Source organism: Bufo bufo, chromosome 10 (genome assembly GCF_905171765.1).
Source record: "Bufo bufo chromosome 10, aBufBuf1.1, whole genome shotgun sequence".
NCBI classification, from domain to species: domain Eukaryota; kingdom Metazoa; phylum Chordata; class Amphibia; order Anura; family Bufonidae; genus Bufo; species Bufo bufo.
The window spans coordinates 104729200-104864597 of record NC_053398.1 but is presented as its reverse complement, the minus strand read 5'-3'; the positions used below and the strand labels follow the sequence as shown (position 1 = coordinate 104864597).

Below are 135398 nucleotides of genomic sequence, written 5' to 3'. Positions count from 1 at the left end.
TGCACAAACTGTTTATATATGCTTTTTCTTACCCTATAATTTGTTATATAGTGTAGCCACTTTATCAGGATTATTCCTTGTTGGGACACATTGTGAAGCATTATTGCAGTTATTGGCGTGGTTATTTAGGGGATCTGTGCAATATTGTTTGTAGCTATATGGGTATATATATATGCGCACTTTATAAGATATTAGTGACATGATGGTCCAATATTCATTGAAACCATATACCCCTTGCAGAATTGACTATGCGGTCCTGAATGGCCGGGGGGGAACTCATACTGTCATAGTACCATTATGCATTGCTGCTATTTAATTATTATCTGATATGTTGTATGATTTGTCTTACTAATAAACTATGGTGTTATATTATATGTGTGTGTTTCTAATTTGGTGATTTGTTGTGTATTTTCACACATATTACAGTTCTTATGGATTGTTATATTTGGTGGTTCTAATGGGTTTTATACTAATTTATACTAAGTCTTTTAAAATGTTCTCATGCAGAAAGAGGGGCCTGGAGATGCGGTGTACAGTACAGCAGATCATCTTCTTCTAACCACGCCTGAGGTGTCTATACGTGTGGTTACCCACTAAGGAGCTTCTATGTATAAAAGAGTGTATCTGGGCCTATATGTGTAAAAGAAAAATGTTTTTCCCTGGTCTGTGTCGTAGATTTCAAGTATTTCTATTAGGTCCTATTTTTATATTATTATTATTATTAATCAAACCGTGACTTGATGTGTTGGGTCCTGGTATCAGAACACGCCTTTATGTCATGGTCTGGCTACTAATAAATGGGGTCTATAGATCAAGCGAATATTAAAATAGTTTTGTTATTAATTTACAATGAGAAACTACAATAGTTGCCACCTGTCAGGGAAGACAAGGTGGAGCATTGATCACATGGAGCCTCACTTCCTATGGATATACTGTATGAGTAGATCAAACTCCTGACCATAGAATGGAAGAGCAGGGGTACGATCAGAGCAACTGCCACATCTGAAAGCTTAAAGGGGTTGTCTACTTATCTTAAATTGATGACCTATCCTCAGTATAGGTCATCAATTTCAGATCAGCAGGGACCCAACTGCTCCTCTTATTTATTTAGGACAGAGACTTCCCATTGAAGTGAATAGGGAAGGCGGATGTGCAATTACACTGCTCGCTGCTGCAGGTAACCAGTGAGGAGAACACAGCTCTCACACGAGCACTGCGTTCTCCTCATACAGCTGATCGGCCGATCTGATATTGATGACCTATCCTGAGGGTAGGCCATCAATATAGGTTAGGCAGACAACCCCTTTAAACAGAGGTAGAAGGCTTTCTCTGTCCCCTGATAGGTCCTGCAGGGGTGCTGAGAGTTTGTCAGGGCAGCTGGGCCTTGGTGAATGCCCGCGCTCCTGCCATCTTACTGCTAGGATTCACTAAAATCACAGAAGTATTCCAGCGTATTGCACAAGCAGTCAAACACGAGTCTGTAAGGGGACAAAAAACTGTAAAAATGAATGAAAGTTTTACATTTTAATTGGTATTGCTATATTGAAAAATGCATGAAATATAAAACCATCAAGTAGATACTCAGTGTAAATGCGGTAAAAAAAGAAATTCCAATGCCAGAGTTGCTGTTTTTCTGTTGTCATCTTGCTGTCCCCAAAAATTTGAATTGAAAAATATGTACACCCAAATGATGCCAATAAAATCTGCAGCCCAACAAAAAAGGCCTCACACAACTAGCACTGCGGCCCTCCAGCTGTTGTAAAACTACAACTCCCACAATGCCCTGCTGTAGGCTGTTTGGGCATGCTGGGAGTTGTAGTTTTGCAACAGCTGGAGGGCCGCAGTTTGAGGATGCCTGAGCTAAGGCCTCATGCACACGATCATTGTGTGTTTTGCAGTCCGCAAACCGCGGATCCGCAAAACACTGATGGCGTCCATGTGCGTTCTGCAATTTGCGGAATGGCATGGACAGCCTTTAATATAACTGCCTATTCTTGCCCGCAAAGCGCAGACAAGAATAGGACATGTTATATATTTTTTGCGGACCATGGAACGGAGCAGCGGATGCGGACAGCACACTGAGTGCTGTCCGCATCTTTTGCTGCCCCATTGAAGTGAATGGGCCCACTCCCGAGCAGCCAAAACTGCGGCTCGGATGCGGACCAAAACAGCGGCCGTGTGCATGAGGCCTAAGCATGTTATGGCGACACAGAGCAATTTTTTTAAGTTTAGAATTTTTTTTAAAGTAGTAAAACATAAGTAAAACTAAACTTTCACCCACTTAATAAAGTTAACATCATTTTTTACCACACAGCGATCATCATAAAAACTAATCCCAAAAAAAGGTGTTTTTTTTTTCCTCATACCCCACAATTAAATTTTTTTAATACATCGTATGGAACATTAAATAACTGCCATTAAAAAGTTTCAACTCGTCCTGCAAAAAAAACAACACACAGACTGAAAAATGAAAAAAAGAGCGCTCCTAAAAGGCGGAGATAAAAAAAAAAACTAAAATGTCTCGACCTAAACAGGCTCAGGGGGCCTCCAGTAAGAGCAGGTTCAAACAATGCATTATTATACTGTCGAACCAGACTGCAGATCTGTACGTGGTACATGTGGATTTAGCCACAGACAAACCGCGGATCTGCAAAAGGCGGACACCGTCCATGTGCATGCCACAATTTAGGTATGGAAATGCAAAATGGATAAGAATATAATCTATCATTTGCTGAAAGGCCACACAGATGCGGACTGCACACGGGTAACATGCATGTGCTGTCCGTATTTTTTAGCGGACCGATGAAAATTAATGGGTCTGTGTGCGATTCGCAAAAAAATCATTTACATTGTACCATCTTGTTGCAGAATTCAGGTGTGAATTCTGTCTTGTGCGTCTAGCCAAGTCGCAATGCCCCCCTGACATTTAAAAGGTAGATGGTCCAGTTGTGTAGGCAACCATATGATGCTGAATGGATGTCTGTAGCATTTTGAGGGCCTTGTCACACAGAGAATCCACGTTGTAGATAGATCTGTATTCAATGCTGATTGACCTTCATTTAGTGTTAACCGGTATAGTATACAGCTCCCCATTCACTGGTTTGCGGCTAAATAGTCAGCACTCCTGGCATCCACCATCTTGTACATACCCTAGGTTTACATTAGGATATCTTGTATACTTTGTGTCCTGTTCTTCTTCTTCTCTTTTTTTTTTTTTTTTTTATTGCATTGAATGTTCATCGTACTTGTAGATCATAGATGTTGCCTCTGTTTTCATTATCATGGAATCTTCTTTACAGTTAAAGGGGTTGTCCATCTGTTTACATTCTTTTTTTTTTTTTTTTCTCTAATAAAAGCTCCGTATGGTGTAAAATAATTAGTCAGTGCTCATCTTGGCGATCCTTGCTGCTTCTATTCTGCCCCCTGCTCAGCCAATCATTGGTCAGATCAAAAAAGGCATTGGCAAATCCTGCAGCAAAATCCTTGACAGATCAAAATGTAACTAACGTAGGCAGATTTGCCGCTGAATTGCCACAAAATCTGTGACAAATACTGCTGCAGAAAATCCTCCACTTATGTCCATTCCATAAGGTAACACAGAATTCTGGACCTTAAAGGGGTTCTCCGGGAATAATTACTAGGGATCGACCGATATTGATTTTTTTAGGGCCGATACCGATAATTTGTGATCTTTCAGGCCGATAGCCGATAATTTATACCGATATTCTGGGAATTTTCATTTTTGAGAAAAAAAAAAATTCCTACACAAATCTGCTGAAAATTAATATGTTTATTGTTAATGTGTATCTTTTTGTTTATTGTTAATGTGTATTTTTTTTTTTATAAGTCTTTTTCATTTATACTTAATATTTTTTTTTTTTTTTTTTTACTAACTTTTAGCCCCCTTAGGGACTAGAACCCTTGTCCTATTCCCCCTGATAGATCTCTATCAGGGTGAATAGGATCTCACACTGTCCCTGCTGCTCTGTGCATAGTGCACACAGCAGCATGGAGCTTATCATGGCAGCTGGGGCTCCGATCGGAGGAGCAGGGGAGAGGGGACCCTGTGGCCACTGCCACCAATGAGTAATACTGGGTGGGGGGGGGGGGGCGCACTGCGCCACTAATGTTTTTACTATTGGCCGGGATTGGGGTGGGGGCGCACTGCGCCACCAATGATTAATACTGGGGGGCTTGGGGGGAGGGGCGCACTGCGCCACCAATGAAGATAAGTCTCTCATTCATATACAGGAGGAGGGAGCTGGCTGCAGAATCCCATAGCCGGCTCCCGACCTCTATGAGCGGTAGCTGCGATCCTCGGCACCTGAGGAGTTAACTACTATCGCTCATAGAGGTCGGGAGCCGGCTATGTGATTCTGCAGCCAGCTCCCGCCTCCTGTATATGAATGAATGAATGAAAGGCTTATCTTCATTGGTGGCGCAGCGGCCACAGCCCCTCCCCTCCTCTTGTCTTCCGTCCTGTCATTGGCGGCAGCAGCAGCATCACAGGGGGAGGAGACACTGCTTCCTTCTCCCCTGTGCTGCGGAGGGAACACAGAACGCGCTGAGAGCAGCGCGTTCTGTGTTCCCAATACGTTATCGGTATATCGGCAAAATAGATGCCGATACCGATAACGTTCAAAATCCTCAATATTGGCCGATAATATCGGCCAAACCGATAATCGGTCGATCCCTAATAATTACATTTTATTTATTAATCGCAGCCTGCCTCCTAAAACAGACTATTCATACTTAGGGTACTTTCACACTAGCGGCAGGATGGATCCGACAGGCTGTTCACCCTGTCGGATCCGTCCTGCCGCTATTTCGCCGTGCCACCGCTCTGTCCCCATTGACTATAATGGGGAAGGGGGCGGAGCTCCGGCGCAGCACGGCGGTGAGAGGCCGCCGGACTAAAAAGTCGGACATGCAGTACTTTTAGTCTGGCAGCCTTTCGCCGTGCTGCGCCGGAGCTCCGCCCCCGTCCCCATTATAGTCAATGGGGACGGTCCGGCGAATTGGCGGCAGGACGGATCCGACAGGGTGAACAGCCGGTCGGATCCGTCCTGCCGCTAGTGTGAAAGTAGCCTTACCTGCTCCATGTCGTTTCAGTCCTCCAGGATACCTTCACTGTGTCCCAGCAGTGTTTACATCAGGCGGTGCATGGTCAAATGCTCCTCTGCAGCCAATACCTGGCTTCAGTGGTGATGTGGCCACAAGTGGCATGTCACCGCTGAAGTCAGTTGTTGGCTGCAGCAAAGCATGTGACCATGCACCGCCAGACGTAAACACTGCAGGGACTGGAAGGTGGATGGCATGGATGACTAGAGCGGCATGGAGCGGGTAATATTCTGTTTTAGGAGGCGGGGTGTGGGCATTAGAGAAAATGTCCTAATAGAGAACTGTGTAAAAGGCTGACTACAGAATCGGTGTTAGTTCTCATGCACAGGATTATTTTTTTAATACAGTAGCTCCTGAAAAAATTGCACACTGACCATATCCGTTTTATGTAGATCTGCGATTTGCGGACCGCATAATGGATACCGTCATGCGCAGGAGGCCTAAGGGCTTTATGGAGTATATGGAGGTGACGTTTCAAAGTCTATGCTGAAATAGAAGACGTACTACATATAATGTGTTTTGGTTTGTGGAGTTTTGTTAAAAATGCACTCTGCTCTTGGTATGAGTTGAGAAAACACCTTAAAGGGGTTGTCCAGCCTTGGAGCTGGGGTCCTTCCCTGTCACCCTGAACATGAAAAAAAAACCACACACCTGTCCAGGGTCCTGCTGCTCCTCCATTCCTGCCCCCACAGTACCAGGAAGCAACTTGGTCCCGTGACGGCTGTGGCCAATCACAGGCCTCAGCGGTCCCACTGTCTAGAATGCAAATTCACAGCAGTGATGTTCTGTTAAAGCCGCTGAGACCTGCGATTGGCCACAGCGGTCATGGGATTAAGCCATTTCCTGCTACCACGGCAGCCAGGAACAGAGTAGCGGTGGGACCAGAGACAGCTGAGTGGGGTTTTTCTATCTACAGGGGAGGACCCCAGGGGTTGTTGGCTCAAAGGCCAGACAACCCCTTTAAAAAATGTCTTTTGTAATCTGACGAAGGGGCATCTATTGCCCTGAAACGCATTGTTTTTAAGACATGGATAAATTATTAGGATCTTTCCAACCATTCTTCAGGTCTGCTTACTTGCCCCTAAGAATTGTCCATAAGTGGGTGTCTGTATAGTGCCGATCGCCATGCTTTTGGTGTTCTAATAATTTGACCCTGTCCGCGTAGACTGTGCAAAAATATCTACTGTGTTAAAACATCCCTAGCACTAACCACAGACGGCTTCAAACTGTCGACCACTACTGCTTCCCACATGAAAGGGGGAGTAATCTCAATTTAAAGGGCTCCTCACTACATTTAATTTTAAACACCGCCCTGTCTCGTCTTCCAGGGCGGTGTGGCTTAAGATGCACCAATTTGTGCTAAAATATTGGGGGGAAAAATGCTGTCGCCAAGTAAGCCAACCAATAGTTGGAACAGAGTTAGGCCCCCCCCCCCTGTACACAAACGTGTGCACCCCGTGGTAGTGCTGCGGGCCGCAAAGCACAAACACAGTCCGTGGGGCAGCCGCAGCGGATCGCGGACCCATTCGCTTGAATGGGTCTGCGATCCGGCCGTTCCGCAAAAAGATAGGACATGTTCTATCTTTTTGCGGAACGGAAGTACGGGACGAAACCGCACGGAAGCACCCCGTAGGGTTCCGTTCCGTGCTTCCATGACGCATCTCCGGATTTGCAGACCCATTCAAGTGAATAGGTCCGCATCCGTGATGCGGAATGTCCACGGAACGGCACCTGTGTATTGCGGATCCGCAAATGCAGTCTGCAATACGGCAACGGGAAGCACACGTTCGTGTGCAGGGGGCCTTAGACAAAACTGTCTAGCTATGCATCCGATGTTAAAGGGGCTGTTTCCAGCATTAGTGCCGGGATTCAGCCGGACAAAAAAAATGCTGCTTACCCGAAGAATTTACCATTACTGTGAAATTAGCCTAACTATGGTGCATATTTGGCCTTCCTGGTCTAAAGATGGATTTAGATGGGCTGACTGAGCGGCCGATTGTCAGGAAGGAAGCGTTCCTTCCTGACAGTTGGCTGCTCGTTCAGTGAAGGAGACCCCACCATTTACATGCAGCGATCTCCTTCACTGTATGAGGATGGGATATCGCTATAGCCATCACTCGTCCTCATGCAGAATCATGGTTTCTCAACAGCAAATCGCTGCTCAGGCGTTTCGCTCGTTCATCAGGTGATCGTCAGCACATTTACCTGCCTAGATTTGTCGGGCCGTGTAAATGTACCTTAAGTTTATACTGTCTATATTTTGGACAGGATTAGTAAATGTGCCCCATAGAGCGAAGTAGCCCTAAGGGCGTGTAAATATGTTCTTTGCTGCTAACTGCATGTGTTTTTTTTTTTTTTCTTTCTACAGTATGTGTTTTTATGGCATTTTTTTCTGTAGCATGTGTGAAATTAGTGTTTTTGTTCCCCTATAAAGAAAGATATGGAAAAAGTATAAAAAAAAAACACCAATTCTACAACATAATGCAATTAAAAATATGCCATAGACACAAAAATTGCAAAAAAATAAATAAATAAATACACAATTGGGAAAAAAAAAAACCACTATGAAAAAAAGACATTCGTGCGTCCTGTGTTTCCCATGACTACTGGAGTTAGAGAGAAAAAATACAAAATTCAGCAAGAACCACAAAAGTTGGCAAAAGTGCCATAAACTATGTCTGAACTCAGCCTACGGGCTCATGCACACAACCGTTGATTGTTTGGCGGTCTGCAAATTGAGGATCCACAAAACACGGATGCCGGATCAGCCAGCCCCTAATAGAACAATCCTATCCTATGAGTCATTTCTGTATTTTTGTGGACCCATTGAAGTGAATGGTTCTGCATACAGGCCTCAAATAAAACGGAAAGGACACAGTAAAAAAGTACATTTGTGTGCATGAGTCCTAAATGTGAGGTCTCACCTTTTTTTTCTTTTGCAGAGATGCTGGGTTTTTCAGCTGCTTTTTTCATTGTGGTTTTTATTTGCAGTGAAAAACACTGTCCAGATGCTACATTTTGTGATAGTCTCCCGGAGTTTTTAAAAAAAAAAATTGGGCGTGATCTGGCTGTGGCGTTTTTCAGGTGTTTTCCTGTGGATTTCTCTATAGGAAAAATACAGGTAAAAAAAAAAAAAAAACCACAAAAACATCTAAAACGACGAATACATAAATTTTTTGGCACTTTTTACAATCTAAAAAAGTTCACACATGGAGAATACGGTAATTAAGACTGGCAATTTATACGCACATCGTAAGGCCTTTTTCACACAAGCAAGTTTTCCATCCAGATGCGATGCGTGTTGTGTTTCATTGATGGTCGCTAGGAGATGTACAGTAGTTTGGGATTTTAAATTTTTTTTCTCACGAGCATGAAAATCTCCAGATATAATACGGAAGGAAAAAACGCGAACTTTGAACGCAATTGCAGGTAAAACTGATTGAACTGTTTTTCCCTGAACAGATCCTGACGCAATCTGTACTGCTCATGTGAATATATGAATGGATCTGGTGTAAGTCCAGATGCTATGCATTCATCACACGCTTTGCATCCGGACGGAAAACCAGCTCGTGTGAAAGAGCCCTTAGGGTCCCTACACGTGTAAAATTTTTGGCATTTTTTTAATACTAATAAAAGCCAGTTATTTTTTTAATGTCATTTTTTTCCCCCTATAGAGAAGATGTCAAAACGCTGTGGACCCAAAAAACTTCACCTAATTAACAAAAATGCCAGTATCAAAAAGTGCTTCCATATCCTGCGTTTCATATTTCCCATAGGCTTTCAGCTAACATATCTAGCTGGCGTTTTCACCTTGAAAAAATATTCACCTAAAAAAAAAATGCCACTAAAAAGCAAATGTACACAAAAACGCTGTTAAAAACTGATGTGTGAACCCACCTTTAAAGATAGTTTTCTAAATTTTTGACATATTTAGGACAGGTCATCAATATCAGATAGTTTGGGTCCTGACTCCCATTACCCCCATGATCAGCTGTGGTGTGCCAAAACTAACGCAGCTCCATACACATTAATGGGCTTGCAATACACTTCCCGGCCACAATGCAGTGTAAGGAGCTGTTCTAGTTCTGGTGCGCCATAGCTACTTCTGATCATGGTGGTGAGGGGAGTTGGAATCACACTAATATCACATTGATCACCAATCCTGGGAATAGATCATTAAAAGGGTTTTGGGGGTGTTTAATACTGATCAACTATCCTAAGGATAAGTCATGAAAGCCTGATCAGTGGGGGTCCGACACCCGGCAACCCCACCTATCAGCTGTTTAAAAAGGGCCTCGGTGCTCACCAGCCTCCTCACAGCTTACCACGCATATCGCTCTCCATTGGATAGTGGCTGTGCTTGGTATTGCAGCTCAGACCCTTTCTCTTGAGTGGGACAACAGGCAGACATTGGAGAAGACATTCATAGACTGTTCAGGATCACAAGGTTGTGCATGCTAGCAAGCTATTCGCTGTTTATGGCTATAGACTTTGCTGATTGTGGAAGCATTAACAGTTAACGGCACCCTTCACATTTATATATCAATTTGGCCGACCATTTGATCTGCATCCATCGGTATGGAAATTGCAGAGCTGATTGTGAGACTTTTTGAGTGTGTATGGTTAGTTGTTTCTGGCGCCTACCACACTTTCCTGCTGTGTGTGTGGATGGTTTGTAGTCTAGGATGCCTACCATATTTTTGAGAGTTTTGCACGCCTGTGATCATCTTGGAAAGGTTGCAAAGTGTTTAGAAGGACCTCAGGGACTACTACTCCTATTATCATTGTTGCTGTTTGCCTCTATACAGCTATTAGAAAGAGACTGCACTGTGACTTGCCTTGGAACTATGTCTTGATAATGTTGGATGTACTACACCTCCCATTCTGCCTTTTAGTCAAGAGAGACTTGTTTATCTTCTACATCTGGCCTGGTTACTGACTACAGCACCTACACCTCCTGCTTTGGACTTGTACAAAACATTAACACCAACGGAACCCCAAATACTATCAGGCAGGAGCCCCTACATCAGGGTGTGTCCCGAGGGAAGAAAGGGTTCACCCTCCTATCACTGCCCTGGCCCTTGGGAGCATAGTGTCGGGCGGTAATAATTCAATCAAGAATGATTAATTATAGTCATAAAAATAATTAACCATAAAAAAAATTATATGATCCTTCAGGTGGACATAAACGCCTCTAAGTTCTTTTATCGAGTATCTTAATTTGATTTGTGCAAGCAGTGAAACAAAGGGACAATTGTATATGCAAAATATATATGTTGTTTATTATAAAACAAAGTATAAAATCAATACAATTGCAAAAAACTATGAAGTTACAAAATAATACCCAAAATATGCCACACGGTGGTGCTAACACACCCCTATCTCACCACCAGTGTCATACCTTTAACAAACAGACTAATAATTTAAATACCAAGAGAAACTTAGGATCTTCTGTTTATCAAACAGGCGATAACAATAAAACACGAATTTTACAGGAAAATAAATGTTATTGCTTGACTATTTTCCTATGACCAATCAAAAATATATGATATTAATATGATAAAATATTCAGCTCGGCAATCAGACTATGGAACTTTCCAAGGATTTAGTTTTCTAATAATGTCAGATCTTCCATTAACAATATGCATCTTTGCTAAGAGAATAATCAGCATTATGGAGGCGCCTAACACTATATATTCCCACAGTATGGGTACTAGGGCTGCACGATATGGGAATTTTGTGCGATTGCGATTAGGGCCCTAAAAATTGCGATAACGATGTGCGATGCGATATTTTAAGGGAATTGTGCTAGAGGTCTATTTGCTTGGATTTTCCCATATGAGCCGCTGACGCGGCTGGGTATGACATAGTTATGGGGGATCTGTGGATGGCGCTGTTATGTGGGGGATCTGTGGATGACGCTGTTATGCGGGAGATCTGTGGGAGATCTGTGGATGACGCTGTTATGTGGGAGATCTGTGGATGACGCTGTTATGTGGGGGATCTGTGGATGACGCTGTTATGTGGGGGATCTGTGGAGGACGCTGTTATGTGGGGGATCTGTGGAGGACGCTGTTATGTGGGGGATCTGTGGATGACGCTGTTATGTGGGGGATCTGTGGAGGACGCTGTTATGTGGGGGATCTGTGGAGGACGCTGTTATGTGGGGGATCTGTGGAGGACGCTGTTATGTGGGAGATCTGTGGAGGACGCTGTTATGTGGGAGATCTGTGGAGGACGCTGTTATGTGGGAGATCTGTGGATGACGCTGTTATGTGGGGGATCTGTGGAGGTGTAGATCTGTGGATGACGCTGTTATCGGGGATCTGTGGAGGATGCTGTTATGCGGGAGATCTGTGGAGGACGCTGTTATGTGGGGGATCTGTGGAGGTGTAGATCTGTGGATGACGCTGTTATGGGGGATCTGTGGAGGACGCTGTTATGCGGGAGATCTGTGGAGGACGCTGTTATGCGGGGGATCTGTGGATGACGCTGTTATGTGGGGGATCTGTGGATGGCGCTGTTATGTGGGAGATCTGTGGATGACGCTGTTATGTGGGGGATCTGTGGAGGTGTAGATCTGTGGATGACGCTGTTATGGGGGATCTGTGGAGGACGCTGTTATGTGGGGGATCTGTGGATGACGCTGTTATGTGGGGGATCTGTGGATGGCGCTGTTATGTGGGGGATCTGTGGATGGCGCTGTTATGTGGGGGATCTGCGGAGGACACTGTTATGGGGGATCTGCGGAGGACACTGTTATGGGGGACCTGCGGAGGACACTGTTATGGGGGACCTGCGGAGGACACTGTTATAAGGGACCTGCGGAGGACACTGTTATGGGGGACCTGCGGAGGACACTGTTATGGGGGACCTGCGGAGGACACTGTTATGGGGGACCTGCGGAAGACACTGTTATGGGGGACCTGCGGAGGACACTGTTATGGGGGACCTGTGGAGGACACTGTTATAGGGGATGTGTGCTATGACACATGGGGCCACGAGGGGGGCCAGCATAAGACACACATATAGCATCTTATGCTGGTCCCCCTCATGGCCCTATGTGTCCTAAACGCACATAACTCTCCTATTCATAAAATGGCCAGCCTCTGTACTTTCACTATGAATGCACTGCAGTGCAGAGAGCGGCAGCGAGCGAGCCGGCCGGCGTGTGACTGACGTCACTGTCATGCTCCTCCCACTTAATTTAGGAAGCAGGAGCGTGACTAAGTGACGTCAGTCACGCGCCGGCCGGCTGCCTCGCTCGCTCCCGCTCGTCGCTGCAGTGCATTCATCGTTAAAGTAAGTACAGAGTCTGGACCTGTTATCAATAGGACAGAGGACTTTTTACCAATAGGGGCCCCTTCATATATAATCGCGGCCTTTTTTGGGTCGGCCGAATCGCCAAATCGCATTTGCCGATTATCGCGATTCGATTACTTTTGCGATATATCGTGCAGCCCTAATGGGTACTCTTGGCTATATGCCGAGAGAAATATCTTATTAATATCACGAGCAGTAAACACAATATACCTTACCGGGTCAGAGGTAGACAGAGTTCAGATGGGACCAGTTCTCAAGGACTTTCCTAGTAGTCCAAAAAATTCATCCAAGTTTCTTCTGGTATAGTTTTCTTTTTGAGTTTTTCTTTTGGTCTTGATTGAATGGATCCCCTGATGCTCTGCACACGAGTAATTATTCCCCACCTTATCTAAAAATCATCCCCTTCTAGATTAGGGATTTCCAATCACGTAAGGTGGGTGTATTTGCATGTTAATAACACAATGATGTCATATTAACCCTTGACATGGTATAAAACAAATGATAAAATAATATAATATTGTCCATCTGCCTCCAGATGGCACTGTGGTACTGCAGATGAATATCACAACCTTAAAAATGAATTCTAAATACATAATACGTTCACATGACCTTCTTAACCTTTTTAATATACATCATTGAGGAAGGTCTTTCCCTGACACTTTTAATTACCTATAACCTAGACTTATTGGAGTCACTGTCTTCTCCTATCTTTTTGAATATATGTTAATTGATAACGATTTAGAACAGCCTTGATAGTCGGCATCGGGACTTGTATACTTTACTTATCTGCATGAATGAATAACTACCGTTTGAAATAACATTTAATTTTTCTCAGAATTCCAATTACTAGAAACTTATTTCAGTGTTTCTGTATCTTCTATAGGATACATTCTAAATGACACATACATGGTATAATATATATATAAATCGATACATTGTTAAACATAAATGACACATTATATGAATTATTGGTTAAAATATGTTGTAAAACTAAGTATACCATACAGAAATATATATAATATAATTATGAATATATGAATTGGACCTCACACAGCAGGTGTGCCTTAAGGATATAAATTCTTATCTTGTCATGGCTTATCTATGAAACAACATTGTTCCTTTCAGACAAACGTGTCTGAGGAAGCCAGTATACTCCTCATAGATAAACCCATATCTTTAGCAATAATTTTTAAAATACAATGTCCGTTCATATTCACAATTGATCTTATATAAACTGAACTTGCCATGAACTCATCTTACCTTATTCAGCCATATAACAGAACTTTGGTTCAGGCTGATTTCCTCTTAAAGGCAATGAGCATTCATTTTGGCTATAATATCATTAGATAATATTGTATACTTATGAAAATGCACAACAAATCCCCCTTCATTCCAAAAATGTTCCATAAAGTGTGAATGTATTTGGAATGTTCAAAAGGGCTTTTCATATGTCTTCTTCAATGCGTAGACTTGGTTTATAGTGTTATAACCAGAGCTTGGCTAAAGTCCTTCTGGAGAACCTTATCCAACGCATGACTTGGATGGTCAACAAACTCAACCATCCCATAGATCCTGCAAAACCGTTTATAAGTTCGATAAATGTTTGTTTTGATTCTCCATCTCCGCATGAATGTTTATTAGGTTCCTTTTCAATGAACCAATTTCGAGTTCCAATGTCTTGATAGAGATGGATTTGGCAACTGTCACACCGGTAGCAATAACAGTGCCCACTACGCCAAAGATTATGGTGGCTATGATTGCAGAAATAAATCGCTTTGGTCTTTGGTTTGGAGAAAACTGCTCTCTGGTCAAGGTCTTTCTCGCTTGTTCCAGGATTTGCGTAATCCGTTCTTGGGAATATCCGATGTGCATCTGGTACCAGGCTTGGATCTCCGGCGACAGGATCTTGGACACGTTGAATTGTCTTTCTACGAAGACGCGTGGATCCAGGCTGATGTAGATCTTCTGGGATAGAATCCTCTTGTTCGTCAGTATGAATCCCGCGGTGTCCTGCAGCATGATTCCGGATGAAGGACCTGGCACAGCAATCGGCTCGGCGTGGAACTCCTTCTCCAAGATTAGGATGACATAAACAATGGCAATCATCTTAGTCAGCATCTTGCACCTATAAAATTGTATGACACATATGAGTACATACATCTTTCACTTTTTATCCTGCAAGAAAAGAGTTAATGCTATCATATACCTTCGATTGGCATAGGTTCTTTTCTTGAACAGAGCAAGTTCTCCGTTTTAGAGGTAAGTTAAGAGATGTTTAGTTACGGAGGAAACACATGAGGATGGTTAGTACACATGTTTGTTCATACGATACCAATCCTGGTTTCCGTCTTTAGCTTGAACCGTAAAATCTCTTCACCTCTCTTCATCCAACTCCTTCTATCTCGCGAAGTCGTGAGCTGGGATGACACACGTAATTGGTTAATGTGCACCCATTTTTCTACAAACTCATCCCCTTTGGGATTTTTATCTTGTAGACCACAGGTGACAACTTGTCAGTGATGACATAAGGTCCTTTCCAGGAAGGTAAGAACTTTCTTTCCTTCACTTGATCCCGAGCGAAATTATAGAGATAAACCTGATCTGAAATTTGATACTCCTTCTGTGTAGTCTTCATATCGTAGTATGTCTTAGCACTTATTGCGACTTTCTCTATATTCTTCTGGGCAAACGCAAAAGCATGCTGAAGGTGCTTGCTTAGATTTTCCACATATTGATATGATGTTGTAGCATTTATTAAATTGTGGTCTGTCGTCCGGTAGAGCAAATGTTGGGGTAACACCATCTTCCTGCCTGTGATCATTTCGAAGGGAGAAAGTTTGGTTGCTGCGCTTGGGGTGGCTCTGATGGCCATAAGAACCAAAGGCAATTTGACATCCCAGTCCTTACCGGATTCATTGACAAACTTTTTTTAAATGTTCACAATGGATTGGTTGTAGCGTTCCACTCCACCACTAGAGGCACATACGCTTGAACTGCATGTTTTACAAGGCAAACATTCCACCAATTTTGTGAACAAGCAAGTCACGGTTAACATGTATCTGTTGCCTTTTGATGAGGTTGTTACTGGTCCAATGAAGTCAATTTGGATGTCTGACCATGGCATGGACATCCCCCTTTTCATCAGTGTTCGCTCGATGAGTGGGTGCCTGTGGCTGGAATTGAGGGCAGATTAGACATCATTGACAATAGGTGCGAACATCTTGCAACATATGTGGCCAATAAGCGTAGTCCCGTAACAATTCGTACGTCAACTTTTCATCTCGATGACCAGCTGTTGGTAGCATCAAACCTCGGTATGTTGCGGGTACTATCCATTGTGTGATACCATTCTTCGAGGTCCTAATTAACAACCCATCCTGTAACGAGAATTGGGACTTACCCTTCATCAAAATCCGTAGCTCCTCTTTGCCATCACAGTCTTCCGTATTTATGGGACAATTCTGTGGATCTTCAATGTGTTTATAAAAAGTACCAATAACTGGATCCCCTTTTGGCTCGCGATGAGATCCTCATTAGGGAAATCTTGGCTCCATTGCAACACATTGGCTTCAGTTCCCTTTTGGGCCCGACTTCTTGTTGTTGCATCCACTTGGACAGTTTCCATGAGGTCATCCACGTCCAAGACTTCTCCATTGATGGCTGCTTGTTTAGTGAGGGTGTCTGCTAGATCATTTCCTTCTTTATCCATACTTGGGTATTTTGAATGACCCCTTACCTTTTTCCAGTAAATGGTAAGACTGTGGGTAATAACCATCTAATCGATTTTACAAAACATCTTACCATGCTTGACTGGCTTGTTATTGCTTCTCATCATGTTGGATCTTTTCCATCCGGGGAAATATTCCACAAAGCTATTACGAATATAAACAGAATCTGTGATTATGGAAAACTCTTTAATATCATATTCGATAGCCATTTGTACGGCTTTGTACACAGCGGTGAATTGTGCGGCTTGGCTACTTTTGGGACCGATTTTGTATCCGACGGACATATCCGGGAATATATTATTCCATACAATTCCGACACCTGCAACCAGTGTACGCTCATTTCCTACATCCGTATGGAAAGAACAGCCGTCTACATATACATATGGTAATGATTTGCAGTACTCCTCTTCATAAGATTTATATGGAGAGGAAAATTGCTCCTCCAGGAAATCATTTTCTGGTGACTTACCTTTATGTTTCCGCATTGGAACAATCATGAAGTTCAGCTAATCCTTGAGCAACTGGGTTCTTATTATTTTGTTTATACCTGATCTCCAATGGCCATCCCATTAAGGACATCGTCCAGGCGGTTATCCTGCTGTTTGACAGATTTCCATCCTTGATCCTGTCACTTTGCAAATATTGTAGTGGTTGGTGTGCAGTTTCCACAAAGATCTTTTCGCCTTGAATAAAGCTCCTGAAATATTGCAAAGCCCACACTGTTGACAGTAATGCTTTCTCACAATTGTTGAATTTTACCTCAATCGGTGATAAGGATTTGCTGGCATAGGCGATGATCTTGTTCAGGTTTTCCTTTTTCTGGAAAAGGACTGCACTCACGCTTTTGTCGGTGAAACCTGTTTCCACGAAGAAAGGTTTTCCACCTTCTGGATAGGCAAGGCATGGGGCTTGGACAAGCTTGGCCTTGAGTTCATTCACAGCTTGCTCATGACACTCCATTCCCATTTTACTCCTTTCTTCAGCAACTGCAAAAGAGGTTTTGTAATTTTGGCATAATTATCTATGAACTTACGGGAATAGTTCATCATGCCCAAGAAAGATCTTAACTCCTTGAGATTTGTAGGTGACTTGGTGTTGATCACTGCATCCACCTTCTTCTTCTGTGGGTTGATTCCATCAGCAGTGATTTTGTGACCTAGGAAATTAACCTTGGCACAACACCATTGAGCCTTCTGCAAAGAAAGTTTCACACCAGCTTTTCTCAATTGGGTTAGTACATGCCTCAGTTCTACAATGTGTTCCTCAAAAGTTGTGCTTTTAATTAGAATGTCATCCACATAGGATAAGGTACCTTGTTCAGTGGTATCAGGCATTGCCTTATGCATGAACACAGCAAATTCATGGCCCGCATTTATGTACCCGAAGGGTAGTCGGGTCCATGCATATTGTTGCTTTCGAAATGTGAAGGCCAGTTTGTACTTATCCCTTTCGTCCACTTTAATCGTCCAATATCCTTGTGCACAGTCAAGGGCAGTGAAAATTTTGGATCCTTGAATTTGTGCCAAACACTGGTCAATATGTGGCATGGGCCATCCGGACATGTAAACACGTTTGTTTAATTGTCTTAGGTCTGAGCAGAGACAAAGTTAACGGTTTGGTTTAAGGACTCTAGGTATAGGATGGTTGAACGAGCTGTGTATCGGACGGATGATGCCCCTCCTCTCCAGGTTTTTGACGATTTCCGATAGGGACTCGTAAGCCGCCAGCGGAAGTCAGTATTGTTTGACAAAGACAGGGGGTGCATCAGGATCTGTCTGGAATCTTGCAACATGTAGGTCTGTTTCCCCACAATCATAAGAATCCTTGGCGAACATGTCCTGAAATTCTGTGAAGAGCTCCTTTAGCTGTTGACGCTCTGACTCATTGGAGCATGCGTCAGCTATAGGTATTTGCTCTTCCACCTGTTCCTGAAATTCTGGAAAGATTTCAGGCTGACTTAACTCGTAAGTTGCTTCAAGCTCACTAGTTAAATCATTTTGGGTGTAGCGTACCTTATCCTTTCCTTGAAAGACGAAAACATCCAATGCGACAATTCACTGGAATATAGAGTACAAAATTGCATAATAATAACAAGAGCTACACTATAAGTGCGAGATACTTGGCAAATCGTTTTGTACAAAATTATTTGAGCCCGTCTGCCGAGCGTCAAGGCGATCTCTGTTAGACGGGTTCCTACGCTAAATTCTACCTGTTAGGCGCCATGACGGCTACCATACACTTCAGGGAGTGTAGGATCCAAAGCAGGCCCACTCCACAACACCACCGACGCCAAATGGCTACCAAGGACTGCAGTGAGAGTCCACAAACTATCTCACTCCTGGTGCCATGGCTTCAGTGAGTGAAGTGGAGCAGGCCTGACTATGTACTAACACTAATTAAAATCAGCCTATGGGGCAGACAGGGTTATTATTATGCAATTTTGTACTCTATATTCCAGTGAATTGTCGCATTGCATGTTTTCGTCTTTCAATGTTGTTCCCTGCCTTAGCAATGTGCTCCTGCGGTTTTGGTATGTGCTGACTGACCCCCTTTTTTGTCTTTCTTTGCAGTTTGTACTGGAGGTGTGGCTGCCTCCTCAGTCATGCACTCCTGACCACCCTGTCTGCCCCATAGGCTGATTTTAATTAGTGTCAGTACATAGTCAGGCCTGCTCCACTTCACTCACTGAAGCCATGGCACCAGGAGTGAGATAGTTTGTGGACTCTCACTGCAGTCCTTGGTAGCCATTTGGCGGCGGTGGTGTCGTGGAGTGGGCCTGCTGTGGATCCTACACTCCCTGAAGTGTATGGTAGCCGTCATGGCGCCTAACAGGTAGAATTTAGCGTAGGAACCCGTCTAACAGAAATCGTCTTGACGCTCGGCAGACGGGCTCAAATAATTTTGTACAAAACGATTTGCCAAGTATCTCGCACTTATAGTGTAGCTCTTCTTATTATTATGCAATTTTGTACTCTATATTCCAGTGAATTGTCGCATTGCATGTTTTCGTCTTTCAATGTTGTTCCCTGCCTTAGCAATGTGCTCCTGCGGTTTTGGTATGTGCTGACTGACCCCCTTTTTTGTCTTTCTTATCCTTTCCTTGTTGGCATGACTCGTACTCCTTTTCATCGATCTCCTGGTTAAAAACCAATGATGACTCTTCGATATGGCATGATGACTCTTCGATATGGCATGTACTGAAAGGATAAACAGAGTGGATATTAAATAACCCCTCAGGTGTTGAGGAAAAACGTTGTTCCACTACCTGTTCTTCTGTTAGGTATTCATCAGGAATAAGTCCAATGACATCATTCTGGAATCCAAAAGTATAGTATTCCGAATCCATAGCTAGACAAATTACGGTGTTCTTCTGCAGGGATATGCTATGGGGAGCCATGTTATGGATTATCATGTACAATGGATCCTGATGGATGTTAATTATAGGAGTGGGTTTTACCTTTAGGCCGAGTTGCTGCATCCGGTTGGACACACAGATCCAAGCATCTGCGTTTTTCAAAGTTTGTCCCTTCTTCACTTGAACGGGAAGAAGAAATGGTTTACATCCTTCAGGGATTTTAACCTCCTCGGCAACCATGATACTCACGGCATAGGGCATCTGTTGTCCCCATCTCAAGGCTTGCTTCACATCCTGGAATCCATCTGGGTCTCCCGGTAATCTGGACCAGAGGGTATTATTGACCAGATCAATCTGCACGGCAAATCGGTGCAGAAGGTCATTACCCATATACATCTGATGCCGTGGTTCATTCAACATGATGAAAACGTGTTCTGTAGTCTTACTTCCTATGGAGATAGACAAAAGACATCTTGCAACCACATTATGACTCTGGGAATCTCCATCCAGATCATGAACCCATTGGTCCTGTGGAGAGGAACTTTTAATTTTAGGATTGGTGACCTGTTTTAATAGTCCTAGGCTTATGTAGCTGGCTTCGGATTGCAGATCCAACTTGGCATATTTCACCCGGGCTATATTGTTCACCTGTATAGGAATCAATAAATGGTCATTGACCTTTTCAATCCGTACCATGGATTGAGTATACTTGGCTAGGTCCACGACTTCGTGACTTCCCCCTTCAAGGGAGATAGTCAATACATCCTCATCCAAGGTTACCTTCTCGATTCTGTCCTTCTGGATGGTAATGATATGAGCGGCACCGTTGACAGCTTCCTCGGGCTTACCATTTTTCAGGATCGTGACATCCGGCGTTTGACTGTTCCTAAAATGAACTTCAACAGAGTTAGGCCTCTCTTCAATCACATGGCAACCACGTTGGGTTTGTGCATTGCAAGAATAATCATAGGCAATGGGTGCCTTTACCTGAGTCCAAACTGCTTTATTAATGAAGTCTATTATGGAACTCAACATTTTCAGAAGATCAATTCCTATGATCAGCCGATCCACAAGGTCCACAATCATCGAACGATTTTAATCTCGGTCTCTTTGTTGTTAAATCCAGAACTTGTTGGAAATAACTATGTGATAAGATAGTGGCCTGTGATCCTGTATCAATTAAACCCCTGATCGGCCCGATATGCTCATCTTGAAGATAAGAATCCACAAAATATCGGCCTTCAACCTGAAATAAATCACATAGGAAGTTAGGGTGGTTATTCTTTTCATGCTTTCCGAGAGCATGTCCTCTCTGCAGCGTCACGACCTCTGGAGAATCCTTGACATTCCTGCTGCAGGGAACAGGAGTAATAGCCCCCACCTTTGGGGAAAACTGGACTATGTCACAGTTTACAGACGGTTCACAGCCTGACGCTGATACAATAGGATCACTTGTTGGAGAAGACACAGGATTGTAGGGATCGACAAGATTAGTCTTCAAAATAGATAACATATTAGACACCTCCTTCCTGGCCACAATTTTAGGGTCAGGAACTCTGCAAGGCAAAATATGATTAGAAATCAATTTAGATTCTTCCTCAACCACCTTGATAACCTTGTGTTGGCCTGGGCTATGACCCTGCCCTATTTGCTTTATGGGGCTAAGCTGGGACCTGGAGTTGCCCCTAAAAAAGGTTCAGGCTATTTTCCTTGGCCCCCTGGGACAACTTACTTACAATGTCATACAGCTGGGCCATTTGTTCAGCCAGTTGATCAAACCTGTTTGGTTTGTGCACATTTTGATTTTACGGGGCAGCCTGGTTATTGGTGGGTGACCCACTCCTAGGTGAATTTTAGCGTTCTTGCCTGTCTTCCCTTTGTTGTCTGGTCATGTTATTCCAGCTCCTGTATCCCTATGAACCCCTATTGTTAAAGGGCCTATATCCCTGGGGACCCCTATTGTAATAAGGACAGTAGTTAGACCTCCCAGCACCAGAATTATCCCCCTCTGACCCATTGAAGTTTTGGGGTTTTATCTGTTTGGGTCCTACTTGTTGGACAGGTCCTGTAGATTAAGGGTATTTATGTGGCTGCGTTTCAAATCCCAAGCTAGGGTTTACCTTAGCTTCAGCTACATTTTGCTCTGGGGACTTTTTGAACCTCCTCTCACCTGTAGCATGGCACTCACTGATATTATACAGTGTGGTGACAGCCGTCACCAACCTATCCAAGGGAGCTTCAATATCAAGATCTCTAGCTAGGCTAAGTTTGATTTGGGTTGGCATTGCAGCATAGAACAGCTGCTTTAACTCTTCAGATTCCCAATTTGGAGATTTATATGCTCACCCATAGGCATTTTTAAGGACAGAGAGGAATTCACAGGGGCTTTGATTGGGCCTACATGTAAGCTTATATATCTCACGTTTTGTGGCAGTAATGGTTCGGTATGGTCCGAATTCCAGTTTAATTTCATGCAAAACATCTTGCCAATCTTGAATTCCTCTATCCCTAAAGGAAATAAAATAGTGACGGTACCTATCATCAAATGCCCATGGTAGGAATCTGATCTTATCAACATCAGTACAACTTTAAAGGGTTTCTATCACTTTGTTTCACCTATTTAGCTTTCAGACACTAGCGATCCGCTAGTGTCTGCTTTATCTAACCACCCTAATATAAGAGCTTATTGTCCTGCCGTTTAGCTAAAAAAATAACTTATATAGATATGCAAATGAGCCTCTAGGTGCTATGGGGGCGTCATTAGCACCTAGAGGCTCCGTCTACCTTCACAAACTGCCGCCGCCCAGCGCGTCCCTCCAGCCCGCCCATCTCCAGCTGAAGCGATCCTCTCCGTGCGCGTCTCTGTTCTGCGCATGCGCAGTGAATGTCTGATCGCTTCCCTGCTCAGACATCTCCACTGCGCCTGCGCCGATGACGTCATAGTGCTCCGAGGAACAGGCGCAGTGGAGATGTCTGAGCAGGGAAGCGATCAGACATTCACTGCGCATGCGCAGAACAGAGACGCGCACGGAGAGGATCGCTTCAGCTGGAGATGGGCGGGCTGGAGGGACGCGCTGGGCGGCGGCAGTTTGTGAAGGTAGACGGAGCCTCTAGGTGCTAATGACGCCCCCATAGCACCTAGAGGCTCATTTGCATATCTATATAAGTTATTTTTTTAGCTAAACGGCAGGACAATAAGCTCTTATATTAGGATGGTTAGATAAAGCAGACACTAGCGGATCGCTAGTGTCTGAAAGCTAAATAGGTGAAACAAAGTGATAGAAACCCTTTAAAGAATCCATAGTGGACTCATACAGTACTAAGTGGTTTGCTATTTGAGAAGAACCTTTCTTAGAGAACTTGGGCAAAGTGGCATTCAGAAACTTAATGATGCTTGAGGACCTCTGATCCTTTTCTGAATATTGAGGATTTTTCCTCCTAGAGACCACTTCAGCATATGTTGGTCGCCTGGGACCCTGATCTTTCTTATGGGCAAACTCATGCCTGCAGGATAGGGAATAAGACACACATTTTCCCGTATCACTGTCAGAATCACATGCACTTTGATCACTTCCATAAGACACATATGGCGCAGGGGCTTTAACCCTTACATCTCTCTCCAGGGGAATATGTGGAGAGACACTTCTAGGGGCTTCTGTGTTGCTGGCACCTAGTAAGGTGGTTACAGTTTGGAATTCCCGACTTAATTGGGTCAATGCCTCCTGTGTAATCATGCCATCACTTCTGGGTGGCTTATGGTCTGGGATGGAGTCTGCTTTAAGAGCATGTGATGACATGTCTAGATGTTGGGGCGTAAGATTTGGGGGTCTGGAAATCCTGCAGTATTAGACAGATCTTGGTCAATATCAATTATAGTATGGCTTGATTTGCCTGTCTGCTGAATTTTTGGACTATCGGAGATGTAACTCCTCTAAGTCACTTTTTGCCCTTTGGTATGCATCATGGCTGTGATCAAGATTGTATTTTAAGTCCTTAATCTTGGCCTCTGTGACTCTGAGATCTGCTTCATAGATCTCTATTCCCTGCACAGACTCACGTCTCTTTTGTGAAAGAGTATTGACCGCCAATAATGCATACAAAACAGGTGGCAATGTGTATAAAAGGTGTTGGCCCTTTTTGTTTTTATCTTGTAACACATCAGTATATGTCAGGTATCTTTCAACCATGCCACCTAACTGCCATATATCCCCACGTTCTTCCTTGGCTTTTTCCTGCAGCTCATTAATCCATTAATTTATCTTTATCAATTTTAATCCGTGAGTGTATATATTCAACAACGTTATGGATCAGCTGCATCGGGCTAGATGGAATACCTGCTGTAGCATGGCCACTACCCGGTTCACTGCCTGTTGCACTCATCTTTCTGATCAATAATCAATACGCAGATGTAACACCACAATGGCTAGCCAAGAAGAAATATGGAACCTTTCACTATTTGCACACTTAATTAAAGAATTAACTCGATCTCGGCAGTGCCTCCACTTAGAGGCGTTTATGTCCGCCTGAAGGATCATACAATGGATTGCCACTGTGAATACTGTATTTTAGTTTATAAAAAGTGGGGGAAAGTGGCAGTACGTCTTATCTTATAATCCATATGGTAATGACCGCTTCCATTGAGGAAGCGGTCATCAGCATGCATGAGGCACGGGGATGTGAGGGCAGCACTGCGTTGGCTGTACTCATCCTCCCTGGTCTTCTTCTGGGTCCGGCTGTGAACTGTGTCCTGACCGCGTACAACCTCAGGACATAGTGCACGTAGGCGCACACTATGATCTGACGCTGTGCAATGTCAGGTCACAGTGCACAGGAGGTCCTCGGAGAAGTGGTGCGGCGAGCTGTGAGTCCTGGATTTGCAGCGCAGTCTGTATCAAGCGAAGTAAATTTTATTTTTTTAGCGTCTGATCTGAGGTCTGATGGAGGTCCAATCTGAGGCTGATGGGGGCTGGGGTGTCCGATCTGAGGCTGATGAAGGCTGGGGGGTCTGATCTGAGGCTGAGGGGTCTGATGGGAGGCTGATGGAGGTTGGGGGGGGGTCTGATCTGAGAACTGATGAAGAATGGGGGTCTGATGAGGGTCTGATCTGAGGTCTGATGAAGAACAGGGGTCTAATTTGGGGGTCTGCTCTGAGGTCTGATGGAAAATATCATTTTTTCTTATTATCCTCCTCCAAATCCTAGGTGCATCTTATAGTCCGGTGCGTCTTATTGTCCGAAAAATGTGGTAAGTATTGCAGCCAAAGCCACTACCACTCCCTTCCTCCGCTCTGCTCCTACTGGGCTTGCGGCACATAGAAGTCAGAGCATTTTGCTGTATTACTAAGTGTACGTGTGGCATCATATTTTTTTTAAAAGCATTGCATTATTGTCTTTTTTTTTAAGAAAACAACACCACGGCCAGATGTTGGCTGATAGCCTATTATAAAATGCCCTATAAACACTGCCTTTTTGCATTTTTGGACATTTTATGTCCCTTGGCCTGTTTTCATATCGGAATTTGCTGAAGTATGGAGATCTTTACATTCAGACAGCCTCTACGCACATGTCATAATGCAGTTCCCTACTATGAGGATGTGACTATGTGTAATTAACATGAGGCATAGGGTTTCACTGTTGGAGAAAAAAGGTTAATAGGTTTCATTCTAGAATCTTGTGTAACAGGTAATCTTATCTGCCGCAGGCCTCATCATTAACATTTCCTATGACCTACACCCAGACACTGCCTCCTTTTATAAGTGTAATCATTTCATTACTTAAATATAGCCAGAGACACTTTCGGACTACGACTGACACAATGCTCTTTCAGTAGTGCAGAAGTAGTTGGCGCACTCAACAATAGAAAATGTGTTTAAGGTGAAGCTTCTCCTTTTATTGCCATGGGCTACACAGTCAGCATTTGTAAAATTTAGCAGTGTAGGAAAAAACTGTTCGTGCAGGAAATCATCAGCAAGAAGGTCATCTTGATGATGGATATCACTGTTAATTATCCCTGTACTGTGACACCACTGTATTTATTATCTCTGTACTGTGACATCACTGTGTTTATTATACCTGTACTGTGACATCACTGTGTTTATTATCCCTGTACTGTGACATCACTGTGTTTATTATCCTGTACTGTGACATCACTGTGTTTATTATCCCTGTACTGTGACATCACTGTGTTTATTATCCCTGTACTGTGACATCACTGTGTTTATTATCCCTGTACTGTGACATCACTGTGTTTATTATCCCTGTACTGTGACATCACTGTGTTTATTATCCATGTACTGTGACATCACTGTGTTTATTATCCCTGTACTGTGACATCACTGTGTTTATTATCCCTGTACTGTGACATCACTGTGTTTATTATCCCTGTACTGTGACATCACTGTGTTTATTATCCCTGTACTGTGACATCACTGTGTTTATTATCACTGTACTGTGACATCACTGTGTTTATTATCACTGTACTGTGACATCACTGTGTTTATTATCACTGTTCTGTGACATCACGATGTTTATTATCTCTGTACTGTGACATCACTCTGTTTATTATCCCTTCTACAGTGACATCCCTGTGTTTATTATCTCTGTACTGTGACATCAGTGTTCATTATCCCTGTACTGTGACATCACTGTGTTTATTATCTCTGTAATGTGACATCTCTGTGTTTTTTATCTCTGTACTGTGACATCACTGTGTTTATTATCCTTGTACTGTGACATCACTGTGTTTACTATCTCTGTACTGTGACATCACAGTATTTATTATCCCTGCACTGTAACAACAGTGTGTTTATTATCTCTGTACTGTGACATCACTGTGTTTATTATCCTGTACTGTGACATCACTGTGTTTATTATCCCTGTACTGTGACATCACTGTGTTTATTATCCCTGTACTGTGACATCGCTGTGTTTATTATCTCTGTACTGTGACATCACTGTGTTTATTATCCCTGTACTGTGACATCACTGTGTTTATTATCCCTGTACTGTGACATCACTGTGTTTATTATCCCTGTACTGTGACATCACTGTGTTTATTATCTCTGTACTATGACATCAGTGTGTTTATTATCCCTATACTGTGACATCACTGTGTTTATTATCTCTGTAATGTGACATCACTGTGTTTATTATCTCTGTAATGTGACATCACTGTGTTTATTATGTCTGTACTGTGACATCACTGTGTTTATTATGTCTGTACTGTGACATCACTGTGTTTATTATCCCTGTACTGTGACATCAGTGTGTTTATTATCTCTGTACTGTGACATCACTGTGTTTATTATCCCTGTACTGTGACATCACTGTGTTTATTATCTCTGTAATGTGACATCACTGTGTTTATTATCCCTAAACTGTGACATCACTGTGTTTATTATCCCTGTACTGTGACATCACTGTGTTTATTATCCCTGTACTGTGACATCACTGTGTTTATTATCCCTGTACTGTGACATCACTGTGTTTATTATCCCTGTACTGTGACATCACTGTGTTTATTATCCCTGTACTGTGACATCACTGTGTTTATTATCCCTATACTGTGACATCACTGTGTTTATTATCCTGCACTGTGACATCACTGTGTTTATTATCCCTGTACTGTGACATCAGTGTGTTTATTATCTCTGTACTATGACATCAGTGTGTTTATTATCTCTGTAATGTGACATCACTGTGTTTATTATCCCTGTACTGTGACATCACTGTGTTTATTATCCCTAAACTGTGACATCACTGTGTTTATTATCCCTGTACTGTGACATCACTATGTTTATTATCCCTGTACTGTGACATCCCTGTGTTTATTATCTCTGTACTGTGACATCACTGTGTTTATTATCCCTGTACTGTGACATCACTGTGTTTATTATCCCTGTACTGTGACATCGCTGTGTTTATTATCTCTGTACTGTGACATCACTGTGTTTATTATCCCTGTACTGTGACATCACTGTGTTTATTATCCTGTACTGTGACATCACTGTGTTTATTATCCCTGTACTGTGACATCACTGTGTTTATTATCCCTGTAATGTGACATCTCTGTGTTTATTATCCCTGTACTGTGACATCACTGTATTTATTATCCCTGCACTGTAACAACAGTGTGTTTATTATCTCTGTACTGTGACATCACTGTGTTTATTATCCTGTACTGTGACATCACTGTGTTTATTATCCCTGTACTGTGACATCACTGTGTTTATTATCCCTAAACTGTGAAATCACTGTGTTTATTATCTCTGTACTGTGACATCCATGTGTTTATTATCTCTGTACTGTGACATCCCTGTGTTTATTATCTCTGTACTGTGACATCACTATGTTTATTATCCCTGTACTGTGACATCCCTGTGTTTATTATCTCTGTACTGTGACATCACTGTGTTTATTATCCCTGTACTGTGACATCACTGTGTTTATTATCCCTGTAATGTGACATCTCTGTGTTTACTATCTCTGTACTGTGACATCACTGTATTTATTATCCCTGCACTGTAACAACAGTGTGTTTATTATCTCTGTACTGTGACATCACTGTGTTTATTATCTCTGTGATGTGACATTGCTGTGTTTATTATCCCTGTACTGTGACATCACTGTGTTTATTATCCTGTACTGTGACATCACTGTGTTTATTATCCCTGTACTGTAACAACAGTGTGTTTATTATCTCTGTACTGTGACATCACTGTGTTTATTATCTCTGTGATGTGACATTGCTGTGTTTATTATCCCTGTACTGTGACATCACTGTGTTTATTATCCTGTACTGTGACATCACTGTGTTTATTATCCCTGTAATGTGACATCTCTGTGTTTACTATCTCTGTACTGTGACATCACTGTATTTATTATCCCTGCACTGTAACAACAGTGTGTTTATTATCTCTGTACTGTGACATCACTGTGTTTATTATCTCTGTACTGTGACATCACTGTTTTTATTATCCCTGTACTTTGACATCAGTGTGTTTATTATCCCTGTACTATGACATGTGTGTTTATTATCCCTGTACTGTGTTATCAGTGTGTTTATTATCCCTGTACTGTGACATCACTGTGTTTATTATCCCTGTAATGTGACATCTCTGTGTTTATTATCCCTGTTCTGTGACATCACTGTGTTTATTATCCCTGTACTGTGACATCGCTGTGTTTATTATCTCTGTACTGTGACATCACTATGTTTATTATCCCTGTAATGTGACATCTCTGTGTTTATTATCCCTGTACTGTGACATCACTGTGTTTATTATCCCTGTACTGTGACATCACTGTGTTTATTATCCCTGTACTGTAACATCACTGTGTTTATTATCCCTGTACTGTGACATCACTGTGTTTATTATCCCTGTACTGTGACATCGCTGTGTTTATTATCTCTGTACTGTGACATCAGTGTGTTTATTATCTCTGTACTGTGACATCACTGTGTTTATTATCCCTGTACTGTGACATCATTGTGTTTATTATCCCTGTACTGTGACATCACTGTGTTTAGTATCTCTGTACTGTGACATCACTGTGTTTATTATCACTGTACTGTGACATCACTGTGTTTATTATCCCTGTACTGTGACATGTGTTTATTATCCCTGTACTGTGACATGTGTTTATTATCCCTGTACTGTGACATCACTGTGTTTATTATCCCTGTACTGTGACATCAGTGTGTTTATTATCCCTGTACTGTGACATCACTGTGTTTATTATCCCTGTACTGTGACATCAGTGTGTTTATTATCCCTGTACTGTGACATCGCTGTGTTTATTACCCCTGTACTGTGACATCATTGTGTTTATTATCCCTGTACTGTGACATCACTGTGTTTATTATCCCTGTACTGTGACATCACTGTGTTTATTATCCCTGTACTGTGACATCACTGTGTTTATTATCCCTGTACTGGGACATCGCTGTGTTTATTATCCTGTACTGTGACATCACTGTGTGCATTATCCCTGTACTGTGACATCGCTGTGTTTATTATCCTGTACTGTGACATCACTATGTTTATTATCCTGTACTGTGACATCACTATGTTTATTATCCCTGCACTGTGACATCACTATGTTTATTATCCCTGTACTGTGACATCACTATGTTTATTATCCCTGTACTGTGACATCACTGTGTTTATTATCACTGTACTGTGACATCACTGTGTTTATTATCACTGTACTGTGACATCGCTGTGTTTATTATCCTGTACTGTGACATCACTGTGTTTATTATCCTGTGCTGTGACATCACTGTGTTTATTATCCCTGTACTGTGACATCACTGTGTTTATTATCTCTGTACTGTGACATCACTGTGTTTATTATCTCTGTACTGTGACATCGCTGTGTTTATTATCCCTGTACTGTGACATCACTGTGCTTATTATCTCTGTACTGTGACATCTCTGTGTTTATTATCCCTGTACTGTGACATCGCTGTGTTTATTATCCCTGTACTGTGACATCACTGTGTTTATTATCCCTGTACTGTGACATCGCTGTGTTTATTATCCCTGTACTGTGACATCACTGTGTTTATTATCCCTGTACTGTGACATCACTGTGTTTATTATCTCTGTACTGTGACATCACTGTGTTTATTATCCCTGTACTGTGACATCACTGTGTTTATTATCTCTGTACTGTGACATCACTGTGTTTATTATCCCTGTAATGTGACATCACTGTGTTTATTATCTCTGTACTGTGACATCACTGTGTTTATTATCCCTGTACTGTGACATCACTGTGTTTATTATCTCTGTACTGTGACATCACCGTGTTTATTATCTCTGTACTGTGACAACACTGTGTTTATGGCTTAACAGCCCACATATACAAAAAATAGACTGAACAACACTATGCGCATGATATCAGGGACTGTCAAATCAACCCCCACGTACTGGCTGCCAACATTAAGCCATATCCCTCCACCACACCTGCGGAGAAAAAATGCTCTAAAGAGAGAATATAAAAAGATAATGGACAACAGAAACCTGCCGATACACATGGACATAGAAGATGCCAATTGTGGCAGACTTCGATCCCGTAAACCACCTACCAAAACAGCAAAAATGATCATGGAGGAAGGGTACAACCTCACCAATGCACCAGTACATAACATGCATCACAACAACATGCCTATGCCATGTATTACCCAAACTCCACCGGGTTTTGACCTGCCACGCAAAACCTGGTCCACGCTAAACAGGATCAGAACCGAGCATGGGAGGTGCGCATACCTCCTACACAAAAAAGGCAAACAACCGTCGCCACTCTGTGATTGCGGAAATAACCAGACAATAAAACAGATCATAGAAGAATGTCTGACAAGGTCCTATGATGGCAGCCCAGAAGATTTCCTGATGGCAACCACTGAAGCGATTGAATATATAGACAAAAAGTGTTGTGTTTATGCATGTGTATATGCCTATGGATGCGCTTATGCATTTTAATGTGTTGCTATTTTAGTGTCTATGCCATACGATAAAATAACTGTGTTTATTATCCCTGCACTGTGACATCACTGTGTTTATTATCTCTGTACTGTGACATCACTGTGTTTATTATCCCTGTACTGTGACATCACTGTGTTTATTATGTCTGTACTGTGACATCACTGTGTTTATTATCCCTGCACTGTGACATCACTGTGTTTATTATCCCTGCACTGTGACATCACTGTGTTTATTATCTCTGTACTGTGACATCACTGTGTTTATTATCCCTGTACTGTGACATCACTGTGTTTATTATCCCTGCACTGTGACATCACTGTGTTTATTATCTCTGTACTGTGACATCACTGTGTTTATTATCCCTGTACTGTGACATCACTGTGTTTATTATCCCTGTACTGTGACATCACTGTGTTTATTATCCCTGTACTGTGACATCACTGTGTTTATTATCCCTGTACTGTGACATCACTGTGTTTATTATCCCTGTACTGTGACATCACTGTGTTTATTATCCCTGTACTGTGACATCACTGTGTTTATTATCCCTGTACTGTGACATCACTGTGTTTATTATCCCTGTACTGTGACATCACTGTGTTTATTATCCCTGTACTGTGACATCACTGTGTTTATTATCCCTGTACTGTGACATCACTGTGTTTATTATCCCTGTACTGTGACATCACTGTGTTTATTATCTCTGTACTGTGACATCACTGTGTTTATTATCCCTGTACTGTGACATCACTGTGTTTATTATCCTGTACTGTGACATCACTATGTTTATTATCCTGTGCTGTGACATCACTGTGTTTATTATCCCTGCACTGTGACATCACTATGTTTATTATCCCTGTACTGTGACATCACTATGTTTATTATCCCTGTACTGTGACATCACTGTGTTTATTATCACTGTACTGTGACATCGCTGTGTTTATTATCCTGTACTGTGACATCACTGTGTTTATTATCCTGTGCTGTGACATCACTGTGTTTATTATCCCTGTACTGTGACATCACTGTGTTTATTATCTCTGTACTGTGACATCACTGTGTTTATTATCTCTGTACTGTGACATCGCTGTGTTTATTATCCCTGTACTGTGACATCACTGTGCTTATTATCTCTGTACTGTGACATCTCTGTGTTTATTATCCCTGTACTGTGACATCGCTGTGTTTATTATCCCTGTACTGTGACATCACTGTGTTTATTATCCCTGTACTGTGACATCGCTGTGTTTATTATCCCTGTACTGTGACATCACTGTGTTTATTATCCCTGTACTGTGACATCACTGTGTTTATTATCTCTGTACTGTGACATCACTGTGTTTATTATCCCTGTAATGTGACATCACTGTGTTTATTATCTCTGTACTGTGACATCACTGTGTTTATTATCCCTGTACTGTGACATCACTGTGTTTATTATCTCTGTACTGTGACATCACCGTGTTTATTATCTCTGTACTGTGACATCATTGTTTTTATTATCTCTGTACTGTGACATCATTGTTTTTATTATCTCTGTACTGTGACATCACTGTGTTTATTATCTCTGTACTGTGACATCACTGTGTTTATTATCCCTGTACTGTGACATCACTGTGTTTATTATTCATGTACTGTGACATCACTGTGTTTATTATCCCTGTACTGTGACATCACTGTTTATTATCTCTGTACTATGACATCACTGTGTTTATTATCCCTGTACTGTGACATCACTGTGTTTATTATTCATGTACTGTGACATCACTATGTTTATTATCCCTGCACTGTGACATCACTGCTTTTATTATCCTGTACTGTGACATCACTGTGTTTATTATCCTGTACTGTGACATCACTGTGTTTATTATCCTGCACTGTGACATCACTGTGTTTATTATCCCTGTACTGTGACATCACTGTGTTTATTATCTCTGTACTGTGACATCACTGTGTTTATTATTCATGTACTGTGACATCACTGTGTTTATTATTCATGTACTGTGACATAACTGTACACGCACAAAGTCTGAGAGTTATTCCTCTACAGAAGTACACTCTAGGGCAGTGGTCCCCAACCGCCGGGCCGCGGCCCAGGATCGGGCCCTGGAAGATGGTTTGCCGGGCCGCGGCGATCAGGGCATCAGTGTGTTTATTATCTCTGTAATGTGACATCTCTGTGTTTATTATACCTGCACTGTGACATCACTGTGTTTATTATCCCTGCACTGTGACATCACTGTGTTTATTATCTCTGTACTGTGACATCACTGTGTATATTATCTCTGTACTGTGACATCATTGTGTTTATTATCCCTGCACTGTGACATCACTGTGTTTATTATCCCTGTACTATGACATCAGTGTGTTTATTATTCATGTACTGTGACATCACTATGTTTATTATCCCTGCACTGTGACATCACTGTGTTTATTATCCCTGTACTGTGACATCACTGTGTTTATTATTCATGTACTGTGACATAACTGTACACGCACAAAGTCTGAGAGTTATTCCTCTACAGAAGTACACTCTAGGGCAGTGGTCCCCAACTGCCGGGCCGCGGCCCAGGATCGGGCCCTGGAAGATGGTTTGCCGGGCCGCGGCGATCAGGGCAGTCTTTAACACGGTACTAATAAAGAGCTTCCATTATGGAAGCGCTTCATTAGTACAGAAGGACCAGGAATCTGTACTCACCGCTTCCTGGTCCTCAGTTCGGCTATCGGCTGTGCAGGGCTGCGCACAGTGTGAGGTCGCTCTGTGACCTCACACTGTGCGCCGCGATACACAGCCGACAGCAGAATGAAGAGGATCGCGATGGTGACCAGGAGCAGGAGAGGTGAGTGTTTTTTAAAATTTTATTTGCACTGGGGCTGATGGCTGACATGGGGGGCTTATGGCTGACATGGGGGGCTGATATAAGGGGCTGATGGCTGACATGGGGGGCTTATGGCTGACATGGGGGGCTTATGGCTGATATAAGGGCTGATGGCTGACATGGGGGCTTATGGCTGACATGGGGGCTTATGGCTGACATGGGGGGCTTATGGCTGACATAAGGGCTGAGATATGGCTGACATGAGGGGCTGATGGCTGACATGGGGGGCTGATCGATGGTAAAGGTTTGGGGGTTAAACTGAGCCATTGGGGGTCTGATCTGAAGTATGATTAACATTGGGGGTCTGATTGCTGGTCTGACCTGAGGTGTAATGAAATGGGCAATTTCCCCCAGGCCCCCGAGTTCTTAGGGGCCCCCAACCCCACCACCCGACACTGGCCGGTCCCGAACCTTTTTTTTTTTGTGAGGCCTCGCTCTGGCTCTGGTAAGGGGGCCTGCGGCGGCAGGTCACAGCAGGAGATGAACGCTTGCATTGTGGAAGTGTTCATCTCCATAGTCATCTGTATCGCCGTCTTCAGGACAGCGATACAGATGGCTGTGCTGTGGGGCAGGGGAGGGAGAGGAGTCTCCCTTCCCTGTTCCTCTGATAGGCTGCCGGCACAAGGCCCGCAGCCTATCACAGGCCGATGCAGGTAGCGCGATGACATCATCGCGCCGCCTGAGCAGTACAGCGCGGGACACAGGCCGGAAGAGGCCTGCGTTGCATCGTTGTGTGATGGAAGTAAGTATACGTGTTTTTTTTATTTTATTTATACCGGACTGTTACTGCCACATAGGGGGAGCAGGAGGAACTTGATACTGACACATGGGGGGGGGGGGGGGGGGGGTTTGGCACTTGATACTGGCACATAGGGGGGGTTGGAACTTGATACTGGAACATGGGGGGGGGGGTTGGCACTTGATACTGGCACATGGCAGGGTTTGGCACTTGATACTGGCACATGGCAGGGTTTGGAACTTGATACTGGCACATGGCAGGGTTTGGCACTTGATACTGGCACATGGCAGGGTTTGGCACTTGATACCGGCACATGGCAGGGTTTGGCACTTGATACCGGCACATGGCAGGGTTTGGCACTTGATACCGGCACATGGCAGGGTTTGGCACTTGATACCGGCACATGGCAGGGTTTGGCACTTGATACCGGCACATGGCAGGGTTTGGCACTTGATACCGGCACATGGCAGGGTTTGGCACTTGATACCGGCACATGGCAGGGTTTGGCACTTGATACCGGCACATGGCAGGGTTTGGCACTTGATACCGGCACATGGCAGGGTTTGGCACTTGATACCGGCACATGGCAGGGTTTGGCACTTGATACCGGCACATGGCAGGGTTTGGCACTTGATACCGGCACATGGCAGGGTTTGGCACTTGATACCGGCACATGGCAGGGTTTGGCACTTGATACCGGCACATGGCAGGGTTTGGCACTTGATACCGGCACATGGCAGGGTTTGGCACTTGATACCGGCACATGGCAGGGTTTGGCACTTGATACCGGCACATGGCAGGGTTTGGCACTTGATACCGGCACATGGCAGGGTTTGGCACTTGATACCGGCACATGGCAGGGTTTGGCACTTGATACCGGCACATGGCAGGGTTTGGCACTTGATACCGGCACATGGCAGGGTTTGGCACTTGATACCGGCACATGGCAGGGTTTGGCACTTGATACCGGCACATGGCAGGGTTTGGCACTTGATACCGGCACATGGCAGGGTTTGGCACTTGATACCGGCACATGGCAGGGTTTGGCACTTGATACCGGCACATGGCAGGGTTTGGCACTTGATACCGGCACATGGCAGGGTTTGGCACTTGATACCGGCACATGGCAGGGTTTGGCACTTGATACCGGCACATGGCAGGGTTTGGCACTTGATACCGGCACATGGCAGGGTTTGGCACTTGATACCGGCACATGGCAGGGTTTGGCACTTGATACCGGCACATGGCAGGGTTTGGCACTTGATACCGGCACATGGCAGGGTTTGGCACTTGATACCGGCACATGGCAGGGTTTGGCACTTGATACCGGCACATGGCAGGGTTTGGCACTTGATACCGGCACATGGCAGGGTTTGGCACTTGATACCGGCACATGGCAGGGTTTGGCACTTGATACCGGCACATGGCAGGGTTTGGCACTTGATACCGGCACATGGCAGGGTTTGGCACTTGATACCGGCACATGGCAGGGTTTGGCACTTGATACCGGCACATGGCAGGGTTTGGCACTTGATACCGGCACATGGCAGGGTTTGGCACTTGATACCGGCACATGGCAGGGTTTGGCACTTGATACCGGCACATGGCAGGGTTTGGCACTTGATACCGGCACATGGCAGGGTTTGGCACTTGATACCGGCACATGGCAGGGTTTGGCACTTGATACCGGCACATGGCAGGGTTTGGCACTTGATACCGGCACATGGCAGGGTTTGGCACTTGATACCGGCACATGGCAGGGTTTGGCACTTGATACCGGCACATGGCAGGGTTTGGCACTTGATACCGGCACATGGCAGGGTTTGGAACTTGATACCGGCACATGGCAGGGTTTGGAACTTGATACCGGCACATGGCAGGGTTTGGAACTTGATACCGGCACATGGCAGGGTTTGGAACTTGATACCGGCACATGGCAGGGTTTGGAACTTGATACCGGCACATGGCAGGGTTTGGAACTTGATACCGGCACATGGCAGGGTTTGGAACTTGATACCGGCACATGGCAGGGTTTGGAACTTGATACCGGCACATGGCAGGGTTTGGAACTTGATACCGGCACATGCAGGGCTGGGACAAGGCCATTTGGTGCCCAGGGCGAAGATGGCAAACTGCGCCCCCCCCCCCCGTTTTTAAGAAAGAATCAATGTTGTTTCAAAACAAGAATATACTTAAAGCAATAGAACAAAGGACTGTGGGACTATGAACTTTGCCCCACGATAGCTCTTTTGTAGAACCCCCATAAAAACTTACAGTTACTTGACTTGGCCCTTGGGGATCTCGGACGCCACTTCAACACTTGGCCGGGGGCTCGGCGGAGCTGATGTTGTGCTTTATCCTAATGAGAAAGATTTCATAATAAGGATTTGGAGAAGGGGCAGAGGAATAGCAGAGCAGGGAGAGGCTGGTGCTGCTACTAGGGGGTCATACCATGGGGGAGTAATAAAGCCCACCATAATGCCCCCCCCAGTAGTAATAATTCTCCTTATAATATGCAAAACATACCCCTTTGTAATGCCCCCAGTTGAGCTAATGTTCCCATAATGTGCCAACATAAAATACCCCTTCTCAGTGCCCCCGTAGATGACCCCCATAGTGCTCCCCCCTTCCCCATAGTACCCACCATAATGTGTCCCAGTATAAAATGCCCCTATACAGAGCCCCCCATATAAAATATCTTCTTTTTAGCCTCAGTAGATGCCCCTAAATAATCTGCAGTAAGATGTGCCCCCATAGATGCCCCCATATCATGTGCCAGTAGCCAGAGCCTCCCCCCATATCATGTGCCAGTAGCCAGAGTGCCCCCATATCATGTGCCAGTAGCCAGAGTGCCCCCATATCATGTGCCAGTAGCCAGAGTGCCCCCATATCATGTGCCAGTAGCCAGAGTGCCCCCATATCATGTGCCAGTAGCCAGAGTGCCCCCATATCATGTGCCAGTAGCCAGAGTGCCCCCATATCATGTGCCAGTAGCCAGAGTGCCCCCATATCATGTGCCAGTAGCCAGAGTGCCCCCATATCATGTGCCAGTAGCCAGAGTGCCCCCATATCATGTGCCAGTAGCCAGAGTGCCCCCATATCATGTGCCAGTAGCCAGAGTGCCCCCATATCATGTGCCAGTAGCCAGAGTGCCCCCATATCATGTGCCAGTAGCCAGAGTGCCCCCATATCATGTGCCAGTAGCCAGAGTGCCCCCATATCATGTGCCAGTAGCCAGAGTGCCCCCATATCATGTGCCAGTAGCCAGAGTGCCCCCATATCATGTGCCAGTAGCCAGAGTGCCCCCATATCATGTGCCAGTAGCCAGAGTGCCCCCATATCATGTGCCAGTAGCCAGAGTGCCCCCATATCATGTGCCAGTAGCCAGAGTGCCCCCATATCATGTGCCAGTAGCCAGAGTGCCCCCATATCATGTGCCAGTAGCCAGAGTGCCCCCATATCATGTGCCAGTAGCCAGAGTGCCCCCATATCATGTGCCAGTAGCCAGAGTGCCCCCATATCATGTGCCAGTAGCCAGAGTGCCCCCATATCATGTGCCAGTAGCCAGAGTGCCCCCATATCATGTGCCAGTAGCCAGAGTGCCCCCATATCATGTGCCAGTAGCCCCCCATATTGCCAGTAGCCCCCCTTATTGCCAGTAGCCCCCCTTATGTGCCAATAGCCCCCCTTATGTGCCAATAGCCCCCCTTATGTGCCAATAGCCCCCCTTATGTGCCAATAGCCCCCCTTATCATGTGCCAGTAGCCCCCCTTATGTGCCAGCCCAGTAGCCCCGTAGTCCCCCCTTATCATGTGCCAGCCCAGTAGCCCCCCCTTATGTGCCAGCCCAGCCCAGCCCAGTATTGTACCTATATAAATAAAAAAAATAATAAAAAAAACTTATACTTACCTCCAGCAATGTGATGCGATGCAGGCCGCCTCTTCCGTCTGTGTCCCTCGCTATACGGCAGTCAGGCGACGCGATGACGTCATCGCGCCGCCTGCACCGGCCTCTGATAGGCTGCCAGCACTAGGCCGGCAGCCTATCAGAGGAACAGGAGGGGACACACCTCTCCCTCCTCTGCCGCAGCGCAGGCATCTGTATTGCCGTCCTGAGGACGGCAATACAGATGACTATGGAGATGAGCGCTTCCGCAATGGAAGCGCTCATCTCCTGCTCTGCCCTGCCGCGGCCGCCCCCACTTGTCACCAGGGCCGCGGCCTTGCGGCACTCAGGCTTGCCGGCCCACCGGGAAATTTCCCGGTATCCCGGCAGGCCAGTCCGGCCCTGCTGCGCCCCCCTCCTTGTAGCGCCCAGGGCACCCGCTCCTTCGGCCCCTGCCTTGTACCGGCCCTGGGCACATGGCAGGGTTTGGAACTTGATACCGGCACATGGCAGGGTTTGGAACTTGATACCGGCACATGGCAGGGTTTGGAACTTGATACCGGCACATGGCAGGGTTTGGAACTTGATACCGGCACATGGCAGGGTTTGGAACTTGATACCGGCACATGGCAGGGTTTGGAACTTGATACCGGCACATGGCAGGGTTTGGAACTTGATACCGGCACATGGCAGGGTTTGGAACTTGATACTGGCACATGGGAAGGTTGGCACTTGATAAGGGCACATGGGGGGTTGGCACTTAATACTTGCACATGGGGGAAGAGAGCCACTTGTTACTGGCACATGGGGGGGTTGGCACTTGTTACTGGCACATGAGGGCATGGAGAGGCACTTGTTAACTGGCACATGGGGGGTGGAAGAGAGGCACTTGATACTGGCACATTATTATGGGGCACTATGGGGGCTTCTACTGAGGCCACAAAGAAGGGCTATTTTATATGGGGGGCTCTGTGTGGTACTAGTACTATCTGGGGTATTATCAGTTTCTGAAGTATAGTATTGGGTAGCACAGTGGCACAGTATTAGGGGTAGTAGGATGATTTGTCCAGAAGATGGGAGGATGATGGAAAAGTAGTAAACTAAGATTTTTTTTGTTGTCAAACTGCAGAGACGGAAAATTACGACAAAATGGTGGTCTGGTCTGAAGGTCTGAAAGGAGAAGACGAGGACAGAGAACATCTACATCAAAGGAGATGTCACTGGATGTAAGAGGTATGGGGCGCTGTATTTCTGTAATGATGGGGAGGGGGGGGGGGGGGGGGACGTTAAAGTCAGCCAGTGTCATGTGGGGGCGGCCCTTATTGTTTCTCGCCCCAGGGCCCCATTTCACCTAGAACCGGCCCTGATGAAAAATATTTTTTTCTTATTGTTCTCCTCTAAAACCTAGGTGCATCTTATAGGGCGAAAAATACGGTACAGTGCAGCAGAGACCAGTGCAGCAGAGACCCTAGTCAGTTTATATAGTCGTTATATATTTTAATATGCACCATGTGTTTTGTTATGCGCATGAATCAGTCAGCTAGGTTATAATGTGGTTGGACTGCTCCTAAGGGTACTTTTCCGGTATTGAGTTCAGACCTAAGGGCTCAATACCGGAAAAAAACTGATCAATTTGAACCCAATGCATTCTGAATGGAGAGCAATCCGTTCAGTTTGCATCAGGATGTTGAGTTCAGTCACTGTATGATTTTTTTTTTTACTTAAATGGGTACACAAATCCGGAGATGCGGTGCGGAAGCACGGATCGGAACCCCACGGAAGCACTACGGAGTGCATGAGCCCTTTAGGGGGTAATATGGTTGGATTGCACTGTTAGGCCTCTTTCACACGGGCGAGTTTTCCGCACGGGTGCAATGCGTGAGTTGAACGCATTGCACCCGCACTGAATCCGGACCCATTCATTTCTATGGGGCTGTGCACATGAGCGGTGATTTTCACGCATCACTTGTGCGTTGCGTGAAAATCGCAGCAAGCTCTATTTTGTGCGTTTTTCACGCAACGCAGGCCCCATAGAAGTGAATAGGGCTGCGTGAAAATCGCAAGCATCCGCTTGTAACATGGTTATAAGGGAAAATAATAGCATTCTGAATACAGAATGTATAGTACAATAGGGCTGGAGGGGTTAAAAAATTAATAAATAATTTAACTCACCTTAATCCACTTGTTCGCGCAGCCGGCATCTCTTCTGTCTTGTTCTGTGAGGAATAGGACCTTTGATGACGTCACTACGTTCATCACATGGTCCGTCACATGATCCATCACCATGGTGGTGGATCATGTGACGGACCATGTGATGAGCATAGTGACGTCATCAAAGGTCCTATTCCTCACAGATGAAGACAGAAGAGATGCCGGCTGCGCGAACAAGTGGATTAAGGTGAGTTTAATTATTATTATTATTTTTTTTAACCCCTCCAGCCCTGTTTTACTTTGCATTCTGTATTCAGAATGCTATTATTTTTCCTTATAACCATGTTATAAGGGGAAATAATACAATCTACACAACCTTGAACCCAAACCTGAACTTCTGTGAAGAAGTTCGGGTCTGGGTACCACATTCAGTTTTTTATCACGTGCGTGCAAAACGCATTGCACCCCCGCGATAAAAACCGTAACAACGGAACGCAATCGCAGTCAAAACTGACTGCAATTGCGTACCTACTCGCGCAGGTTTGCCGCAATGCACCGGGACGCATCGCCTGCAAGGGGCCTTATAGTGTAATGTGGCTGGACTGCACTGGTAGGGGGTAATAAAGTTTGCACTGGTAGGGGGTAATGTGGCTGTATTCCACTGTTAGGGGGTGATGTGGCTGGATTGCACTGGTAGGGGGTAATATGGTTTGCACTATTAGTGTGTGATGTGACTGGACTGCACTATTAGGGGGCAATGTGGATGGTTTGCACTATTAGGGGGTGATGTGGCTGGACTGCACTATTAGGGGGTAATGTGGATGGTTTGCACTATTAGGGGTGATGTGGATGGTTTGCACTATTAGGGGGTGATGTGGTTTGCACTATTAGGGGGTGATGTGGCTGGATTGTACTATTAGGGGGTAATGTGGATGGACTGCACTATTAGGGGGTGATGTGGCTGGTTTGCACTATTAGGGGGTGATGTGGTTTGCACTATTAGGGGGTGATACGGCTGGATTGTACTATTAGGGGGTAATGTGGCTGGTTTGCACTATTAGGGGGTGATGTGGATGGACTGCACTATTAGGGGGTGATGTGGCTGGATTGCACTATTAGGGGGGAATGTGGATGGTTTGCACTATTAGGGGGGAATGTGGATGGATTACACTATTAGGGGTGATGTGATTTGCACTATTAGCGGGTGATGTCGATGGAATGCACTATTAGGGGGTGATGTGGCAGGACTGCACTATTAGGGGGTGATGTGGCAGGACTGCACTATTAGGGGGTGATGTGGTTTGCACTATTAGGGGGTGATGTGGTTGGACTGCACTATTAGGGGGTGATGTGGATGGACTGCACTATTAGGGGGTGATGTGGCAGGACTGCACTATTAGGGGGTGATGTGGCAGGACTGCACTATTAGGGGGTGATGTGGCTGGTTTGCACTATTAGGGGGTGATGTGGCAGGACTGCACTATTAGGGGGTGATGTGGTTTGCACTATTAGGGGGTGATGTGGCAGGACTGCACTATTAGGGGGTGATGTGGATGGACTGCACTATTAGGGGGTGATGTGGCTGGGTCACACAGTTTGGCAGTAACTTCACGTGTCGGAGCATCCTGCCATTTGCGGATTATAGGACGTCAGTAGTGGGAGGCGGAGGGGATTCTGCATGATCTCTGCCCTGGAAGTTTCCGGGTAGAGCCCCGCCTCCAGCAGGGGGCGCTGTCACACCGAGGAACATAACGAAGACACGGCCGAGGAGAAGTCTGTGAGACCGGAGAACAGGCCGCCCAGGAGTCAGAGCGCCCCGGCTCACCGTGTCCCTTACCGAGCGTGATATACTGCGACCGAGCCGCTGCTCCCCGCTCCGTGCGCTGTAACAGGCCCGCGGGGGCCTCGGGCTCTCCTAAAATGCCTCTGCTCTTCCTGGAGCGCTTCCCGTGGCCCAGCCTGCGGACATACACCGGCCTGAGTGGCCTACTGCTGAGCCTCAGCCTGCTGAGCGCCTACCGGAGCCTGAGCCGGGAGCTGGACGAGGAGGAAGGCCGCGGGGAGGCGGAGGAGCGCGGCGGGCAGCTGTCAGGAGACGCGCGGGAGGTGGCGGTGGAGCTAGGCCGGTACCTGGTGTCAGACAGCCTGGGAGTGTGGGTGAGTGTGCCCCGGTGTGTGCGTCACACGTCTGCCTGTAACATGTATACGTATAACACTGCTGTATATACACGTGTGCCCTGCCTGTAACATGTATACGTATAACACTGCTGTATATACACGTCCGCCTGTAACATGTATACGTATAACACCGCTGTATATACACGTCTGCCTGTAACATGTATACGTATAACACTGCTGTATATACATGTGTGCCCTGCCTGTAACATGTATACGTATAACACCGCTGTATATACACGTCTGCCTGTAACATGTATACGTATAACACCGCTGTATATACATGTGTGCCCTGCCTGTAACATGTATACGTATAACACTGCTGTATATACATGTGTGCCCTGCCTGTAACATGTATACGTATAACACCGCTGTGTATACATGTGTCACCTGCCTGTAACATGTATACGTATAACACCGCTGTGTATACACGTGTGCCCTGCCTGTAACATGTATACGTATAACACCGCTGTGTATACACGTGTGCCCTGCCTGTAACATGTATACGTATAACACTGCTGTATATACATGTGTGCCCTGCCTGTAACATGTATACGTATAACACTGCTGTATATACATGTGTGCCCTGCCTGTAACATGTATACGTATAACACCGCTGTATATACACGTCTGCCTGTAACATGTATACGTATAACACCGCTGTATATACATGTGTGCCCTGCCTGTAACATGTATACGTATAACACTGCTGTATATACATGTGTGCCCTGCCTGTAACATGTATACGTATAACACCGCTGTGTATACATGTGTCACCTGCCTGTAACATGTATACGTATAACACCGATGTGTATACACGTGTGCCCTGCCTGTAACATGTATACGTATAACACCGCTGTATATACATGTGTGCCCTGCCTGTAACATGTATACGTATAACACTGCTGTATATACATGTCACCTGCCTGTAACATGTATACGTATAACACCGCTGTGTATACATGTGTGCCCTGCCTGTAACATGTATACGTATAACACCGCTGTATATACATGTGTGCCCTGCCTGTAACATGTATACGTATAACACCGCTGTGTATACATGTGTGCCCTGCCTGTAACATGTATACGTATAACACCGCTGTATATACATGTGTGCCCTGCCTGTAACATGTATACGTATAACACCGCTGTATATACATGTGTGCCCTGCCTGTAACATGTATACGTATAACACCGCTGTATATACATGTGTGCCCTGCCTGTAACATGTATACGTATAACACCGCTGTGTATACATGTGTGCCCTGCCTGTAACATGTATACGTATAACACCGCTGTATATACATGTGTGCCCTGCCTGTAACATGTATACGTATAACACCGCTGTATATACACGTGTGCCCTGCCTGTAACATGTATACGTATAACACCGCTGTATATACACGTGTGCCCTGCCTGTAACATGTATACGTATAACACCGCTGTATATACATGTGTCACCTGCCTGTAACGTGTATACGTATAACACCGCTGTATATACATGTCACCTGCCTGTAACATGTATACGTATAACACCGCTGTATATACATGTGTCACCTGCCTGTAACGTGTATACGTATAACACCGCTGTATATACATGTCACCTGCCTGTAACATGTATACGTATAACACCGCTGTATATACATGTGTCACCTGCCTGTAACATGTATACGTATATACAGCGGTGTATATACATGTCACCTGCCTGTAACATGTATACGTATAACACCGCTGTATATACATGTCACCTGCCTGTAACGTGTATACGTATAACACCGCTGTGTATACATGTCACCTGCCTGTAACGTGTATACGTATAACACCGCTGTATATACATGTGTCACCTGCCTGTAACATGTATACGTATATACAGCGGTGTATATACATGTCACCTGCCTGTAACGTGTATACGTATAACACCGCTGTATATACATGTGTCACCTGTCTGTAACATGTATACGTATAACACCGCTGTATATACATGTCACCTGCCTGTAACGTGTATACGTATAACACCGCTGTATATACATGTCACCTGCCTGTAACGTGTATACGTATAACACCGCTGTATATACATGTGTCACCTGCCTGTAACATGTATACGTATATACAGCGGTGTATATACATGTCACCTGCCTGTAACGTGTATACGTATAACACCGCTGTATATACATGTCACCTGCCTGTAACTTGTACACGTCATGGTATTTTCAGACTCAATGATACCTATTATGTTTGTTTTTTTATTGTTTATATATGTGAAATTGGTAAAGAGGGTGATGTGAATTTTAAATATTAGTTTTTTCTTTAACTTTTTTAAACTTTTATGTATGTCCCTTGTGGGACTTGTAACAATCTCCTCACCGCTTGTACCATAGACTGCATTAGTATACCATTGAAGTGTATGGGATTTTCATAGGCTTCCTGTCAGCTCACTGTGACAGCACTAGGAGACTTAAAGGGGTTGTCCTTTTTTTTTTTTATTGATGACCTATCCTCAGGATAGGACACAATTATCAGATTGGCGGGGGTCTGACACCCGGCACCCCCTGCCGATCAGCTGTTTGAAGAGACTGAGCTGGTGTAATTACAACTCCACCCTCCCATTTACCGTATTTTTCGCCCTGTAAGACGCACCTACGTTTTAGAGGAGGACAATAAACCAGACCAGCAATCAGACCCCAATATGACCTCAAATCGGATCTCAGCTCAGACCCCAAAGTGAATGACCCCCAATCAGACCTCAGATAAGAGCCCCAAAATAAATGAGACCCCCATGCCTCTTATCAGAACTCCAGCCTCTCATCGGCCCCCCAGCCTGGTAACACAGGAGCAGGCAGTGTGAAGACTTAGAGGCGGAGCAGGAAAGCTGGCCCCGCCCCTCATCTGCCTGCTCCCGCCCCTCATCTGCCTGCTCCCGCCGTTCTCACTGCAAATCTTTGCCCTGTATTCACCCCATAAGACGCACTAGCGTTTCCCCCCCCATTTTAGGGGGGGGGGGGGGGGAGTGCGTCTTATGGGGCGAAAAATACTTTACTGCTATGGGACGGCTCTGTAGTATTCACTTGAACAGGAAGGAGCTGGGACGGCTGAGATGTAATGACACCGCTGCGATGGTGAGCAAGTAAACAATGAAGAGAAGCGCTGTGGTCTCTTCAGACGGCTGATCAGTAGGGTGTGTCAGATCCCCGCTGATCAGTAGGGTGTGTCAGATCCCCGCTGATCAGTAGGGGCGTCCGATCCCCGCTGATCTGATATTGATGGCCTATCCTGCGCATAGGACATCAATATAAAAAAAAAGCGGACAAGCCCTTCAGCAAGACCCCAGGCTCTCATAGTATCTGATCGGAGCGACACAAGCGGGAGCCCCCTCCCTCTAACTGATCAGATGCCGTGGTCGCTATTGACAGCCGCATCTGAGGGGCTAAATGACTGGGATTATCTGGCACTCGCTGCATGTGGAGCAGGTGCAGCATGTATGCTCGCTCCATACACTTACACATACCGTTACGTCATGGTGCTAAGGTTTTTACTGCGGCTTTTGGAAGCATTTATGTGCTGCAGCAGTTTGTGCGGTTTTAGTGCTTTGTGCTGGATGTCGCAACTCCTGGGAAAAACGCATGAAATTGTGCAGTTGTCCTGAGGCCTCTTTCCCTTCTGTGTCTGCGCTGACTTCAGTGCAAAAACAAGAATGTGCGAAAACACGAATTCCAAGTCAGTGGATATGTGTGCCGCTGTCCGTGCAGACATTGTCTGACATGGGGAAATGATCGGGATCAAATGTTCCTAATAACCAGTCCTTGCCCAGTGTACACTGGAACGTGTGTGTATATAAAGGGGAGAGAGGAGAAAGCTACTGCTGGACGCCTTCCCGAGAGAATATAAAGATCAACCATTGAAACTCTGTAGTCGGGAGCCCCCCATACGCAATAGGTTGTTGGCCGGCCCAGCCAAAAATGGCAGGTTCCACCAACAATAGCCTAATGTGTGTGTGGAGGGCCTTAAAGGGAGTCTGTCACCACATTTGAGCCCATTAGACAGATCCAATAGCGTTATATGTGCCACCCAGAAGTTTAAAACGGTACCTTTGTTGCATATACCGGAGTCTTGTTTCAGCCAAAAATGAACTTTGTAGGTTCTGTAAATGCGCCCTCTCCAGTGCCCAGGGCGGCGTCTCAATCTTCCGAGCCCAAGACCGGACCTCCCCAACGGCTCATAACCCCGCCCTCCGTGTGCCTCTGCCCGCCCGTTTACGCTCCTCCTCTCTCCTTTTCCACTGCGCCGCAGGAGAGAGGAGGAGCGTAAACGGGCGGGCAGAGGCACACGGAGGGCGGGGTTATGAGCCGTTGGGGAGGTCCGGTCTTGGGCTCGGAAGATTGAGACGCCGCCCTGGGCACTTGAGAGGGCGCATTTACAGAACCTACAAAGTTCATTTTTGGCTGAAACAAGACTCCGGTATATGCAACAAAGGTACCGTTTTAAACTTCTGGGTGGCACATATAACGCTATTGGATCTGTCTAATGGGCTCAAATGTGGTGACAGACTCCCTTTTAAAGGGGTTTTCCAGGATTACTGCAGTTTTTCACACATCTGCTCATGTAGTTGTTCGTGTACATCTTTTTCACGCTTTTCTTTTTCAATTTGGACTCTCCTGACCCATTTTCTCTCTGGTTTCTCTCCATCATGTATGTAGCACGTCTTGTGCCCATGATGCACCATGATGCACTGCTGCTATCTGTGCCGCAGCTCCAGCGCTACATTATAGCTCCTCCCACTCACCTTGTTACATAGACACGCCCCTATCAATGGAAGTAAGAAAGAGCTGCATGGATGTGGTCATCTGACCACAGCCCAGAACGGGAGATGGGAGCAATAAAGGGAATGAAATACATTACAGAATTACAGCGACCTTCGTAACCCTTAGGCTACCGGAGGTTTTTTCATTTTTGGGTTTTTTTTTTTCTTCCCTATTTTCCTTGAGCCATAACTTTTTTTTATATTTCCGGTCACATAGCTGTATGAGGCTTATTTTTTGCGGGACAAGTTGTACTTTCTAATGCCACCATTAATTATGGCATAAAATGTAGTGGGAATTGGTAAAAAAAATTCCAAATGGGGTGGAATTGGGGGAAAAAAAAAAACGCAATTCCTCCACTGTTTTCCGGGTTTTGTTCTCACAGTGTTTCGTTTACGGCAAAACTTACCCATGCCCTTCATTCTCTGGGACAGTACGATTACAACGATAACCCATATGTGTAGTTTTTTTTTTAAATGTCTAAATAGTGTAAAAATAAATTTAAACTTTGATTAAAAAAAAAATCACCATATTCTGACTTCCATAACTTTTTTTTAAATTTTTTTTAGACTTATGTCTACTGACCTGTTTTAGGGGCTCATTTTTTGCAGAACAATCTGTAGTTTTTATTGATTCCATTTTGGAGTGTGCATGACTTTTTGATCAATTTTTATAAAAAAAATTTGGGTAAGAGAAGCAATGAAAAAATGGCAACTTGCCCATTTTGACCCTTTTTTTTTTTCCGTTACGCCATTTGCCATATTGGAATTTAAAAAATATATATTTTAATAGTATGGGCGTTTTCGGTCACGATGATACCCATGATGTTTATATTCGTTATTTAGGTATTTATTTTTTAATTTTATGGAAAGGGGGGAGATTTAAGGCTACTTTCACACTTGCAGCAGTGTGATCCGATCTGCCGCTGACTGAAAGCATTTGCAAATGCATTGCAAGGACTGATCCGTCTCTCCGCTTGTCATGCGGACAGACGAATCCGTCTTGTACATTTTTTCACATTTTTATCGGTCTGCGCATGCGCAGGCCGGATCCGGTATTCTGAATGCCGGATCCGGCGCTAATACATTCCTATGGGAAAAAATGCCGGATCCGGCATTCAGGCAAGTCTCCAATTTTTTTTCGCCGGAGAGAAAACCGTAGCATGCTGCGGTTTTCTGTTTTGCCTGATCAGTCAAAACGACTGAACTGAAGACATCCTGATGCAAACTGAACTGATTTCTCTCCATTCAGAATGCATGGGGATAAAACTGATCAGTTCTTTTCCGGTATAGAGCCCCTGTGACGGAACTCAATGCCGGAAAAGAAAAACGCAAGTGTGAAAGTAGCCTAAACTTTTATATTTTTTATCATTTTTATTTTTTGTGATGATTTTGAAGCTCATACATGAGCCTATAAATTTAATTTTTGATTTAGTTCTATCAGGGATTTTTGAAATGACATTTAAACTAGAAGTTGCTAATTTCCTATCCTGGCCTGCCATCTGGTGGCCAAAATAAAAATTGCAGCATGAATACTATTAGTGAGGCTTACAGTGTTCAGCGCAACTACCGATGCCCACATTGGCCGCATTTAGATGCTGTGATCTCACTTGATCACGGCATCTAAAGCCTTTAATTACCACGATAGGCATTATTGACGATAGGGGTAATTAGTCGCAGGTCTCTGCTATATGAAACAGCAGAGACCTGCTGGCCATGGAGCCCACTGCACGTGCGAGCGGGCGCCATGTTTACACATCGCTCCAGCGCCGTACATGTACGGCGCTGGTAGTGAACGGGTTAAAGGGTCATTTCAAAGGATGTTGATGCAAACACTGGAAAATCTGGAGTAAGTTAACCCTTAGCAGCCAGACTAGCTTCCACTCTTCTGGGAAGGCTTTCTACAAGATTTTTGAGGATGTCTGTGGATATTTTTGCCCATTCATTCAGAAGAGCACTTGTGAGGTCAGACACTGATGTTGGATGAGGCCTGGCTCGCAATCTCTGTTCTAGTTCATCCCACAAGTGTTGGATGGGGTTGAGGTCAAGGCTTTGTGCAACCAGTCAAGTTTTTCCACACCCAACCACGCCTTTATGGACCTCGCTTTGTGCACTGGTCACAGTCCTACTGAAACAGAAAAGGGCCTTCCCCCACCTGTTCCCACAAAGTTGGAAGCATACAATTGTCCAAAATGCCTTAGTATGCTGAAGAATTAAGATTTTCCTTCACTGGAACTAAGGGGCCCAGGCCAAACCCTGAAAAACACCCCCATAGTTTTATCCCTCATCCACCAAAACTACAGTCAGGCAGGTAACGTTCTACTGGCATTCACCAAACCCAGACTGGTCCATCAGATTGCCAGGTATAGAAGTGTGATTCACCTCTCCACAGAAAACGTTTCCTGTGGCGTCGTGCCTTACACCACTCCATGCGGACACTTGGCATGGTGCTTGATGATGTAAGGCTTGCATGCTGCTGCTCAGCCATGGAAACTCACGTCATGAAGCTCCCGGTGCTGATGTCAAGGACAGATGAGGTTTGGAGCTCTGCAGTGATGGAGTCAGCGGAGCGTTGACTTGTGGCAGGGGTGGAATCCTACTACAGGACCATGTCGGAATTCATTGAGCTCTGCAGAGCGAGCCATTCTTTCACAGATTTTGGTAAAGGCAGGAAGCATGGCTAGGGGCTGGATTTTATACACCTGCTGCAATGGGACTGAATGAGAAAAGCCTGAATTCATTATTAAGACGTGTCTCCCAACACATACACGGGGTCTTTTATCAAAGACCTGCTTTTTATTCTGGTCTTCGATAGACCATGCTCAGCCAGAGGAAGCGGCTAATTTATGACAAGTATTAAAAAGTCACAAATGGGAGTTGGGGACTTTTTTTTTACACCAAAGACAGACGTAGTGCTGTTAGTAAATGACCCGCATAGTGTGTATTGCTATCGAGTACCATATACTCCTCTTTTTGGAATTCTTTCAGTCTGTTACCCCACCATTTCTTAGTATGGCCGATCCAATGGTTAGGCTAATATCAGCATGTAGGGGCCCAGGAACAATGTCCTCTGATTTACAGGGGGCCTCGTCATCACTCACAAGATGTGTGATGGCTTATTGTTTCAGGGAAAGCTGGTTGGCCACCGCCATTAGGCCTCTTTCACACGGGCGTTGCGGGAACATGCACAATTTTTCCGCGCGAGTGCAAAACATTGTAATGCGTTTTGCACGCGCGTGAGAAAAATCTGCATGTTTGGTACCCAAACCCGAACTTCTTCACAGAAGTTCGGGCTTGGGATCGGTGTTCTGTAGAGTGCTATTATTTTCCCTTATAACATGGTTATAAGGGAAAATAATAGCATTCTGAATACAGAATGCATAGTACAATAGCGCTGGAGGGGTTAAAAATAAAATAAAAAATAATTTAACTCACCTTAATCCACTTGATCGCGCAGCCGGCATTTCTTCTGTCTTCTTCTTTGCTGTGTGCAGGAAAAGGACCTGTGGTGACGTCACTCCGGTCATCACATGGTCCGTCACATGATCTTTTACCATGGTGATGGATCATGTGATGACCGGAGTGACATCACCACAGGTCCTTTTCCTGCACACAGCAAAGAAGAAGACAGAAGAGAAGCCGGGCTGCGCGATCAAGTGGATTAAGGTGAGTTAAATTATTTTTTATTTTATTTTTAACCCCTCCAGCCCTATTGTACTATGCATTCTGTATTCCGAATGCTATTATTTTCCCTTATAACCATGTTAAAAGGGAAAATAATAATGATCGGGTCTGCACCCCGATCGTCTCCTAGCAACCGTGCGTGAAAATCGCATCGCATCCGCACTTGCTTGCGGATGCTTGTGATTTTCATGCAGCCCCTTTCACTTCTATGGGGCCTGCGTTGCGTGGAAAACGCACAATATAGAGCATGCTGCGATTTTCACGCAACGCACAAGTGATGCGTGGAAATCACCGCTCGTGTGCACAGCCCCATAGAAATGAATGGGTCCGGATTCAGTGCGGGTGCAATGCGTTCACATCACGCACTGCACCCGCGCGGAAAACTCGCCCGTGTGAAAGGGGCCTTAGTACCATTACACCTCTCACAGGTGCTCTAAGAAACTAAGGGTACGTTCCAGGGTGGATTTGATTTCAATCACTAGTCAGTAAGGCTTGATTTAAATCATAGTTTTCTACATAAAGACTAATTCTTGCTGGTATAACTTATAATATGCAAGTAGATGAAGATTTAAACAACTTTTCATATTAGTTTGATTAGGTTGATTCTGCATTCATAGGTTTGTAGAAGTTAGGATTAAGGTCTTTTTCTCAACTCTGTTCATGTTATAACATTTTTGCTGTGAAGAAGAGGCATGTGATCTCTGCTGAGTCAAATTCAGTTTTGAGAACTGCAAAAGTAAACCAAGCATCTGTGATAATATCCTGTAGGCAGAGAAACTGCCCAATAATCTTACAAAAACCTCCTGGAAGAGCATGACATTGTGAATGGATTAATGGAATTTATTTACCCAAAAAATTACACATATAGAAACATAGAATGGTTCTTATCTGCCGACACATTCAGCCCATCTAGTCTGCCCAATATACTGAATACTATGGCCCTATCTTATGGCCTTATGCCTATCCCATGCATGCTTAAACTCCTTCATAGGGTTGTTGCGGGTATCGAAATTTCGATACCCAATCGATACTTTTGTCCTGGTATCGATACGATACCGGGATTTCCGTTTTTTCGATACTGGGCTGCGCTTCTGCGCAGTCTAGTATCTCTGAACATGAGCGCGCTGCTATCGGCGCGCTCATGTTCTCTCTCAGCAGCACGGGGAGAAGGAAGCTGTCCTCCCTCCCCCTGTGCTGCTGCCGCTGCCACCAATGAGAAGAGAGGGGCGGAGGAGGGGCGGCAATGAGAAGAGAGGGGCGGAGGAGGGGCGGCAATGAGAAGAGAGGGGGTGGAGGAGGGGCGGCAATGAGAAGAGAGGGGCGGAGGAGGGGCGGGCGCACTGCGCCACCAATGATAGGATTACTATCGGAGCGATGGGAGGAGACATCAGCTTCACTAGTGGGCGTTCCTTTTCCCTGCGCTGCGATTGGACAGCGCTACAGCCAGGGAGAAGGAACGCCCACTAGTGAAGCTGATGTCTCCTCCCATCGCTCCGATAGTAATCAGCAGCATGTGGAGCAGGAGAGGAGACAGTAATGGGGCACTGCGGGCGAACGGAGCGGCGCCCAGGACTAATGGTGAGTGCTGAGACATCGCTGGGCGCCGCTCTGTGTGGCCTAATAGTGAAAGTCTGGACTCATATACAGTAGTCTTTAACACATACAGGAGGCGGGTGCCGGCAGCAGAATCGCATTGCCGGCACCCTGCCCCTGACAGGGAGCTGCGATCAGCGGCAGTTAACTGCCGCTGATCTGCTAGTACCCGCCTCCTGTATAAAGGGGTAAAATCATTGGTGGTGCAGTGTGCCCCCCCCCCCCCCCTCAATCCCCCCATCCCATTAAAATCATTGGTGGCACAGTGCGCCGGCCCCTCTCAACCCTCCAGTATTAAAATCATTGGTGGCAGTGGCCACAGGGACCTCTCCACTCCCCCTCATTGGTGGTGCAGTGGCAGCTTCTGATCGGAGCCCCAGCTGTGTAAGCCTGGGGCTCCGATCGGTTACCATGGCAGACAGGACGCTACAGAAGCCCTGGTTGCCATGGTAACATCCCTGATGTTGTGTGCACAAAGCACAGAGCAGCAGGGACAGTGTGGAGTCCTATTCACCTTGATAGAGATCTATCAGGGTGAATAGGAAAAGGGATGAAAGATCCCAGGTTCTAGCCCCTAAGGGGGGAAATAGTTATTAAATAAAAAGTGAGAAAAAAAAAACACTAAAATATGAAGTATAAATCACCCCCCTTTTCCCAATTTCACATATAAAATATATAAATAAACATATTACATCGCCACGTCAGAAAAGTCCAAACTATTAAAATATAAAAAAAAAATCTAGGTGGTGAATGCCGGAACAGAAAAAATAAAATAAAAACTGCGCGATTCGCCATTTTTAAAAATGAGGAATGCACGTGGCTTTTTTTGTTTATTTTTTTCGCGTGGTATCGAATGGTATCGAGTATCGCAATACTTTTTCATGGTATCGAAACCGAATCAAAAATTTGGTATCGCAACAACTCTACTCCTTCACTGTATTTGCAGCTACCACTTCTGCAGGAAGGCTATTCCATGCATCCACTACTCTCTCAGTAAAGTAATACTTCCTTATATTACTTTTAAACCTTTGCCCCTCTAATTTAAAACGATGTCCTCTTGTAGCAGTTTTTCTTCTTTTAAATATTCTCTCCTCTTTTACCTTGTTGATTTCCTTTATGTATTTAGCAGTTTCTATCATATCCCCTCTGTCTCGTCTTTCTTCCAAGCTATACATGTTAAGGCCTCATGCACACGACCGTATTTTTTTGCGGTCCGCAAAAACGGGTTCCGTTTTTCCGTGACCGTTTTTTTCGTCCGTGGGTCTTCCTTGATTTTTGGAGGATCCAAGGACATGAAAAAACAGTCGTTTTGGTGTCCGCCTGGCCGTGCGGAGCCAAACGGATCCGTCCTGAATTACAATGCAAGTCAATGGGGACGGATCCGTTTGACGTTGACACAATATGGTGCAATTTCAAACGGATCCGTCCCCCATTGACTTTCAATGTAAAGTCAGGAGTTAATATACCATAGGATCGGAGTTTTCTCCAATCCGATGGTATATTTTAACTTGAAGCGTTCCCATCACCATGGGAACGCCTCTATGTTAGAATATACCGTCGGATTTGAGTTACATCGTGAAACTCAAATCCGACAGTATATTCTAACACAGAGGCGTTCCCATGGTGATGGGGACGCTTCAGGTTAGAATATACTAAAAGAACTGTGTACATGACTGCCCCCTGCTGCCAGGCAGCAGGGGGCAGCCCCCCCCCCCCTGTAGGTAACACATTGGTGGCCAGTGCGCTCGCCCCCCCCCCTCCCCTGTAGTTAACTCGTTGGTGGCCAGTGGGCCCCCCCTCCCTCCCCTGTAGTTAACTCGTTGGTGGCCAGTGGGCCCTCTCCCCTCCCTCCCCCTCCTAATTAAAATCTCCCCCCCTATCATTGGTGGCAGCGGAGAGTACCGATCGGAGTCCCAGTTTAATCGCTGGGGCTCCGATCGGTAACCATGGCAACCAGGACGCTACTGCTGTCCCGGTTGCCATGGTTACTTAGCAATTTGTAGCAGCATTATACTGACCTGTGAGCTGCGATGTCTGCGTCCAGCCGGGAGCTCCTCCTACTGGTAAGTGACAGGTCATTAAGCAATGCGCCGCACAGACCTGTCACTTACCAGTAGGAGGGGGAGGGAGGGGAGAGGGCCCACTGGCCACCAATGAGTTAACTACAGGGGAGGGAGAGGGGGGGGGGGGCCGGCCGCACTGGCCACCAATGTGTTAACTACAGGGGGGGGGCTGCCCCCTGCTGCCTGGCAGCACCTGCCAGGCAGCAGGGGGCAGTCATGTACACAGTTCTTTTAGTGTATTCTAACCTGAATCTGTGTTAGAATATACTGTCGGTTCTGAGTTTTCACCAAGTGAAAACTCAGCTATAAAAAAGCTTTTATGCAGACGGATCTTCGGATCCGTCTGTATAAAAAGTAACCTACGGACACGGATGCCAATCTTGTGTGCATCCGTGTTCTTTCACGGACCCATTGACTTGAATGGGTCCGCGAACCGTTGTCCGTCAAAAAAATAGGACAGGTCATATTTTTTTGACGGACATGATACACAGATCATGGTCTCGGCTGCAAAACGGTGCATTTTCCGATTTTTCCACGGACCCATTGAAAGTCGTGTGCATGAGGCCTAAGGTCCTTTTAATCTTTCCTGGTAAGTTTTATCCTGCAATCCATGTACTAGTTTAGTAGCTCTTCTCTGAACTCTCTCCAAAGTATCAATATCCTTCTGGAGATATGGTCTCCAGTACTGAGCACAATACTCCACATGAGGTCTCACTAGTGCTCTGTAGAGCGGCATGAGCGCCTCCCTCTTTCTACTGGTAATGCCTCTCCCTATACACCCAAGCATTCTGCTAGCATTTCCTTCTGCTCTATGACATGGTCTGCCTACCTTTAAGTCTTCTGAAATAATGACCCCTAAATCCCTTTCCTCAGATACTGAGGTTAGGACTGTGTCACTGATTTTATATTCTGCTCTTGGGTTTTTACGTCCCAGGTGCATTATATTGCACTTATCAACATTAAATTTTAGTTGCCAGATTTTTGACCATTCCTCTAGTTTTCCTAAATCCTTTTCCATTTGGTGTATCCCTCCAGGAACATCAACCCTGTTACAAATCTTTGTGTCATCAGCAAAAAGACAAACCTTACCATCGAGGCCTTCTGCAAGTTCACTGATAAAGATATTAAACAATATGGGTCCCAGAACAGATCCCTGAGGTACCCCACTGGTAACAAGACCTTGGTCTGAATATACTCCATTGACTACAACCCTCTGTTGTCTGTCCCTCAGCCACTGCCTAATTCATTCAACAATATGGGAGTCCACGTACAGCCTTATTCTACATAATTAAAAAACAAATCTTTATTTCATGATGGAATAACCTTTGGATGGTAATATATTTTCCTCAAAAAGCATTTTATATAAAAAAAAAATCTGATTTAAATAAAAAAAAATCTTAAAAAAAAAAAAAAAAAAAAAATCATTGATTTTTATTCACTCTGGTACGTTCACATCTTCATTCGGAGATCCTGCACAAAGCCGCCTGCCGGATCTGACAGGATCCCCATTGACTGCAGTGAGGTCTACGATTTCCGTTATTAATGCTGGGTTTTGAATGGACAAAAAAACCTTTGCGTGCTACAATGTTTTTGTCCAGCCGATCGCCGGCATTTGAGCCTGATCTCCAAAACGGAGATGTGAACGCAGCCTAAATTTTTACATGAGCAACCAGTTGTGGGGTTCCCAGCGGCCAGGCCAATCACCGTCCCTGTGTCTGTGGAATCACCGAATACGAAGGAAAAGCTGGGTGTGGAACAGATCTGTAGTGCCACGCTCCTAATCTACATAGGTCACTCTGTACTGGAGATTCATGTCTTTCCGATTTTAAATGTAATCGATTTTAAGAGGTTTTATTTTTCACAGATTTAGGCCTCTTATCAGTGTTTTGCGTGCCGTTTTAACCGGATCTGTTTTGCCGTTTTGTTTTTCCGTATGGCATATACAGTAAATACATAGAAAAAATTGGACTGGGCATAACATTTTCAATAGGTGGTTCCGCAAAAAACGAAACGGATACGGAAGACATATGGATGCATTTCCGTATGTGTTCCGTTTTTTTTTTTTGCTGACCTATTGACTTGAATGGAGCCACGGAACGTGATTTGCGGGCAATAATAGGACATGTTCTATCTTTTAACGGAACTGCATACGGAGCACATTCAGTTTTTTTTTTTGCAGAACCATTGAAATGAATGGTTCCGTATACAGAACGCAAAAAACAGCCCGTATACGGAAAAAACAAAACGGTTGTGTGAAAGAGGCCTTATGTGGAATCTATAAAAAAAAATAAAAAATCGATATGTAGGAAGGAGCCGGGCGGCAGCTCGCTAGCATCCACCCTTAATTTATGTGATACTTGTCTTTTTTCATGGCTCCCGGGTACTGTGGTGGCACCAGGGCCAGGAGATGTGTCACTGTGCATGGACGTGCTGCTGCACCCTGAGCCCCAGGAGATTATCACCTCCCCTGTCCCGGGGGTTGGGTCACTCCAGGAGCTTTTTAGATTAGTCCTACACTGTGATTGGAGGCTCCGCGGTCTGTCTATAATGTCAGGCCACATGATATCTGGGGAACTGGAGCAAAGATCACACCAGTTTCCCTTATTCATTGCTCCTTTTATGCTCTTGCAGAGTAAAAATCTGAAACAGTTTCTAGACATAGAACTTCATGGAGAACCACTTTCAGGAGCTGTCACTCACCAGTGGAAGTACTTTCAGACTAGTTTCCCTGTGGTTGTCTATGGAGAAGAGGTATTCTGAAATTATGGAGACATTAGTTGCAGTAATAACGGCTGTAATCACACTGGTGAAAGTCAGGGCTGCGTGCAGGTATTTGGCCATTGACAGCTTCCGGATAGTGACCCCCTCACTGGAGAGCCAATTTAAAGGGGTAATCCCATCTCAGACTTTTATAGCAAGTTGGCATGATTTGCCATAAAGTCCTCCGGGACCAACATCTATCTATGCAGTGTATGGAGAGGTTGGCGCACATGCACAGCTCCCTCCATTCACCTCTGTGGTAGTCCAAGGGCAGAGAAGAAACTAGGAGCTGTATAGAGCCATCTCCCCCTAGTGGTGGCTGTCAAAACACCAAGCCAACTAACCTGAATTAAAGAGGACCTCTCACTGCTCCTTACATGCCTGTTTTAATAACTTCATGCATCCCCCGTGTAATCCCATTTCCAGATCATCTATTCTTATGACTGTATATTGTGCTGTTCCTTTATTATTTCTACCAGAAGTTATGAATGAATTTCTATTAGCCTTCAGTAAGGGTACAGAGGGGAGGTAACCAGTTGGGGGGGTGTACCTGCACAGTCTGACAATGGCAGCACTGATTGGATAGAGTCAGACTGTGCTGGTACACCCCCGAAACTGGTTACCTCCCTCTGTACCCTTACTGAAGGCTAATAGCAATTCATTCATAACTTCTAGTAGAAATAATACAGGAATGGCACAACATAGAGCCATAAGAATAGAGGCTCCAGAATTGTTATTACATGGGGAATGGATGACGCAATTAAAACGGGCATGTCAGGAGCGGTGACGGGCCATCTAAGACTCTCACCTATAGCTGCATCGGGGGTGATGTCACCACAGTGTTAAAGTTTTTTTTTAAAAAAAAATTCTGAAGCTGATCCCAAGGTATCGCACTGCTCGTTCCCCTCATTGCCTGTAATCTGTGGATGAAGTGCCCTGATTTTTATCTGGACCCTGAACAGCGCTGTACCTAAAATTAAAAAAGGCATTTGCCTCCCCCCACCGCTCTCTTCAAGCCCTGAGGGTCTGGTTTGGTTTCTCTTGGTTCCCTACATGTAAACCTCCAGATGGGTCACGTGCTGGTGCGGCCAATCATTGACCTTAGCAGTGACATATAACTTTCACACTTGCGGCAGAGGATTCCGGCAAGCAGTTCCGTTGCTGGAACTGCCTGCCGGATCCGTCCAAACGTATGCAAACTCATGGCATTTGTCAGACTGATCAGTTCCGTCTCTCCGGTGTCATCCGGAAAAACGGATCCGGCATTCATTTTAATATTTTTTAAAAAAAATTGCGGTCTGAGCATGCGCATGCAATGCCGGATCCGTTTGGCAGGAACACTGCATTAATGCATTTCAATGGGAAAAAATTACGGATCCGGCAAGTGTTCTGGAATTTTGGACGGAAATAAAACCACAGCATGCTGCATATCTCCGTCGTGAAAAGGCAAAAAGACTGAACTGAAGAGATCCTGATGCATCGTGAACGGATTGCTCTCCATTCAGAATGCATTAGGATATAACTGATCAGTTCTTTTCCGGTATTGAGCCCCTAGGACGTAAAAGAATAAAGCTAGTGTGAAAGTACCCTCACATGTCTATTGGAGATTTATCATTGCAGAGAGCAGTGATTTGCTGTAGCGGCACCAAATGAATCCGTCCAGATGTTTGCACGCCAGGGACTGGAAGGAGCTGGACTGGACCCTCGTCGGTACATCGCTGTCCAGGGCCTAGATAAAATTAGGGTTGAAGGTGGACAATCCCTTTAAAGGGAACCTGTCACCAGGATTTTGTGTATAGAGCTGAGGACATGAGTTGCTAGATGGCCGCTAGCACATCCGCAATACCCAGTCCCCATAGCTCTGTGTGCTTTTATTGTATAAAAAACCCGATTTGATACATATGCAAATTAACCTGAAATGAGTCCTGTCCCTGACTCATCTCACATACAGGACACATCTCAGGTTAATTTGCATATGTATCAAATCGGGTTTTTTACACAATAAAAGCACACAGAGCTATGGGGACTGGGTATTGCGGATGTGCTAGCGGCCATCTAGCAACCCATGTCCTCAGCTCTATACCCAAAATATCCCGGTGACAGGTTCCCTTTAAGCATTTCAGGGTGGATTTGATTTAAATCACTAGTCAGTAAGGCTTGATTTAAATCATAGTTTTCTACATAAAGACTAATTCTTGCTGGTATAACTTATAATATGCAAGTAGATGATTTTTAGAATAACAACTTTTCATATTAGTTTGATTAGGTTGATTCTGCATTCATAGGTTTGTAGAAGTTAGAATTGAGGTCTTTTTCTCAACTCTGTTCATGTTATAACATTTTTGCTGTGAAGAAGAGGCATGTGATCTCTGCTGAGTCAAATTCAGTTTTGAGAACTGCAAAAGTAAACCAAGCATCTGTGATAATATCTTGTAGGCAGAGAAACTGCCCAATAATCTAAGGCTACTTTCACACCTGTGTTTAGGTGCGGATCCGTCTGGTATCTGCACAGACGGATCTGCACCTATAATGCAAACGCTTGTATCCGTTCAAAACGGATCCGTTTGCATTATCATGAAAAAAAAAAAAAAAAAAAAATATATATATATATATATATATATATATTTTTTTTTTTTTTTTTTTTTTTCATGATAATGCAAACGGATCCGTTTTGACTTACATTGAAAGTCAATGGGAGGCGGATCCGTTTTCAATTGCACCATATTGTGTCAGTAAAAACGGATCCGTCCCCATTGACTTACATTGTAAGTCAGGACGGATCCGTTTGGCTCAGTTTCGTCAGACGGACATTAAAACGCTGCAAGCAGCCTCCAGAGCGGAACGGAGGCTGAACGGAGGCAAACTGATGCATTCTGAACGGATCCTTATCCATTCAGAATGCATTGGGGCTAAACTGATCCGTTTTGGGCCACTTGTGAGAGCCTTGAAACGGATCTCACAGGCGGACCCAGAAACGCCAGTGTGAAAGTAGCCTTACAAAAACCTCTGGAAGAGCATGACATTGTGAATGGATTAATGGAATTTATTTACCAAAAAAATTAAACATATATAGAAACATAGAATGTGTCGGCAGGTAAGAACCATTTGGCCCATCTAGTCTGCCCAATATACTGAATACTATGGATAGCCCCTGGCTTTATCTTATATGCCTATCCCATGCATGCTTAAACTCCTTCACTGTATTTGCAGCTACCACTTCTGCAGGAAGGCTATTCCATGCATCCACTACTCTCTCAGTAAAGTAATGCTTCCTGATATTACTTTTAAACCTTTGCCCCTCTAATTTAAAACTATGTCCTCTTGTAGCAGTTTTTCTTCTTTTAAATATTCTCTCCTCTTTTACCTTGTTGATTCCCTTTATGTATTTAGCAGTTTCTATCATATCCCCTCTGTCTCGTCTTTCTTCCAAGCTATACATGTTAAGGTCCTTTAATCTTTCCTGGTAAGTTTTATCCTGCAATCCATGTACCAGTTTAGTAGCTCTTCTCTGAACTCTCTCCAAAGTATTAATATCCTTCTGGAGATATGGCCTCCAGTACTGAGCACAATACTCCAAATGAGGTCTCACTAGTGCTCTGTAGAGCGGCATGAGCACCTCCCTCTTTCTACTGGTAATGCCTCTCCCTATACACCCAAGCATTCTGCTAGCATTTCCTGCTGCTCTATGACATGGTCTGCCTACCTTTAAGTCTTCTGAAATAATGACCCCTAAATCCCTTTCCTCAGATACTGAGGTTAGGACTGTATCACTGATTGTATATTCTGCTCTTGGGTTTTTACGCCCCAGGTGCATTATCTTGCACTTATCAACATTAAATTTTAGTTGCCAGATTTTTGACCATTCCTCTAGTTTTCCTAAATCCTTTTCCATTCGGTGTATCCCTCCAGGAACATCAACCCTGTTACAAATCTTTGTGTCATCAGCAAAAAGACACACCTTACCATCGAGGCCTTCTGCAATTTCGCTGATAAAGATATTAAACAATATGGGTCCCAGAAAAGATCCCTGAGGTACCCCACTGGTAACAAGACCTTGGTCTGAATATACTCCATTGACTACAACCCTCTGTCGTCTGTCCCTCAGTCAGTGCCTAATCCATTCAACAATATGGGAGTCCACGTACAGCCTTATTCTACATAATTAAAAAACATTTTTTTTTCATGATGTAATAACCTTTGGATGGTAATATATTTTCCTCAAAAAGCATTTTATATATAAAAAAAAATCCGATTTGAATAAAAAAAAAATCAGATTATTTTTTAAATCATTGATTTTTATCCACCCTGTCTGTTTCCCATAAAAATGAATGCCTGAGACTGGAATTACTGCATTGATGTCCTCTCTTGCCCCACAGACGAGCTGCTCTGCCTGTGTAAACAATGAAGGGGACACACTGCAGCCCCTTCATTGTGCTGATCAGCGGGGGTCCCACAGCTCAGGCGCTCACTGATTATTAGTAGCCTATCCAAAAGAGACGTTCTGGAGGACCCCTTTAAATTCAGAATTACCTGAGTGGGTATTCGAAAATGGTCTTTATAAATCAGACAACCCCTCTAATAAAGAAGCGGAGTTCCCCCATTCAACACCTTTTAGAGATTCTGGGTTTTAAGCAGGAATCCCAGTTGTGTCCTCATTCACTGACTGATTTCAGAAAGCAGAGATTTGATCATGTAACACAGCGGAGTAGCCATAGGAACTATTTTAAGATGCTGCCTTAAAAATAGCCCAAGAGCTTGTGTGCTGTGTGCAAGACATGACCCATACAGCACCCATACTGCTGGCCGTAGGCTTCATCAAGACATATGGGGGATGAAAATTGGGGTCAGGTAAAGAGGTGATTGATAAGGGAACCCCGTAGGTGATGGCTCAGTTACTGGTAATCTACTAGTATTTCCAAGAGTAACCGCTCACTACTTGATGATAGGACAGATATACGTAGTGGCGCCGTTTTACTACAGATCGTCACGGTTTTCAACTTGTTTTGTAGTGGTTTCAGTCTGCAGCCACATAATTGATTTTCATGTTCCTTTACAGGAAAAAAAAGTAGTTACTGCTCAGAAATCCCAGAGTGTAGTGATGAGAGAAGATTGCCTGTATTGTGCGATACATAGTCTGGGTGTAGCCCTAGGCTTTTTTTTATTTTTGCATTTTTTTAAATTGCACTTTGGCACAAAGCAGTTACCTATCCATCTGTCTGTACATGAATGGGGGGGCGTTCACACGCTGCAGATAGCTCCACCACTGTCCCATTTATCTGGGCTTGCAGAAGACCCCATGCTTGCTGCAGAAACAACCCTATTCGGTTGACTGGAACCAATTTTAATCACAGAGGTTTCTCCCAAAAATCAGCCATTTGTGAATTCACCCTCTGCAAAAGTTCACCCGTCTGTTGTAAAGTTGATGTTAGCGGTATTTCCCCTGGTCTGACGTCTCTTTTTCTCTCCCGTGTAGGTCCTGGTGAATACTGTGTGCTGCTTGCTGATGCTTGTGGCTAAATTGATTCAACATGTGGTGTTTGGGCCGCTGCGAGTCAGCGAGAGGCAGGTGAGTGTAAACCGCATATTGTCATTGGTGTGTCTGAGAATTAAAGGGGGTGAAGGTACCAATATTAGATCGGTTTTGGTCTATGGGCACCCCGCTGTTTTGAAGAAGCCCGTGCTGGGTATTGCATTGCTGTCCCACTCACTCAAACAGGAGAAGACTGCGATGTGTAGTGATATAATACATGCAGTACTACTACACTATAATACTCACTGCTCTATGTACTGAGAGTACCAAACACTATGTATAGTGAAGGGGCCACAGCACTCACCAGAACACTGACATTTAGAGTTGGATCTCCACTGATCTGATATATTAAGGATACCATAGGTCATCAATATTAACAACCCTTCCTCTACATCTTTAAAGGGCTTATCACGTGAACCCTCTTACACCACCATTCCCAGTCATTAACTGGGTACACCTATGTAATACTACACGTGTAGCACTGTGCCAGAGCAGGGAAGATAAAAACTATGCGTGTCCACCACTGCACGCTGTAGAAGGTGGACACCGCTATCGGAACCCAGCAGAAAATCTGGGGGCGCTGTCTGACACCAGTAAAAATAATAATTATTATTATTATTATTATTATTATTTTTATTTTTTTTGTGCAGTGATAATGTTATCTTATTTTTACATCTTCTTTTCAGTTATACATAATATTTTAGGAAATTTATCGCAATCTCCTAATATACTTGTATTAGCAAAAACAAAGGCTTAGTCTACAGGCTGTTAAAGTAAGATGCCCTAAATTTATTAAGAGGCACAGGCCAACTAATAAAATCTCAAGCATTTTCTGCTTGTCTGTGTGCAGGAAAATCAAATCTCTTCCAGTTATCAGCTTAGGTAGTCATAAGAGCAGGCAGCCATACACCCATCTGTGGCTCATACACATGACCATTGGATGTTTTGCAGTCCGCAAATTGCGGATCCGCAAAACACGTATAACGGCCATGTGCATTCTGTATTTTGTGGAACAGCCGGTTATGCGGACAATAATAGGACATGCTCTATTTTTTTGCGGAACGGCTATGTGGACATATGGAAACGGAATGCGCACAGAGTAATTTCCATTTTTATTATGACCCTATTGAACTGAATGGTTCCATATACGGACCGCAAAAAAATAATACACAGACAAAAAATAAATTCTTGGGCATGAGCTCTTAATCTGTGGATGACACCAGCTATGGCAGGCTTTGAGAATGTTCTCCTGCTTTCCTCTGTAACCAGTGTTCCCCCTCATAATTGAGTGGGGGATATGGTCAATAGGAGAACATTAGGGAATTGCTAAATATGCAATTCTATAAAAAAACAAATAAAGCTTTGGTCACTAATAGTCCCTTGATTCTGTCGCTTCCATCTACGTGTCGTCATCTGCTTGTAGCAGTGTTGGTGGATTTCCTCCATGCCTCCCTACCTCTTCTTTGTGCCTGCAGCATCTCAAGGACAAGTTTTGGAATTTTATCTTTTACAAGTTCATCTTCATCTTTGGCGTCTTGAACGTGCAGACTGTGGAAGAGGTTGTCCTGTGGTTCTTGTGGTTTGCAGGCTTGGTCTTCCTCCATCTCATGGTCCAGCTGTGCCGAGACAGATTTGAATATGTATGTACAGCAAACGTAAGGCTCGCTGCGTCGGCAGTGCCTGTCGCTGAATTCACTTTTTCTTTTTGTCTCCTGCAGCTGTCATTCTCGCCCACCACCCCAATGAGCTGCCACATCCGTGTGTTAGTTCTTCTCTCTGCCATGCTTGGGGTGTGCTGCTGCTTGGGTGTGCTGTGTGTTTTTGCTGGATATGTACATGGGATTCACACGCTGGCGTTCATGGCTGCTGAGGCAAGTATAGTCCTATATATGTAAGTTAGTTAGTTACAGATCACTCTGTGTTCTTGATTTCAGTCTTCTATTTTACAGGGCATTATGACTTCTGCATCCTTATGACTTCTTGCATCATGCCACAGGTCAGGCATGGCCAACCTGCGGGTCTCCAGCTGTTGTAAAACTACAACTCCCACCATGCCCTGCTGTAGGCTGCTAGCTGTAGGCAGTCTGGGCATGCTGGGAGTTGTAGTTTTGCAACAGCTGGGAGAGCCTCAGGTTGGCCATCCCTACCATAGGTTCTCTTTAACACGAATCACACTTACAATTTTTGGTGCAGTTTTTTGAGCCAGGAGTGGATAAAAAAAGTAAAAGTATAAAGAGAATACTGATACTTCTCCTCTTTTATATCCACCCCTGTGTATGGCTCAATAACTGCTGCAAAAACTTCATGTGTGATTTCAACTTTAAAGGCCATGTACACATTTGAGGGCATTTATTTTTTATTTTTTGCATTTTACTCCTTTTGGGTTAAAAATTATTTTCTCAATTGGTGTTTGTTAAAAATATAACGCCGTTCTGCCACAAAGGAATGTTTTTCTAGCTGTTTGAATGGTACTTTCACTTTGTGCCGGTCATCTAAAAAAAACCTCTAAATTACTAAAAGGCCCTAAAAACTTATTTAAGCCACATTCTTATCAGTAAGATAAGAACTGAGCTATAATGGAAGAGAATGAAAATTGAAAGTCTACTATTAGAGAAACTGAAGGCTGCACAGAGACAGGGGTTTAATATTTTTTTTTATAAAGACCAATTAAAAAAAATGATTTTTGGTTCAAGATGAGTACAATACAATAGTAACAAATTGCCCTCAAAGAAGTAAATAGCCTTGAAATAAATATTCTGGTGAAAGACCTGCCGTATTTTTCGCCCTATAAGACACACTGGCCCATAAGACGCACCTAGGTTTTAGAGGAGGACAATAAGAAAAAAAATATTATTCATTAGACATCAGATCAGCAATCAGACCCCAAATATTAATCAGACCTCAGCTCACAGCCCCAATCAGATCCCCAATCTTAATAAGACCTCAGTTTAGAGCCCAATATAAAGAAGACCCCCAATCAGACCTCAGATGAGTCCTCCATGCCTTATATCGGTCCTCCATGCCTTATATCAGCCCCCAGCCATATGTAATCAGCAGCTCCAAGCCTCAGATCACAAAATAAATAAACCACTTAGCTCTCCTTCTCCTGGACGCCGCCGATCCCCTTCCTCCTGCTGTCGGCTGTGCTGTGAACTGGCGCACACAGCGTGAGATCACAGTGCGTCATCACGCTGTGCAGCCACTGCACAGCCGAGGACCAGGAAACAGTGAGTACAGAGCCTTCACCGCTTCCTGCTCCTCCGGTACCAATGAGCGCTTCCATAATGGAAGTGATCATTAGTATTCGCCCCATAAGACGCAGGGGCATCCCCCCCCCCCCTAGTTTGGGGGGGGGGGGGGGGGGGGAGTGCGTCTTATGGGGCGAAAAATACGGTATATGGTGTGACATGTGACGGTGGTCTCCAGCTGTTTTGAAACTACTCCCAACGTAAGGTGACAGCCTGGTTCTGACAGAGCATACTGGGAGTTGTAGTTTTACATCAGTTGGAGACCGCTGTCATAGAATATGCCCTTGGTGTTTTATCAGTGGTAACCTCACCGATGTGGAATGTTTGTGAGAGTCTGCAGTACCTGCACACTACACTCATTATTACAAGCGAAAAAACAAGAGAACAGTGCTCATAGTACCAAAAGTAAAAATATAATTTTATTGTAACATGATTAAAAAATTTATAAAGCAATAAGTAATGTGCCGTTAAAAGTGAATGGAAGCAGAAAAAGAGCGCCACCCTGGGATAGCAAACGTGTCAAAAGATAGTGATCAATGGAATAGATTATATACGGTACAGTGACCAACCAATGACCGAAAGAAATGCAACCTAAATGACGGATGAGTCGGCGGTCAAAAGAGAACCTACGCGGCAAAAAGCTAGAACAGGGTTTGCATTGCAAGTGCAACATAAATGAAGTAAGCGCAAACCTCAGTAATAACTTGTTGTAAAATATCCTAATTTAAGTGCCGTATAGGTGAAAAAGAGCAGAGACTCGCCAAAAAAGACTGTGTGCTATATCACCCAGGACGGCGCTACCCCAACGCGCGTTTCGGCGTGCCTTCGTCCGGTGGTAACGCCATCACCGTGAATCATCTATTTACAGGCTCTCTCCACCAATCAGATGTTGATTGTACATACTTCTCCTCAGCTGTGCATGTATGCTGTCGCGCGGGGCTCCAGTCAAACCGCGCCCAGCTACCTCCCGGCCGGCGTCCCTCCTACACGCCCCCATCACGTGACTAAGTCACATGATCGGACGATAACGGCGTGAGGACGCACAGGCGAGAGGCGCCGGGGGCCGCGCCAAGCACCGCGCGCACACGCCACAGGAGAGGAGAAGGACAATAACATACACCTCATTATATAAAATGACTATCTCCGCAGAAAATGTAACATAAATTATATGCACTTAAATCTCAACCATACAGAGCAAATTAATAAATAATACCGAAAATACAAGTATTACAAGATAAATACATAAAGACAACAATGCGTAAACGGAGACAAATATATAGACATGAATACACAGTACAAAGATAAGTTTGCATTCTATAATGATGCGAAACAATTATAAAGTTACATAATAAACAGTGTGTTTGAGTATAAAGTGCAGGTGTGCACGAGGCAATGTGCAAGATGTACAAAATATTGGCAAAAAAATCAATGATAGATCCAAGAAGTGTATAAGTGAGTGAGGGAAAGGAAGCAGGGAACTGAAAGAGTAATGATGTATGATGAATGATTATATGACACACAGAATATGGGAAGTGTGTGGAATAGGTGAATAAGTAATACAAATGGATACAATTCATATTGTGAGCACCCAAGTGATAGAATACTACAACAAAGTGAAATCAAATTGATGGCGGTGTATAATAAATAAAAATAGTACCTTCATGGATGATGGGGGGAAGGGGAGGCGAACGGGGGGGGGAGGCGAAAGGGAAAGAGGGGAAGGGAGGGAAGGAATGAAAAACGGGGGAAATGAAGTGACAGTGCATGATAGGAAATACAAAATGAATATAAGCATGGTTACCTTGATTGCACTCAAGATAAAGTATATATAATAGTGAACGTGTGAAAGAAAAAGCGAATCATAATGGGAAGGATGTTATATGCAGAAAAAATTTAAAAAAATATATAACTGTGGAGCTAAAATAGTGCTCCAACCAAAGTTCGATGACAAGAGGAGCAGACTGAAGAGAGGTTCATTTTTCGTCGGCATGAATGGATAGAGGGTGTGAAGATGTTACGTCCTATGAAAAAGATAATAATAAAGGGGAAAGGGGAGAGAGAGCAGTCTGTGGAGATTTAGGATAATGTCCACATGGGACGTTCATGGTTTGGATTTGCAGTGTAAATTGAACATGTCTTTTGCATGTCAGTTTATGCTGAATTTCCACTATCAAAATCTGCTGCAGAAAATACCCTTAACAGTATCAGCCAAGCAGTTGCTTCAAGTCATCAGAACACGACTCCTATTTCCGTGACTGGTGGGGGAAGTTGTCATCGTGTTTTGGCAGATCCCCTCCTTTTATCAGATATGCATTGTTTGTATAAATGTGTTTCTGGTTTATGCATTTACTAAGCTGCACAGAGAACTTTTCATGGTAGTACGTTTTCTTTTCTATCCTCATCTTTATGTACTGTGGATACTATCCATCCGCTACCATTGCCCTTTTTGTAATGAGCAGTGACATCTGCTGCCAGCCTGTATGGACCTCATACCCATGATATCGCTCGTATTGCAGTGCTAGGTTGATGAATGATCACATTTATTATGTCTTTATTGCTACACAGACCCTGCTGTGTGTGCGTAATAGCATTATAAAATAATTGCGCTGTATAACCAGTATACGTTTCCCTTATGCTGGTTTCAGTCATGTCAATTACATTTCTCAAGGTTTTAATTTACAGTAATTATTTTATTATGTTAACATTTCTGCCAAATGAAGCAGGGCTCCCATTATGCATTTATGGTTTCTTACTACGTTATATTCATTTAAATCCGTGTACAGTAGGTAGACAGATGCAGCAGGGTGAGCCTCCCAGGCTCTGTGTCCTCCCGTACTCCTAACACCTACCTGTTTTTTTTCTTGTAGTGTTTGCTGGTGACCACAAGAACAGCCCATGTTGTGTTACGGTGAGTAGGTTGAGGTCATCCTCCTATACCTGGGATCAGCAACCTTGGGCACGCCAGTTGTTCAAACTACAACTCCCAGAATCTCCCTTTCACTTCTTTAGGAGTGACAAGAGCAGCCAAGTAAGTGTGCATGCTGGGAGCTGTAGTTTCAAAGCGGCTGGAGTGCTGAAGGTTGCTTGACCAGAATTATGGTTTGTACTGTTCTCCCAATCGCATTAGTTTATTAATTTTGCTGCACATGATGATGAGCATTTAAAATGCGTTATCTCATTATAAGTGTAAGAAATGAAAGCAGACAGCATGTCGACAATCTCTTTCCAACAAAGCTAGAACCAGCGCTGTACCTCACATGGATCCAGAGATCTCCCCATTTATTGTTCCAATTGCTCTGCTACATTTATTTCAAGCTGTCAGCTCTCTCTGGGAGGGGAGTGTCCTTTTTTTCTCTGGGAGGGGAGTGTCCTTTTTTTCTCTGGGAGGGGAGTGTCCTTTTTTTCTCTGGGAGGGGAGTGTCCTTTTTTTCTCTGGGAGGGGAGTGTCCTTTTTTTCTCTGGGAGGGGAGTGTCCTTTTTCTCTGGGAGGAGAGTGTCCTTTTTCTCTGGGAGGAGAGTGTCCTTTTTCTCTGGGAGGAGAGTGTCCTTTTTCTCTGGGAGGAGAGTGTCCTTTTTCTCTGGGAGGAGAGTGTCCTTTTTCTCTGGGAGGAGAGTGTCCTTTTTCTCTGGGAGGAGAGTGTCCTTTTTCTCTGGGAGGAGAGTGTCCTTTTTCTCTGGGAGGAGAGTGTCCTTTTTCTCTGGGAGGAGAGTGTCCTTTTTCTCTGGGAGGAGAGTGTCCTTTTTCTCTGGGAGGAGAGTGTCCTTTTTCTCTGGGAGGAGAGTGTCCTTTTTCTCTGGGAGGAGAGTGTCCTTTTTCTCTGGGAGGAGAGTGTCCTTTTTCTCTGGGAGGAGAGTGCCCTTTTTCTCTGGGAGGAGAGTGCCCTTTTTCTCTGGGAGGAGAGTGCCCTTTTTCTCCTGCAGCTGGTGGCAGTTGGAGAATGGAACTGAGCATGTGCATCCTCCTCAGTGAAGTGGACAGAGAAATTTCAGAATGAGCAAACAGCAGGTGGCGCTATACAGATAGACTGCACATTTCTCCTCAGGCAGTGACTGCTGCAAAAGAAATGTGGCTTTGCATGTTAACGGCATGACTTTCCAGTAGCTCCTCACTATGCCTAATAGAGGGGTGGTCCTATGCGGAGTACCCCCTCTTTAACATCCATATGTGTTTTTAGGGGGTATCCTAATGGGACAAAGCTTTAATGGCAAACACAGTGACAGTAACTGCACACCTCCAAGCTCTATGTAGAGGAGGACCAGCTCCTGTCAGACACCGTTGGCAGCAGTTATCTCTTGGGGAAATAAAGGATTATACATGTTGAAATATGATTCTTGTTTTTTCCCAGCAGCAGACGTCAGGGAACAACTAAGCCCACAAGAAACCTCTAACCTTTTCATATATTTTTTATTATTTTTTTGCAACTTTTATAAGTGTATCTTATGCACACCTTGGGGGAGATTTACTAATCAAAACTCAGCAGATTTTTGGTGCAATTTGCTCCCAATGACTACCGTACTTGCTTTCCAGCACTTTTTTTTTTAAAAGTGTTTTAGATGCTCTTTATTTTCTGCTTGTGTGGAAAGGTTTGTTGCCTGTTGGAAAGGGGCTTCGCTTAAACCGGTTGTTCATCCATGAATATTGATGACCTATCGCTAGGAGAGGTCATCAGTATCTAATCGACGGGGTCTGACACCCGGGACCCCCACTGATCAGCAGTTTGAAGACGAGGCAGTGCTCCAGTACTACTCCCTCTTCATTACACAACACTTCATCTCAGTGCAGTGTATTGATGAGTAATCGTTCCAATCAAGTGAATAGAGAAAGTACTTGTAATTAAACTATGCCGCCACACCACAGGAGATGAGGTGTAGTCTAAAGACCAGGAAGCAGCTCTCACATGGACCTCCTCCTTGTCAAACAGCTGATCAGTGGGGGTCCCGGGTGTCAGACCACCACCGATTAGATACTGATATCTAATATTAATAGATGAAGCCCCTTTCCAACAGGCAACAAACATTTCCACATAAGCAAAAAAAAAAAGCATGGGTGGGTCTCCGACCCCTGGCAGCACTGCCAGTCAGCTGTCTGAAGAGGCTGTGGCATTTGTGCCACGTCCTCTTCACTGTTTAACTGCACGTCGTCTAACTTGTAGCGGCAGTGCAGTGTAATTGGAACTGTTTGTCCCTTTAACGTGAATTGGATAGGTCATCAATATACTAGCACTGCGCAAGCCCTTTAAAGACGCATCAGCCATTGATATCTCTGGCACATCTTTAGACTTTATCAGTTAATCTTCTCCAGAGAACTCGCATCCTTCCCTCACATGTCGTTGACTTCTGCTGTGAATATCTACATTTCCTACAATAAAATAACATATTTTCTTGCAGCTATGTGATTCACCTGTGGGACCTTAATCATGAGGGAACGTGGGAAGGCAAAGGGACTTATGTATATTATACAGATTTTGTGATGGAGCTCAGTCACCTTTCCATGGACCTGATGCATCATATTCACATGTTGGTGAGTGACTTATTTCCTTCTGACCTGATCGGTAAAGAAAGAAGTATGGTTCTTGCTTATCTGTCTTTTTTTTATTTATTTTTTCTCCTTAAGCTATTTGGCAACATTTGGCTTTCCATGGCAAGCCTGGTCATCTTCATGCAACTGCGTCACCTTTTCCATGAACTGCAGCGCAGACTCCGCCGGCACAAAAATTATTTGCGGGTTGTTGGGAACATGGAGGCTCAGTAAGTTTATTTTTTTTCCATCTAATCTCTGGCTATTAATATGAAACTTCATGTGGAGATGTCCCTAAGGATGTTCCATCAAACTCCAGTATATTGAAGCCAAAAAGCTTACAGGAGGCGGCACAGTGGGAAGGTTGAGAGGATAAGCATTTTATGACACCTCTTTTATGAAAACTCTTATTAGTTTGATATTGCAGTAATCATGCTGAAATGCGCCTTAAAGGTATTGTCCTTTTTATTGCACAGTGAATGCCGTAAAAACAAAACCCAATGATAGAAAACAGCCGACTGTAGAGCTGGCCTTACACAATAAACTTTTGTCAGATAAACCTGCCGAAAACTGAGTTCGGCCGGCACACTAAGGCTACTTTCACACCTGCGTTAGGTGCGTATCCGTCTGGTATCTGCACAGACGGATCCGCACCTATAATGCAAACGCTTGTATCAGTTTAGAACGGATCCGTTTGCATTACCATGAACAAAAAAATAAAATCAGTTTTTACTTACACTGAAAGTCAATGGGAGGCGGATCCGTTTTCAATTGCACCACATTGTGTCAGTTAAAACGGATCCGTCCCCATTGACTTACATTGTAAGTCAGGACGGATCAGTTTGCCTCCGCATTGTCAGGCGGACATCAAAACGCTGCAAGCAGCGTTCTAGTGTCCGTCTCCTCCAGAGTGGAATGGAGGCGGAACGGAGCCAAACTGATGCATTCTGAACGGATCCTTATCCATTCAGAATGCATTGGGGCTAAACTGATCCGTTTTGGGCCGCTTGTGAGAGCTCTGAACGGATCTCACAGGCGGACCTAGAAACGCCAGTGTGAAAGTAGCCTAATGTGTATCAAGAGCTCCCAACTCTATCCCAACAGATGATGTCGGAGGACACAAGGATCGGATTAAATTAATATTTTTACTCTATTCTTTTGTTATCTGGGAAGATAAGTCTCCACCAGAACTGACAAGCAGAGGCTTTCTCTGCTCTATCCATAGCATATGCAAACATGTTTCGCTGAGCCTAACTTGTATGGGGAAGCCAGGGGGGACAGGAGGCTATTGAATGAGTAAAGGCAGCTTGCAGGTAAAAAAGCTATGGCTTTTGGAAGGTGACGGGTTAAAAAAAACCACACAAATTGTCTCAGTCCTCAAAGAGGACCTGTAATCCTTCCTGACATGTTTTAGTAACTTCTTGGATCCCCCATGTATTAACAATTCTGGGGCAATTGTTCTTATTAGTCCGTGTTGTACCATTCCTTTATTATTCTTGCTAGAAGTGATGAATAAATGACTAGCAGTTTGCAGTAAAGGTCCAGCTGGGTGTTACCAGTTGGTGGGGGTGTCCCTACACAGCCTGACACTGATTGATTGGATAATACAACGAAGAAAAACCGGCACTCCAATTTCCTTTGCTCAAAAGGATTTATTGGTCACTCATGTGACGCGCATTTCGACACTCACAGGTGTCTTTTTCAAACAGAAAGTGAGCAGCAGACTGAGCACCCGCCGACTAACGCGCAGTGCTGCCTGACCTCACCATACACTGATTGGATAATGTCAGACTGTGCAGGGACCCCTTCCCCCCCTCCTTCCCATCTGCTAACACCCAGCATATATGTACCTACATTGCAAACTGCTAGTCATTCATTCATAACTTCTAGCAGGAATAATAAGGTACAGTATGGTACAACATAGAGCCATAAGAATAGATGCTCCAGAATCTTTATTACATGGGGAATGCAAGAAGTTACTAAAACAGACATGTTGGGGGAGGTGACAGGGTCTCTTTAGGGGTTACTTATTGTTAAAAGCAAAATTCTCATTTCCCTCAGTCAGCAGCTGATTTATATTGGACATATTGTGGGTTTTTCACTTTTCCTCTGTTTGCCTTCTGAAAGGCCCTACCTGATGTGAAGTAAGAGTGGTGCTGAATGCATTGATCCAATCAGACTTATTTACCTGCAGCGACCCCCTTCTTCTCCCTGATGATGTTTGACTGTAACATTAAAAGAGAAACTGCAGGGGGCGGAGCTTGCCAATGGCGGAGTGAGCAGCACACTGCCTGAGCTCCTGAGCACCGCCGGCATTTACAGCCCCATATAGCATCCAGAAGCCCACAGATTTTTCATGGGTCGCAAGAGGGGCACAGCTAACACCCCGGCACCCGCATCACGAGAATCGGGGGACATCACAAAGTTCCTGTGCCCGTCCAGCCAGCCTGAAAGCCTGAGATCCGGCGCCACAACCTCCAAGATGGCGGAGCAGGCGCGGGAAACGAGCGCCTCTACTCCTCTGACTAGAGGGAAAACTGCGGCCCTCACCTCCAGGAACCAGGGGGAACATAGCACCGGAGGACCTCCGGTTTCATATGCAGCAGTGGCAGCAGCGGTGAGTCCTACCTTGGGGTCCGTCCCTTCATCGCCAGCCTCCAGGGGTTCAGAGGCCTATTCAGGCCCACAGCTCTCCCACCACAGCTCCCCTGCCTTGTCGGCTGCCTCCAGTAGATCGCCCACTGCCCTCTCCCATGAGGATGACTGGGACTGGAAGCTCCATTTAAAATCCCTTCCCACTACTGCTGAGGTAGATGCTTTGCTCAGCAGGATGGAAGCTTCCCACAAGCAAGATATTGCGGCCTTGCATCAGGATATCAGGCATGTGGGGCAGAGGGTAGAGGAGGTGGAGAACAAACAGGAGCAGATCTTTAATACTCTGGATTGTCACCGTGCAGTCATTAATGAGCACGCTGCTCAAATGCAGGACATTCTAACCCACATGGACGATATTGAAAACCGCAATAGGAGAAACAACCTCCGAATAAGGGGGGTCCCTGAATCTGTAGAAGATCTGCCATCCTGGGCGCAACGCCATTTTGCCTCACTTTTGGAAATTAATCCGGACAGGATCATTGAGATAGATCGGATCCATCGGGCGCTGGGCCCAAAATCAACGGACCTGAAACGTCCCAGGGACATTATTTGCCGTATTCACTTTTACAAGGAGAAGGAGTCCATCCTCAAAGCTGCTCGAGCTGCGGCTGGCCCTGAATCGGGCCCGAATACCATCCAGATCCTCCCGGACCTAGCACGCCGCACCTTACAACTTAGGAAGGCCTTGAAACCGCTTCTATCCACACTCAGGGACAATGAGATCCTGTATAGATGGGGGTATCCCTTCCAGCTCTCGGCCAAGAGAAACGGGAAGTCTGCTACGTTCAAATCTCTTGAAGACCTCCCCAGATTTCTGGCTACACTAGATCTCCCCGCGGTGGAGCTGCCTGACTGGCCCAGACCCCTCATGGTGCCGCCCGTTAGTGATCGTGAAGAATGGCAAGAGGCGATCCCGAAACCGCAGAGGCATCCCAGACGCCATTCCAGACCACCTGTTTGAGCCTAATTGGCTTTCGTGGGACTTCACATATTATCCCAATGCGCTGGTTCAGTGTATAGTATTCATGTTCTAATGTTTTATGCTATATGTTATATATCTTTGATATTCCTTTTTATATGCCGGGGGTCAGTGGGGCTGCTGCCTTGCCCTTGACCTCTCCTCCCCTCGTTAGGGGTATCGACACCTGGTGTCGAACGTGACTATAGTCACTTACTAGTCTACCTCGGAGCCATAGTTTTTGGCTCTCTCTTATAGGAGGTTTTTCTTTTGTTTTGTTTTTTTTCTTTTCTTTTTCTTTGTTGTTTTATCTGCGTGTTGCTTGTTAGTCCTTGTCTCTTTCCTTTTGTTTGGATCCTCGTGTTCCCTCCCCCACTTAATCCAGTTTCCTCTCAGAGGTCGGTAAGATGTCCCCTCTCTCTTTTTGTACGTATAATGCCAGGGGCCTAAATAAACCAGAAAAACGTAGCCAGATTCTATATCGCTTTCACCGGAAGCGGGTCATGCTTATTATGTTCCAGGAGACCCACTTTAAGCTTGCCTCGGTTCCCAGGTGTGACCGTGGGTATTACACGACTTGGTTCCATAGTCCCAACCCCGTCAAAAAAGCAGGAGGTGTATCTATTGCATTCCATAAATCTTTTCGGCCTACGATTTTGGCTACAGATATTGATAGTAGGGGGCGCTATGTATTCCTCAAGCTGTCTGATGGTCCACGTGTATACACGGTTGCTAATGTCTATTTTCCCAACCAGGGGCAGATTCCATATGGCTCCAAGATTCTCAGGAAACTGGCTCGCTTTGCAGATGGATCCTCTATCATCCTGGGCGGTGATCTGAATATGGTGATGGACCCGGATCTGGATTCTTCGTCTGGTAGGTCAGCTATCTCTCCGACATCCCAGCGTTCCTTTAGGGAAATCCTGTCCTCTCTCCGCCTTGTAGATCTCTGGAGGGTGCTGCATCCGGGAGTCAGAGATTTCAGTTTTCATTCTTTAGCCCACAATAGCTATGCCAGACTAGACCATTTATTTATTTCACAATCTTTGCTTGAGGAGGATCCACTTAGCTCAATGGATGGCTTCCTTTGGTCTGACCACACTCCAGTGTATGGCCTACTGAGATTTCAGCAGACGCCTTCCCGTCCCTTCACGTGGAGATTGAATGACAATCTTCTTAACGACCTGGTGTGCATGTCAGACATTAGGAGGGCCATCTCTGAGTTTACAGTTAACCACCAAACAGACCCCTCTCCCCCGCCGATTAAATGGGAAGCCCTTAAGTGTGTGCTCAGGGGGATTTTCATATCTCATGGCGCTAGACTCAAAAAGGAGAAGTCCGCTAAACTCTCCTCCCTACTTTCACAACTCGACGGGAAAGAGACCTCAAATAAATTGACCCCCTCTGATCAGTTGAAAGCTGATATCTCGCTGCTCCGCCAACAAGTAATTCAAATTCTAGACCAAAGATCACTATGTTTGCGTGATAAGGTAAAATTTGGATTTTTTGAATATGGCGATAAAAGTGGGAAGTGGCTTGCCAGAGCTCTACATCCTAGGTTACCCCAGACCCAGATATCCTCACTTAACACATCCGACAAGGGAATTGTTTATGCTCCATCCGAAATCTCATCAGAATTCCGCACCTATTATAGCTCTCTTTATGACTTGAACACAGGGAGGGACTCAGCGTCTGCTTCCTTTACACAGGATACTAAAGATTATCTAGACCAATTCGGCCCTGAAAAGATTCCTAGCGTAGATTCTTTGGCGCTGGAAGATGACTTTTCATCCCCAGAAATTGCGGGAGTTATAAGAGATCTCAAAAATGGGAAAAGCCCAGGCCCAGATGGCCTTACCCCACGCTTTTATAAGCTTCTTATAGATGAGCTATCCCCCTTATTACTCGAATCTTTTAATTCCATAGCAGTGGGAACCCCCTTCCCTCCCCAAACTTTACAGGCCCATATAACGGTTATACCTAAACCTGATAAAGATCCCTCTTATTGCTCCAATTATAGGCCTATTTCTCTTTTAAACGTGGACCTAAAGGTGTACGCTAAATTACTAGCCTTACGATTACACCCCCTCATCCCGAAGTATATCCATCAGGAACAGGTGGGCTTTGTCCCGGGCAGGGAAGCTCGAGATAGTACCTTGAAGACCTTGGGCATCATAGCTAGAGCTAGGAATACTAGGTCTCCTCTGTGTTTACTTTCAGTGGATGCAGAGAAGGCCTTTGACAGGGTCAATTGGGGCTTCTTAACCTTAACCCTGGAGCATTTAGGACTCGGTTCTAAAATGATTAAACGTATTATGGCTCTCTACTCTTCTCCCTCAGCTCAGGTAAGGGCTAATGGCCTTTTATCCACACCTTTTGCTATCAAGAATGGTACACGCCAGGGTTGCCCCTTATCCCCCTTCCTATATATTCTGACCATGGAATCCTTAGCTAATGCACTGCGCAATAATCAAGATATAAAGGGGGTGAGAGTTGGAACTAAGGAGCATAAACTTTCCCTTTTTGCCGATGATTTGCTTCTCTATCTCTCGGACCCCAGAATAGGCCTTCCTTCGGTCCTGCGGGAATTTGAGAGATTTGGGAGGCTTAGTAACTTCAAAGTTAATATCCAGAAATCTGAAATCTTGAATATTTCGTTACCACGCAGGGAAATTTCTCATGTTAAAGAAAGCTTCTCGTTTAAAGTAGCCTCGGACTCGATTCGCCACTTAGGCATTAACCTCCCAGCAAACCCCAATCTCCTCTTTCAAATGAACTACAAACCCTTATTTAGGAAGGTAGAGGCTTCTCTCCAGAAGTGGTCCCCCCTGCAGATTTCTTGGTTTGGTAGAATAAATGCCCTAAAGATGGATATCTTACCCAAATTCCTCTACCTGTTCCAGACTGCCCCGTGTATTATACCAAATAGTTTTTTTGCCCAATTGCGGTCATTAGCTTCTAGGTTTATCTGGAATGGCACTAAGGCCAGGGTGAGTTACAGAGTTTTATCCAGAGCGAAGAGTGTGGGGGGAGCTGGCCTTCCTGACTTCCAGGCATATTTTAGAGCTTCCATTTCTAATTGTGTTCTAGACCTTATACACAAACGATCTCTGAAACTTTGGGTAGACATAGAACACACCCTCGAGCCCCATATGGTACCTGGGATATTTTGGCTCCCTATAGCAACACTAAATAGCCTTCTACATACTCTTTGTTCTCCCCTACTTCAGATCCTGATCAAACTATGGAGTAGATTTGCCTCCAAAATCAAGTTAATCTCCGCACCGGGTCCTTTGACGCATATTGTGGCTCATCCTGGCCTCCCCTCACAGATCAAGAATCTCCCCTTCTTCCGCACAATTCCCCCGCCCCGGATCCTAATTAGGGACATCTTTAACAGCTCAGGGCTCCTACCTCTCGTGGATCTATCACACATATTCCAAAACTCCCCGAGCCGCTGGTTCCACTACTTTCAACTTCGTAGCTTCTTGGGCTCCCTGGCTCCCGGATCGCAGCTGTCTGCCCCTCTGACAAATTTTGAAAAGCTCTGTGTTGCCAACACAGGCCCAGATCATGGTATTTCTTTGATATATGGCTTGCTGGGTGCCGGTGGAGATGGGGACCTATCACTCGTTGAACAGATGAGAGGTGTTGGGTTTGCCTCTGGTTGGGAGAGTGAACTGACGTTCTCCCTGTCCTCTGAGCAATGGAATCGTTCCCTCTTATTTACGCATAAATCATCCAGGTCCTGTCGTTTACAGGAGTTGAACTATAAGATCCTTACTCGTTGGTATAGGACGCCGGTTAAGTTGCATCATTTTTATCCATCGGTCCCCAACACCTGTTGGCGGTGCCATTCAGAGGTTGGTTCCATGCTACATATCTGGTGGGACTGCCCTGGGGTCGCCCCTTTGTGGCAAGATGTTTTTTCTCTGTATAATGCACTTTACCGGTCTACTATATCTCCCTCCCCTTTGATTGCCCTGCTCTCTATATTCCCGGGTAGGATCAAACATGTCAAAAAGGGAGTACTTAAAACATTTGTCCTTTCTATGAGACAGATCATACCACGCCAGTGGAGATCCTCAGACAGTTTGCAGAGAATTACGTGGATACGTGCCCTGGATGCCTTATTCAGGATGGAAGAAATGGAAGCTGAGGCCTGTAACCAAGTCCAAACATTTGCACTAACCTGGGAACCTTGGAATCAATTTAGGAGCTCCTCTCGTTTTCAAACCTGGTTGGTCTCAGGTGACTGTACCTGGGATACGTGATATGATGTCTTGTCCTTTCCCCTTCCCCCCCGCCCCCCCTACTTTCCACCCCCCCTCCCTCCCCTGTCTTTTGTTTCGTCGTGTTTTGTTCTTGTCTGTCCCCCTGTCTCTCCTAGGTTAACGATTTAATCTGTTTCACTTAAGAGTTACATATTAGTAGCCCTTTGTTCAAAACGCCATCACTGAGTATCTCAGGATTGTGTCCTAAGTTCCTTTTGCCTTCCCTTTCAGTAGTCAAGGTTCTTCATATCGTACTGTATGTATCTAATATTGCTGAACCTCTCCTTTAGCATTTATTTGATGGCATTTGTTTTCTCTGGTCTTCATGGTTGCGTCCCAGAGAAATATGGTGGTCTCTGAATCCATCTGTGCACTTTATTTTATGTTTTACATGGTCTTGGAAATGGAATTGGAGATATACTTTTCATACAATGTCTTGGTTGCTATGTATGATTGTTGTGTTCTTTTTCTATTCAATAAAAATAGATTCAACACTAAAAGAGAAACTGCAGCTGCATCCCCCTCCTCCTCCTCCTCTGGACAGACTTCTGGGGGACAGTGCTGTTTTGTGGCCACATAGAGAGCCTGCAGGCAGAGAAGGTGGCTTACAGGTTGCTGGAGGGTGATGAAGATGTCGCTGCCCCCTAATAAGATATATAAATAGTTTTTTGTACTACTACAATCGTTTACAGTTTTAACCCCTTAAGGACTCAGCCCTATTTCACCTTAAGGACTTGGCCATTTTTTGCAAATCTGACCAGTGTCACTTTAAGTGCTGATAACTTTAAAACGCTTTGACTTATCCAGGCCGTTCTGAGATTGTTTTTTCGTCACATATTGTACTTCATGACACTGCTAAAATTGGGTCAAAAAAGTTAATTTTTTTGCATAAAAAAATACCATATTTACCAAAAATTTTGAAAAATTTGCAAATTTCAAAGTTTCAGTTTCTCTACTTCTGTAATACATAGTAATACCCCCAAAAATTTTGATGACTTTACATTCCCCATATGTCTACTTCATGTTTGTAGCATTTTGGGATTGATATTTTATTTTTTGGGGATGTTAGAAGGCTTAGAAGTTTAGAAGCAAATCTTGAAATTTTTCAGAAATTTACAAAAACCAAATTTTTAGGGACCACTACAGGTCTGAAGTCACTTTGCGAGGCTTACATAATAGAAACCGCCCAAAAATGACCCCATTCTATAAACTACACCCCTCAAGGTATTCAAAACTGATTTTACAAGCTTTGTTAACCCTTTAGGTATTGCACAAGAGTTATTGGCAAATGGGGATGAAATTTGAGAATTTCATTTTTTTGCCTAATTTTCCATTTTAACCCATTTTTTCCACTAACAAAGCAAGGGTTAACAGCTAAACAAGACTGTATCTTTATTGCCCTGACTCTGCCGTTTACAGAAACACCCCATATGTGGCCGTAAACTACTGTACGGGCACACAGTAGGGCGTAGAGTGAAAGGTGCGCCGTTTGGTTTTTGGAGGGCTGATTTTGCTGGACTGTTTTTTTGACACCATGTCCCATTTGAAGCCCCCTGATGCACCCCTAGAGTAGAAACTCCATAAAAGTGACCCCATCTAAGAAACTACACCCCTCAAGGTATTCAAAACTGATTTTACAAACTTTGTTAACCCTTTAGGTGTTGCACAAGAGTTATTGGCAAATGGGGATGAAATTTGAGAATTTCATTTTTTTGCCTAATTTTCCATTTTAACCCATTTTTTCCACTAACAAAGCAAGGGTTAACAGCCAAACAAGACTGTATCTTTATTGCCCTGACTCTGCCGTTTACAGAAACACCCCATATGTGGCCGTAAACTACTGTACGGCCACACAGCGGGGCGTAGAGTGAAAGGTGCGCCGTATGGTTTTTGGAAGTCAGATTTTGCTGGACTGTTTTTTTGACACCATGTCCCATTTGAAGCCCCCCTGATGCACCCCTAGAGTAGAAACTCCATAAAAGTGACCCCATCTAAGAAACTACACCCCTCAAGGTATTCAAAACTGATTTTACAAACTTTGTTAACCCTTTAGGTGTTGCACAAGATTTAATGGAAAATAGAGATACAATTTCAAAATTTCACTTTTTTGGCAGATTTTCCATTTTAATATTTTTTTTCCAGTAACAAAGCAAGGGTTAACAGCCAAACAAAACTCATTATTTATGGCCCTTATTCTGTAGTTTACAGAAACACCCCATATGTGTTCGTAAACCGCTGTACGGACACACGGCAGGGCGCAGAAGGAAAGGAATGCCATACGGTTTTTGGAAGACAGGTTTTGCTGGACTGGTTTTTTTGACACCATGTCCCATTTGAAGCCCCCCTGATGCACCCCTAGAGTAGAAACTCCAAAAAAGTGACCCCATTTTAGAAAGTACGGAATAAGGTGGCAGCTTTGTTGGTACTAGTTTAGGGTACATATGATTTTTGGTTGCTCTATATTACACTTTTTGTGCGGCAAGGTAACAAGAAATAGCTTTTTTGGCACGTTTTTTTTTTTTTTGTTATTTACAACATTCATCTGACAGGTTAGATCATGTGGTAATTTTATAGAGCAGGTTGTCACGGACGCGGTGATACCTAATATGTATACCTTTTTTTTATTTATGTAAGTTTTATACAATAACTTCATTTTTAAAACCAAAAAAAGTTTTAGTGTCTCCATAGTCTAAGAGCCATAGTTTTTTCAGTTTTTGGGTGATTATCTTGAGTAGGGTCTCATTTTTTGCGGGATGAGATGACGGTTTAATTGGCACTATTTTGGGGTGCATATGACTTTTTGATCGCTTGTTATTACACTTTTTGTGACGTAAGATGACAAAAAATGGCTTTTTTTACACCGTTTTTTTTTTTTTTTTTTTTACGGTGGTCACCTGAGGGGTTAGATCATGTGATATTCTTATAGAGCCGGTCGATACGGACGCGGCGATACCTAATATGTATACTTTATTTTTATTTATGTAAGTTTTACACAATGATTTCATTTTTGAAACAAAAAAAATCATGTTTTAGTGTTTCTTTAGTCTGAGAGCCATAGTTTTTTCAGTTTTTGGGCGATTATCTTGGGTAAGGTATGATTTTTGCGGGATGAGATGACGGTTTGATTGGTACTATTTTGGCGTACATGTGACTTTTTTGATCACTTTTATTACCTTTTTTGGGAAGTAAGGTGGGCAAAATTTCAATTTTCTCATAGTTTTAATTTTTTTATTTTTATGGTGTTCACCGTGCGGGGAAAGTAACATGACCGTTTTATAGATCAGGTCGTTACGGACGCGGCGATACCTAATATGTGTAGTGTATTTTATTTTTTTTTATTTTTATTCAGTGATGAATGTTTTTTTTTTTATCTTAACTTTTTTCACTTTTTTTAACTTTTTTTTTGACCCAGACCCACTTGGTTCTGGAAGATCCAGTGGGTCTGATGTCTGTATAATACAGTACAGTACAATATATATTGTTCTATACTGTATTTTACTTACACTGAACAGATCTATGCTTTCAGCATAGATCTGTTCAGCACCATGGACAGCAGGACGCCTGAGCAGGCGTCCTGTTGCCATGGGAACCTTCCCCGTCTGCTCAGAACTTCGCAGACGGGGAAGGGTAAGCACGGGGCTAAGGGGGGCTCTCTGGGGGCTCTCTCCCTCTCCATCGGGGGGCTGCAAAGGCACAGCAGCCCCCCGATGGAAAGGGAGGGAGCTCCCTGACCGATGACAGTTAACTTTTTCCATACAGCGGTCCGTACGGACCGCGGTATGGAAAGGGTTAAACGGCTGACATCTTCACAGATGTCAGCCGTTTATACCAGGGTGCCAGCAATGTGCTGGCACCCTGGTACAACCACTAGAAGCCAACGATCATTCATGGGGAGGCGGGCGGGGGATCGCGATCCCGCCTGCCGCACCGCCCGCCTCACGCACCGCCCCCACCGCATGCGACACCCCCCCCCGGCATAAAATCGTGCAGGGGTGCAGGGGGGGGTGAAAAATATTGATTATAGGCACTCAAAAGTTTCTGATCCCCGCGGTCAGGGACCGCGGGCATCAGAAACTGCAAAAAGCGCAGCAAACCGCAGGTCTGAATTGACCTGCGGTTTGCTGCGATCGCCGACACGGGGGGGGTCACATGACCCCCCCTGGCGTTGTCACAGGATGCCGGCTGAAGGATTTCAGCCGAAATCCCGTTCCGTTTAACCCCTCGGGCGCCGGAATACTGAGTTCAAGCTAGGACGTACCGGTACGCCCTGAGTCCTTAAGGACTCGGGAAATAGGGCGTACCGATACGCCCTGCGTCCTTAAGGGGTTAAAGGGAAACCTAACTTATTGTATACAAAGGTTTATTTTCTTGGGCTTAAAGGGGCTTTCCAGGAGTTTTTTTTACTGATGACCTAGCCTTTGGATAGGTCATCAGTATCTGATAGACACTCGGGGCCTCTGCCGATCAGCATTTGTAGCACAGCGGTCTTCTCCAGATTTTCCTAGGCTGTGTGACATCACATTCATTGGTCACATGGCCTAGGCACAGCTCACCCCATAGAAGTGAATGGGGCTCAGTGTGATACCAAGCAGAGCCACTATACAATGTGCTGTGCTTGGTGAGCAGAGAAAAGGCTGCGGCATTACTGCGAGTAGTGGGGCCTTCTCAAATAGCTGGTCAGTGGGGGTCCTGGGTGTCAGACCCCCACGATTAGATACTGATGACCTACTTGGAGGATGGATCATCAGTATTAAAGTCTCGAAAAACCCCTTTTAACACATTCATTTCAACATTTTTCACAGTTTCTGACATTTACTCCTAGTTCACATTCCATCTGTAAGGTCACTTGGGGTCACACTAGATCACATTCCCAGTGGCTCAGAAGTTACATGTGTAACTGCTCAAAGGGCTTACTTTTTGGAGAAATGTCCTTTAGTCTGATGACACAAAGATAGAGCTGTTTTGCCTTAATGTCCATCTTCATGTATGGGGTAAAAGGGGAGGCTTTTAAAGGAAATGTGTCACCAAAAATGTTATCTGCCAGATAGTAGCACCTCTCCTTTTTTTATTTTCTGATTTTATAGATTTTTTTTTAATTCTATTTTCTGAACATGATTATGGGGGTGGCCATCTTTCCTAAGCATGATTATGGGGGTGGCCATCTTTCCTGAGCATGATTATGGGGGTGGCCATCTTTCCTGAGCATGATTATGGGGGTGGCCATCTTTCCTGAGCATGATTATGGGGTGGCCATCTTTCCTGAGCATGATTATGGGGGTGGCCATCTTTCCTGAGCTCTTCTAAACAGCATTAGGAAAATTGCTGTACAGCAGCCCTATGCTCCATGAGCAAGGAGTCCTGCAGACCTGAGCGAGTTACACCACTTCTGTCAGGAGAAATGGGCCAGCAACTTGAGCAGCTACCCAAGACGCTTGACCCAATTAGAGCATTTAAAGGCAATGTCACCAAATACTAAGCATGTGACTGTAAACCTCTGAGACACTGGGAATGAAATAATGAAAGAAATAAAAGCAGAAATAAATCATGGTCTCCGGTATTATTCTGACATCTCGCATTCTGGAAACATACCAGTGGTCCTGATTGTCACTAGGGTTAATTGCCAGGAATTGTGGAAAAACTGACTTAATGACTATGGCCAAGGTGCATGTGAAGGTCTGCTCTCACCTGTAAATAATAGCTCCTGAGTTCAGCACAGATCGCGCCAGTGCTCCTATTACAGACCCGGTGCGTAATGCTATTTTTACTTCCAATAGCTTTGCAGTAGCCACTGCTGAGGAGCTGGAGGCCAATAACGATGACTGCGCCATCTGCTGGGATTCAATGCAAGCTGCACGCAAGCTACCCTGTGGGCATCTGTTTCACAAGTAGGTGGTATACTCTCTATTACTTTTCCTATTACATTGAAAAATCTGAATTGATAAAGAGTTGGTGTTAGTCAGCTGAATCCAACAGTGTTAGGCTACATTCACACGTCCGTGGTGTGTTGCGGACCCGCAAATTGCGGGTCCGCAACACACCAGCCCGTCACCCCCATAGAAATGCCTATTCTTGTCCGCAAGCTGCGGACAAGAATAGGACATGCTCTATCTTTTTGCGGAGCCAAAATCGGGGCCGCGCTCCGCAATTGCGGCTGCAGACAGCACACTGTGTGCTGTCCGCATCCATTCCGTCCCCATAGAGAATGAATGGGTCCGCACCCGTTCCGCAAAATTGCGGAACGGATGCGGACACATTTTGCGGACGTGTGAATGGAGCCTTAGGGCTGTATTACACCAACTGATTATCTGACAGATTTTCTGACCACAATGATTGGTCAGATGGCAGTTTACACACACAGATCTTTTTTTATACACACCAACTATTGGTCTAATTGGACAGATAATTTGTTGGTGTAATACAGCACTTAGTTTCTTTGTTTCTAGGTGCCTCTGAACCCCAAAAAATAACTTATTTTATGCAAATTAGCCTCTTGGAGCAATGGGGGTGTTGCCCCTACTCCTAGATGCTCCGTTCTCCCTCCTCATCTTGATTGACAGGGCCAAGCAGTGTTCACATTATCCTCCCTGGCCGTGAGTTCAGTGAAAATCTCACACCTGCTCCGTTCCATTCAGTGGTGCTCTCCAGCCACGGACTTCCTCACTGCACCCCACAGTCTTCTGGGTGTACTGTGACGTATGCGGCGTAGTAAGGAGGTCCGCGACCAGCAAGCATCATTCCTTTTACTATGCCTGTGCTGCACACTGAAGGGCACAGTGCAGCTGTGTGATTTTCACTGTACTCATGGCCAGGCAGGATGATGTGAACACCGCCTGGCCCTGTCAATCGAGATGTGCAGGGTGCAGCAGGAGAAGGGAGAACAGAGCCTCTAGACGTAGGGGGCAACCTTATTGCCATCATTGCTCCTAGAGGCTCATTTGCATAAAATAAGTTATTTTTTTCTCTAAAACGGAGGAACCTAGAAAAAAAGAGGCCAAGGCCTCATGCACACGAACGTTGTTCGGGTCCGCATCCGAGCCGCAGTTTTTGCGGCTCAGGTGCGGACCCATTCACTTCAATAGGGCAGCAAAAGATGCGGACAGCACTCAGTGTGCTGTCCGTATCCGTTGCTCCGTTCCGTGGCTCCGCTAAAAAAAATAAACCATTAATATCAAAGGCTGTCCGTGCCATTCCGCAAATTGCGGAACGTGCACGGACGCCATCCGTGTTTTGCTGACCGCAAAACACACCACGGTCGTGTGCATGAGGCCTAACACTGTTAGCTTCAGCTAACATTAGCATATGTCTTATGTCAGCCAGTTTACTAAGCATGTTTCTGATGAGAGAAACCTTTAAAGGGCATCTGTCAGCAGATCTGTACCTATGACACTGGCTGACCTGTTACATGTGCACTTGGCAGCTGAAGGCATCTGTATTGGTCCCATGTTCATAGGTGCCCGCATTGCTGAAAAAACCTCTAGGAGCAATGGGGGCGTTGTCGTTACACCTAGAGGCTCTGCAACTGCCGCACCCGCTACACTTCGATAGGGAGCGGTAGTTGCAGAGATAGCAGAGCCTCTAGGTGTGACGGCATGCACAACACTTGGTCATGGTATTGTAGGTTAGCCATGTTCACTACATATTTTTTTTTTTCCTTTTTAAAGAGTAACTGCCTTTTCATTTTTTGTTTTGCGAATGTGTAGGGACAAAGACAGGGAACATTTTTGTATATAATATACTTTTATTTAGGGAAAACGTTTATTTGTGGTAGAAAACTGGGGCTGAAATGTTCCTTAGCAGCGCTCTTTCAAATGAGTGTTTCTAAGGGACATTCGTCTTCTATCAGCATAGCAGAGACGGACTGTGCGGGAGCCTCACAGCCTAGTGGGGACAGGGGCCTCATGTGTTTAAAGTAAATATACATTTCCCCTTTTTATAAAATATGAACTTGTACACTATGTGTATGCTGACTGACCAGCGTGGCTTGCGCTGTCAGTGAGCTGCTTTACCCTGCACTCCCAGCGTGCTGACTAATGAACCTGCTGCCGGGATCAATGCCTTATATACTGTATAGCAGCTTCCCCTGCCTGTAGTGACCACTTACCGCTCGGTCAGGCATTGATCCCGGCATCTGTACCGTATATTACAAAAAAAAAATCCCGGTCACTGTCCCTACACATTTTAGCAAAAAAATAAATAAAAATGAAACGGCAGTTACGCTTTAAGTTCTGAGATGACAAAACTCTGCTGTTGTCTCCACAGCTCATGCCTCCGCTCTTGGCTGGAACAGGACACTTCATGTCCCACTTGTAGAATGTCTCTCAATATGGCTGATGGCACCAGACCTCGTGGAGCACAGCCGAGAGACAACATAGATCAAAATATGATCCCCCTAACCGTGACAGAGGTGCGACCCCGCCTCAATCAGCACAATCACTTCTTCCATTTTGATGGTAAGAATAGTGTTAGTGGCTTTCTGCTCTGGTTCATTAGACTGGAGTCCAAAGATGTTATCTAGATGTGAAGATGAGACTTATCAAATTCTTTCTCTGAAAAAAAAACAGGTTCAAGGTTTGCAAGTTGGCTGCCAAGTTTCTCAGTTGAAGTGATGCACACAACAAATATCATCGGAATTGCTCAAGCAAGTAACTCTCAGCTAAATGCCATGGTATGTACAGTATGGAGGGCAATGAACTCGTTTGCCATACTTTTCTGGAGCAATAACACTTAGCTGTGATGTTTTAGAAATTCACTATGTGAGTGATGACCTGTCGTGTGGTGGTAGATACAAAATATGTGCTCCTATCTCCTCAGGCCCAGCAGGTTTTAGGCATGTTTCCTCAAGTACCTTATCACCTGGTCTTGCAGGATCTGCAGATTACTCGCTCTGTGGAGATCACTACGGACAATATTTTAGAGGGACGCATTCTAGTGCCTTTTCCCACACAGGTGAGTGTTTTTAATAAGAGTTGAATCAAAATGAAATATATAGAATACTTTCAGAAGGTTATGGCAAAGCTATGGAAGAAAATAAGCCATATTTGTTATATATTGTCTTGCAGAGGTCTGATGAGCCCAGATCGGACGGGTCTTCTGAAGCTAATGAGCAACAAGAAAGTAATAGAGATGTCCAGGTAAGGACTAAGCCTGACCTCTGCTTTTTCTACATTGAGGAGCTGCACATACATTTGACAGCAGGCCTGTTTTTGGTACCATGTGTATACTTTTGTCTTTTCTCAGACCGAGCGAGTTTCATTGAACTTGACCCCAAGTATGGAGGAATACGGAGACTTCATTGAAGCAGAGGTACAGCCCACTGATGCAGAAGACTTTGAGGCCAGAGGCAGCCGGTTCTCCAAATCTGCAGAAGAGAGGCAACGAATGCTAAGCCAAAGGAAGGAGGACGTGGTGCAGCTGGCAAGAAGGTAAATAGGAGCACATATAAGATCATACTCATTAACGCTTAAAAGTTGGAAGTCTAACTTCTGATACAGATTTTTTGATTTACTCTTCCTGTTTACATGGAGAGAAGCGTTTGTTATTACGAGGCTATTCCATTTTAAATTCAGGCCTTTATAAGTTGTGGAAGGGTAAATGAAATGTGTAATCAGCTACAAGTTACTCTATACACTTTCCAGTAATTGATCTGTCCCATTTTGTGTGCTTCAAACTTAAAGGAGTTGTTTGACATCCAGTGTAAAGAGTGGCCGGCTGGAAAGTGTTTGAAACACAGTAAATGTACTCACCTTTTGAAAGTACTGTTGTTTCGGCTCCAGGGCTCCCATCGCCACCATCTGCTGGGGCCAAACAGTGTCCTCAACAGTGATGTGTGCGCAAGCGGCACGTGACCACTGAGCCTCTGCAGTCATGTGCCATGAGGGCACACATCACCAGTGAGGCCATTATTATTATTATTATTATTATTATTATTATTTATTTTTTCAAACACTTTCCAGCCAGTCATGCATTTTTTTGACGTTGGACAAGCCCGTTTCATTAGGTTGTGTTCACATATCTAGAATGCAAAATTGGTACTGGGCTTCAAGGAGGACCATTGAGAACCAGTCTAACATGACACAAAAAAGTAGCAGCACTTAAGAATCTATAGCAAAAAGTCTCTATGGTGGTGGTGCCCGCAGTGTTGGATACCAGTCCGTAGCATCCCCAAATCATCCAGAATAAATCAAAAATAAAACTGCAGCACTCGCCGGTCTTTAATTCATGCTGGTTTATTCCCCAAAAAATAGCAATTTTTGGTGAATAAAGCAGCATGAATTGAAGACCGGCGAGTGCTGCAGTTTTATTTTTGATTTATTCAGTTTAAGGCTACTTTCACACTAGCGTTTTGGCTTTCCGTTTGTGAGATCCGTTCAGGGCTCTCACAAGCGGTCCAAAACGGATCAGTTTTGCCCTAATGCATTCTGAATGGAAAAGGATCCGCACAGAATGCATCAGTTTGCCTCCGATCAGTCACCATTCCGCTCTGGAGGCAGACACCAAAACGCTGCCTGCATGTGGTGCGGAGCAAGACGGATCCTTCCTGACACACAATGTAAGTCAATGGGGATGGATCCGTTTTCTCTGACACAATAGAAAACGGATCAGTGCCCCATTGACTTTTAATGTTGTTCATGATGGATCCGTCATGGCTATAGAAGACATAATACAACCGGATCCGTTCATGACGGATGCATGTGGTTGTATTATGGTAATGGAAGCGTTTTTGCAGATCAATGACTGATCCGCAAAAAACGCTAATGTGAAAGTAGCCTTACATTAGAGCCATTTCTGCTACATACAGTGTACACATTCATAGATTTCTTTCTTTCTCTTTTTGGTGGTGTTCTACCAGGCGCTATCTCAACAGAACTTCAGACGATGGTCCTTCTACGTCCTCAGAAAACGAGGTTTCGGACTCTGTTGCCCTCCGCCGGCGTATGATGGCAGCCGCTGCCGAGCGCAGGATTCAGCTGCAGCAGCCGCCTCAGGAATGACCCGAGCACACGCATCACCTGGCCTTGATCTTTGTGCACACGATGCACACATCAGACTTGTTCTGACCCAGCACCTTTCTCTAGAGCTGCTCCAGCTCGACGGACAGAAATAATCTTTTGTAAAATGTATTGTTTTTCTTCCTCGCAGGCCTGAGGGGTCTGATAATAGGCTCTGATGAATTAGATGTTTTTTTTTGCCGATCTCTCGACCAACAACAAGTATGACTGATCCTTGAGGGAGAAAGATGACAGTATTTTAGACAGAGGAAGAAGCCTCTGCAACCTCTAGATCTTAAAGTAACACGAGAAAAAAAACAACCCGTCCTCTTATGAATTTCCTCAGCAGCAGCTTACGTTTTGGCGATGTTTTTAGATGAGGACCATGCCAATTTTATTCATGGCTACCCCATAACCATGCATTTGTTTACAATGTTTGCAGATTAAATGTGTATTAAATATTCATGTCCCACTTTGATGAGAGTAGAGAACCCTGCAGGTCCGTTAGAACCTGACCAGAAGTAACACTTTATAAGACTTGATGGATGATTATCTGACACTCGGTTGTGTTCACAAGCATTTGAGGAGGTTCTGTTGCTTTCCCGGACTAGATCTAGTGCAGGGTTCTGTGGGATTGGTTAGGGGCAAGAAATGCAAGCGATAGCAAAGGTGTTTCAGATTAAAGGTAAGTAGCTAATAAGGAGTTGGTTTCTGTGCAGTGCGGCTTCATAGAGACTTGGTCCTGACAAATGTGGTTCTGCTCCTGCAGGGTCACTTTCTTCTGCCATGGCTTATGTTTCCGGTATAAGTGGAAATCTCCAATGTCATATGAACAGAATTACTGTTTTTTATTATTTTCTGTTAAAGGGATCCTGTCAACAGTTTTGTCGATGGGAAACTGCTGACGGACACAGCGGCAGTGGACAGCAGGTAATACGCGCCCCGTCTCTGCTTTTGATCAATTAAGTGCTGAGAAAATGAACATTGAATGCCAAAGGTGCCGCTCCCACAAGTGCATTGTGGGCAGGCCAGCAGGCTGCAGTCTTCAGGCTCAGTATGAGGGGCACCACAACCAGGAGACGCCTACAGCTGTCACTCACAGCACAGTCATATACGGAGCCTGAAGCATTGCAGCCTGCGGGCCAGCCCCCAGTGCACTTGTGGGAAAAGGCACCCACGTCATTCAAAATAAATTTTTACAGCAGTCCATTGATTAAAAGCAGGGGCAGGTTTGTATGAATTCCTGCCCATACCTGTGTCTGTCAGCAGTTCTTAATCAACAAAGTGGCTGACGGACTCCCTTTAACTCCATTTGTCTGTATTCTGTACTCTCTCCAAAACCATGTGTTTTACATATAGTTTACCCGATTTGACATTGTACATTGTTGTATCTGTTACAGGAGACGCAAGACGTACATTTGGTCCTTAAATAAACGCACTTGACAGACTAGTGCGGGACCCAAGTGGGCAGACATGACACAAGGATGGAAAGAGAATCCCTGTGCCGTACACCACCCCCTTAGGCCCTGCACTAGACAAAATGCAGGGTATTCGTTTTTTCTAGTGTTATGAAGGCTTCATGCACACAACTGTATTTTTCATCCATGTGGTGTCCGCATTTTTTACGGATGGCATGCCGACCCATTTATACGGGGACATGCACACATCAGTGTTTCTTGGGGATCCATTTTTCAGTTCTGGAACATGTCCTATTCTACAAGGAAAGCAGACAGACAGATACCCGTATTTTGCAGACCGAAATATGGACACAGCCATGTACCCATGTGTTGGGTATCTGACTTTATTTAGCATCTCAAGAAAGTTCAGCCTGGTCCATTACTGACCCAGTATTGGAAAAGCAGTTCATGGGAACCTATAGGGGAAGGTGGGCATTTATTTCTGACCTGTATTTCAATGGAAAACAGGAAAATATAATTTTGATAATTAAAAAGAAAAACGGATGCCGAAGGATGAGATCAGATTAGCTACAGAAAAATTATTAGTTTTCTTCTCTGCCAAAATCGCTCAGTAAAGTCGTAAAACTGTCATCCCAAAAAAAAGTGTGCACTTGGCCTAAGCTAGCAGCAGAGAGCACTCATACATTTACAGCACACGAATGTGCATTGGAGACTGAGCCTGGCTGCTAGAAACATTTTTTTATTTAATTTTTTTTTCAGATGCCTTTGCCATCACAGGATGCCTTGTGATTTGGCTACTGCAATGTCTGGATTTTATTCTTATAAAAAATAAACTTTTAATCAGTGTTAATTCTTTGCTTGCAGTGACATTTATGTTACAGTCATGAGGGGTGTTCACAGCTCAATTTGTATGCAATCCCCCATTGCTTTAAGGTATCTGCTTGCTGACAGTGAATTGGGAGTATTGTTTACATGCAGAGGCTAAAAGCACCCGTGGACCTAATATTGCTAAGAGGCTTATAAACCCTGGGCAATCCTGTGTGATCCAGATATATCAGCATATAGGTCTCCTGCCCTGATATTACCTTCTCTAAAACACTGTAGCAAACAATCAGCCTGGAATCCAACTTATACTCGCAGAGCTTTGGATACAAGCATAATAATTTCCTGCTGTGAGGCGGACTAGATCTGCACCAGGTTTTAATTGGTAAATGACTTGTTGGGGAAGGGGGTCAAATTTCTTTTGAAAAGGTTCTCCAAAACTTGGCAGGCAAGGGCACTGTAGATGACGCAGCAGTGACGTGTCATTCATGTGACTGCTGAGGCTGTGATTGAGTGTCTGTGTCACGTGACCAATGACCACCACTCTTCAGTACAGGCATGGGACCAGCAGGTCGTTTTACAGAGGAGATTTTATCAAATCTTGTAGAACCCCTTTAGATAATAATAAGAGAAGCTGTCACTTTGAAAATTTGAATCGATCTGCAGGCAGCATGTTATAGAGCAAAAGGAGCTGAGCAGATTGATAGTAGTTGTAATTTATCTACCGTATATACTCGAGTATAAGCCGACCCGAGTATAAGCCGAGCCCCTAATTTTACCCCAAAAAAATGGGAAAAATTATTGACTCGAGTATAAGACTAGGGTGGGAAATGCAGCTATAATGCAGAGTGTATGTGTATATAATGCACACACTCTACATTATATACACACATCTGCAAGAGGGTGACTCCCTGTATTTAATGCAGAGTGTGTGCATTATATACACACACACTCTGCATTAAATACAGGGAGCCACCCACAGATCTCCCCCCTAAACAGTGCCATCCACAGACCCCCCCCTAAACAGTGCCATCCACAGATCCCCCCCAAAACAGTGCCATCCACAGATCCCCCCTAAACAGTGCCATCCACAGATCCCCCCCTAAACAGTGCCATCCACAGATCCTCCCCTAAACAGTGCCATCCACAGATCCCCCCCCTCCCCTAAACAGTGCCACCCACAGATCCCCCTACAGTGCCACCCACAGATCCCCCTACAGTGCCACCCACAGATCCCCCTACAGTGCCACCCACAGATCCCCCTACAGTGCCATCCACAGATCCCCCTACAGTGCCATCCACAGATCCCCCTACAGTGCCATCCACAGATCCTCCTACAGTGCCATCCACAGATCCCCCTCCCCGACGCTCACAGCAGTATTCTTACTTTGTCTTTGCTCCGGTAATACAGGCAGTGCGGGGAGCGGCGCTCACTCACTGACGTCACGCGCCTTCTCCCACTAGGCGGCGCAGGCGCGTGACGTCAGTGAGTGAGCGCCGCTCCCCGCACTGCCTGTATTACCGGAGCTAGACTAGACTCGAGTATAAGACGAGGAGGCTTTTTGAGCACAAAAATATGTGCCAAAAAACTCGTCTTCTACTCGAGTATATACGGGTATTTATATTCCTGCTCATTCTGGGCTTTGAAGTCCAGGAGACGGCCCTATCAGTGATTGTCAGCCTTCCCTCTATGACTGTGTATACAGAGATCGCTGTCAATCACTGATAGCTCCGACTCCTGGACTTCAAAGCCCAGAATGAGCAGCAATATAAACGGATAAATTACAACTAATATCAATCTGCTCAGCTCCTCCTGCTCTATAACATACTGCCTGTTCAACGTGAAAGGTTCTTTTTAATTGTTCTGGTGTCTAGGAGAATCTCTATAGTGAAGTTCCAGATCTAATAAAACATTATGGGAACAGTTAGCCAAACCAGGTGCAGGTCAGAAACACAAAACAGGTGTAGATCTTTCCATTATACCTTCTCTGTGGAGGCTTCACTACTGGTTTTGGCTCACAATAAGGGCTCATGCACACAAACGTATTTTTCCCTACGCCTCCACAACGGCAGTAAACATGGAGATTATCCCGCCTTCTCAGGGACAGGAAACAGCTTTGTGGATCAGCCCATATAAGGCCCCCTCCCTCTTACCTCTCCAGTTGTTTTCCTGTCCCTCAGAAGGTCAGGACTTGCCGGATGGATCAGTCACGCGCCCAGCCTTTTCGGTTTGTTATCCCGGCTCTGGCCGGAGGGCTGAGGCAGGGGATAGGGTCGCGGAACTCTGCAAGAAGTTCCTCCTTCCCTGTGGTTTAAGCCCAGCGTTGCTGGCCACCCCGGGCTTTGGACCCGCGTCCAGTGCGGACCGGCCCTGTTTCTGCGAGCCGGGGGAGCGTTCCTGGGCCTGGGAGCGCTCCCCACACATTTCCCCTATGCGCGCGCGCCGGCAGTTGAATTCTATGTGACGTCGGAGGCCGGCGCGTGACGCGAGGGGGGGCGGAGCATAATGTCGTCATCGGTGGGAACCAGGAAGTAAAAGAGCGCGGCTGCCGGCGTTCCATGCAGCTCCTGCGCTCTTCTCCTGAGAATGTCCCAGCAAGCTGACGATTCGCCCAGGCGGCCCACAGATTCCTCCAGGCCCTCTAGCCCGGTAAGCCTCCTCCCATTACTAAATAACAGGGTGCCTTATCCTGTATGGGGGTCTCCTTGGTGGTGGTTCTTTACCCTTCTCTTTAGAGACTAAGGATAAAACTTTCCTCTCCAATTTTGTGTCTCTCAGGGTAAAGAATCCTCAAAAAAGGATCCACCTTTGAAGAAAAAATGCGTAATGTGCAAGAAATCGCTGTCTGGTACATACAAGAAATCATTGTGCCAAAAGTGTTGTGACAAGGTTGTGTCAGAAGAGACCCCATCTTTAATTGAAAGTCTGAAAACCATAATCAGAGAAGAAGTGGGTGCAGCTGTAGAAGCTAAGTTATCTACATTGTCTCCCAGACCATCTACCTCAGGAGCCATAGTCCCTAATGTGCAGGACTCTGACCTGGATGAAGGTGAAATTTCCTCTGGGTCTGACTCTGATATTTCAGATCAAGCAGGCGGTAAACCTCTCTGTTCAGTTGAGGAGACGAATTCCCTACTGAAAACCATTAGGGCTACAATAAGCCTGGAAGAGCCCAGAGAACCCCTTTCAGTTCAGGACCAATTGTTTGCTGGATTAGGGGACAAGAAAAAACGAGTCTTTCCCGTCCACCCTAACATCCGAGCTTTAATACACTCAGAATGGAGAGACCCTGAGAAAAAACAATCCGCCTCTAAGTGGTTAAAGAGAAAATACCCTTTCGCGGAAGAAGATTCTGTGGCCTGGGATAAGACCCCTAAAGTAGATGCCCCAGTAGCAAGAATCTCCAAAAAAACTGCCCTTCCATTTGAAGACCTCGGCCTTCTTAAAGATCCGATGGACAAAAGATGTGAAAACCTCCTTAAAAAGATGTGGGAATCCTCTACGGCCACTCTAAGACCAGGGATCTCTGCAACTTATACGGCGAGAACCCTGGGCCTTTGGTTGGGACAGTTGGAGGAACATCTAGAGTCAGGCACTCCACGAGATGAAATCCTAGCTTCTATACCTATGCTAAAACAGGCCGCTAATTTTATGGCAGACGCGTCAGCAGACCTAGTGAAGCTTTCAGCCAGATCTGCTGCCCTCTCTAACTCTGCTAGAAGAGCAGTATGGTTACGCACCTGGTCCGGTGACACAGCCTCCAAGAACAAGCTGTGCACTCTGCCATGTGAGGGAGATAGGGTGTTCGGTACGGCCTTGGACGACATTCTAGAGAAAGCTTCAGATAGAAAAAAGGGCTTTCCTACAGAATCAAAATTTTTTCAACAAAGGCGGTCCTTTCGGTCCCAGAACCGGGGTAGGCCGGACCAAAAAAGAAGGGACACTAGACCAGCCTGGCAGTCCAATAGGGGTAAAGGCAGAGGGTTCCTGTTTAACCCTGACAAATCGGCCCACACCTCTACTCAATGACGCCAAAAGCGTAGTGGGAGGAAGACTGTCCCAATTCTATCCTGCCTGGGTAAATATCCAGGCCTCTCCATGGGTTCTGTCAGTCATAAAAAACGGGTACAGTCTAGAGTTAAAAACCTGCCCACCAGACAGATATATGGAGAACCCTCGTCCGGGGGAGATAAGCCAACAAACTATGGATCATCAGTTGAGACTTCTGCTGGAGAAAGGGGCCATCATCCCAGTCCCAAAGCAGGAACAGGGGAAAGGGTTTTACTCCCCGATCTTCTTGATAAAGAAAGGAGTACCCTGGAGACCATCAGACCACGTAGTTATTACTACAGACGCCAGCCAACAAGGATGGGGAGCCCACATGGAAGGGAAACTAGCTCAAGGCCAGTGGAGTCTTGTTCTGAAAAAAGCCTCCTCCAACAAGAGAGAATTGTCCGCGGTTTGGGAAGCCCTGAAAACATTTACACCCTCCCTCCTGCAGAGGAATGTAAAAATCTTGTCGGGCAACTCTACAACAGTGGAGTACCTGAACAAACAGGGCGGCACAAGAAGCCTATCGCTAGCCCTGGTGGTGAGAAAAATCTTCAGTTGGGCAGAAAAGAATATTCAGTCCCTTTCAGCAGCCCATGTGAGAGGAAAAGAGAATCAGGTGGCGGATTTCCTCAGCCGGGACCAGCTAAACGCAGGAGAGTGGATGCTAAACCCTCAGGTATTCAAGCAGATCTGTTCCAGGTGGGGAACGCCGAAGATCGACCTGTTCGCCAGAAGAAAAAACAAACAGGTTCCGAATTTCTACTCTCTGGCAGTAGAAGATCAACCCTTAAAGGTGGATGCGCTCTCGGTACCCTGGCCACCAGTCCTGTTATATGCAGTCCCACCATTCTCCCTCATACAGCGGGTCATAGCAAAGATTTTGGAAGAAAGAGTACGAATCATTCTGATCACTCCATTTTGGCCCCGCAGATCATGGTTTCCGATCCTGAAGATTCTAGCAGGAGAAGAATTCTGGATCCTCCCTCCTCGCCCAGACCTTCTACTTCAGGGTCCGGTTTCTCATCCTCAAGTCACCCAACTCCGTCTGACGGCCTGGAGGCTGAAAGAAACATCCTGAGGAAAAAAGGTTTCTCCGGGAAAGTGATCTCCACCTTACTTCTTAGTAGGAAACCGGTCACCTCGAAAATATATCTAAGGGCCTGGAAATCCTTTCTGCTCTTCGGGAAGGATAAATACGACCCGTCAGGAGAACCTCAGATGTCCCTCATACTGGACTTTCTCCAAGCAGGGTTGGATAAAGGCCTCGCAGTAAGTACACTAAAAGTTCAGATAGCAGCCTTGAGTGTATTTATGGACTGTAAACTGGCTAACATGGAAATAATAAAAAGGTTTTTTAAGGCGGCCGTCAGGATTCGCCCTAGGTTAAGATCCCTAGTGCCTCCTTGGGACTTAAACTTGGTACTGTCCAAGCTTATGTACCCTCCATTTGAGCCAATTACAGATACACCCTTAAGAATTCTTACTCTTAAGACCTCATTCCTGCTAGCCATCACTACGGCCAGAAGAGTAGGTGAAATACAAGCCTTTTCTATCCTGCCTCCATACCTTTCCATTTCAGACGACAGGATCACGCTAAAACATGCTCCAGAATTCCTTCCGAAGGTAGTCTCAAAATTTCACTGCCAACAGGAAATTATCCTTCCCTCCTTTTGTTCTCAGGCAAAGAACGAAAAAGAGAGACTTCTTCATAACCTGGACGTCAGGAGATGTGTCCTCCAATACCTGGAAGCCACTAAGGAGATTAGGAAGACTAATCAACTTCTAATTCAATACCTGGGCATGTTGAAGGGAAAAGCGGCCAGCAAGACTTCAATATCAAGATGGATCAAGTCCTGTATCTATCTAGCCTACCAGACAGAAGGTGTTCCTCCTCCACCGTTTCTCAAAGCTCACTCTACCAGGGCCCTAGCCACATCCTGGGCCGAGGGTGCTTCAGCTTCCTTAGAGGACATTTGCCGTGCAGCCACATGGTCCAATCCATGTACATTTTTTAGACATTACAGATTAGATGTTTCTGCAAATAGGGATTTAGCCTTTGGGCGGAGGGTCCTATCTGCAGTTGTCCCACCCTAGGCTGTTATCCTATGTTACTTCCTCCATGTTTACTGCCGTTGTGGAGGCGTAGGGAAAAGACTTACATTACTCTTACCGGTAATCGTTTTTTCCCTTTAGCCTCCACAACGGCAGGAGGAATTCCCCCCCAAAAAAAAAAAAATATATATATAAATAAATAAATAAAAATAATCTACTATATATAGATATACATTATTTAATACGTATAAATACTTATGTGTATATTCTATTGATGAAATATATGTTCTTCTAAGTTAGAGCAGACTGGCTCTGATATTTGTTACTTTTGTTCTTTATTAAACCTTCCTTGCATTTATCTCTGAGTACTAGGTTACTAACTGGAGAGGTAAGAGGGAGGGGGCCTTATATGGGCTGATCCACAAAGCTGTTTCCTGTCCCTGAGAAGGCGGGATAATCTCCATGTTTACTGCCGTTGTGGAGGCTAAAGGGAAAAAACGATTACCGGTAAGAGTAATGTAAGTCTTTCTTTCCGTGTCCGTTCCTTTTATTTTGTGGACAGTATGCAGAACCATTCACTTCAGTGGGTCCGCAAAAAAAAAAAAACAGAAGTTACTCCGTGTGCATTCCATTTCGCAAAAAAAATAGAACAAGTCCTATTATTGTCTGCATTACTGACAAGGATAGTACTGTTCTATGAAGTGCCAGCTGTTCCATTCCGCAAAATACGGAATGAACACGGATATCATCCATATTTTTTGCGGACCGCAAAATACATATGGTCGTGTGCCTGAGCCCTAACTGATGGAAATAACTGAAGTGTGAACTACGCCTTACTCTGACAGACCTATAGCCAAAAAAACAGGTAGCATTATACTCAGCATGATCAACCCTACCAGACATTACTCCTGCTTTAATAGGGTTGATCATGTTGACAGATGCATGGCTACTCTCCTGTAAAGGCAGCACCACCCTTGTCAATTGTATGTGTCTGTGCTGAACTGCAATACCTGACACAACCAATGGATATCCTTAGTCATGATCTATCCTCTGGATAGATCATCCGCATCTGATCGTCAGGGGTCCAACACCCAGGACCCCCGCCAATCAGCTGTTTAAGAGGGCAGTGGCGCTGGCAGGAGCACTGCACCCTTCTTGTCTCCCGCAGGCCCAGTGATGTAACGACTAGTATCACTGGCCTGGACGCTGCTAAGCCCCATGGAAGTGAACAGGGTTTAGCCGCGCCCGGGCCAGTGATACTAGTTGTGACATCACTGGGCCTACGGGAAACTCCAAGAAGGCTGCGGTGCTCCTGCCAGTGCCGCTGCCTTCTGAAACAGCTGATCAGCGGGGGTCCGAGGTGTTGGACCCTGGCGATCAGATGCTGAAGACCCATCCAGACGATAGATAATCAGTAAGAAAAAGTTGCAGAACTCTTTCAATTACTTCTTTTCACATTTCTGTTTGTCACCAATAGGCCACCACTTCTGAGCATGATCCTCTGATATAAAAGTTGATCATCAATAAGTAAACTTAGAGTTCACTCAGGCTACGTTCACACTAGCGTTGTTGCTGGATCCGGCAGGGTTTAGAAAAAACGCTTCCGTTACTGATAATACAACCATCTGCATCCTTTATGAATGGATCCGGTTGTATTATCTGTAACATCCCTAAGACGGATCGGTTTTCTATTGTGTCAGATTGTGTCCTAGGACGGAAAGCAAACCGGTTTGCTCTCCAGTATGAGAACGGAGTGGAATGCATTTTGGAGCACTCCGTTCTGTTCAGTTACGTGTTGTCCCCATTGACAATGAATGGGGACAAAACTGAAGCATTTTTTACCGGTATTGAGACCCAATGACTGATCTCAATACCGGAAAATATTAACGCTAGTGTGAAGGTAGCCTCACACACAGTTTTTTACGCAGATTCAGATGGATATTTTCCAATGAGCATTTTACCCATGTGAACATACCCATAAACTCAACTCCTCTGGCGCCATCTATTTTGAGACATGAAAGGTACAATAGGCATACATGTTTGAGGTGTGACTGCTCATTGGGGAAGATGTATCAAAACTGGTGCAAAGGAAATGTGACGTAGTTGCCCATAGCAACCAATCATGTTGAAAATTTTAAATAAAATCGGCCCCATTTTCCTTTGCATCATTTACTGCACGTTACTGCCCTTTATAGTGCTACCACAGTTTTTACGGTGTATATTTTTATTTTTTTGTCAAAAAACAAAACACCCAAAAGCGTTTTTATAGGCAAATACTGTGTTTAAGCACATGCATCACAAGTGGGGGCCTTATCTGTAACTTTCATATGCCCTATTATTTTGACAAGGGTTGTCTCTATAAGACATCTCCCTTAAGGGTGTGGTTCCATTGAGTGGAAATGGGTGGCCCTGGCTGTAATTTGTCTGCAAACCGTGAAAACATGCAAATTAGTGCGGTTTTCTAATCAATTTATAAAAATAAAAAAATGAATCAATTTGAAAACCATGCCAGACCTGCATACTTTGCTTCCGCTCCGTTGTGCTGAACCATTAGCCTAGCCTAGTCTGATTAATTAAATTAGGGAATTGGTCTCTTAGAGTAAATAAGGGAAAGTTACTTTTCTATATGGGTGTTGGAAAAAGTTTCTTAAAGAAGTCTGTCACCTACTTTTAGCGTTCTAGACTGTTCATATTGCATCATTGCGCAGTTCCCCCTCATTTAAACAGTACCTTTATTGTATATGTCCCACGTAGAGAAGCTGAAAAAATTAGTTTATACTGATATGCTAATTAGGCTTCACTAGTGCCCAGGAGTGGCGTTACAGCTACAAGTGCCCACACCCCTTGCCGATGTGCCCACCTAACACTCCCCTTGCATTCTTCTGGCCTGCCCTCCTATTTCGGCGGCGGACAGCGCAGGTGCAAGATCTCAGAGCCAGAGGAGGATGATGAGAGGGCAGAACGTGCCAGAGGACTGCAGGGGCAGTGGTTAGGTGGACACATTGGCGAGGGGCCTGGCACTTGCGGCCATAACGCCGCCCCTGGGCACTTGTGATACCTAATTAGCATATCATTATAAACTTATTTTTTTCAGCTTCTCTACCTGGGACATACACAATAAAGGTACTGTTTAAATGAGGGGGAACTGCACAAAGACGTGATATGAGCGGTCTAGAACGCTAAAAGGAGGTGACAGACTCCCTTTAAGTTAATGTCAGACTTTATTACTTCTGAAACCTGTCTTTCATATTGCTGTATCTGAGTCTGAATGCCCAAGTAAAAACCATCCCCTCTCTCTGTGCACCCACCGATGACTATTTTCTCCTAGGAGAAAACTGAGGAGTCAGCTGCCAGTCATCAGTGGCAAGAGCTCATAAATAACCTGGACTCTTCTCTGGCAGCATGTGAGCCAAGGGCGGACTGAGAACTAAAAGTGGCAATGTGGTTGTAGGCTGGTCCAAATTGACAGAAGATGGGCCAATTAGGCTGGGACAACAGAAGTAGGTGGGGTCTGCAGTACCATACTGCTACACAAAATACCGCCCTTGCAGAACCAAATACTGCAGTGCAGCACAAAATACTGCTGTGTTCAACTGTATCACTGTCTTCTTGGGGATGGTGATACAGTTGAATTCAGGATGGCTCCTGCGGCCGTTAGGTCCCTTAGTGCCTGATGTTCCCAGCATTAATTAATGCTGAGAGCATCAGATCATTATGTATCCAGCTGGCAACCATGAGGATTTCCCTGTAGGGTCTATGACCAGTCCACCTGTGTCTCTGGTATACGCTACAATGAACAAGGGTTTCTAAGTTCTCACGGCAGCTTTGGTTTAGCAGATAAGTGATAGACCACTGATTTCAGTGTTTCTGGTAAGCTGCATAAAGGAAATGACAGGTTCCCTTTAAGAATCCAGTTCATGCCGTCTGAGTACTCTGTAGATCCTTTTATCTTGAGACTAGTCTTCTTTATTCCTTCATAAGAGAACAGCTTAGGCTGGATGCACACGCAGCTTTTTTTTTTTTTTTAAGGTTGCTAAAAATGCATTTACTGGTAATCAAAAGGGGAATAAGTTTCATGGAGAAGAATTCAAAAACGTTGCAAATTTCTTTTACACCAAAAAATGAAACGTTAAAATTTGTGAGTTTTGAAATTTGTAGATGCTCGCGCTACTTTTTTAAAGAGGATGTGGTTTAGTGGAAGGGATAGAGTTTGTGGCCTGACACATTTACCATAATTAACTCCAGAAAACACAGCTGAAATTATTGCCAGCTGAGTGACTTGAATTTGTGGTGAATGGACAGTGTTCCTATTTTTGGTGTTTTTTTACAGAAATTGCTCCTAAAATGTAATTTTGTGTAAAAAGCAGAAGTAGGCTTTGAATTTTTTTTTTTTATGGAAATAGGTCCAAATTCTAAGTGGAATCATTTAATATATAATTGTGTTTTGAAGCTTTGGTTTTCTGATACTGAGCTCCAAATCTACATAGATTTAACGCACAACTTCTGATTTCCTGTAACTGCCACTAGGGGGAGCTTACTGCTTCTGAGTTTATTTATTGAACTCAATAATAAAACAGTTTACAGTTAGCTCCCTTTAATGGTCGCTACCAGTCTATGGCTATGAAAGGGATTTGGAGTTCTGTATCAGAAAGTTCTCTTACAGTTATATACAGTCGAGTCACATTATTATGACCACTTCCTTCTTTTGATGGCAGCAGAGCATAGCTCTTGAAGGAAGTCGCATGTTGTGGGTAGGTAGCTGGCCTTGGAGCGTATGTAAGGGGTGTGATAGGCTGTGAGTGGACAGATGGCTACATTGTGAATAAGCAATGTGGAAACTGCAGCACCATGTGTAATTAATGTGAGAGGTGAATGTTGGCTACGAAGGTGCAAGAGGGTGGACCAATTCCCTACAGTGGAGCAGCTCACTGCCAAAATGTACCAGAGGGCTACCAGATGTGTAACTAAAACAACAGTTCAGGGAACTGTAGGCGGATGGTCACTGCACCTCTGCTAACACAGTTGCTTCGGCAAACAAAGGCTTTAATTTTGGCAGCAGTATCGGAATTGGACCTGTGCTGATTGGCAAAGGGTTGTCTTCTCCGATGAGTGATGTTTTTTGAATGGATGGATTTTGCTGTGTCAGGTAAGAAATATCAGAGAACAAACACTCTGCAACCATCATTGCTGGAAGAACACAAGCTGGTGGTGGCAGCGTTATGGCCTGGGGAATGTTCTTGTGGCATTCTCTGGGTCACTCATCCATGTGGAAGGCACTCTCCACCAATCTGGCTATGAATCCACCCTTGTAGATCGCACACACCCATACATGCTGATTATCTTCTCTGACATTAATTGGAAGAGCATGACCAAGACTGGCCCCATAATTCCCCAGACTTGATTCCAAGAGAGAATATGTGCGAACACCTTGATCATTGTGTTCACTCTATGGATCATCCCCACGCACCCTCCAGCAGCTGTGGGATGCACTGCAGTCCACATGGCTCCAGATACCTTTGACAACTAGAGATGAGCAAATTTCATATTTTTAAATTCGTTCACACTTCGTTTGTTGGTTGAAGGTGAATTGCGTTATAGATTCCGTTATGTTGTGCTTTTTCTTGGTTATATCATAATTATAGTGGATTTGATTATATATGAGGCCATATTGTGATATATTCACCATATTTGTTTGTATTTTTTAAAGTTGGCCGAAATAGGTTCATGGAAAGGACACATAAGGTTTCTTCTCTATAGATGTACTATAGTAACATAATATATAAGGCCGAAAAAAAGACATTTGTCCACCCAGTTCGACCTATTATCCTGCAAGTTGATCCAGAGGAAGGCAAAAAAAAAAAAAAACCTGTGAGGTAGCACCCAATTTTCCCCACTTAAGGGGAAAACATTCCTTCCCGACTCCATTCAGGCAATCAGATAACTCCCTGGATCAACGACCCCTCTCTAGTAGCTATAGCCTGTAATATTATTACACTCCAGAAATACATCCAGGCCCCTCTTGAACTTTAGTGAACTCACCATCACCACCTCCTCAGGCAGAGAGTTCCATAGTCTCACTGCTCTTACCGTAAAGAATCCTCTTCTATGTTTGTGTTCAAACATTTCCTTGAGGCACAGAGGATGTCCCCTCGTCACAGTCCTGGGGATAAATAGATGATGGGAGAGATCTCTGTACTGACCCCTGATATATTTATACATAGTAATTAGATCTCCCCTCAGTCGGCTTTTTTTCTAAAATGAATAACCCTAATTTTGATAATCTTTCAGAGTACTGCAATTCCCTCATTCCTGCAATTACTTTAGTTGCCCTCCTCTGAACCCTCTCTAGCTCTGCTATGTCTGCCTTGTTCACTGGAGCCCAGAATTGTACACAAAACTTCATGTGTGGTCTGACCAATGATTTGTAAAGTGGTAGGACTATGTTCTCATCACGGGCATCTATGCCCCTTCTGATGCAACCCATTATCTTATTGGCCTTGGCAGCAGCTGCCTGACACTGGTTTTTAAAGCTTAGTTTGCTGTTCACTAAAATTCCTAGGTCCTTTTTCCATGTCAGTGTTACCCAGTGTTTTACCATTTAGTATGTACGGGTGACTTGCATTATTCCTTCCCATGTGCATAACCTTACATTTATCAGTGTTAAACCTCATCTGCCACTTATCTGCCCAAGCCTCCAATCTATCCAGATCCCTCTGTAGTAGTATACTGTCCTCTTCAGTGTAAATTACTTTACACAGTTTAGTGTCATCTGCAAAAATTTATATTTTACTGTGCAAGCCTTCTACAAGATCATTAATAAATATATTGAAGAGGATAGGGCCCAGTACTGACCCCTGAGGTACTCCACTAGTGACCCAATCTGAGTGTGTACCATTAATAACCACCCTCTGTTTTCTGTCACTGAGCCAGTTACTTACCCACATACAGACATTTTCTTCTAGTCTGAGCATTCTCATTTTATATACTAACCTTTTATGTGGTACAGTGTCAAATGCTTTGGAGAAGTCCAGATATACGACATCCATTGAGAAGAGTCATTCTTATCTACTTATAGATTTATGACGTATCTGGTACTAATCCTACAGTTGATGTTTATTGGTGAAGCAGAAAATCTGTGGTGTCTATATACACATATAATGAACCTTAGTTTTTTTTTTTTGTATAAGATAACCAATAGGACATATGTATTGTTTTATATTGTTAAATATTATGAAGGACGTCAATGCATCTATTATCTAATATATTTATATATTTCTCACTAGGAACTGTACTCCTAAAATATGAAGAGGAGAATTTTATGTATATACTTTTTTAATGAGTTTCCCTTCAGGGAAGGTGGTGTTATTTTAACTAATAATCAATCACCCATTGAAATAACAGGGGAGATGCACATGTCTGTGAGAGTACAAGGTCTATTATATTCTTATCAATACTATAAATTTGATAGTTTGGGAGATGTCTAAAATGGTACCTAAATGTCTATGCTTTAATTGGTACATGTCTCTGATTTAGGATTCCATATGTTATATGTGTGGAATATAAGATGAAGTCAGACCTGGACATTTAACCCTTACTGGTAATGCTGCTAATAGCTTATGCAATAGTGCCACCTAGGTATAAATAAGTAACATTACACAAACAGCAGAAATGCATTCTGGGTTATCCATTGACATCACAGTCATTATCATATGTACACGCCTAACCGACAATGAGTGGAAAACTCCAAGTTGGGAAGGTGTGTCTAACTGATAATAAACCACACACAAAGGAAAGAGAAAAAAAAAAAAGAAAGGAGAGACCCCAGGAGAAAAATCCCAATGATCAGAATGGACTTTAGAGCTGACTTCCCTTAGACTCTGCATATCATGTACATTCTCGGGTAACATATAACTTTATTATGTGTAGTATTGATTGAATTAATTGGCCTGATATTTAGTAACTCCCCGCTTTAGTGTGTATGTATAATGTTAAAAGTGCTACATCAATATTATCACTATTCAGTAAAGATGCATATTACTGAATAAAAGATCTAATATTGATATCAGAGAAACTCTCTGATTGGAATATTCATATTCCATAGTCAATATCAGGCCTGATAATTTATCAGTTGTGTCGCAATACTACCCGATATCCGAGATTGGTCATCGTTTGAGCAGAGCAAGGGTTCGTACCTATCCTAATCACTATTGAGTTTTCTGTGTCAACTGAGAGTATATCTCATAATTGTGGTCGAGACTGTTGTATTATATTTTATGTTTGAGAGGTAATAAGGAACGCTGGTATTTGTGTTAGAGCCATCTAGTGGTGAATTTGGGGCACTACATATTACTGTGTGTTATTGCATATTATTGAATTTTATATTGATTAAGCTTTGATTGCATTCTAAATTATTGTATAACAAATCATTTATATTTTTGCATAGACGCTTGCACCATGTTTTACTGATTGCACAATATAATTAAATTAACGACAAGGTCTTTTTGAGGTGTTTTATGTCCACCTCTGGGATCAATTCTCTTTAAAACTTTTCCTTTGATCCTTTCTTTTATATAAAGCATTTGCTTTATATCCCTGACAGTTACCACAGACCATAACGCAATTCTATGACGAAAAGTCTATGGGCTGCAAAATGGATCTGTCCCGTTTCCGTTATGCAGGGGAGTCCTCTACTACATAACGGAAACGGGACGGATCCGTTTTGCAGCCCATAGACTTCTATTATGACGGAATGAATAACGGAATGTCTCTAAAGGCATCCCGTCATAGAATTGCGTTATGGTCCGTGGTAACAGAATCCATAACGCAATTCACCTTTAACCAACAAACGAAGTGTGAACAAATTTCATAAGCGGAAATTCGCTCATCTCTAGTGACAACCTACCAGGACCTTACTGAGTCAGTCCCAGCCTGTCTAGCTGCTGTCTGTGCTGTACATGTCGGTTACTCTGGATATTAGTTGGTGGTCATAAATATGTGACTCAACTGTGTACTTAGAAATTAATCTTTCAGAAGGTAGCATTATATAGAATTATAGAAGGTAACACAAAAGTACTGTTTCTAGGTGTTTTTCTTTTTTTCTCCATCTGGCTCAGACCACTTTAATTACTTCTCCTGATGACTATAGAGTTTACTGTAGATACATCTTTGATTCCTCACTTCTGCAGTCTCCAGGTAGACTTATAATACACTCACCATCAGTGGTTTGTGAGGATGTCAGGGAACCTAGTAAGGGTCCATTGTTTGACAAAGTACCGTAAGTGACCTCTACCTTTTAAGGCTTTTTTTTCCCTGTCCCTGTGGCTTAATTACACTTATTAAATCTATAATCAGATTCAGTCATGTGATTGCATTTCTGCTGGGTGATGACAGGAGCAGCACCCCCTGATTGGCTTAAAGAAGACCTTTCATCAGTTTAGCCCTAGTCTAATTATGGTCTTACCTTATAGGGCGGCCCCCACTGATGCCATGGCACTTTTTTTTTTCTCCAAAGACACCCCCCCCCCCACCGTTCGTCCGCTGTTGGACCCGTTCATTTCGGCACCTTATATTATAATGAGCCGACTCGGTTATGCTAGGAGGAGACTCGCAGTTTCGCAGGGGGCGGTTCTCTTCTCCTTGGCTGTGAGCGCATCCAATCAGAGCACACCACTCTTAGCCTGGGAAAATTAGCTCCTCCCTGCCTAAGAGCGGTGCGCTCTGATTGGATGCGCTCACAGCCAGGGAGAAGAGAGGCCCCAGCGAGTCTACGCCTAGTATAACAGAGTCGGCTCATTATAATATAAGGCGCCGAAATCAACGGGGCCAACAGCAGACGCACGGGGGGTGGGGAGTATCTTTTATGGAAAAAAAAAAGTGCCATGGCATCAGTGGGGGCCGCCTTATAAGGTAAGACCATAATTAGACTAGGGCTAAACTGATGAAAGGTCCTCTTTAAAGGAGAAGTTTCCAGATATATAGGAGAGCTGAAATCCCTATATTGATTAAGGCCTCATGCACACGACCGTTGTGTGCACCCGTGGCCGTTGTGCCGTTTTTTTTCGCGGACCCATTGACTTTCAATGGGTCCGTGGAAAAATCGGAAAATGCACCGTTTTGCAGCCTGATCCGTGTTTCCTGGCCGTGAAAAAAATATGACCTGTCCTATTTTTTTCACGGCCAACGGTTCACGGACCCATTCAAGTCAATGGGTCCGTGAAAGAACACGGCTGCACACAAGATTGGCATTCGTGTCCGTGATCCGTGGCCGTAGGTTAGTTTTTATACAGACGGATCCGAAGATCCGTCTGCATAAAAGCTTTTTCAAAGCTGAGTTTTCACTTCGTGAAAACTCAGAACCGACAGTATATTCTAACACAGAAGCGTTCCCATGGTGATGGGGACGCTTCTAGTTAGAATACACTACAAACTGTGTACAAGACTGCCCCCTGCTGCCTGGCAGCACCCGAAATTGTGCTGATCACGGCCCCCTGTAAGAGATCAGGGCTGCCAGGCAGCACGGGGCAGACCCCCCCCCCCCTCCCCAGTTTGAATATCATTGGTGGCCAGTGCGGCCCCCCCCCCTCTATTGTAATAATAGGTTGGTGGCCAGTGCGGCCCCCCCCCTCCCTCTATTGTAATAATTCGTTGGTGGCACAGTGTGCGCCCCCCCCTCCCTCTATTGTAATAATTCGTTGGTGGCACAGTGTGCGCCCCCCATCGGCCCCCCCTCCCTCTATAGCATTAACAACATTGGTGGCCAGTGTGCGGCCTTCCATCTCCCCCCCCCCTCATTGGTGGCAGCGGAGTTCCGATCGGAGTCCCAGTTTAATCGCTGGGGCTCCGATCGGTAACCATGGCAACCAGGACGCTACTACAGTCCTGGTTGCCATGGTTACTTAGCAATAGTACAATAGTAGAAGATTCATACTTACCGGCTGCTGCGATGTAGCGTCCGGTTAAGTGACAGGTTTGTGCGGCGCATTGCTAAATGAACTGTCACTTACCAGTAGGAGGAGCTCCCGGCCGGACACAGACATCGCAGCTCCCAGGTAAGTATGAATCTTTTACTATTGTACTATTGCTAGTAACCCGCTGCCACCAATGATCGGGGGGGGGGGGGGGAAGATGGGAGGCCGCACACTGGCCACCAATGTTGTTAATGCTATAGAGGGAGGGGGGGCCAATGGGGGGCGCACACTGTGCCACCAACGATTTATTACAATAGAGGGAGGAAGGGGGGGGGGGCGCACACTGTGCCACCAACGAATTATTACAATAGAGGGAGGAAGGGGGGGGGGGGGGCGGGGGGGCGCACACTGTGCCACCAACAAATTATTACAATAGAGGGAGGAAGGGGGGGGGCCGCACTGGCCACCAATGATATTCAAACTGGGGAGGGGGGGGGGTGGGTGTCTGCCCCCTGCTGCCTGGCAGCCCTGATCTCTTACAGGGGGATATGATAGTACAATTAACCCCTTCAGGTGCGGCTGCGGCACCTGAGGGGTTAATTGTGCTGATCACGGCCCCCTGTAAGAGATCGGATACTGCTAGGCAGCAGGGGGCAGTCATGTACACAGTTTGTAGTGTATTCTAACTAGAAGCGTCCCCATCACCATGGAACGCCTCTGTGTTAGAATATACTGTCGGAAATGAGGTTTCACGATCGAACTCATATCCGACAGTATATTCTAACATAGAGGAGTTCCCATAGTGATGGGAACGCTTCAAGTTAAAATATACCATCGGATTGGAGAAAACTCCGATCAGATGGTATAAAAGGGACTCCAGACTTTACATTGAAAGTCAATGGGGACGGATCCGTTTGAAATGGCACCATATTGTGTCAACGTCAAACGGATCCGTCCCCATTGACTTGCATTGTAATTCAGGACGGATCCGTTTGGCTCCGCACGGCCAGGCGGACACCAAAACGACTTTTTTTTCATGTCCGTGGATCCTCCAAAAATCAAGGAAGACCCACGGACGAAAAAACGGTCACGGGAAAACGGAACCCCGTTTTGCGGACCGCAAAAAAATACGGCCGTGTGCATGAGGCCTAACTGTCATTACAGTTTACATCTTAGAAGTAGTATTTGCGGACTAATCCCCCAACCTGCTCTCCATGCTGCCCTGTTTTGCACGCAGGCTGCTCTCCTGTGGCCCTTCAATTTCACACAGACTGGTCTCCTTCACCACGCCACCCCCAACATTTTGCTCCCCATAGTTTCCCCTTCACACAGGCTTCTCCATGTTCTCAGTCCCCTCCTTAGCTTCCAGCATTGTTGTTTCACAGTAGGAACCTCCTTCTGTATCTTCTTTTCACTATGTATAGGTGCATTAAAAGTAAGGCCCCCTATCTTATAACGTGACCTTGCTGCTCCCCGGCTTTCACCACTTTACAAAATCATGGTAAACCCGACAATGTATAGGCTCCTGGGGCTTTATCATCTGCTTAAACCATTTAACAGAGTCCCAAAAATGGATGGCAACTGAAGGGCATCCGTTTTACATAGACTGTCAAAGTCAAATGAAGGGTGGACAAGGCTTTCATACAATAGGTAAATGGCTGTGTGCGAAAAAAAAAGCCAGAGTTAAGGCCACTTGCACACGACCGTATGCCCTCCGAGATATACGGTCCGTGAGCGGGCCATATGTCCCGGAGCATAGATTACAATGATGCTATGGATCATATAAATGCGGGACAATAGTCCGGCGGGCGGCCCGACGTGCACAGCATCAGTGTAATCTACGATGCTGTGTGCTCCCATGCGCACGATCAATGCCGCTCCGGGACATATGGCCCGCTCATGGACCGTATACCTAGGATTGCATACAGTCGTGTGCAAGAAGCCTTTAGGGTACTGTGTGGCTGAAAGGGCTGCAGCCGACTCTAGTTAAACTAATGAAGATTGCACTGTTTAGTGGGTCTATATTAATGAAGAGGCTGAACGGCCATTAACAATACACACCCACTGAACAGTACGGTCTTCATTAGTTCAATTAGAGCGTGCTGCTCTTGTGTTCTCAAACGCAGAAACAACTGCGCCATATGATCGTAGTCTAGTGAAGACTAATCGTCACATTTTGATATATACCGTATATTTTGCCCCATAAGATTTTTTTCTCCCCCAAAGTGGGGGGGGGGGGGGGGGGAAAATGCCCCTGCGTCTTTTGGGGCAAATACTAATGAAGCGCTCTGTACTCACCGCTTCCTGGTCCTCGGCTTGGCTATAGGCTGTGCAGGGCTGCGCACAGCGTGAGGGCGCTCTGTGACCTCACACTGTGCGCCGCAATACACAGCCGACAACAGGATGAAGAGGATCACGATGGTGAGGAGCGGTGGCGTCCAGGAGCAGGAGAGGTAAGTGTTTTTATTTTTATTTGATTTGCACTGGGGGCTGATGGCTGACATATAGGGGTTGATATATGGGGCTGCTGGCTGAATATATGGGGCTGATGGATGGCTGAAGGTTGGAGGTTAATCTGAGGCATTTGGGGGTCTGATCTGAGGTCTGATTGACATTGGGGGTCTGATTGGGGCTGTAAGGTGAGGTCTGATTAACTTTGGGGGTCTGATTACTGGTCTGACCTAAGGTGTAATGGAAAATATATTTTTCTTATTGTTCTCCTCTAAAACCTAGGTGCGTCTTATGGGCCGGTGCGTCTTATAGGGCGAAACATACGGAATTTTTTATTTTTATTTTACCCTGGTTCATTTTATCTGTTGAGGAATGCCTAGTGCCACTTCTCTTGCGCTGTATGCTGGGATGTGTGATGCCAAGACACTTAGGTGGAGATTTTTGATATGTGCTTACTGTGCTGGTCTTGAAATCCCCGTGCTGCTGGAGGATGCGTAATTTTTTTTTACGAGAAGCACACCTCATCATGTATTAGGCTACTTTCACACTAGCGTTTTGGCTTTCCGTTTGTGAGATCCGTTCAGGGCTCTCACAAGCGCTCCAAAACGGATCAGTTTTGCCCTAATGCATTCTGAATGGATAAGGATCCGCTCAGAATGCATCAGTTTGCTTCGTTCAGTCACCATTCCGCACTGGAGGCGGACACCAAGACCCGACGAAGCGGAGTCATTTTCTCTGACACAATAGAAAACGGATCCGTCCCCCATTGACTTTCAATGGTGTTTCAAGAAGACTCGTCATGGCTATAGAAGACATAATACAACCGGATCTGTTCATGATGGATCTGCAAAAAACGCTAAGTATGAAAGTAGCGGAGCATCCTCTGCAGTCCGTACACCTAAATAGAAATCTGTGGTAGCTCAGAGCTGTTGTAAATACCTATCTTGCAGTGTTGGTTTACAGACTTTACATAAATGCCATTGAGTCAATGTAGCCAGGTCTAGTTTGCAACATCTACAATATGGATAGTTAAAAAATTGGCACAATGCACCCATCTGAAGGAGGTCTAAATGCCTCATTCACACATCAGTGTTTGGTCAGTGATTTCCATTAGTGATTGTGAGCCAAAATCATGGTGTGGCTCTAAACACAGAACAGGAGCATTTCTTTTAGTTATACCTTATGTCTGTGGAGGCTCCAGTTCTGGTTTTGGCTCGCAATCACTGATGGAAATCACTGACAAAAACACTGACGTGTGAATAAGGCCTCCTGCACACGACCGTAGGTGTCCAGTTGCCATATTGCGGATCCGCAATACACGGGCACCGTTCCATGTGCATTCCGCATCACAGATGCGGACCCATTCACTTAAATGAGTCCGCAAATCCGGAGATGCGGAACGGAACACTACGGAGTGCTTCCGTGGGGTTTCGTCCCGTACATCCGTTCCGCAAAAAGATAGAACATGTGCTATCTTTTTGCGGAACGGCCAGATGCGGACCCATTAAAGTGAATGGGTCTGCGATCCGCTGCCCCACGGTGGGTTGTTTGTGCATTGCGCCCGTTCGTGTGCAAGAGGCCTAAGGCTTTTGTCACATGGCTGAATTTTAGCCCAGAACCTGAAAGTTCAACCCTGTGAAACTAGATTTACGGGGTTTTCCAGGACTTTAATATTGATGGCCCAGGATTCATATCATGGAGATCAGATTTTGATGGCCTCCCAAAAATCAGCCAGCAATAATAAAATCTCAAAAAAAAACTTTAAGGGTGCTACCACACAGTTTTTGTCATGACTTTTTTTTGCCAAAGCATCCAAAAACACCAGACTAGTTTTTTTTTTTTTTTTTAGCATGCCTTGTGTTTTTATATGGGGAAATATGTAACTCTCCCCCACATCACTGCCTCTGTAGAGCAGTATGCAAAAAATGTCATATGGCGCTTTTATTTTTCGAGCAGAGCAAAAAGAAAAAAATAATTATGTCTATGGGACACAAATGCAACACCCAGAGCATAATGAGATTTTTTTTAAAATGCATACAAACATCAACCAAGGTAACCAAAAAATCCCAGATATTCACTTTACAGGTAATAGTAATTTAAAATGTATTTTCACAAATGCCAGAAGTCTAGCTAGAAAAATGGGGAAGCTGGAGTACTAGAAGAACACATAGATGTAGTTGGTGTGGCTGAGACCTGGTTGGACTCTTCGCATGACTGGGCTGTTAATATTGAGAATGGGAATTCCTTCTGAATACGACTAGCCAAATCTTTGTGTTATTCCTCTAGTCAACATAAAGTGCATTTAATAGTGCTATTTGATCATATGATTGTGGCTTACGACTTGCAGACCAAAACGTCCTGAACAGCGTGGAAGAATACGTAAAGCAGCGATTCTTACATCGGGTATGTAATGCCGCATCTTTGGACACACTAAACTGCAACCCACCCAGGAGCAGGTAAGACCTGTACGTTCTTTCTGTATAGTGCAAACCAGCACTTGACTTACCACCATCTGCAGTAACTGGGTCCGGACATTTAACAGTAATAATATTCAGGACCACTAATTCAAGGACGTTTTGGTCTGCAAGTCGCAAGCCACAATCATATGATCAAATAGCACTATTAAATGCACTTTACGTTGACTAGAGGAATAACACAAAGATTTGGCTAGTCGTAGTCAGAAGGAATTCCCATTAACTTTTACAAGGAACTTAGCATTTTTGTGCTTTGTCTTTTTCCTTATACCCATTATCATAATTGGCGTTATCATGAATGCGTTTGATGTTTTTATTGTATTTTTATTTATATTTTTTCGCATTTTAAATTAGTGTGATCACTTTAGATATTGTGTATTGTATTTATAGCCACATATACAGAGTGCCAGTCCGCATTTTATAATTATTTCCAATAACTTTCTCTGTACGGGTGATACAGTTATTCGGACTAGAGCACACGTTCCCTGTCACATAAGAGTGAGCTATTCCTACCACTTTTTCGCTCAGCATTTGTTAATATTGAGAGTTTTACACTATTTAGGAAAGATAGGGTCAATAGAAAAAGCGGTGGCGTGTGCCTGTGTGTGAGCAATGATCGGAAGACAAGTGTGAAAGAGGTAATTGTGGGTGCGGATGATGAGCGAATTTCATATTTTGAAATTCGTTCACGCTTCGTTTGGTGGTAAAAGCAGAATTGCGTTATGGTCCGTGGTAAACGGAATCCATAACGCATTCTATGACGAATGCATAACAGAATGCCTTTAGAGACATTCCGTTATTCATTCCGTCATAATAGAAGTCCATGGGCTGCAAAACGGATTCGTCCCGTTATGCAGGAGAGGACTCCCCTGCATAACGGAAACTGGACGGATCCGTTTTGCAGCCCATGACTTCTATTATGACGGAATGAATAACGGAATGCCTCTAAAGCATTCAGTCATAGAATTGCGTTATAGTCCGTGGTAACAAAATCCATAACGCAATTCACCTTTTACCACAAATGAAGTGTGAACGAATTTCATAAACGGAAATTCGCTCATCTCTAGTCAGAACGAACCGAGATTTAAATGAATAAATTTCAAGTTTTACAGAATCTTTCCCCACAAAACTATGGGGGAGAATTATCAAGGGACTGGTGTGTGCTATGGCAGTCTTGATATCCCCTACACTGCTGGCGGATGCACTTCATTTATGGCGAGACGCAGGCCTCGTTATAAGTTAGGCTACTTTCACATCAGTGCTTTCCACTCTGGTATTGAGATCCGTCAAAGGACCTCAAAAACCGGATGAACACGCTTCAGTTTGTCCCCATTCATTGTAAATCGGGACAAAACTGAACTGAATGCACCCGAATGCATTTCATCCATTTGGTTGGCATTCCCACGCCGAACACAAAACGGATCCAAACATGAAACACAATGGAAGTCAATGGTGCCCGATCCATTTTCTCTGACACAAAAGAAAACAATTGACATAATGGTTTTAGTGCCGGATCGGTCTTAGTCATTTTAGAGATAACACAACCAGATCCATTCACAACGGATGCAGCGGGTTGTATTATCATAATGTAAGCAGTTTTACTGATGTGAAAGTAGCCGTCGTAGATTTCAGTCTTCGCTTATGCCAGACGACTGGCATCCCCTTCTCAGAAAGTGGTGAGGGCGGCATAGAAACTCCACTTGTGACTAAATTTAGTTGCAGTGATGTTTAAAAAGTCCAAAACACAGAATTTGTGTACCTTTTTCCATGAGAAATACGGACATACGGAAATGAATCTCCTCCAATGTATCAATCTGTCCACCACCTCCTGCTCTCTAACAGACTGCATGTTCAATGTGACAGGTTCCCTTTAACATCAGCTTGAAGGATCTGGAGAATTATCATGACTCATATTTTGAGCATACATAAAGCTCTATTATATATATTTGGAGTGGGGTCTAAATGCCAAGAAAGTTGTTGATGAATGTACTTTTAAGACCTTCCGCTTTTCACACTAGCCCAAGACTAAGCCACACAGGCTACAGCTTAGGCTCCTCATTCATACAACAGTATTTTCCATCCTCAAGAAGTTTCAATTCACACAACCGTTTTTCAGCACCAACGAGCAGCTCACGGCATGCTCTATTCTTGTCCATTTCCGTCTGAAACTCATTCATTCAAGCATAGGAGTGCCCCATGTAATGACATGTCCCTTCTTGTGGACGTAAATCCGAACGGTCGCCTGAATTAGGCCTAATTCAGATGTATTATTGTCTGTGCAAAGCTAAATCATGATCCTGACCCAAATGTAGTAACGGAATGGCTATCATTTTGCAGACTGTTCATAAAGCATTACTTGAAATGAACAAGTCTCATTCTTGCCTATTGATAAGATTCTTTTGTAGACAGTCGCAAAGGCATAACCTTTAAGATCTACTCCTATTATTGTCTCCTCTGGTTCTTCCAAGCAAACTAAAGAATCCTATACCTACAAAGGACAGAACTGGTTGAATATGAACAGAACCTTTTTAGGGTGTATTTTATACTGTGTTTGCATTGCACATTCAATGTATGCACAGGCAAGCTCCTGTCCATAGGGCCCCAGTTAAATAGGTTAAATGTGAACAAGGATCCAGGTCCAGATGATTACACCCAACAGTTCTTAAAGAACTCAGTTCAGTTATTGCTGTGCAGGTTTTCATAATGTTTAGAGACTGTACAGTGCCATGTACCTGGTGCAAGGCAAATGTGGTGCCCATATCAAGAAGGGCTCTAGGTCCTACACAGGTAATTCTAGATCAGCAAGCATAACATCTGTTGTGGGGAAATGTTTGAAGGACTCTTAAGGACTAAATGACTGTAAATAATATCATAAGTGAGAACTAGGGATGAGCAAATCGACTTTAATTTCTACTGTTAAAAACCTTTAACCGAACTCTGTTTTGGTTCAAGTGGTACCTTGGAACCGAACCCGAGTGCCGTAAAAGGATTTTCACAGTAGAAAATAATTTCTGAAGTTATTACCTGAAGTCGCACGAGACTTCACCGAAGTAAAAACTTCGCTCATAGGAGCCAATACATTCTAATACTGTACGGAGTGCTCGCTCCATACAGTATTCTAATTAAGTTTTATGCAAATCGACTTTGAATGTTTCATCCGAAGTCGATTTGCTCATTCCTAGTGAGAACCATCATGGGTTTTCCCAAGGACAGAAGTCGTCAAACTTAGGCTACTTTCACACTTGCGTTCGGGGCTCCGCTTGTGAGCTCCGTTTGAAGGCGCTCACAAGCGTCCCCGAACGCATCCGTACAGCCCCAATGCATTCTGAGTGGATGCGGATCCGCTCAGAATGCCTCAGTCTGGCTCCGCTTGGCCTCCGTTCCGCTCAGCAGGCGGACACCCGAACGCAGCTTGCAGCGTTCGGGTGTCCGCCTGGCCGTGCGGAGCCAAACGGATCCGTCCCCATTGACTTACATTGTAAGTCTGGACGGATCCGTTTGGCGATGACACAATATGGTGCAATTTTCAAACGGATCCGTCCCCCATTGGCTTTCAATGCAAGTCTGGACGGATCCGTCTGACTAACTTCACACTTAGATTTTTTTTCTGACTATAATGCAGACGGATCCGTTCTGAACGGATCCCAACGTTTTGCATTATAGGAGCGGATCCGTCTGTGCAGACACCAGACGGATCCGCTCTGAAACGCAAGTGTGAAAGTAGCCTCATCTGAATTTGTTTTTATGAGGAGGTGAGTAGAAACTTGAACAGGGTGGTGTGTGGATTTAGTGTTCTTGGACTTTGCAAAGGCAATTCGATACTGTCCTTTTAGTAGGTAAAATAAGGTCCAGGGGTGGGCAGTCTAAAGCACTCCAGCTGTTGTGAAACTACAACTCCCAGCATGCATACTTGCCCTGCTCTACCTCGGAATTCTCATAGAAAATGCTGGAAATGATAGTTTTACAACAGCTGGCGTGCTGCAAGTTACCCACCTCTAAATAGGCTTAGAAAGTATAGTTTGTAATTGGATTGAAAACTGGTTGAAAGACCGTGGTCTAGAGTTGTGGTCAATGGATTCCTATTCTGAATGGTCCCGGGTTATAAGTGGTGTACCCCCAAGGTTCAGTGCTGTGTTCCCCCTATTATATAACATTTATTAATGATATCGAGGATGGGATAAATAGCACCGATTTCATTTTTGCAGATGACTCTAAGCTAGGTTAGTACTGTGCAGTCTAAGGAAGATGTCCATAAACTACAAGCTGACTTGGACATTGAGTGTTTGGGCATCAACTTGCAAATGAGGGTTCAATGTGGGTAAATGTAAAGTTATGCATCTTGGTAGTAATAATGTCCGGGCACCATACTGTATGACCTAGGGGGATTTAACACTAGGAGAGATACTTTGTAGAGAAGGATTTGGGTTGCCCTTGTAGATGGTAGCTTAAATAACAACATACAATGTCAATCAGCTGCTTCTAAGGCTACCAGGATATTGCCATGTAATAAATGAGGCATGGACTCGCGGGGTAGGGATGTAATATTACCACTTCACAAAGCTTTGGTGCGGCCTCATCTGGAATATGCAGTCAGTTCTGGGCACCAGTTCATAGAAAGGATGCCCAGGTGCTGGATAAACCACAAAGGAGAGCAACTAAACTGATAAGGGGCAATAGAGGGTCTTAGTTATGAGAACGATTAAAATAATTACATTTATTTAGTCGAGAGAAGAGAGAAATGTTCCTTACAAAAAATATAGTAAAAAAACCTCCTCAAAAGACAAGGGGGCACTGCCTCCGACTGGAGAAGAAAAAAGTTCAGTCTCCTGAAGCGTCAAAAGTTTCTTTACAGTAAGAACTGTGAATCTTCTTCAGGACATGGTCAGAGCAGGAACAGTGGACAGTTTTAAAAAGGCTAGATAAACTCTTAAAAGTAAATAACACTAATGCATGGTAAACAATATAAAAGTATACAATGTGGATGCCTACACGTATTCAGCTTTCCTCAGACATATAAAGGGAAGTATTCTTGACTTATAACTCCCATGTACACTGCAAACACAATGACCATTTTCTCTTATTTTCTTTTTTTTTTACTTTTAGTTCACATAGACATTTGAGGGTTTGGTTTCGTGGGTTGTACTTTTTTAAATGGCACTGTTTAACTATTGCATATGAAGTAGTAGGACGCTGGAGAGAATTGTAAATGGGCTAGAATGCCGTGATTGTTTTATGGATTTAATTTTTACGGCATTCCCTATGCGGTAAAGTGTTATCTTGATTTTGGGGTACAGTACGATTAAGTGATATCACTTTTTATAGTCTTTCTTGTGTTTTAATACTTTGAAAAAATAAAAATGGGGGGAAATACATTTTTGATCACTTTTATAAAATTTTTGGGGAGGCGAAGCAACAAAAAAAAAAAAAAAACCTGCAAATCAGTCCATATTGATTATTTTTTCTGTTCACCGTATGGGACAAATTATTTTATATTCTAAAAGATTAAGCGTTTTGGGATGTGGCGATACCAAAGATGTTTATTTTATTGTAAATTGGGAAAAGAGGAATGATTTAAAATTTTTATACTATTTTACTTTTTTTTATTTTTACTTACTTAGAGCTTTTTTTTTTTCACATTTATTTCTAGTTCCTCTAGGGGAATTTAACATGCCAATTGGTCTGATTTCTTCTCCCATAGACTGCAATGATTTACTATTGCAATCTATGGGAGAATCGCTACCTTCCTATCAAGCCCTGATAGGAGCTTCACTGTGACAGGCCTCATAAGGCTGTAATTGCAACCAAATGGCACAAATGAATCTCGCCATGCAGGAGCCGTTCCGACTGCTCAGATGCCGTGGTCACAATTGCCCACGGCTTCTGTGATCAGTGTTATCGCCAGGTTATGGACTCTCCTCCAGGTGTCTGCTCCTGAGCAGATACCATTTTAAAGTCCCAACTTCTCCTGTACATGTACGGCAGATGACAGGAAAGAGTTAAAATGGTTTTCCCATCACAGACAACGGGGGCATATCGCTAGGATGAGAACAGAGCGGGGAAATTAACGTGAGGGCGCAGTGTGCAGGCCGCCCTCCATTCATTTCTATAGAGCTGCCGAAAATAGCAGAGCGCTGGCTTGGCTATTTTCGTCTGCCCTATAGAAATGAATGGGAGCAGGGGCCGCTCGTGTGTGGTGCGCTCCCATCCACTCTATAGGAGCAGCGCTTGGCGGGGACGGACCCCGGGAAATCCGGGTTCTCCAGCTACAGCTCTGCCCGCTCCATTCTCGTGTAGGTGCGGGTCCCAGAGGTGGGACCCGCACCTATCAGACAATGGGGGCATATCCTAGTGAAATGCCCCCATTGTCTGTGATGGATATACCCCTTTAATAACAGAAATGAATAATGGTTGAGAATAAAAAGAAATTTGTAATAACAATTTAATACATTTTTCTACATTTACAAAGAGGATTTTGGATGTGGGAAGTTTCAGTCCTGATGCAGGTCACTGATCGATGTAGAATGGTTCCATATGTTTGTCAGTGCATGTTAACATGTTTTCAATGGAATTCAGCGCTGCCGTTTGCATGGCTGGTGGTTTCAAACCGCGGCAAGATGGAACATGGTGCGGTGTTTGGGTGGAGGCCATGGCGCGTGTCCACTCGTGGTGTAGTTCCATTCATTGGAGCTAAACCACAGGAGGGGGGGTCCATGGCATTCAAAGTGAACAAGTGACAAAACTTCAGCTGTGAGAACGTGCTCTAAGGGTAAGGCCACACAGGACGACTACGTGAGCTGCAGCTGGTATTAATTGCCAGTTGCTTGCTTATTGTTAATGGCCGTGCCGTTCTTGCATGCTGATCGCCTCACCTGGCCTTAACCTAGGTATGCTTTCAGGACACCCACCTATCAGGCACAATGAAGGGGCCTGCAACTCTGTCTCACCCTCCTCATTTGTAGGGGCACAGTGACTTGTCTGTATGGACGGGAGTCAGAGTGAGCCGCTGGGGCTCTGTACACAATGAAGGGAACAGGGCTGCAGCTCATTCATTGTGCTGATCACTGTGAGCCGCGGTATCTTGGTTCCCACAATCAATCATTATAAGTCCTGCAGGTCCACTTTAAGATAACTGGGATGAGAAGTATATACTTAGCCAGATCTGTGGTCATCTCCATGACAAGTGAAGTCAATTTAGACGTACAAATACTGCCATATTGGGTAAACTGCCCAATGCTACTAGGACATTGTCAGGATGTATGAGCCCTCCCAGTAAGATCTGCCAGCCATGTACCAGTACAGTATATGATGATAGTTTTAAGGTTAACTGCACATGGGGTGCAGGTCTCAAATTCCGCATGGATTTTCTTGCGTTTTTCTTTCTCTGCGTTTATGCACCAAATCTGCAGGATTACTTGCAGATTTTGTTTGACTGCATTGGAAAGAGTGAAATGTGCACTAAAAAATACACACAAACAATTAACATGTTACAGATTTCAAAATCCACACAATAGGTCAATTTCCGCATGAAAAAAAAAAAGCAAAAAAGTGTAGGCCTCTTTCACACTACCGTATGGCTATTTGTGTTTTGCGATCCGTTTTTTCACGGATCCGTTGTTCCGTTTCAGTTTTTCCAGTATACAGTAATTACATAGAACAAATTGGGCTGGGCATAACATTATCAATAGATGGTTCAACAAAAACCAGAAACGGATACGGAAGACATATGGATGCATTTCCGTATGCATTCTGTTTTTTTGCGGACCCATTGACTTTAATGGAGCCACGGAACGTGATTTGCGGCCAAATATAGGACATGTTCTATCTTTGCACGGAACGGAGATACGGAGTACCCATTGAAAAGAATGGTTCCGTATTACGGAACGCAAAAAATGGCCCGCAAAACGAAAAAAAAAAAACGGTAGTGTGAAAGAGGGATTAATGAGATTTGTCAGATCTCATTCGCTTTGCTGGTACTGTATTACACGGTGTTTTTTTCTGCGTGTAATCCACAACGTTTGCAGGCAGCCTTATGATGATGAAGTGATAAGAGTCCGAGAATGGGCGCAGGTGATAAAAGAGCAGAATTTTGGAGACAAATCTGTACAGACAAACATTCTCTTTATTAAGCTACATACGAGTTTCCATTAGTTAACGAGAGTGGCTGGCAAGCACCAAACTGAGCGCTCGTCAATACAAAGAACACACTCTAGCTTCATTTCTCGCTCCTTTAGTGAATCATTTAAGGTTTTTTTTTTTTTTTCATTGTTTTTTTTTTCTTTAACATTTGTGACCCGCTCTTCTTCAGTTCGCAAGTGTGATGGTGAAGAAGTCTGACTGCTAATCAAGTAAAATGACAAAGGTTTGGTCATGAAAACTGTGGATTTAATGTAAACACTACATTCGATTAAATTTGTATTTTTTTTATTTTGTTTTTTCCACTTTTTTTTTCCGTTTTTTTTTCGCAGCACAAACATCCCACATGAGAGGAAAACACCATTCACTAAAAAGGAAGGGGGCAAGGAAAGATAATAGGGGAGGGGGGGGGCGAGAGAAGCAGCACTAAGCATTCACTTGGGAACATAAAGGAGACTTAAAAGTAAAGAAGCCTATTTGTTATACATGGAATCGAGAGCAGAAATCCCTATTTCGGCAGCTGGAGGTTTAGTGAGAGCTGTGCTTTTTCTATACAAAACCCAGAGAGTGCATGATACACAGTCCCAGAGCAAGGAAACTTTCACAGACATGGAAATCCTGTACATTTCCTATTACCCCGGAAAGTTCTTCATTTTTTGGGTAATTTTTTAATTTTTTTTTCTACATAGGGCTTCAAAGTCCAACAGAAATTATCCCATTTCACCCGAAATTACATGGATTCCATGATCCTGTTCTTTGCTTGGAGGCTGAGCAGACCTCTCTGGCAGTGAAAGGGTCGTAGACAATTAAAAAGATGCCTCTTTACCATTTGGTGCAAGAAAAAAAAAAAAGGTCAATAATAAAGGGAGGTGTCATTAAGCTACAAGCACGTGGGAGAAAAAAAAAAGAACAGTTTAGTATTTCTTCTAAATGTACAGACTTAGCTAAACCAGATTTACAGCATCCTATGCAGCCACTAATTCAGTGATAACATTACACATCAACTTTAAGGAAGGCTGTGTTTTTGTATATTTTTTTGTTTTTGTTTTTTTTACAAAGGCCAAAGGTCATGCTACCAGCAGAACATCAATTTGAGGGTCCGTAGAGCAGGCGGAGAAAGGAGGGACTGTGGGGGTATGGTCCCCTCTTGAAAATTGCAGACTGTTCCCCCTACTCCGCAGTTTGGGTTGGCACTGAAACCTTTTCAAGACAAAGAGGGGCCCGCTACTTCGTTTTATACAGACTAGTGGGGGGCAATCCCTGATCCCTCACAGACCCTCAATACAGTTACAGCACCCACAAAATAAAAAGCTGACCGCACTGTCCTGCAAGTGTCACAAACACTTCTACCTGGTTTGGAAAATCTTGATTTTTTTTAATATTTTTGCCATTTTGTTATCCAAGAGCTGAACAGAAAGGATATACCTGTAATTTTGTTTAATTTAATGGAGGTGCAGAGTGTGACCTTACAGCAACACACAAATCCTTCAAAAAGGATCAAAATACATGAAGTTCCCTTAATCCAAACATCTCCTTCAAACCTTATCAGTTCTGGAGAGAATTCAAATTGCAAGTTAGGCTCTCTCAGAACCAAAAGGTTTTATTTTTTTATTTTTAAAGGGGGCCAATGAAGAGAGTCTTACAAATCAAGACTTTCTTTTTTTGGGGTGAAAGGGGAGAGGGCTAGGGTGTGCAGAGCTGTTGGGAGATCCGTTCTGTTGACAGCTCTTTAAGACAAACTAAAAACATTGGTTTTATATATATATTTATATATATAAATTTTTCATGTTGCCTTCTCAGTTAACCAGCTTGCATTTATTTTCGTTTCACCAGCAGATAAATTGCTATACAGAGGAATCAGTACAAGCCGCAGCCTCTGAGGTTGTTGGCAATGATGATATCAGTGACGGCGTCAAATACCACTTGGATGTTATTCGTATCTGTGGCGCAGGTCATGTGGCAGTAGATCTCCTTGTTAGGTGAGCGGTTCTTGCTCTCAAATTGTGCTTGGATGTAAGCGGCTGCATCGTCATACGTGTTGGGACCTGTAAAATAGAGGAAACCAATAAATCAGACTGTAGGCATCTCAAGAGTTCCCTCCTACATCACAAAAATGCTGCACTACTGTCAAAGCGCAAAATGGAATAATTCTGTCTGGCATTAAACTTCCCCTAGTAATGTCTACATGTGGCCAAGAAAATGGTGCACCAAGAGTGACGCTAAAACTGTTCCATTACTAAACCAGCCGGTTAACGCCTACTCCAATCAGAAAGTACTGGTTTTGATGATATCTTTTATTAGAATATATTTTATAGGGGTCAATTGGCCCAGAATTTTGGACTTAAAGGTGTTGTCTCATCACAGACGATGGGGGCATATTGCTAGGATATGCCCCCATTGTCTTATAGGTGCGGGTCCCACCACTGGGACCTGCACCTCTATCGAGAACAGAGGCCCGAAAGTGGTGGAGAGTGCACTGGGCATGCTCAACCGCCCTCCATTCATTTCTATAGGGCCGTCGAAAATATGGGGGCTCTGTTTTCAATATAGGTGCGTTTCCCAGACCTATCAGGCAATGGGGGCATATCCTAGCGATACACCCCCAGTGTATGAGATAAGACAACCCCTTTAAAAATGAGGAGAACATGCTGCAGGCATTGTTCTGCATGAGCAGATGTCTGGAGAACAGCAAATGTAAAACAAAGCGAGAGAAGCGGTGGGGGTGAAGAACAAAGCGTTTATGGTGCTCCAGACATCTACTCTCCTTGTATATATCAATGGGTTTCCTGTAATAAGACATGAAAGTCTGATCAACTACAATTTGGACAATTAATAAATCTGGATTATTTGTATGAACAATCCCACAAGCAGCCAAAAACAAACAAACAAACAAAAAAAAAAAAAAAAAACTGTTCGGTGCGCTTGCACATTGCGAATGACGGGCCTTGAATTTGGCTGATCATGCCATAGTTTCAGTTACCCATGGCTGAATCTCTCCAAGCTGGCTGATCCATAAGCATAAAAATAGTACAGTTAGGGTCTGCTGACAGCACATCGCTAATGTCAGCCAGTTTAACAGGGTTCATTCTGGTGACAGAAACCCTTTAAAAACAGTGGTTGGCCAAAATGGACAGAATTTATACAATTTTATCTTGGGTATGGGCAGCCTTTGCTTTGTACTTTTCCTTCTTTTTGGAACGGCCTTAAACACTGCATGCGTGGTTCCTGCCATACTCCACATTTTTTCCATGTAGAGCAGCACCAGTCAGACAGCAATGTTTAAATGTGGGGATTTACAGATTACATTCAGTGCCTCGGTTGGAAATACTATACACCACAAGAAAATCCCAAACTTCTGAGATAAATGCTGCTTCTTGCTCCTTTTCAAGGACACTGAAGATCGAGTCATTCATCATCAAATGATTAATAAGCATTAAACTGTGACATTAATAAATTAGGATTAATTACAATGCTGTGTAATTGGAATTATAGTATGGGTTTACAGATACCACTGCCAAAATATTTTATAATTCTTTCTAGCAGTAAACTGGCTGTTGCTGCCGCCTTCTCTGAAATTTTAAAGGGGTTTTATCTGAGATTCTGGAGAGCCCGATTGGCTGCAGTGGTCACATGAATGATGTAAGTGATGTCCTTGCTGCAGGAACGAATGGGACCAGTGGAGTGGAGGTGCTGGAATATTGGAGAATTTTACATAAGAGCATAGTTTATTTCATACCATTTCTGGCTCCTCTGCAAGTTTCTATTCTCTCTCTTTCAAATCTTTATTTATTAAAGATAAAGCGAGGTGAATATAATCACATAGCTTTGAAACAACAAGGGCAACAAGCCCACGGGTCTCATATTAGCATGACATACATATGATAGAATAAAGCTACAGTACTAGAGGCATAAAACGGAACAGAAATGTGAGTAGCCAGAAATATATCCAGACTAAACTTCCAGAATAGGTATGGATACAGGAGACATATTCGGATGTAGACAAAGATGAGAGTACGAGTTAGCGACAGGGCCGAGTGTCACCAAAAAGCTAATCTGGGCAGTCTTGTATGAGGCAGGTAATATTAGAGTGGTCTTTGGACCACGCTAACCAGGGCACCCAAATAACCAGGAATTTATCATGGGAGATGCTCTCCCAGCTAGACAATTCCTCCATCGTACAGATTTCCTGAGTCCGGCGGTGCCAGTCCGCCAATGCAGGTATACTTTCGGACTGCCAATGTAGTGGAATGAGCAATTTAGCTGCAGCTAAGAGGTGCGAGATTAGAGCTCTGGTATGCGAGGGGAGCTGGTTGAGGAGAGCCATGGGAGGAGTAATGGTAAGGTCCACAGACCATGTTTGTTGTATAGCCATTGAGACTGATCTCCAAAATGGGGTAATATTTTTACAGGACCACCATATGTGGAAGGCCGTGCCTTTTTTGGAGTGGCATCTCCAGCAAGTCGGTGATAGAGGGGTCCATTCTATGCAACTTAGAAGGGGTACGATACCAGTGTGTGAGCAGTTTGTAGGCGTTTTCCTGAATCCTAATGCACCTCGAGAATCCATGAGAATGCCCAAGAATCCTCGTAATTTCATCAGATGAAAAGGCAAGACCCATTTCCTCCTCCCATGCTCGTGTGAAAAAGGGCTCATCTTCCCCACCTGCGTCAAGCAACTTGTTATACAGAAGTGATATCAGACGTTTCCTAGGGGCCTGAGATTCTCGAATGGCATCATACCATGAAGGGCAATAGTCCCTCTGTGCTATGTTTAAATACTGCAGGCAAATGTTAGAGAAGTGCGAATAATGAAGATAAGACCAGTTTGAGGTCCGATATGATGCCCGGAGGTCCAACAGCGGCGGGATCACCCCCCCTTAAGCACATCCCCAACCCTAGTATTACCAAAGGAGGACCAAATGCCTCCTGCGTCTGAGTACATGTGGTGGAGATAATACGGGAGAAGTTTTATGGGCATGAACGGGGAAGGGCCTCCAGGGAGACTAAGCTTCAGAGCCACCGCGGCCCATTAATCCAGGACACCTGCAATAGAGGCAGGCAGCCGATGGTCAGGGCCCCTCTGGGCTTGTGCCTTCCACAAGGACGCCAGACCAGTTACTGAAATCAGATTCCTGGCAATGCAACATCCCGGCTTCTGGGTGAGCAGGCTAACTAGTTCCAAATGCAGCCTTGACTGAATTGCCAGATAGTACTTTTTAACGTACAGCATCCCAAGGCCCCCTCGGTGTCTTGGTCTGGTTAGGATAGAGTACGCCAGGCGCGGTCTATCAGATTTCCATATAAAAGAGGAAAAAACTCGGCGTACTGCCCGCAGGTAATATTCCGGAAGGGGAATGGGTAGTGTTTGCATTAAGTAGAGTATCTTAGGCATGACGCAAGTTTTAACTAAATTTTTCCTGCCCATCCAGGAGAGGTAGGGGATCTGAAGGTCTTTTAGTTGTTTTTGTATATCAGAAAGGAGTGGGGGGTAATTTAGCTGGAAAGCTTGGTTCATGTTCTTCGGGACATTTATCCCTAAGTAATGTATGTGTGAGTCTGCCCAGGTAAACTTAAAGCTCTCGTCTAGCTTTGAAGCAGTGTTGGAAGGAATTTTAATGCTCATAGCAGTGCATTTAGATAGATAAATTTTAAAATTGGACATCTGCCCGAATGTCTCGAAAAGGTCTAGTATTACTGGGAAGGCCTCGGTCGGGTCTGTCAGTAGGAGTAACATGTCATCCGCGAACGCCACAATTTTATGTGTCTGTGGTCCTACCTCCAAGCCACGTATTAGGGTGTTCTGTCTAACTGCCTGCAATAAGGCTTCAAGCCCCAAAATGAACAGCGTGGGTGAAAGGGGACACCCTTGCCGGGTTCCGTTTGAGATGGAGAATGGCTGAGAGAGCACTCCATTGACTCTTACTCTGGCATGTGGGGAGGTGAACAGGGACAGCACAGCTTTGATGAACTGGGGTGGAAATCCAAATTTCTGAAGAATGGTTTCCATGTAGCACCAGTCCACTCTATCGAATGCTTTCTCAGCATCAATGCTGAGGAGCGTTAGTTGAGAATTGCGCGCTAGAGCGAATTCGATAGCCTGGCATACTCTAAATGTGCTATCCCTGCATTCCCTGCCCCCACAAACCCAGATTGGTCCGGATGCATCAGGCCTTGGAGAAGGGGAGCAATTCTAAAGGCTAGTAATTTAGCCCAAACCTTAATGTCCGCATTTAAGAGGGAGATAGGCCTATAACTAGATGGGCTCATTGGGTCCTTGCCGGGCTTAGGCAATACTACAATATGCGCCTCTAGTGCTTGGTGCGCTGGAGGGGTTCCAACCAGTAAGGAGTTGAAATATACGGCTAATTGGGGACCTTGAACTGCTAGGAATTTTTTATAATACGAGGCAGGTAACCCGTGTGGACCTGGGCTCTTCCCGTTCGGAACAGTGCGGAGAACTTTATGAAGTTCTTCAATGGTTACAGGTGCAGTGAGTAGATCGGTATCTTTGGTATGCAACACCGGCAGTTTTAGAGTAGAGAGGAAATTGTTTATGAACACTTTCCTTTCTAAAAGCGCATTGCCCGTTTCTTGTGAACGGATAGCACATCTATTCTCAAACATTGAAAATTCAATGTGCTGTGAACATTTCTACTTATACCAGTATGTGCTGGATTTCTCCTTGTGTCAGTCAGATTACTTCCAACCTCCTCTTCCTCACGTGACTGAATGTAGGAGGAAGCTGATACAGCAGCCATGTTTAGCAGCTATGGAATTATCAATTAGTCACCCAGGTTTAACAGAAAGTCCCTTCCTCAGGCTACACACAAAGACACAGGTCAGAACAGCCGAGTTCTCTGTTCCTTGAGGACCAAGGTAAGATTTTGTGGAGAAACCTGGAGTTAATTTAGAACTTCCTCCTCTTTTTATAAATTTGGCAGTTTTTACTGGCAAGTTTGATGATCTTGTTTCCCAAAAACATACAGTTGCAAGAAAAAGTATGTGAACCCTTTGGAATGATATGGATTTCTGCACAAATTGGTCATAAAATGTGATCTGATCTTCATCTAAGTCACAACAATAGACACACACAGTCTGCTTAAACTAATAACACACAAAGAATTAAATGTTACCATGTTTTTATTGAACACACCATGTAAGCAGTCACAGTGCAGGGGTAAAAGTATGTGAACCCCTAGACCAGTGATAGGCAAACTGTGGCTCTCCAGCTGTTGCAAAACTACAACTCCCACCATGCCCTGCTGTAGGCTAAAAGCTGTAGGCAGTCTTTGCATGCTGGGAGTTGTAGTTCTGCAACAGCTGGAGAGCCGCAGTTTGCCTATCACTGCCCTAGACTAATGACATCTCCAAGAGCTAATTGGAATGAGGTGTCAGTTAACTGGAGTCCAATCAATGAGATGAGATTGGAGGTGTAGGTTACAGCTGCCCTGCCCTATAAAAAACACACACCAGTTCTGGGTTTGCTTTTCACAAGAAGCATTGCCTGATGTAAATGATGCCTCGCACAAAAGAGCTCTCAGAAGACCTACGATTAAGAATTGTTGACTTGCATAAAGCTGGAAAGGGTTCTAAAAGTATCTCCAAAAGCCTTGCTGTTCATCAGTCCACGGTAAGACTAATTGTTTATAAATGGAGAAAGTTCGGCACTGCTGCTACTCTCCCTAGGAGTGGCCGTCCTGTAAAGATGACTGCAAGAGCACAGCGCAGACTGCTCAATGAGGTGAAGAAGAATCCTAGAGTGTCAGCTAAAGACTTACAAAAGTCTCTGGCATATGCTAACGTAAAATACTAAACAAGAATGGATTTTATGGGAGGATACCAGAGAGGAAGCCCCTGCTGTCCAAAAAAAACATTTCTGCACGTTTACAGTTTGCACAAGAGCACCTGGATGTTCCACAGCAGTACTGGCAAAATATTCTGTGGACAGATGAAACCAAAGTCGAGTTGTTTGGAAGAAACACACAACACTATGTGTGGAGAAAAAGAGGCACAGCACACCAACATCAAAACCTCATCCCAACTGTGAAGTATGGTGGTGGGGGCATCATGGTTTGGGGCTGCTTTGCTGCGTCAGGGCCTGGACGGATTGCTATCATCGAAGAAAAAATGAATTCCCAAGTTTATCAAGACATTTTGCAGGAGAACTTAAGGCCATCTGTCCACCAGCTGAAGCTCAACAGAAGATGCGTGTTGCAACAGGACGACGACCCAAAGCATAGAAGTAAATCAACAACAGAATGGCTTAAACAGAAGAACTTCTGGAGTGGCCCAGTCAGAGTCCTGACCTCAACCCGATTGAGATGCTGTGGCATGACCTCAAGAAAGCAATTCACACCAGACATCCCAAGAATATTGCTGAACTGAAACCGTTCTGTAAAGAGGAATGGTCAAGAATTACTCCTGACCGTTGTGCACGTCTGATCTGCAACTACAGGAAACGTTTAGTTGAAGTTATTGCTGCCAAAGGAGGTTCAACCAGTTATTAAATCCAAGGGTTCACATACTTTATCCACCTGCACTGTGAATGTTTACATGGTGTGTTCAATAAAAACATGGTAACATTTAATTCTTTGTGTGTTATTAGTTTAAGCAGACTGATTGTCTATTGTTGTGACTTAGATGAAGATCAGATCACATTTTATGACCAATTTGTGCAGAAATCCATATCATTCCAAAGGGTTCACATACGTTTTCTTGCAACTGTAGCATTTAGGATAGATAATATAAATTTACTGTATGAACTAGTCATATCTGCTTCCTCAAACATTTCAGTTATTGGGCCAGTACATCAAACCAAAGATTAAAGGGGTTGTCTTAGTGCTTAAAAGTCCTGGGGTCCTGTTAAAAACCTCCCTCACCTGTCTGTAGTCCTGTCACTGTGGAACCAGCAAGCGGCTTGGTCCTGTTACTGCTGGACCAATCACAGTCTTCAGCAGCTTTAATGCTACATCAAAGCTGTGACCATCAAGGTCTGTGACTGGCCACAGTGATCACAGGACCAAACTGCTTCCCAGGAACAGGACAGCGGTGGGACCACAGATAGAGAAGTGGGGTATTTTTTTTCAAGGGCACAGGTTGGGACCCCAAGAGTTGTCAACACCAAGGCCTGACAACACCTTATATCTGCTTATGACCACACATGGTACATTGTATGTTGTGTTGTGGTAGGCTTTAGTCTAAAGTGGTGTACATGTAGGGTGCAAGATTAAAGACCAGTCTAGCAGGAGTAGGTTGGGTCCACCGAGGACCCCGTGGAGAACACATTAGCAGAATAGTACCATTCTGCATTCTCCTCTACTAGCTATATAGCACTGAGTGCTATGCAGTAAATACAGGAAACAGCTATGTTGCTTCTATTATTCCCAGCAATCATATGATTGCACAGTGTTCTCAGGCATAGCAGACCCAGATCAGCCTCACCTGAGTAAAATTACCCATCTGTAATTGGGGCTCCTATGGATGTCTCAGTGGAAGAGTGCAAAACAGGAAAAAAAATAAGTATATGTCCCCAAGAGGGGGCAAAAATATGTTCAAAAGTAAAAAAAAAATGAAATAGAAATAAATATAAGTACAACAATAAGAAAAAAAAAAAAAACATGCCAACTGAAACAATCGCCATGAGACTGTTATTATTAAAATGACACAAAATAGGGAACCCATTTCAATATTAATTTCAGTGTCAATTTTGCAACTTTAAAGGGGACCTGTCACCATGAAATGCAGTGCAATCTGCAGGCAGCATGTTATAGAGCAGGAGGAGCTGAGCATATTGATGAATAGTTTTATGGGAAAATATTCAGTGACTGGACATGTGTTTTAAATAAAAAAAAAAAAAAAAAAAACATTTTTGATCAATATTTCCTAAATAAAATGGAAAAATAAATATATTCTATCTACTATTAAACCCTTAACGCAGAACGCCGTGCATGTACGGTGGGGGATGCATTCCACCGTACATGCACGGCGGGATGATCGGGCAGCACCGGAGCGGTGCGCCCCAGATCACTGCAGGGGTCCGGCAGTCCCTGATAGCCGGGCCCCTGCTGTATCTTCCGGCATCACTGTTTACAGCGATGCCGGTGGATTAACCCCTTCTATGCTGCGGTCCGCGCTGACCGCAACATAGAAGTGGTTTGTGGCGGGTGAAGCAGCGCATAGAGGCCCCATGCTGCCGTGGCGGGGACCGGATGCGTGACAAGGCAGCCCGATGCCATGCAGAGGCTGCCTAATGCCTTGCACGGCATCGGGACCTGCCTTCTACGGGTGCCGAGGAGATCCAGCCTAAGGCTGGGTCTCCTAGGCAACCTGTTTGTGTACTACTCACTGTAATACACGAACAGGCAATGGATTACAATACAGATGTATTGTAATGCATTGCAGAGGGGATCAGACCCCCAAAAGTTTAAGTCCCAGAGTGGGACAGGAATAAAGTAAAGAAATATAAAATAAATAAAAAGTGTTTTGAATAAAAAAAATAAAGTTTCAAGTAAAAAAACAAACAAAAAAAACGCCCCTTTCCCCTGAAAAGTAGAACAAAAAGAAAAACCGCACAAATTCGTTATCGCCGCGTCCGTAACGACCGGCTCTATAAATATATCACATGATCCACCCCGTCCGATAGACACCATAAAAAATAAAAACTGTAGAAAAAAAAGCCATTGAGCCATTTTGGTGACAAAAATAGCTTTTTTTTTTTTTACAGTTTTTATTTTTGACACTGAAATTGACACTAAAAGTGCAACACCAAGCGATCAAAAAGGCGTATGCCCCCAAAAAAACAATCTAACCGTCACCTCATCCCGCAAAAAATGAGCCCCTACATAGGATAATCGCCCAAAAAATTAAAAAACTATGGCTCTCAGACTATAGAGACTAAAACAATTTTTTTTTTTTGTTTCAAAAAAGATAAAACGTAAATAAAAAAGTATACATATTAGGTATCGACCGGCTCTATAAAATTATCACATGATTTAACACCTTACGTGAACACCACAAAAAAAAGTGTAAAAAAGCCTTTTTGTCACCTTACATCACAAAAAGTGTAATAGCAAGTGATCAAAAAGTCATATGCACCCCAAAATTGTACCAAACAGTCATCTCATCCCGCAAAAATGATACCCTACCTAAGAGAATCGCCTAAAAAATAAAACTATGGCTCTCAGACTATGGTGACACTAAAACATGATTTTCTTTTTGTTTCAAAAATGATATTAGTGTATAAAACTAAAATAAATAAATAAAAAGTATACATATTAGGTATCGCCGCGTCCATAACAACCTTTTCTATAAAAATATCAAATGATTGAACCCCTCAGGTAAACACTGTAAAAAAAATAAAAACAGTGTCAAAAAGCCATTTTGTCACCTTACATCACAAAAAGTGTAATAGCAAGCGATCAAAAAGTCATATGCACCCCAAAATTGTACAAATCAAACTGTCATCTCATACTGAAAATAATTATGGCTTTCAGAATATGGAGACTCAAAAAAAAAAATCATTTTTTTTCAAAAATGCTTTATTATGTAAAACTGAAACAAACAATATTTGGTATTGTCGCGTCCGTAAAAAACTGCTCTATAAAAATAGCTCATGATCTAACCTGTCAGATGAACACTGTAAATAACAAAAAATAAAAACAGTGGCAAAACAGCTATTTTTTTGTATCCTTGCCTCACAAAAAGTGTAATAAAGAGCAACCAAAAATCTTCTGTACCCTAAAATAACAAAACTGCCACTTTATCCCGTAGTTTCCAAAATGGGGTCACTTTTTTGTAGTTTCTACTCTAGAGGGGCATCAGGGGGTCTTCAAATGTGACATGGCAAGTTAAAATTATCCCAGGGTAATCTGCCCTCATATGGCGTTCCTTTCCTTCTGCGGACTGCCGTGTGGCCATACAGCAGTTTTTGACCACATATGGGGTGTTTCTGTAAACGACAGAATCAGGGCAATAAATATTGAGTTTAGTTTGGCTGTTAATCCTGGCTTTGTTAGTGGAAAAAAAATGATTACAATGGAAAATCTGCCAAAAAAGTGAAATTCTGAAATTTCATCTCCATTTTCCAGTAATTCTTGTGGAACACCTTAAGGGTTAACAACGTTTGTAAAATCAGTTTTTAATACCTTGAGGGGTGTAGTTTCTAAAATGGGGTAACTT

The 135398-nt window shown here is 44.3% G+C and overlaps 2 protein-coding genes across 3 annotated transcripts in view; one reads left to right on the top strand and one right to left on the bottom strand.

Moving 5' to 3' along the window:
• Positions 1–42340: 42340 nt before the first annotated feature.
• Positions 42341–93178, top strand: AMFR (autocrine motility factor receptor). Of its 2 annotated transcripts, none has more exons than XM_040408859.1 (14): positions 42341–42826; positions 63213–63305; positions 64745–64909; positions 64988–65140; positions 69385–69425; positions 71906–72038; positions 72132–72265; positions 85697–85807; positions 88182–88372; positions 88484–88587; positions 88788–88868; positions 88982–89053; positions 89160–89344; positions 90772–93178. In XM_040408859.1, the coding sequence occupies exons 1-14, from the start codon at positions 42590–42592 to the stop codon at positions 90911–90913; spliced, it is 1842 nt and encodes a 613-aa protein (XP_040264793.1). In that variant the 5' UTR covers positions 42341–42589; the 3' UTR covers positions 90914–93178. The 2 variants fall into 2 exon arrangements, with proteins under 2 accessions (XP_040264793.1, XP_040264791.1); XM_040408857.1 differs by having other exon boundaries at positions 42342–42826; positions 88734–88868.
• Positions 93179–124145: 30967 nt separating this feature from the next.
• Positions 124146–135398, bottom strand: part of GNAO1 (G protein subunit alpha o1) — a 183038-nt gene continuing 171785 nt past the window's right edge. The window contains exon 8 of the mRNA XM_040409358.1: positions 124146–125266. Coding sequence (XP_040265292.1) covers positions 125079–125266 — 188 coding nt within the window. The 3' untranslated portion in view covers positions 124146–125078. The remainder of the gene's footprint in view (positions 125267–135398) is intronic.

Bases quoted from the DNA above. Each gene is read 5' to 3' on its own strand.
- AMFR (XM_040408857.1), top strand. From the start codon at position 42,590: ATGCCTCTGCTCTTCCTGGAGCGCTTCCCGTGGCCCAGCCTGCGGACA. The intron at 63,306-64,744 runs GTGAGTGTAAAC...TTGTGCCTGCAG, and splicing joins TGCGAGTCAGCGAGAGGCAG to CATCTCAAGGACAAGTTTTG. The intron at 85,808-88,181 runs GTAGGTGGTATA...TTGTCTCCACAG, and splicing joins TGTGGGCATCTGTTTCACAA to CTCATGCCTCCGCTCTTGGC.